Below are 144,179 nucleotides of genomic sequence, written 5' to 3' on the forward strand. Positions count from 1 at the left end.
TCGGCTGAGATGGTTTGGACATGTCCAACGAAGGCCTCTTGAGGCGCCGGTGCGTAATGGGGTTCTTGAGCGGGTCGATAATGTAAAGAGGGGTAGAGGTAGACCTAAACTGACGTGTGATGAGTTGGTTAAGAGAGACCTTAAGGATTGGAATATCTCTAAAGAGATATCTTTGGATAGGAGCGCTTGGAGACTAGCTATCAATGTGCCTGAACCTTGAACTTTTTCTTTCGGGTTTCATCTCTAGCCTACCCCAACTTGCTTGGGAAAAAGGCTATGTTGTTGTTGTTGTTCTGCGTTTCAGACGACTGCAGCCAGGCCAATTGAACCCTCATATTCATGAAACTAAAGCGTTTCTCAATCAACATTAGCGTTACAAGCAAACCATTGAAGGACTCCTTGATTTCCGGGGAAATGGGGAAGCCCATTTAGAAAAGGATTATTCCATGGACAGCTTCCGCAAAGAAACGTCCCTTACTGCAGCTGTTGCAGCACTAAACAAGATACAACCTCTCCTTTCTCTTGATCAGCGATGCCCTCCACCATTTGTAGCAGATGAAACAGCCGATGCAATACACCAGGCCCTTGAGGGTTACAAAAAGAGGCGCCTAGAGGTTGCTATGGAAGCAGCAATAGCTGCCGGAGAAATAGTTATGACCTGGAACTTCCCAGTTACCCCAGGAACAAATCGAATGCTATCATGGCTGCTCAAAAAGTGGCGGCCCAAGCAGCAAAAGCAGCATCAGAAGCAGCCACGCAGAAGTATGGTCTGTGTTACATGGACACGGGTGCGGGTGTCGGAATCCGACTCTTGTGCCGGTGTCCGATTCGGCAAATCCTGAAAAACAGGATTCGAGGATTCGTCTAATATCTTTTTTATTTTTAAATTTTACAAATAAATATGCAGGGGACTGGACTTAAAGTTAGACAAAAGGCCCAGCCCACCATCCCATCCCACCTTTATCTACACCGTCCGTCCGTCCCTCACCTTATCCACTGCTTCATCGCTTCCATCGCCACCGCCCGCCTCCTCCCTCTGTCTCCGCCGCCCGCCTCCTCCCTTCCATCTCTGCAGCTGCTAGCTTCCTCCTGGCTGCCGTCTCCACCGCCACGGACGGCTGGCGAGGCGGCGACGGCAGCTCGATTCGGGGGGCGGCCCGGCGGCTAGCGGGCGTACGGCGGGCGGCCGTATCGGCCTGCGCGGGTGCAGCTACTGGCAGGCGGCGGCTGCGGCTCGGCGGGCGCCGGGCGAACGGCGAGCACAGCTGCAGAGCGCCCGGCGGACGATGGGCGGACGGGCGGACGACGAGCGCAGCTGCCCAGACACGGCTGCGGCGTGTCTGATACGAATCGAATCGCATCGTATCCGACGCGAATCGACACGCCGATACGCGTCGACGCGGCAAAAAAAATTCGGACACGCGTGTCCCGGTAACACAGGCCTTACTGTTTAGTAAGAGGGCCTCTTTTGAAATGTTTTTCCAGCTGCCACATTAACTAGTAACCAAATCAGCAGAATGTGAGTACCAGGTATGGCCTGACAAAGATTCAAATAAGTACCAGGTAGATGTTAAGAAGAGTGTGAGTACAGTGTTGGATTGGGCTGGCCTTAGATGCACCACTTTCTAGCGTTGTGCTTGAGCAAGCATGTCCCAGGCTCCTAGCCCATCAGTTAACAGCTTGTCATCTTGTATGGTAACCATAAAGAATCACAATGCCCATCAAGAGATGTTTCAGTAAATCAAGCTAGAACTTAAAATAATCAACTACACAATGACTAACCATGTTGGCCTGTTGTGACATAAGTATGCAAAAGACCTGTTGTAAAATGAAGGCAAATAGTTCATTTGTCAATCCAGTAATCATCACTCAAGGAGCATGAAGGGGAAAACGAAAATGCCACCAACATGAAAGGCAGAAGGCCAATGACGGGTCGGACCTGAGATGAAAAATGTACCTAGGAATAAGCAAGCTGGATGTTGATCCACCATGAAGGAGCCAATACAGACCATTGTGCAGTAGATTGAGGCACCCGGCGATGCGGACGAAGAACCATACAGCCACCCGGTGGACTGTCGCCATGGCCAAGCCCGGTGGACCTGGCGACGCTGGATGTTGGGAAGGAGAAGGCCATTCCGATTTGGGAGATGTGTAGTTGCGGCGTCGCTTCGTCTGAGGAGTCTAGGCGGGATGGCCGAGCATGCATGCGGGGATCCACCGGGGGTCTGTGTGGATGGGCGGGTCAAGGGATGATCCAAATAATATAATGAGATGAGTGGGAAGACGGGTCTATTTTAATGGAGTTGGATTTTTAGGTGTATAGATCTGGGTGCATTGAGGAATGGACATGCCAGTGGGGTACATAGATAGGTGTGGATTTATAGTAACGAAAACAACTTGTGGATTTTAAAGGGGTATAGATGTTTGACATTCGGTAATTTAAAATCGTTTATGTTTAGCGTTTACCGTTTAGGTTTGTAGCATCATACAGCAGCTTTTTCAAGATCCTTCAAGATCCTGGTCTATAGCATCCGGAAATGGAAGAGTCCACAGAATGTTTGTGATATACTTCATAGATTTGTCACATTCTCACTATAACCGATCCACTCGACAGATCCATTTATGATGCATTTTTGGAGGGATGTGACAAGTGATCCACTCTAAGTGCAATCTGTATTGTAGAATTCTTAAGTCAACTAGAAACCTTTGGATACATTTCAATATCAGATTTATGTGTAGCATAATAACATGTGTTTTATTCTGATGTTAAGGTGATTATGTATATGTATCCTTTGACACGTATACTTCTTGTTTTGAAATTCATCACTCATTTGTTGTGATGCAAATTTTCTATGTTGCTTATCTGTGCAGCTTATTTACTTGGCATTTATAACCCCTGTTGTGTACGACTTCTACAACTATGAAATGGAGTCAGCACAATTTGTCCAGCTGTTTTTCAAGTTCTCACAGGTTTGTTAGCCTGCTACTGTGCTTCCTTACAAAATAATTAATTTCAAGCTATTCCTGCAGTTGTTTTTAACTGTAACAAGTTATGTGCTTCATCTGCTCTCAGAACTTGGCGTTTATCGGTGCCCTGCTTTTCTTCCTGGGAATGAAGAACTCTATTCCAAGAAGGCGCTCCAAAGGAAGGACAACAAAGACCAAGACAAATTGAAGTCAGCAGTTGTAGGATGGGAGGCTATTAAGCTCCTTATGTTTGCATACTATACAGCGGTAGATGTCCCACTTTTGTTCTTGGCACGCCAATTGAATTGTGAATTGGGGGGACTTACAGAACTTAGCATGTAGGGTATTTAAGTTGTCTTGGACGATTCTATTTTGTATGTCTCATTTGTGTTTATGTAATGATACATTTTGCTACAAGAACTGCTTTGTCAGTTTAAAATCGAAAGTTGCAGTCTCTCTGTGGGCCCATGTGCGGTTTTGAAACTTCAGAATTTGTTTGGACGACCCTTTTATATCCGTGAATCAAATATGACCCCGCACACATTCAAACAGCCAAATTGAAGGAATGGATGTGGTAGAGAACCACTTCAAGGAGTCCCACTACAAAGGTTAAAGTCTATTTTTGGCTGTCCAACTATCATTGGAGTTTGACTTTGGTTATCCAATTTTAAAACCGGGTATTATTGATCATTGGACTAGCAAAACCATTTATATTTGGCCATCGGACGGTTTTGCAAGGTGGTTTGGGTGGCATGGATGTCATGTGATGATGGCCCACCTCTCTCGTTCCTCTCTCGCACTCTTGCTGCACTGTCGGCGGGTGAGCTCAAGCTCTGTCGCGGGCGCTCTTATGTGGGATCTTCATCACTAGCGGGAACAGATAAATGTCGAGTCGTTGTCCTACTCGTCCTCATTGTCGGCGTTGCAAAGCTTCATGCAGGCGTCATCGTCTGCCTCGCTGTCAGTGAGCGGAGCAGGCGGCGGGGACGTGCTGCTGAGCGGGGGAGGTCATGGTGGTCCCGCGGTCGGTTGAGAGGGAGATGGAGGCGGCAGCGAGGCTGATTTCGATGGGGTTTGTGGCTGGGGTGGTAGCCATAGTGTGGGAGCTAACGAGCTCGAGCTTTGCCGCGTTGCTGGGCCAGCGCGGCCAGGGTGAGGAGAGGGAGAGAGAGAGGGCTGAAAGGTGAGATCCACCACCATGCGATGTGTCAGACCTGGGGGCAGCAGGACTGCTCATCAGGACGGAATATTCTAGAGTAGGGTATAGCACATGGATACACCCCACCTCTTTCGTATCTACCCGAATAGGAGTAGAACTAGTCGATACACTCGGGAACCAGCCGAACTCCTCGGACTGGGATCCTAATAGGACTCAACTAGGACTTCCATGTTACCCGACTCCCCCAGATCATATAAGGGCGAGCAGAGACCCCTCCAAAAACATCGAATAATACCTTAGGGAATACAAACCACCACACATGACGTAGGGTATTATGCTCCGGCGGCCTGAATCTGTCTAAATTCTTGTGTTCCTTGGACCATCGCGTTCTGATCACGGCAAGTCCCTACTCATAACCACTCTCCTCGGTATACCCCTCGGAGAACCCGATAGTAAAACACTGGCAGCTGGCGCCCACCGTGGGGCCTCTCGCCAACGATCGTCAAAAGAATTCGATGACTCCTCTCGACGACAATCTGGTGCTCGAAAATGGCACCTCCTTCCGCATTGACCCTTGGATCTTCATCGCCGACGGATCAGGCGGTTTCGAAAGCCGCTCAATCAACCAAGATCTTCCAGAAGTTCCTGAAGTCGCAAAACGCCACAAACTCGCGACTTCGTCAACCAACTCTAAGAAATCGGATTCTCGGATGAAACCCGAATTCGACGTAATCAAGACCAAAACACTCTTCGAATTAGAAGAGGATTTGGAAAGACTACTAGAAGACACAAAGCAAGAAACTTTCATGAGTGGAAAGATTCTACTTTCCAATTGCACCCGCTTCACTGAACCAAGCCTTCAGAAGAGAAAGTCAAAGACCAGCTTCAAAAAAAATTACTCACAAAAAGAAGCCGTCAAAGGACACTTTTTCAAACATCGATGATATCGATGAGAAGGTCATGCACTGCCTTCAGTTAGCTGAAGACACATTCAACATCAACACTTCTCGCGAAGAATTTTCCAACCAGTGGGCCCTCAACTCTTCAGAGCTGGAACAAGATCAAAATTTCATCAAATATCTCGAAGAATTGGATGATCCAATATCTGAAGATGAACTAGCCGAGTGGTCACACGACATCGACTTATTCATGGAAGGATTAAACAATCCCCACAAGCTCGAAGCCCTCTGGGAGCAATCCAAAGCGAAGAAGCTGTGGGACGATTCACAAAATGAGTTAGCGACTCAAGTGGATCAATATCTATCACAATCCCACTCTACAAAAGATTCTGTTTCAATAAAAGACTACATGAGTCGCTGATGCAACACCATCCAAACTCCAAATTCCCCTACTCCGCAAGAAGATCTCCGCATGTCGCGGCAATTTTCTCCGAAGGAACGTGACAATTTGGAAAAATATGATAAATTCATAAATAAACTTTCAGTCCGAATCGAAGGCGGATGGTTCCCAGCAGGCACCCTCCCATACGATGAAGACCTTCTTCGATATACTCTCGGACTCTCTCCAGATTCGGACCAAGTCCTCAAAAGAAACCGGCTCGCGCTACAACTCGATTCGGACAAGAAGACTGAATTCGACAAGGGGTCGACTTCTACAGCCACTAAAAAATGGAACTGCAGTCCTCAGAGGAGTAGCAATTCTCAGAAGACAAAGAACTACCATTCCAGCAGGGCTTTCCGCTCAAAGAAGACATCGTCAATTCAAAAATTTGCAGCCACAATCGCGAAATTTTCATGGCCTTTCTTTCGGATGCTACAAACCGAAAAGCTAATTCTACAACACTGGAAGACCTGGACTACGATGAATTCCTTTCTGAACCGGAGATGAGTGAAGCAGCAGCAACTAGCTATGAAATTCCTCCTCCTCAACCAAGAATCACAGTCATTGTCCGTCTAGACAACAACTCGAAGATGATTCTCAAGACAGAGCACCATCAACAACTTGGCGACTCCTTTGACTACTCCAACAGCGACTTACACAATGTTATCAACATTGGTCGCAACGCGAAAATAGTCATCATCAACAAAGGGGAAGATCACGAAGAAGTCGAAGCTTACAGCCCAACATCTAATTACCGGATACCCGATATCTATAGGTACAACCCCCGAAAGCGGCGCCGTGACAAAGTAGCACCTCCTTCGCAACCAAAACAGTCGACGATTGACGCTACTCACCAGAAAGTTCATTCAAAATGCTTTCTACACCCCAAAGGAAAGCACTCGAATTTCCAATGCATCATCCTTCACAAAGCACTCGGAGCACCCCCACTTTCTGCCAACAAAGACAACAAAAAAGAGAGCCAACACGAGCAAAATCCTTCCTGACAATCAATGGAGAAGGAGTCAAGTATGCCAGCTATTCAATAAAGTCATCTATTGGGCTTACCCCCGGTCTTAAACCCAATAAAGGCTAGGATGGGTTCGCCCGAGCTCTGACTCAGCTTCAAAACTACCTGTACTGGCAATCGAGTCATCTATAGGGCTTACCCTCGGTCTTATACCCAATAAACGCTAGGATGGGTTCGCTCAAACTCTGACTCAAGTTACTACTCGTGTCGGCAGAAGGCAAATACTCAAACAAGTCATCTATAGGGCTTACCTCCGGTCTTATACCCAATAAAGGCTAGGATGGTGTCGGTGTTTTACCGTCGGGTTCTCCGAGGGGTTTCCCGAGGAGAGTGGTTATGATAGGGACTCGCTGAGATCAGAATGCGATGGTGCAAGGAACACAAGGATTTAGACAGGTTCAGGCCGCCGGAGCGTAATACTCTACGTCTTGTGTGGTTGTTTGTATTCCCTCAGGTATTGTTCGATGTTTTGGAGGGGTCCCTGCTCGCCCTTTTATGATCTGGGGGAGCAGGGTTACATGGAAAGTTCTAGCCGAGTACGTTCAGAGTCCTACTCCGAGTGGGTCGGGTAGTTTCCTTGTACTCCAACTAGTCCTACTACTATACGAGTAGTCACAATAGAGGCAGGGCGTACCCATGAAGTACTCCCTACTCTAGAATATTCCACGCCCCTGAGGAGTCTTGCTGCCCCGGGTCTGATAAGCCCCCGAGCTCTTCGTAGTTGAGTCCTGCAGGCGTCGAGTGCTTTCTTAAGACGGTCATCGAGTGCTTTTGGATGCTTCTGGATTCCGTTGCTCAGGCTTGGAGTTTTTCGAGGGCTTCGAGTAGTCTTCTGAGTACTTTCCTGGCTGCATCGAGGCTATGAGGTGCTTTTGGCCCCGAATCTCTTCTTCCTATATGGTGCGCGATGTACTCGCGCTCCATATGGAGTAGCCCCCGAGCCTTAGGTTGAACCGAAGGATCAGGCTGAGGGCCATTTTTGTCTTCGGGTTTGTTTTCAAAAAAAGTTCGCTATTTATGATGCTTATCTTGCAGCCCCCGAGCCTTGACTTGAAATCCCTCGATTTAGGGTTAAGGTTCCCAAACCGAGGCGTTCTTTGTGACCTTTGGTTTTCCTGGTATTCCCAGAAATGCCATTGTCCTATTTATTTATCACTCAATCCAGCTATGTGAGGCATTTCTTGGGATTCATCCCCGTTTTGATCTTTTCAAAAGTCTCTTTTCCTTGAATTCGTATCCCAATCTTAGGAATATTGCGAGGGTAGGGGTGCTGATCTTCAGTTTCACCCTGGCATGGCAGAGAAGTATATCCTGTATTCTCTGCGCCGTCAGATTGGGGATTGGAAAGCGGAGTGGTTTTATATCGATAACCATGCTCCTGCCTTCTGGAGAGGACTCCTGGACCTCCGAAACAGTGTCACGAGTGGTGTGTGCCTGCTGGTAATGCTGATCAGGTAGGAGAGCTTCTCAAGCTGATCGCTAAGCGGCAAAGGGAAGGGGTGACTGGGGCTACAGTTGTCTCGTCCTGGCTTAGGAGGCAGGTTCAGCCCTTGTAGTGCCGTAGTCATCTTGGATTCGAGTACGTAGGACTGTATGATCCCTCTCGATTTTCGTCGGAGAAGACTAGTCGAGATGAAGCTATGGTGCTTCTTTATAACCTTTTTGAAGGTGTTAGCTCCATTCCCGTGCTTCCAGATCTGTTCCATGTGAATAATCCGCCAAAACAGGTAAAGTTCTGTAACATCGGTTCTTTTGAACTGTCCTTTTGCGTTTTGGCTGACTCTGGGTCTTTTTGTAGGATGATTTGTTGGTCTACTGGAGTGATCCTCCGTTGCCAGAGGTTCATCGGCCGAGCCATATGACGCCTAGTGCTCATTTGCAGCCTCATGATTATCGGTCGGATTTGGATCCAACTGTTTCGGAGACTCTGTCGAATTCTGACTCCGATGATCGTGCTACCCTTGCAGACCTGATGAAGGGTAAGACGGAGGAGTCGAACCTTTGGCTCGTGAGGGGAGTCCGGGACCAAAAGCTGGCACTAGTTGTCCCAAGAAGCCGAGGACAATTGTGCGGTAGAGAAGGGCTAGCGACGATGTCAGGTAACCAGTCGGGTGGTTTTTGTTCCGCTCTGAGTTTTTGCTGTCTGACATCTTTGCCTTTGATTTGTAGCCCTGGTGTTGCGCCTAAGCTGAGGCGAGTGGTTGAGGATGGGGTTCCTGCAACCGCTGCTCCTTCTGATATGGCAGAGTCGTCGAGGAGGGTTGGTGGGACGAGGGTGCAATCTCCGGAGGAGATTCCAGTTGGTGAGCCCTTTGTTCCTCCTTACAATGGTTCGAAGGTTCTTCCACTTGCTCGACTGCTTCACGCGGATAATACAATAGGTGTCTCACCAGATGCTGAGGAGGTGGAGGAATCAAGTGATAGCCTGTTGGAGGAGATTAGGGCGTTGCCTCCTCCCTTTGAATGCTATCATGGCGAGCAGCTTGAGGATGATCCGCAGTTGACGGCTGAGAACATGAAGAAGTTCCAGGCCGTTGTGCGGGAATTCACCAAGTTCTCTGTGGTAAGTACTATTGTCGAGTACTTTCTCCTTTTGTGGGATTTATCTGTAGACTGACTGTGTTGTTGCAGCAAATGGCCAATCGGTCATATTTGAAGTCACAGAAGTTGAAGGCGACTGAAGCGGATCACCAGAAGATCATTCTGCTAGAGGCGGAAAATGCTGCCTTGAAGAAAGATAATGCTGCCCTCGAATAGAAGATCAAAATGTTGAAGGAAGTGATTCAGAAGAATCGAGGTAGCTTCTTGTGTTTCCTTTGTTGAGGAGTTCTCTTTTGGGTTGTATAAGTGCTGATGCTCCTCTTGTTGTATTGACAGATGGTACTGAGAACTATCAGAAGGAGTTGCAGGAACTTCGGGTGGCGGCTCAGACTGTGGTCGAGTCCGTAGGTTCCGCCGAGGAGTCTGATGGCAGTTTGGCTGATCGGCTGCAGAAGGTTCCTCAGAAGTTTTCCGAGTACTTGCTGATGCTTCTAGGAATTGTTTAGCGCAGGCTCTTGGTCTTGTCTAATCATACTGGCCTTGGGCTAAGATAGGTGTCCTTGGCGATGGCATGTGTTCGACTTGTGACCATGACCAATTTGTCAAGTTTGTAGAGGAGGCAGAACCTGTGGCTGACCAAATTGTAAAGTTGATAGATCAGTAGGATGTACTGTATCTTCTCTTTGCCATGTAAATATGACTTTTTGGTCAATGGATTGGTAAGTTCTTTTTGTAAGGACTTTTCTTGGTTGACCATCTTGTGTGGATGTAGAGATCGTGTCTCTTCCTTAACTTCCATCTTGTTGATGAGTAGCTCTTCTTGAGATGTTGTCTCTTTTCAGGTCGAGTACCGTAGTAGTCGATTAATTGACGTCTCATGAATGTGTAGATCTTGTAGATGGGGGGGGGGGGTTATCCTCCAGAGGTCGAGTACCGTAGTAGTCGACGAGATGTATCATGAGCGAAAATTTCATTTTGAGATATAGGGAGCTTGTCCCATTCGAGGATCGAGTACCGGCGTAGTCGATTGTCGTCTCATGGACGGTGGAATCCTCTTGGGAGATAAGGGATTTGCCCCTTCTTAAAGTCGAGTACCGGAGTAGTCGACGAGTTGGTGGAGATGCGATTTCTTGAAGAAGGTAGAGATCTTGTCTCTAGGGCCGCAAGGCACATGTCCCTTAGCCCCGACTACTCGATTCGCCGTGCCTTTGACTTTGAGTGAACAAAGAAATGTTGGTATTCGAGGTAGCCGATGGAGTTACGACTCCTGAAGAGGGTAGAGAACTTGTCTCTAGGGCCGCAAGGCTCATGGCCCTTAGCCCCGACTACTCGATTCGCCGTTCCTTTGACTTTGAGTGAACAAGGAAAGATTGGTATTCGAGGTAGCCGATGGAGTTATGACTCCTGAAGAGGGAAGAGAACTTGTCTCTAGGGCGGCAAGGCTCATGGCCCTTAGCCCCGACTACTCGATTCGCCGTGCCTTTGACTTTGAGTGAAAAAAGAAAGGTTGGTATTCGAGGTAGCCGATGGAGTTACGACTCCTGAAGAGGGTAGAGAACTTGTCTCTAGGGCCGCAAGACTCATGACCCTTAGACCTGACTACACAATTCGCCATGCCTTTGACTTTGAGTGAACAAAGAAAGGTTGGTATTCGAGGTAGCCGATGGAGTGACGACTCCTGAAGAGGGTAGAGAACTTGTCTCTAGGGCCGTAAGGCTCATGGCCCTTAGCCCCGACTATTCAATTCGCCGTGCCTTTGACTTTGAGTGAACAAAGAAAGGTTGGTATTCGAGGTAGCCGATGGAGTTATGACTCCTGAAGGTGTCTTGGTTGCTTGAATTGAACTCCAAAGGACCATGTTTCTTTACTGAAATTTGAAATTTGGGGGGGGGGGTGTCGTCTGACAGCTTATGGGTAGAACTTCCGAAGATGCTCGATGTTCCAGGAATTTGGGACTTCCAGTCCGTCCGCGTAGATCAGTCGATAGGATCCCAGCCCTGTGACTTTGGTGACGATGAAAGGTCCTTCCCATCTTGAGTTGAGTTTGTGGAGACCTATTTCATCTTGGATTCTGCAGAGGGCCATGTCTCCGATGTTGAAAGATCTTGTCTGGATATTGCGATCGTGATATCTTCGCATGTTTTGGAGATATCGGGTTGATCGTAGCAGTGCATTGCATCTCATCTCATCGAGTGAGTCCATTTCTAGTTGTCGGTTTCCGTCGGCTTCTGCTAAGTCGTACATCTCTAATCGAGGTGACTTCCACATGATGTCTGCCGGCAGTATTGCTTCGGAACCGTATACCAGGAAGAAAGTTGTTTGACCTGTGGCTTTGCTAGGTTGGGTGCGTAGCCCCCAGATTACCATTGGCAGTTCTGCTAGCCATTTACCTCCCTTTTTGCTTATAGAATCGAAGATTCTTTTCTTTAAGCCATCAATTATCAGACCGTTGATGCGTTCCACCTGGCCGTTGGCTCTTGGATGCGCAACTGATACGTACTTGATGTCAATGCTTGAGTTCTCGCAATAATCCCAGAATTCTAGCGAAGTGAAGTTTGATCCAAGGTCGGTTATGATCATGTTGGGGAAACCGAATCTGTGGAGTATTTCACTAATGAACTCGACTGCATGATCTGATGAGATTTTTGTGATTGGTTTGACTTCGATCCATTTAGTAAACTTGTCGACTGCCACCAATATGTGTGTGAAACCTTCGGGTGCTGTTGGGAGTGGTCCTATCATGTCAAGGCTCCAGCAGGCGAACGGCCAGGACGGAGGTATTGTGATTAAGTAGTGAGCAGGTAAGTGACTTTGTTTGGCAAAGTACTGGCATCCAGGCATCATTTGACGAGTAGTTATGCATCTGATAGTGCTGTTGGCCAGTAGAATCCTGATCTGAAGACTTTGCCAACTAGGGTGCGTGAAGTTGCATGGTTTCCGCATGTGCCCTCATGAGCTTCTTGTAGGATATCTTTTCCTTCTTCTGATGTGACACATTTCATGAGGATTCTGGATCCTGCGCCTCGTTTGTAAAGTTTGTTGTCGACGAGGACATAAGTCTTGCTGCGGCGCATGATGCGTACGGCTTTTGCGTCATCTTTTTTAATTCCCGGTGGGAGTAATTTATCCTTGATGTAGTCGATAAATATAGAGCGCCAGTCGGCTTCAATCATCATCACCTCGCGACTGGTTTCTTCAGGGACTGAATCAACTTCCATTGGAGGGAAGTATTGATTGAGGGGGTGATGAAGCTCATGGACGAAGATTCCTGGAGAGACTTCCGCTCGGTCGGAGCCGAGTTTTGAGAGGACGTCTGCTGCCACATTGCTGTCGCGGACGACGTGGTGGATTTCCAATCCTGAAAACTTGTTTTCAAGTTTCATTATTTCTGCAACGTAGGCGTCCATGGTTTCTTTGTTGATGTCCCACTCCTTGTTTACTTGTTTGACCACAAGGAGGGAGTCTCCGTAGACGAGTAGCCGCTTGATGCTGAGTGAGATGGCCAGTCGGAGGCCGTGTAGGAGGGCTTCATATTCTGCTTCGTTGTTGGATACTTCGAAGAGAATTTGGAAAACATATTTGAGTTGCTCGTCTTTTGGCGAGATGAAAAGTACGCCTGCTCCTCCTCCACCCAATTTCAGAGAGCCGTCGAAGTACATGGTCTAGTGATCTGATATGGATGGTGGAGTAGGTACTTGGTTTTCTCTCCATTCAGCCAGGAAGTCGACTAGAGCCTGGGACTTGATTGTTGTTCTTAGTGTGAATTTCAGCTCGAGTGCCCCTAGTTCGACTGCCCACTTTGAGATTCGACCAGTTGCGTCTCGGTTGTGTAAGATATCTCCCAGTGGGAAGTCCGTGACGACTGATATCTTGTACTCATCGAAGTAATGTCGCAGCTTCCTTGATGTGATCAGTATTGCGTAGAGTAGTTTCTGAATTGGTGGGTATCTCACTTTTGATTCAGAAAGTACTTCACTTATGAAGTAAACTGGTCTTTGGACGTTGTAGGCGTGGCCTTCTTCTTTTCGTTCTACCACAATTGATGTACTGACAACGTGTGTGGTAGCTACGATGTAAAGGAGCATCTCTTCTCCCGGCATTGGAGCCGTTAGGATAGGAGGTGACTGGAGGTGCTCTTTCAGGTCTTCGAGTGCATCGGCTACTTCTTGGGACCATTTGAATTTGTCTTGTTTCTTCAGCAGTTTGAAGAAAGGGAGTCCTCTTTCGCCGAGTCTCGATAGAAATCTATTCAAGGCAGCCATGCATCTAGTGAGTTTTTGGACGTCTTTGATGGAGGCCGGAGCTTCCATGTTTAAGATTGCGTTAATCTTTTCTGGATTTGCTTCAATTCCTTTGTGGCTGACGATGAAGCCGAGTAGTTTTCCGGATGGTACACCGAAGACGCACTTAGTCGGGTTCAATTTCCACCTGAAGCTTTGCAAACTGTTGAAGGTTTCTTCTAGGTCAGGGATAAAGGAATCGGATTCCTTTGTTTTCACGACCACATCATCGACGTAAGCTTCGACGTTGCGATGGAGCTGGTTGGTGAAGCATAACTGTATGGCGCGCTGATAAGTTGCTCCAGCATTCTTCAGTCCGAAGCACATGGTTTTGTAGGCGTATGCACTAAACGGAGTGATAAATGTTGACGCCTACCAACATCACCACTCAGAATCAGCGATGGTGTCCGCAGACATCAATGGGGTGGCAGATAATTCATGGGCCACGAATAAGTCCGCAAGCGCATGGAGTACCGCCGTAGCATTTTACCCGAGAGTAACCCGGGGTGTCATTTATATTTCTGCAGGGAAGGCGGCGGTGTATAGAATTTAGTTAAGTTAGGAGGAACCACTATGAGTTAATGTCAATGATCCGAACAGGGGAATAATATTCATGGAAAAAGGGGGTAGTGAACACACAAGCACAACTAAATAATATGCCTAGGACATCGGAGAGGAAAGAGCAAGATCAAGGGTAACTAGAGCCATACTCTATTGTACTCTCACGAGCAAACCGAGCTGAGTCGTTCATAAGCAAAGGAAAAGACTGATCAATGGGCTAGGGAGACAGCATCCATATGAACAGGAGGATCCTGAACATCCGACGGCTTTATGTACCTCCTACCCCTCTACCCGAACGTGGAGGATTGCTAGGGCTCGAACAGGGCTATCACCACCTGCCGGCTACCTCTACAAACCGTGGGATAGAGTTGCATTCAAACATGGTCATCAACCCAAGCACCAAACCTACGCTAACGAGCACCACTCTAGCCTTGCGCAAGGATACCCTTGTCTATCCGGGGCCTTAATTCTAGAGTGCCCAATTAAGGAAGATGAAACAAAGCCATGATACGCGAACTAGTCTATTCATATGAATCACTCAAGACAATTATAACTCACAAGAAGGATCACATACACAACAAGAGCATATGAACCAAAGTACTGAATAGAATAAATAATCATCTAGTACAAACTCAGAAAATTACATAAAGATGAGGTAAAAGACATACCGGACTCTCCATGAAGACTCTAAGACCTCGAACTACGACTCAAACCCGAACTCCTCTGGTCCTAAGACCTCTACAAGAGAAGATGAACTACATCTTGAGAGAGTAACTTGATTGCTTGGATGCTTGGTGATGATTGAAATGGAGCCCCTCCCCTCATATATATATATATATATATATATATATATATATATATATATATATATATATATATATATATAGAGGGGGGCCACCCTCTCCTCGGCCGTGAATTCAGCATGGAGCCTCTGGAACTGACGTTGTAAGCCAATCAGGGAGTGCCACATCGAAGCCTAAAGGCGGTGGGGCCCATGGGCAGGTCGGCCGACCTGTAGGTCAGCCGGCCTCCCAGTGGGCCCACCGACCTTCTCCTTTTTCCTGTGGGCTGTTCTCAGGGCCCACTTGTCAATGGTGTATGGCTGGGCTTTGTTCCTGCTGGATTTCTTCTCTGGTGGCCTTTTGATCCATGTGTGGCGACGTCTGATTGGTCGGTGTTTGCTCCTCGGTACAAAGGGTGTGATTGCCCTCCATTTTCAGCTAAATCTTGCACTCATAGAAATCTAGAGGGACATGTGGAATTCGGTGATTTATTAGTGGCATGATTGTAAGAAATGTAAGTCCATCCATTTATTATGGCAATATTGACGCTCAGAAGTAGTCGTTAGTGAGCGTCAACAATGAACGCAGTCTTTATCTGATCTTATTCCTTGAGAGCAATTTGATGGTAGCCCGAGTAGCAGTCCAGGAAGGATAATAGAACGCAGCCTGCCGTCGAGTCAATGACTTGATCGATTCGAGGGAGTCCGAAGGGATCTTTTGGATAGTTCTTGTTGAGGCCAGTGTAGTCGACGTACGTCCTCCACTCGTTGCTATTCTTTTTAAGAATGAGGACAGGATTCGCCAGCCACTCAGGATGGTAAACTTCCTTTATGAACCCGGCCGCGAGTAGTTTGGCGAGTTCTTTCTTGATGGCTTCTCTCTTCTCTGCTGAGAATCTTCGTAGCCGCTGTTTCTTTGGACTGGCAGTGGGGTTGACATTTAGGGAGTGCTCGATCAACTCCTTTGGGACACCGGGCATATCGGCTGGTTTCCATGCAAATACGTCGTGGTTGGCCCTAAGGAAGTTGACGAGCGCGCTTTCCTATTTGTCAGTAAGTCCTGTTCCAATCAAGGCTGTCTTTGACGGGTCGTCTTCTTGTAGCTGAATTGCCTTGACTCCGATGTTGTCGGGTGGCTTTGGAGCAGAGCGATTTATCTTCTTTGTAGGGATATCTGATCCCGATGCTGAGTGATGTTGAGCTGTTGCTAGTACTTCTCCTGCGGTATTCGGGAGTCGATTGGTGGAAGCATAGGTTATAGCTTCCTTTTCGCATTCAAAGGACTTTTGAAGATCTCCGCGGAAGGTGAGGACTCCTATTTTCCTGGCATCTTCAGCAGGAGGTAGACATAATGGGGGACTGCCATTGATTTGGCCAAGGGTGGCCGTCCAAGAATGGCATGATATGAGGACTCGAAGTCTGCTACTTCGAACTTGATGATTTCCGTTCGGTAGTTATCTGGTGTACCAAAGGTAACCAGGAGCACCACGGTTCTGACTGGGAAAGAAGCGTTCCCCGGGACTATGCCGTAGAAGGGTGCTTTGCTTGGTTTCCATTTGTCGGATATATCGAGTCCCATCTTGGTGATTGTCCTCATGAAGATGAGATTTAGGCCACTGCCTCCGTCGATTAGTACCCGAGTGAGAATGGAGCCAGCTACCACTGGGTCCAAGACGAGTGGAAATTTTCTAGGTTCTAAAAAGCTGGTCCATTGATCTTCCCTTGAGAAGGTTATGGGTGTTTCACTGTGCCTTAGTGGGTTTTGGACGGCTAGTTCCATCTTCAATATTTCACGCCAGACTAGTTTCTGGGTTCTCTTATTGAAAGAAGAATCTCCTCCGTATATCATGTTGACCCTGTTGGCGGGTTGCTGGAATCCCATGGTTCTGTCTTTGTCGCCATCTTCGTCGTCTTGTTTATCTTTCTTCTTTTTATCTTCTTCCAATTGATGTTGTTGGAGAGACTTGCGAAGGTTAATGCACTCGAGGATCGTGTGCTTTCCTTTAGGATGCAGGGGGCAAGGTCTTTCGAGTAGCTTTTGGAAATCGTCTTGCTGGATTCCCTTCTTGCCTTTTTGTCCCTGTTCTATTGTAGCCACTATATCCTCAGGCTTTCGCTTCTTGTCGAAGTTGCGTTGGCCTTTATCTGATCGCGAGTCCCCGTTGCGTTTCTGGTTATTATCCTCGCGGCGGGGGAAGCGATCGCATTCTTGTTCTTCTTGGTCGGCCCATGCGAGCATCATGTCTCGCAGTGCTACGACCGAGCGGGGTCTGTTTCTCCCGAAGTCTCGGTATAGTTATTACGCAGCGAGGCCATTGTGGAAGTAGTCGATCACATCATCATCTACTATGTATGATCTCATGGCTTCACCTCGCTCCTGTTTGCATAGTCGTAGGTCATGGCGAGTGGCTGGGCGATGAATTGAGCCTTGAAAGTTGTCGATAAAGATCTTTTTCAAATCCTCCCACGAGTGGATCGAGTCATGTCTTAAGCTCTCGAGCCATGTCAGGGGGGCGGATTCCAGAGCCATAGGGAAATATATGAATTTAGTAGAGTTTGTGCCTTTTGCTACTTCGATAGCGGTCGAGTAGATCCGTAGCCATTGTCTGGGATCTTGCTTGCCATCGTATTTCTTCAGATTCTGCATGTTTACTAGGTTGAAACCAGTCGGGTACTCGGCGTAATTTATATTCTGGCTGAAGGCTGGGAATCAATCAGTTTCATCCGCAGGTCGTCTATGACGTTTGGCATTGATGATGTCCCGTGAGTCGTTAGGATATCGGTCATGGCTTCTCGAAGGACCAGCATGACAGCTCCCATCTTGGTACCTAGGCCGGGGATGGTCACGTGGGTGGTTGCCTTGATTTGCTTCCTGATGGCCCTTCTGTTTAGCAGGGGTCCGGCTGTTGTGGGAAACAGATGGAGCCGAGTTTTGTCTCCCAATCTGACGCAAGGCATCTCTGGTCAAGCGCTGAATTTCACGAATTTGAGGAGTGTCTGGCAAGGCTTGCATCAATATAGCTGCTTCAGCCAGGTTGATCAGAGGACTGTCGAAAGCATTGTCGGCTGCTTCATCTAGGTCTTGTTGCAGGTTTCGCGGTCCTTGTGGAGCTGGAGCGCGCTGAGCTCGAGCAGTCACATTTTTTCTGCGAGTAGCGCAGCGGTGGTTGCGTTGTCGCCAGCTTTCTCTATCTTGCTGGGATTCATCTTGCGGCGCGTTGACTGATAGCTCATCGTCTGATATTTGGTCTAGGTTTTCGTTGGCATACTGGTTAGCCCGAGAACCAAGTGCACTCCCTTCTTCGTGAAGTGAAACGTACACCAAGCAGTATCGTCAATTTCTTCTTCTCTGACCGGAGAAAGAGGTCTACCGGCCTAGAAGGGTAAATCCTATAGGCAGGCTACAATCCGTGTGTTATTAGGCGTGTTGGTAAGTTCTGAATCCCTCCAGAAGACAACCCGGCTTTGCGGTGTGGCCAGGATGGTCAAGTTTCGGCAGCCGAGTAAATCCGAGTCGAAGCCAAAGTCGTCGTCTGAGTCCGGGTAGGAGTCGAACAGGGGAGAAGTCCGAGTCCTAGTCTGGTCCCCTTTGGTGAAGGAGTGCGGAGTACGACGTGGCCGAATTCTTCAGTCCGAAAGGAAAGCGAGTTGGTGTCGGGTCCGATAAGGACAAGTTTTTTATTTCCTTGGCGATTCCGGGGAGAAGGATTTCGGTGGAAGTGATTTCGCCGAGTTGTTCTCGCCGGGGTGTCTCCTTGCTCGCGGGGTTGATCAGATGGCTCGAGAAACCTCCTGATTCGTTGGCGATGCTGACCCACGAGCCTAACACGAAGGTGGTTCTGGCGTCAATCACCGGGAAGCTGAATTCAAAGGATGCCATCGAATTCTTCTGTTGATCTTTGGCGAGAGGCCCCACGGTGGGCGCCAGCTGTCGGTGTTTTACCGTCGGGTTCTTCGAGGGGTATCCCGAGGAGAGTGGTTATGAGTAGGGACTCGCCGAGATCAGAACGCGATGGTGCAAGGAACACAAGGATTTAGACAGGTTTAGGCCGCCGGAGTGTAATACCCTACGTCCTGTGTGGTGGTTTGTATTCCCTTAGGTATTGTTCGATGTTTTGGAGGGGTCCCTGCTCGCCCTTTTATGATTTGGGGGAGCAAGGTTACATGGAAAGTTCTAGCCGAGTACGTTCAGAGTCCTACTCCGAGTGGGTCGGGTAGTTTCCTTGTACTCCGACTAGTCCTACTGCTATACGAGTAGTCACAATAGAGGCAGAGCGTACCCATGCAGTACTCCCTACTCTAGAATATTCCACGCCCGTGAGCAGTCCTGCTGCCCCGGGTCTGAAAGATGGGTTCGCCCGAGCTCAGACTCAATTCCCAAACTACTCGTGTTGGCAGAAGACAATTAACAAAGCCGAATCCCTCAGGGCCAACCCCCGGTCTTACACCCAATAAAGGCTAGGATGGGTCCGCCCGAGCAAGATTCAAATAAAAGAAGAAATCGAGTGCTTCAAAATCGGATGAAAGAGAAATATTTGTCGACAAAGACCACAGAGACAAGTTCTCTACTTTCTTCAGGAGTAGCAACTCCATCAGCTACCTCGAATACCAACCTTTCATTGTTTACTCAAAGTCAAAGGCACGGCGAATCGAGTAGTCGGGCCTAAGGGACATGAGCCTTGCGGCCCTAGAGACAACTTCTCTAACATTTTCGGGAGTAAAACACAGAGACATGAGCTCCCCCTTCTTTAGGGGTCGTTACTCCATCAGCTACATCGAATACCAACCTTTTCTTGTTAAGTTAAGGTAAAAGGCACGTCGAATCGAGTAGCTAGGGCTAGGGGACATGAGCTTCATGGCCCGAGAGACAAGTTCTCTACCTTCTTCGGGAGTTGGTACTCCATCCGTTACTCCGAATACCAACCTTTCCTTGTTAAGTTAAGGTCAAAGGCACGGCGAATCGATCAACTAGGGCTAAGGGACATGAGCCTTGCGGCCTAGAGGGACAAGTTCCCTATTTCCCAAGAGGAACTCTTCGTCCATGAGGCGACAAATTATCGACTACTACGGTACTCGATGGGGCAAGCTCCCTATTTCCCAAGAGGAACTCTTCGTCCACGAAATGACAAATTATCAACTATTACGGTACTCGATCTTCAGATGGGATAAGTTTCCTATTTCCAAAGAGGAATTTCTTCGTCCATGAGGCGACAAATTATCGACTACTACGGTACTTGATGGGGCAAGCTCCCTATTTCCCAAGAGGAACTATTCGTCCATGAGGCGACAAATTATCGACAACTCCGGTACTTGATCTTTGGACGGGACAAGGTCCCCACCTCCCAAGAGGAATTTCTCCGTCCATGAGACGACTAATTTTCGACTACCTCAGTATTCAATCTTCGGATGGGACAAGTCCCCTATTTCCCAAGAGGAATTCTTTGTCTATGAGACTACAACTATTGACTACTCAGGTATTCAATCTTTGGAAATTTCATAATTCTTCATCTCATGCAACTAATGACTATAATGTGTTTCATCGACAGGTACAATCGGCCATAAATGAAGGACGATTGGCCTTTCCGGAGATGAAGATAGATAAAGCTCCGTTCCCAGTTCATACCATTGATCTCAACAATGCAAAGGTACTGATTCGGCCGGATTAAGCCGAAGGAGCAAAGGGCAAGAATGTGATCATTGGTGATGATAGGACATTGACTGTTGATAACAAAATTCTGGCCAGGAGGTGATTAAGGAGAAGACTCCTGATGGGAAGAAGAATCTGAGAATCATACTTAAGCCTCGCACGCTCGGGGGGCAAGAAGGTTCTTCTTCAGGTGACCAGTCTGCTGCTCAGCCGAGACCGGTCAGACCGGTTTCTCAGAGCGGTCATATCGGTCAGACCGGTCCTGATGACCGGTCAGACCGTCCTGGTGGTCAGCCCCGTACATTCAAGCCGAAGCGTCCGGAAGTGGGTACATGGAAGACTAATTAGCCAATGGTGCAGGGCAAGCTTGCAAATCAGAAGCCTACCTTTGGCCAACTGTTGAACAAGTACTCAAAGGCCGCTCGAAACGATCGTCCCATAAAAAAGAGACCGAGGTCACCTCCGCGTCAAGGCACACCTTCTTCTCCTAGGGGAGAGTCAAGCAAGCGCAGGGGTGATGTGGTTACCTTGTTCCCTCCTCAGCAGATGCTGCCGATGTATGCTACAATGCCATGGGCTCCACTGGCATCGGATTCTCAGTTTCCCGCATGGGAGAACGGGGGATTTTGGATGCAATGCTATCCGATGTCGTATCCACCACACTTCCAAGGGGGGGAAGCTCCAGAGGACCTGTATTTGACAGGTTGAAGCAGCCGGTTCATGACCGATTGAGTCAGCACCATTCTGGTCAGGGGCAGCCCGGACCGGTCAGACCGGTCTACTCCGACCGGTCAGACCGGTCTCAGCAGAGACCAGCCTAGTTTTGTCCTGTGCACCAAGAGTATCGTGTCAAAGAGAAGAAGGACGAACCAGTGCTAATGCAAGTTGATTCTGAGAAGGCTTACCAAGGTTGTGCAAGTTCAAGACGGAAAAGGAAAAGCTCAAGATACACAAGAAGGACCGGTGATCGTTGAGAAACCGGTCAACATTTCTCAAAAGCTTGTGTTGGCCAATGATCATGAGGCTAGCAGCAGTAGACTCAAGGACCAAGACAAGGAGAAAAATTTCCAGCCTAGGTGGTGCCCACCAGGGTTGACACACACTCAAAAAAGGAGGTTGCGGCGTCTTCACCGCCAAGAACAGAATGACAAGGAGACAGAGAAGTTGAGGGATGAACAATTTGACAAGTACAGACCAAGGATCCCTCAAGGAAAGGTGTGGCAGGTCAAGGCAGCTGACCAGCCCACAGGACCGGTCGGACCGCTCCAGCCGACCGGTCTGACTACTTAGAGCAACTGGTTAGGCCGGTCGACCCTGAGCCTGAGAAGAAGGCCGAAGAAGTGGTTCCTACTTCGGCTCCTGGTGCATCAGAGGTTCCAGCGGCTCCTTCGATAGCAGAGGACGAGGAGTTGGTGGATTATGATGCTTCTCTAGAACGCACAAACATGGAGATCAATGTTGTGCACTTTTTTTATGACTATTGGATGATTCCGGAGGAGGAGACAGCACATCTAGACTTTGGGCCTTGTGAAGCCATATTTCAGAAGCCCAAAGATTCAGATAATCACTTGAAGGCTCTCTATGTGAGGGGGCACATTAACGGGAAGCCAATTTCTCGTATGCTTGTGGATAGTGGGGCGATTGTGAACTTGATGCCTTATTCACTTTACAAGAACCTCGGTGGGACGGACGAAGACCTGATCAAGACAAACATGATGGTCAGTGGCGTTGGAGGAGCTGATCCCATTGGTGCCTAGGGGGTTGCTTCGATGGAGTTGTCCGTTGGGAGCAAGACGGTTGCTACGGCGTTCTTCGTCTCCGAGGTGCAAGGTAACTTCAACCTCATACTTGGACGTGATTGGATTCATGCTAATCAATGTGTACCGTCTTCCTTGCACCAGTTCCTTATTCAGTGGATCGGCGATGAAGTTGAGGTTGTGCGTGGTGATGCTTCTTTCTTTATTGGTACTGCCGATTTCGAGTTTGTTGGTGCACATGACAATATCAAGTGCTTATCAGGCCTGGATTTGACCGATTACGACTTGATCAGTTGCACCAAGGAGGGGTTTTTTATCTGCAATCTTAAAGCCGATGGAGAATCGGCAAATTTTCTTCTATGATACAGCAGGGCGTCAAGACAGAGCCGACCGGTCAGACCGCTTCCTCTGACCGGCCAAACCGGCCGAGGCCGACCGGTCAGACCGGTGCGGCAGACCGGTCAGATCGGTCCAGTGCAGACTAGCTGCAGCAACGCATTGAGCACTATCGGGACAAGGCGAACGATATGTGCGAGGCTATTGGAGACTTGGGTGACTTAGATAAGTTAGGCCAAGGTTTTACGTCGGCTGATCCTTTAGAAAAAGTAGATATTGGAGATGGTTCTATTCCTAGGCCGACTTTTGTAAATGCAAACTTATCGGATGATTGCAAAGCCGATTTAATAAAGTTATTAAAAGAATATGTCGATTGTTTTGCATGGGAATATTCTGAAATGCCTAGTTTGAGTCGCGATTTGGTTGAGCATCGGCTGCCGATTAAGGCCGGTTTTAGACCTTATAAACAACCTTCTAGGCGTTTTAATCCTGTTATGTATGACCGCATAAAAGAAGAAATTAATCGTTTATTAGATGTTAGATTTATTCGGTCTTGTCGTTATGCGGAGTGGATCTCTAATATTGTGCCCGTTGAAAAGAAGGATTCGGGCAAGATTAGAGTTTGCATTGATTTTAGAGATCTTAATAAAGCTACTCCTAAAGATGAATATCCTATGCCTATAGCCGATATATTGATCAATGAGGCTTCTGGCCATCGTGTTATCAGTTTTCTCGATGGTAATGCGGGTTACAATCAAATATTCAAGGCCGAAGAGGATACGTCTAAAATGGCCTTTAGATGTTCTGGTTTTGTTGGTTTATTTGAGTGGGTTTTCATGGCTTTTGGTTTGAAAAATGCTAGTGCTACTTATCAAAGAGCTATGAATTTGATCTTCTATGATTTGATTGGCATTATATTGGAAGTTTATATTGATGATATTGTGATTAAATCGGCCGGTTTGAGTTATCATTTGGCTGATTTAAGATTTGCTCTTGAGAGGATGTGTTAGTATGGTTTGAAGATTAACCCGCTCAAGTGTGCTTTTGGTGTATCGGCTGGGAAGTTCTTGGGCTTCATTATTCATGAGAAGGGCATAGAGATTGATTCAAAGAGAATTGAATCAATGAAGAAAGTGGAGGCTCCTGCTTGCAAGAAAGACTTGCAAAAGTTTCTGGGCAAAGTAAATTACTTGAGAAGATTTATTTCTAATTTGTCCGGGAAGATAGATGCTTTTACTCCTATTCTTCGGTTAAAGAATGAAGCTGAATTTACTTGGGGGGCAGAACAACAAGAGGCTTTTGAGAAGATCAAGAAATATTTGTCTTCACCACCGGTTCTCAAAGCGCCTAAGAGAGGTATTCCTTTTAGGCTTTATGTGGCTGCGGAAGACAAGGTTATTGGTGCTGTTTTGACCCAAGAGACCGAAGGGAAGGAGTATATTATCACATATGTTGGCCGATGACTTATTGATGCGGAAACAAGGTATACGTTTATTGAGAAATTGTGCTTATCATTATATTATGATTGCACCAAGTTGAGGCATTATCTTTTATCAAGTACTTGTATAGTTACTTGTCAAGCCGATGTTATTAAGCATATGCTACAAAAGCCGATTTTGAGTGGAAGGATCGGAAAGTGGGCTTATGCACTTGTTGAATATGATTTGGCCTATGAGTCTTTGAGAGCTGTTAGAGGCCAAATTGTAGCGGATTTTATTGTTGAACATCGGATTAATGATGAGTATGATTTGGAAGTCGGCTATGTTACTTGCACACCATGGAAGTTATTCTTTGATGGATTGACTTGTGATGATGGACAAGGGATTGGTGCCGTTCTAATTTCTCCGAATGGTACTATTTTTGAATTCTCAAATTGATTAGAAGAAGAGTGCACGAATAACCATGTTGAGTATGAAGCACTTCTATTTGGCTTGGAATTCTTGGAATCAATGGGCGTTAAACATGTGGAAGCTTATGGTGATTCACTTCTTCTGGTGCAGCAAGTATCCAAGGTATGCCAATGCTACAATGGTTCTTTAAATGTATATCTTGATAGATGTCTTGATATTATCTCTTACTTTGATGAATTTGTAATCCGACATATTCCAAGAGATAGTAATAAGAAGGCAAATGCTCTGTCTCAGCAAGCATCTGGCTATGATGTTACTAAAAAATATTTTAACATGAGAAAGCAGATGCGAGCAACAGCCGAGTTACTGGTTCTGGACGAACCGGTCAGACCAGACACCCTGACCGGTCTGATCACCCAGACCGGTCTGACCGGTTCAGAGACCGGTCTGACTGGTCGCCCTATTGAAAACAGCGAGTCGGACGCCACTTTCAATTCCAAAGGGAAGGCCGAGGTTGCTGATTGGAGGGTGCCTATTGCGACATATTTAAAGGACCCTGGTCATGGTGCGGAGAGGAGTATTCATCGTTTGGCATTTAAATACATTTTGATCGACGATGAGCTTTATCGTCGAACCGCCAAAGATGTGCTTCTCAAGTGCTTAGATTCTGGTCAGGCCCGTGTTACTATGGGGGAAGTTCATGAAGGCATCTGTCGTACACATCAATCGGCTCCTAAAATGAAGTGGTTACTTAGGAGAGTCGGTTTTTATTGGCCAACTATGATGGCAGATTGTTTCAGATATTATAAAGGGTGTGAACAATGTCAGCGATTTGGTAATGTTCAGTTAGTGCCTGCTGCGTTATTACATCCTATTATCAAGCCATGGCCGTTCAGAGGATGGGGTTGGATTTTATTGGTCAGATTAATCCCCCTTCTTCAAAAGGACATCGTTTCGTGTTGGTTGCTACAGATTACTTCACTAAGTGGACCGAAGCAGTTCCTTTGAAGAATATGACACATCGGGAGGTAATTGAATTTATTACAGAGCATATTATTCATAGATTCGGTATTCCTCAAACTTTGACAACGGATCAAGGATCATCTTTTATTTCAAAGGAGGTACGTGATTTTGCCGAATCTTACAAGATTAAGATACTCAATTCATCTCCATATTATGCTCAGGCCAATGGTCAGGCCGAGTCTAGTAATAAGATCTTGAGAAAACTCATCAAGAAGAAGATAGAAGAAAATCCTAGGAGGTGGCATGAGGTATTATCTGAAGCATTGTGGGCTCATCGTATATCTAGACATGGTGCTACTAAGGTTACTCCTTTTGAGCTTGTATATGGTCAAGAGGCCATTTTGCCCGTTGAGGTGAATCTGGACGCTTATAAATTGGCTAAACAAAATGACCTTTCCACTGTTGATTATTATGAGTTGATGATGGACAATATTGATGAAGTAAGCAATAAGCGGTTGCAAGCTTTGAAGGAAATTGAGAAAGACAAGCTTCGGGTTGCTAGAGCTTACAACAAGAAGGTAAGAGCAAAATCTTTTCAGGTTGGTGAGCTGGTATGGAAGACGATATTGCCTCTTGGGACAAAGAGTAACAAGTTCGGCAAGTGGTCGCTAAGTTGGGAAGGGACATTCAGGATTGTCAAAGTTATCTTCGGGAATTCTTATATGGTGGAGATGATGCAAGGAGAGCGTCTTCCACGGGCACTTAATGGAAGATACTTGAAGAAATACTACCCCAGCGTGTGGCAAGACGCTTGAAGACGAAGATGGCCGGTATAAAATATCACCCTTAGCATTATTTTTAGTCTTGTACTTTCTAAGCAAATCTATGTAACTAGGCTAGCTTCTGGTACTTGCTTTTTAGTTTGTAAAGCTCACTAAAAAGCAGGGGGGGCATATGTTGGCAGCCAAAATTGGCATTGCCGAAGGCCGACCGGTCAGACCAGTCTGGTCCTATGTAATCCGAAGCAGGTTAGATCTGAGTTGTAGAGTCCATTTGTAACCCGATTTGGAAGGGGTATGTCCTCCCGGCCTATAAATATAAAGGCCATGGCCGATTGAGGTCCTTCTACCCAATCGAATCAATCAATTTAAAATTTTCCTATTTTTCTCCAAACCCTAGCTTTTCCAACCACGTGCTGTTCTTTGCTTGTCTCGACGGCGTTCAAGGACGTCTTGAGTGGCCTGCCGACCTCAAGACAACCCTAGATCTGCTAGCTCCGACGGGGTCCCTCCCGAGCTCGCGGTTTTAGGTCTTTGCGAAGCTTCTCTGCGTCCGACCGGTCTGACCGGTTGGCGCGACCGGTCTGACGGGTCGCCGGCAGGCTTCGTTAGGTTCTGATCATTGCGATCCTGCGCGTTCTAGCGTTTGAGTGTTGGCCAATTCTGCATCAACATATATCCCTTGTCTAGAAGTTCTTACTATTGTATTTTCAGTTCAGCCAGTTCTTTTTGTTGCATTCTATATGGCCTTTTAGAAATAGGTGTGGTGCCTGGCTGTAATTCAATGATGAATTCAATATCCTGATTTGGTGGCATTCCGGGCAAGTCCTCCGGGAAAACAACGGCATACTTACAAACCACCGGGATATCTTCTAGTTTGGTGTCACTCATGGCAATTGCACAAGAATTTATACATTCTCGGGATGGCAAATAAAGAGTGGAGACTCCATGCGTTGGAGAATTTATTTCAATGGCTCGGAAAAGAAATGTTTAGGACCACTCCATGTCGAGTCATTCAATCCATTCCTAGAATAATATCTATGTCTTCAAGTGCTAAAAGGATTAGTTTAGTTCGGTTGGTTTTGCTGCGCAATTTTATCCGTACGTTTCTTATGACTTGATTGGATGCAATTTTTCCACCCGGTGTTGGGATCATATAAGAACCTTTTGTGTGACAGAAATCCAAATCAACTTTTGCCCCAAATTTAGCACTAATGAAACTATGGGATGCACCAAAATCAAATAATATAACTGTAGGCGTGTGGTGGATAGAAAATGTACTCGTCATCACTGGTGCTCCTACAGGAAGCTTGGCAAGAGTGGTGAAATTAATCCGCCCTTACTTGACTTGAATAGTATGCTTCTTGCCCTTGTTTTGATTATCCCGGTGGAAACCTTGACCTTGATTAGAGTGTTTGGCTTGCGGGCATTCTCAAGTAAAATGATTTGAACTTCTATAGTTGAAGAAACGGTTTGCATTGCTTGGACGAATTGACTGCAGAATATTTGTCCTTGGGCCAATCTACTATGGAGTAGGGGGTATAACATGACCCTGTTGCTGCTGCGGAGGCCTGATAATCCATCGCCCTTGCTGAGGCGATGTCTGAGGAAGTTGAGATGGATTACTTTTCACTAGACGATACCTCGGTGGCTGAGCACTCGAGGTCCAACTAGCGCCTTCCTTTTCTTCTCGGCCCAATGAGCCATAATGCAGTCTTTTTGAGTAATTTCCAAATTCACATGCTCATTATATGTGTCGACCCTGATGGTATTTAGACGTTCTTTGAGCTTGGTATTGAGACCACGACGGAAGTGATCACGCTTCTTAGCATCAGTATCAGCATGATAACCCACGTACCAACAAAGATTGTTGAATACTTGTACAGTATGAGTGTCTTGAGTGAGAGCCAGAAATTCATTCAATTTCCTTTCCATGAGACCTTCAGGAATATGGTGGACTCGGAACACATTTTTGAATTCGTCCCAAGTGACCACATGATCAACCGGAAGCATGGCAAAGTAGTGCTCCCACCAGAGACATGCTGAGCCGTGAAGTTATTGCGCGGCGAAATGAGCCTTGTTTTCTTCCGAACATGGTGTCGTGAGTAAACAAAACTTGGATTCGATTGTACGAATCCAAGTTTCCGCATCCAGGGTCTCCTCCGTCTTGTTGAACAAGGGAGGCTGAGTCCCCAAGTGGTCCTAATATCCAGCAGCCTGAGGTTGATGGACATTGTGCCCACCACACTGCTGTTGCTGGCTTTGCTACCCTTGAACGATATGGCGAAGTAGCTCTGTCTGAGCATCCAGTACTTCGGCAAAGCCGGGTGGCGGGGGAGGCGGTGGCGGTGATCCACTACCACCTGCTCCAAAACCACTCAGAGTACCTCGAGTTGATCCCACCATCCGAAATACGTAAGCTTCATATCAGAAATATGATCCATAATCTTTCCATGACTCAAAGAATAAGTGTATAGTGAACTAGAATTCAAAAGGCTTGGTTAAATAGTCTACACAGGAAGCTGTTGTTACGGAAAAATTCATAACTCGTGTTCTGTTTACCCAAAACCTTTGAATTTTTTACAGTGGCTAGATAATTTAGTTTTCTACAACTTTGGTAGTCAACTCAGAGGCTAATTCAATGGTTAAGATGACCAAAAGATTCCATTTCTATATCTCTGGTTTTGCTGTTTTGCAGAAAACAGAGTTACTGTATTTATTTCATAACTCTGGTTATACAAGTCCCATGAAGTTGAAATGATTACTCAGAGCAGAAAATTTGGAACAACTTCAGTATTCCTCACATAGCCCAGATTTGCAAGGAGATAAAGATAAAAATTCGAACAAGTTCCTGTAACCAGATTTTTCCACTGCTGATTTATATATTTACAAGCATCCATCAATATCCCTAGCATTAGCTTACTAGATTCTAATTTCTCTTGCTACCACTACACATCTAAAATCAAGGGTACTCAACTCTAAGCTAGCCTAATGCCCCACTGTCCAAAATTTAGGCTACACTAAGAGGAGTATGTGCAAAAAGCCTATCTAGATCAAAGCCTAGTAGTCGTCAAGATTGTTGACGGACGACTCGCTGGCAATGGGAGAGTAAGATCCCACTGTGCCGGCTGTGGTGCCTCAACCTCGAAGTCTAAGTTGGAGACACCCTCCATCTCCTGGGGCTCCTCCTCGCCGTCCACCATCATCTCGTCTGGTGGTGCGTGGAGTGCAGCCTGCTGGTGATGCTGTAGGTGAAACTGCACCTGAGCATCGTCGAGGTCCAAGTTGAGGTCATGAATCTGATCCTCCAAAAACTCAATCATGGCCTCGCGCTCACCAACTGTCACCTCAAGTGTTTGGACCTGGCCCTCAAGCTGGCCGATCCGAACACCACGATCTACTATCTCCTCGCTCGCATCCTGCATCTGCTCATCCCTCAAGTTGATTGTCATCTATAGGGTCTGAGCAAGATCTACCAACTGTGCCATCCCCTAACTCTGAAGAGCCTGGAGGCGGTAAAGTGCATTCATGCACCGAGCTGAGGAACGAACGGTGCCCACAGCGTCAAGACCTACTACAATGCCCAAGTGATCCATCCGGTTTTGCCACAACGGGTTATTCTCATTGACCGCCGGGAACAACCCAAAGGGAGTCAGGACGACCTCCAGTGGGTGCTGCTCGCAAAAAAGTGGTGAGCGCCTTCATTGCTGCTGCCTCCCAAGAGTCAATGAGGCAGTGTCCGACAACCTAAGTCACGATAGCTGGCCACCCCGGGTTGAGTGGGTGCTATGGGATGGTCATCGTGACACTGCAGCAGCACATACTTATCTCAACAAAGCCATACCCCTCATATAGGGGTGGGTTGAGATACCCCGCTACACTTAACATCTCCCACAAAATGCGGGGACAACCCTCCCAATGCAGGCATGCCGAGTGCATGTGGCCCTGCTCGTCCACCACCGTGAGGTTCTCCATCTGACCAAAAGACAGACGGATGAGATAACGAAATGAAAACTAGTAAGACTTATAGACAGATTCTGGACATCATATTAAACGAGTATAACTGATGATTCTAAGGTCCAAAAATTCTCAAATTTTGTCAGGATGTTTCTAAGATAATTGTGCACAACTTCTCTAGTCAATCCCAAGTCCAAATCAAACTCTAAGATGGTCCAAATCTCAAATTTTCAACTTGCTGTCTACGCAGAAAACTTAGTAACTAGAGAGCTAGTGTTTTGTGCATCAGGAAAAATATACTTGGTCAAAAAATCACAAAATTAACAGAAGCTTATTTGTTAAGTTTTCTACAAGTTTCATGTTGAACTGTTCTGCATAAAATGTCTCTATGTTGGTCGAAAAATTTAAATGGCAGAACTGCTACTGCTAGATAGAAAAATAGATGAATCAATCTCTCTAGTGTTCTCTACTGTATAATGACCTCAAAATTTTCAAATTTTTACAAAAGATAGTAAACATGTTCTACAACAAAATTCTCCACATGCTCATCTACCGATATGGTCATTTTCCATGTCTAATAAATTTTGTTCTTCAGATTTGACAGAATAGGACAGAAATTCTATATAAACCTTAGGTGATAAACATGATCAAGTGCACATATTTGGTCAGTTTTTATTCTCTTTCCAGTCTCGATTTGATCTCCATGTGAGTGCACGACCCATTCGTCCTCACAAAAAGAAAATAACTGTCAAATAGCTAGTCGATTAACTAGAAAATAACATGTATTTAATTTGGTGGCATACCTAATACGTCTCTCACTATTTTAGCTAGCCGATTAACTAGTTGTTCTTATCTTATCGAATTCATGGTTAGCGTACCTGCAAAAGATTGACAAAATATATTTATTGAACCTTTCGTGCCAGCACTTACGAAAGCTTCTCCATTCATTACCGTTCACTATAGAAATAACATCCATACAATTCCCGCCGTATAGACAACGTTAGCAAACACTATGAAATAGCGGATTCACGGAGTACCGTCTAAGACGGGAATAGGAAAAACGATTGCCATTTCCTGAGCCAAGTCACTACTCCCAATATAATCAACCAATGGTTGGTATATTGGCAGCACCTCAAGTAGGGGATTGCTTGAGGACAACGTTCCCTCGCATCACCGATGGGAAGGTCAAATTCCCTCAGTTGACAGAGGATCCTTACCATCTTATCTTAGCGTAGGTGCGTCATTACATACTTTAAGGTACAGAATTTAAGTACTTGAAATAAATGTATTGGAACTTAGTTGTACAAGATAAGCCACCTAGTTATATTCGCATAGTTCCCTAGGGCTTCACAAACTAGGTACCATCCTTAACGAACCAATGTTTTTTTAGTAAACACAACTTTTGCATTCAATTTTAAGAATTTCTTTTGAAAACTTGTCACATTCTCTGGTATGTGCTTTGTTCAGCTCTGATAAAATTTTAGCTTCAAGATTATAGTTCGATTTTAACTATTCTAAGTGAGCACCTATCTCTAAGCATTCATGGAGGAAACCTTTAATCATCCATCGTTATTCATCATCCTCATGTTCTACTTGTTACTCTATGTGGCAGAAGTATTAAGCAGTCTCAATGACTACGAGAAAAGGACGATTTGAATCAAATTTCTTAATCTTGCAAGACAAACCTAACACACATGCATGGGGACCCTGTCACTATTAGTATTTCTTAATGTCAACTCTAGAAACATAATTAAAATACCTGTCCTAGCAGCGGCACCAGAAAATGCTTAAATTTCTTAGCATAATTACTAAGGAAAACGGCATTCTGAATTACAAACTATTCTGCAAGCGCATAGAATATACCGGTGTAGCATTTTACCCGGTGAGTATACCGGAGTGTCATTTATATTTCGGCAGGGAAGGTAGCGGTGTAAAGAATTTATTAAGCTAGGGAGAAATGCTACTAATTAATATCCAAGTCTGAATAGGGGTAAATGATAATATAGGCGAAGGTTGTGTGACACAAGATGAGCTTGAAAAATATTACATTTATGGGTAGCAGAGGAATGAACAGCAAAACAACGGTGCTAGAGGCATTTATTCAACATAAGCAAGCATGAGACATATTAGAGTTGTTTACCCAGATCAATTATCAACTTGGACTAAAGATTCAAGACACAACGGGGGAATCACGCATGTCAGACAGATATGACTGTCTGGCCATCATGGACAATTATGCACCTCCTACCCCCCTAACCTAACGTGGAGGATTACGATGGCACTAAATAGGGTTGTCCCCACCTGCTGACTACCTCTACAAACGGTTGGAATAGGGCGACATTCAAACATAAACCTTAACCCAGACACTATGTCTGCATTAACGATTACTACTCTAGCCTTGCGCAAGGACATACGTCTCTATCAGGAGCCTTAGTTCTAGAGCACCCAAACAAGGGAGATGAAACCAAGATTGTGCTGAGATCTTACTAACTCAAGTTGATATGCAAGATAAGCTTACTAGAATATTCATCATGAAAGGATCACATACATAACCAGCATAGGAGCCAAACATATCAAGTTGAAGTAAATAAACATCTAGAACAACGTCAAGATATTACGTAAAGAGAAGATACAAGACATACCAATTCTCCATGAAGGTTCTTACTCTTTGAATTACAACTCCACACCTGAATTCTACTCCCTAAAGCTTTACAAGTGAGGAATGTCTACATCTTTGGTGTGTCTCATTTAGGAGCCCCACCTCTCATATTTATAGAGGGGAGTAACCAGCAGCTCGGACTTGATTCTGCACGTGTGGCACCTTGAACCTCGATAAGGAACTCACCAGGAAGCTTCCCTTTGAAGGAGAAGGTTGGTGGCCTCTCTCACTGGTCGTCCGACCATAGTGCTCGGCCGACCAGTGGGCTTTGGCCAGTGATCTTTCACAAAGTTTCTTGCTGCATTGCCACATGCCAGAGCCTTTGTTACATCAGTTTTCTTTACTGGTGGGCCCTCCAATCCATGTGATGCCTGCGTGGTGATGCATGATTGGACGATGCTTTTACTCCTTGAATCAATGGGTGTGATTTCCCTTCATTTTTGGCAAAAATCTACACTCATAAAATTCTACAAGGATATGTGGAATTCGGTGATTTATTAGCAACATGAGTGTAAGAAATGCAAACTCATCCATTTATTTTGACATTATTGATGCTCATCATTTGTCATTAATGAGCGTCAACAGTCACCCACACGACTTTTCCCTTTTCTTTCCGGGTTGTGGATCAGGGTCACCCTCCTTATGTTGCGCTCATCCAAACAAAAGTTCAAAGAGGGTGAGGGACAAGTCCACTCGCCGGGCCAATCAGGTACTTAAGCTTATTGATTACCATATTTGTCGGCATATGGTTAGTACGTTCAAACGCTTAACCACCACTACCACACACTGTGGCCTTAGTATCTTTTTACTAAACAGACGGGGTCTCAACCATGATCGTCGTACCCTGACACCGCCCGTAGACCGTATAGTTGTAGTATGTAGTAGACACAACTCATATAATCTTGCGAGTGATAGGAAATCACTCGACTTTTACCGGTCCTATTAGTAGAGCAACTACTCGAACTTTACTTCTACAATTCAGAACATGGGTACCTAGGATCATGCAACTAGGATTCCATTCAACTCCTGTAAACTTAAATGCACAGATATGTATATAGGAACATAAGTTGCATAGAATTGAAAATAGTAGCATTGATGCACCGGGGCCTGTCTTCTTGGGCTGGGTTGGTCAGGTGTTCAGCCGAACTCGGGTTTGGGTCTTCGGTGGCTTCAGTCAAGTTCACTTGAGCTTCTTGAGTTTCATTCTCGGGTTCCTGCACCAGCTTGTAGGTTTCGTCGCGAGATGCATCAATTCTATATGAATGCAAAGTGCTCAAGTTATTTAGGTGATAAAGTTTTATTACTTTCTTTCATGATAAAGTTGCAGTCCAGCAAAACATAAGTTTCGTTATGAAGTTTGTTGATTATATTTTACTGGGCAATCATTTATAGAGTAGTAATTCACTTTGCTTGAACTCATTAAGTAAGCTGGGTTGGTGCCATTTATTCATGGTCATTATTCATATGGAAACTTGGTTTATTCATTTCTATTACTAGGAGGTTTCTCTGGTGCTAAGATTTTTGTACACTGCACAAGACCTCAAAGTAAACTTATAGTAAAATTTGTAGCTGACTTCAGTGAGCAATTTAAACATGAAAAAATAAATTAAACAGCTACTACTATGAACAAGATTTATTTCTACAGAGCAAAGTATGCAATTTCTGGTTTTCCACTTTTTAATAAGTGACTCAGATATGATAAAAAGCATACTGTAAATTTTTCACATTTTTCCTATGCAAATTCCAGAAACAATAATTTACCCAAACTAAAGTCATATTTAACAAGATTTATTTCTACAGCGACTTCCAGGGGGTTTATGAGTCTCAAAATTTTTCTACAGCATTCCTTAATTTAAAGTGTCCACTGGTAAAAATATCAGGTTTTATTCTTTGCAGAAACTATCTACTTTGATTTAAGTTGATTAAACCATGGTAAACTAATCTATCCCGTTTCTATTGAGCAACAAGCATAAAACTTTTTGTACAGCCTGTAGGTAATAATATCATGATTCTGCGCAAGTTTCATATTCAAAAACATAGTAGAACAACAAGAACAAAATATACATTCTAGATCTAGGATAATAAGGAATTTCATGTATCTTCTGTTCTACTAGGTATTTGGTTCTCAAACTTTGTTTGCAGGTTCATATACACAAGAACATTCACTGGTAATAGTTTCATATTTTTCCAAGCCTTAGAACTATTTATCAAGAAATAGTACCATTATTCATGGGTTAAATCAAAACCTTAGATAGGCATTTGAAATGGATACCAAACTTTTAAATTACTGTCCTTTCAGCATCTCAAGAGCACTGAAAAAGTTTCATCCAAAAATATGCAGTAGAACCTCAAGAGCAAAAACATGATATTTAACCCTAGATCAAAACAAGATTTAATAGAACATCTAGTTGTAGTTGGTTTCTGATCATGAAAAATTTATGGAAGGATCTACTCGGTAAAGTGCAGCTACCATCTAAAAATCTCCCTAGTTCATATGTAGAACTCCTAGAACAATTATGGACCATTTAAACTAGATTTAAGAATAGAGCTAGAAACAATGAGAATATGTTCATGGCCCTGTTGACAAAGTTGTAGGTCCTGTTCTACACATTCCAAAACATTTTAGTTTGTATTTTTAGGATTTTTCTATGAATCGTTACGTATTTTACAAGTTCACAGTTTGAGTTTCAATAGTTCATCACATATTTGCGTTTGAGTCCCTAGAACCAAAGTTTTTATTGCAAACGGGTCCCTGGCCGCGGTTTGGGCAAAACAGGGGAGGCGGCGCCGGCGATGTTCCGGTGAACCTCGTCGCCGGCGGCGGAGGGCCAGGTGGGGGAAAAGAGAGAGGAGCTTGAGGCGAACCTCTAGGTGTCGTCAGTGGGGCTCGGGGTGGTCGGAGCTGGGCTCGCCACAGAGGTGCAGAGACGGCGGCGGTAGGGTTTGCCGGTGGCGGTACTCCGGCGGGTTTCGGTGGCGCTCGAGCGGTCGTCTAGCACCAGAAAGAGGCGAGGAAGGTTTTGGTGGGCTCAATTTGGGCAATGCGACGGTGGGGAGGGGAGCTCCACGGCGAGCTCGAGCTCGCCGGAGCTATGGCGGGTGGAGGAGGTCTGGGGTGCTCCGCTCGACCTTTTATAGGCGCAGGTGAGTGCGGAGGCGGGTCTGGGCGCGATTTACTTCGGCTTGGGGGTAGTGCGGACGGCGAAGGAGTGACGGTGAGGCGACGGCGCTGGGCAACAGCGTCGGCGGCATGCCCCGCGGCCAAGTGTCCAGGGGCAAGTGTCGCTCGTGTGGGAGGCTAGGGAGGCCGGTTTGGGGTAACACCAGGGGCGTGCAGGGCCACTTGACTGGCGGCGGCTTCGGCCTCCGCCCGAGGACCGCCGTCCAGAGGTGCCGGCGGCGTACGGCCGCCGTGAGGGAGAGAGAAAGAAGGACTTGGTTGCAATTAGAGAAAAAGTCAAGGGCTATTGTGTAAAACTAAATTTTTCTCACCCTTCCAGAGGTCAAATAAAAACTTTTGAATACCAATTTTGTTCAGTTTATCAAAATTTAAAATTTTTGGTTTCAAGCACAAGTTCATTTGATCAATGGTTTGAGAATTATTTTAAATGTTCAAACACTGCTATTTAAGGACTTGTCATTTCATATAATTTTATCACTCTTATCCCTAGGGTTCAACTAGGCATTTATTACTCTTACCATTATGAATGTGCCTATAAAATTTCATGTACATTTTTGTCATGGTTTAAAGGTTATAAGATTTTTACATATGCACCCATACATTTGCACATATCCATTTGCTTAATTTATGTGTAAGGTTTAATTTTTATTTTCTTTTCAACTCCTTACATTAGGTCATGGTTCCAGTATAAAACTTGTTTTAGCCATTTAAACACCTAGGGTGTCACAGAGAAATCATTAGTCAAGTGTAAGATCCCACCAGCATTGAGTCCAAAATATAGGCTAGGGCCACCAAAATTGACACTCCAAATGGGATTGCTGCACTGGGAACTAAGCCCCAAAATGGGCTAACCCTATTTTCTTTCCAACTCCTTACAACTACATAGGCTTAGCAACTAACTTAGACCTAGAGCACACATGGGAATTTCGATAAAATTATGATAAAAAATTCATCATAACTTCGTGCCACAGCATCTTCTACATGATAGCATCTCAGGTACTGACTTATGACATTGTATATTCCAAACTTTTACTTATTCTAGCTTGTCTGGTTTTGGTTTATTTCGGCTTGTTTCAGCTTATTCTCTCACACACAATACTATGGAATCAATCGAAATCAGCCGACCTTTTTCCTGCCGAACAGAATCTTTCATGATTAACAATATCATAATAATCTTTTATGAAAACAAAGTGTTTGTTGCTAATACTTTTTCATTTCCTTCTATTTCATCACAGAAGGCAATTAGAGTGTATCCGTGTAGCATCACATATTGAATATCTTGACAAAAAATATTGCTTGTAATGAAATTTTATTATCAAATAAGGTCATTTATGATACCACTATTTCTCATGCCACCATTTTATATTAGATAGTGGAATGATGTAACACCTCTCTCTCTCTGCAAAACCATCTTGTCCTAACATGTGCAATGCTTTAACATGTGCATGCAGCACTCACGGGCATTAATGGGCCATATCTGATTTGGGCTAGGGATCATATTTGATAAATCTGGTCCTATGGATATGATGTCACTTTTCAAACTAATTTAGTTATGGATTCATGTGTTAGAGTGGTCACAAATATAAATAACATCATTAAATTGCAAGCTAAATGCATAGTCAAAGAGTTTTCTCAGTGAAGCCATTAGCTCCGGATGAACCAACACCCGTGCGAACAATGACACCAGCAATAAGCTCGTTTAATGGCTATTTACTGGGCTCAATGTGACCGAATGATCTGACGCCTTTGTATCGGTTCATCGAATGTGTTAAAGGTTTAATGGCTATTTATTAGGCTCAGTGTGATTGAATGATCCGACGCCTTTATATCGGTTCTTCGAATGCTATAAACTTTTTCAAGAAAGTTGTTGGCAACCGCTATGTCTTGCTTCGTAGCCTATATAAGCCTTCCCCCCTTGTCACTTGAGCTGCCTTGACATCCTAAATACTTAAGGGCAGCACCCTAGAGATGTTGTAAGAGAGTTTGAACCGAGAGAAGATTTAATGCCCATGATTTGAAGCTACAAAGAATAAGTTCATGTGAGAGTAGAAAGTGTGCTTGTAGCTTAGGAACAACTTAGTATAGGTCAAGCAAAATTAATCTTAAAGGCTCATTACTGTTGATGTTTGACAGTGCCTAGATGGTCTTGTGACCTGAAGGTTCTCGGTGAGCTATTGGAGATTGTGGAAGTCCTAAGACGAAGATTGTATATGGTGTCAAACTCATCATTCTGGAGATGGAGAAGGAGCACTAAGCACTTGAGTCGATATAGCTGAAGGGAGCATAGTGGGTGCTCCATCAAATCCTTGAAACAAAGTAAAAAATTTCGTAGGTTAATGATTGCTAGAAATTGGAAAAAAAACCGCAGTGCATCCTCTTTCTTACGCCACGGTCATGAAGAGTCAGGCACTTTGTCGTTACCTAATTTGGCTGTGGGTCATATTTGATAAACTCGGTCCTATGGATATGATGCCACTTTACAAACAAAATTACGGATTCGTGTCAGAGTGGTCACAAATGTAAAATAACATCATTAAATTGCAAGCTACATGCATAGCCAATTTCAAAATTATGATATCCAGAAAGAATTATCGTATCCAAAAACAAATTTAAATTTAATTTAAACATAATTGATAGGACAATTGTTATATTGTGACCATAATTGATAAGCCACTAAATATAAATTAACATCATTAAATTTTCATACATTGACACTTGATAATCGGTCCACGCATCTCAGTCAACTTTATCATAGCCAAGAAAGCTGCCCGGTAGATTATAACCATTGCACACAAAATTGCAAGATCTACCCACTTAGAGTAGCCCATCTCCACTTGTAATTTCTTTAGTACGTGGTCACCTTCCGTGAGAGGTCCATTAGGATTGAGTTGGTCTCCAAATGCTAATCCAAGGAATTCGTTCTTGTATAATCCATGCATTCCGTACTTGTGATAGGAGATGAAGTACATTGGGTACTTCCACACAGGTTTTGGGAGGTCATCAGGGAACCTGAAGAATCCACAACTGAGAAGCAGGAGCGCTTGTATTCCAGCTCCAAGGGCGACGCCAAGGATAATATCGGGCACCATGGCTGCAACCATCATTATCAGTCCCTCCACTAGCATTGTACTTGCCCACAATACTGCCACAAAGTAGATGAAATGGTCCATTCCTCGTTGGAGACCAGTCATGTAGTATATTATTGCACCTGGTATTATGCACATTAATCCTAAGAATGGAGCTGATGAGAGTGTGTTGGAGATCACAAATGCAGTGGCACCATAATGCCCATTCAACCTTTCCTTTCGAAATACCTGAATTCCCAAAGGAAAAAAGTTCTTTATTTTAAAAACTGCAGAATTTCAGTTTCTTGCGGACAATTGAAGAGTTTCATTAGAATAACACCTTCATATCCTCTGCAAAAGATGGGAATCCTCCAAGTGAAGTCATTGTCAATATTGTTGTTATACACATGATCAGTGATATTCTAGCCTGGAATGCGTATGTTATTAGTTATTGATTTTTCTCTTTCTGTCTCATATGGTTTCCGCTACATATTAAATTGTACGACTTACCTGGATGGATCCCATACTAGTGTCGCCAATATTGTAGAAAATACTGCCAATGCAGAAGCAGACACAATTGAAAATTGAAAATCTCAACCAGTAGTAGGCTATGTCTCGGTGCATATTGACACTCGATCTTTTGATGAGCACAAGCAATTTGGTGAACAAACCAGCTTGCCTTTCCTTAATTAATGGCAGAACCTGTAAAAAATAAATAAAAAAATAAAGCTCTTTATGTGTTTGGCCAAGCTCACCTTATTTGAAGGAATGAACTAATTAAAAGATTTACATCATTCTCTGTCCCCATGATCTGAATGTTGGTTGCCAAATTATGGAGAGATCTGAAAGAGGTAACGAGAGTTTCAATAGCTTCAGCTGCACTTGGAGACTTGAGACTGGATCCGCTTTTTATTTCCTGTTCCACCAAATCACGTTAATACTATACAGAATGTATATGTATTACCATTTTTTTATTTCTAGATAGTACAATCTTTCTAATAAACGATTTAAGAGTCAAAGGTGTATACCTCGTCAAAATCTTTGTTTATAATTCGTAGGTAGTGATCAGAAGGATTCCTCCTCAAGGGGCATGGAAAGCCATTGGATGTGAAGAACTATAACATTGTAGAGAGACAAGGAAAGCCATCAGTACTGAAGAACACCCAAAAGTTCTGTGTCCGCAACATATATTGAACATAACAATAGTACTGATTTCCACTTTTTGCATTCTAAGGGGCCGTTTAGTTCCAAAGGCAAAAATTTTTGGATGTCTCGTCGTGTGTTTGACCAGATGTCGGGAGGGTTTTTCGGACACTAATTAAAAAACTAATTTCAGAACTCACTTGGAAACCACGATACGAATCTTTTGAGGCCTTTGACCGCAGCATTAGCACATGTGGGTTACTGTAGCACTTATGGCTAATCATGCACTAATTAGGCTTAAAAAATTCGTCTCGTCGTGTACATCCAAACTGTGTAATTAGTTTTGTTATTTAATTACATTTAGTACTTCATACATGTGTTTAAAGGGGAGGTGAAAATTTTTGGTAACTAAATGGCCCCTAAAAAGATTGAAGACCCCTTTGGCCCTAAAACTACCTTTGAGTTTGAGCACCCCCAAAATCCTACCTACTTGAACTCTCAAAACCGTTCAGACTACCCCCCCCCCCCTAAATTGGGTTTTGAAGTGGATTTTGCTTATGTGGTATGTGGGTTCCACATGGCAGATTATTCCACCTTAATGTTTTGCCATTTCACTTACATTGGGCCCACCTACAAACCCCATTTTTTGTGTTCTGCTTAATGTTGAACGACACCAACATTCAACGGGCAGTTCTCCGACTGTTGAGGAGGTCGAGTCGAACAAGAAATTCTTATATAGCTTGGGCGAGTTTGACACACCCATCCAAAAACAACATAACCCACAAACCAATCTGGATGACAAATTTAATCCATAACATAATTCAATCAAATGAGATGTAACAAGCGAATGAGATGAATTTCCACTACCGCCTAGGCTCAGATGATTTTCAAGGATGTCTCTGTTGAGTAGCCATAGAGGCTACAGATGGTCTTTGAAGGGAGTCAAGTTGACCGTCAAGACAGAGGAGGCAGTTGAGGGGGGTGCTAGTGGATGGATATCCCCTTGTGATGCTATCGAGAGAGAGAGAGAGAGAGAGAGAGAGAGAGAGAGAGAGAGAGAGAGAGAGAGAGAGAGAGAGAGAGAGAGAGAGAGAGAGATGGTGACTCGATGAACTAGGGAATCATCAAGGATCTGAGCTAGATGAGGATTGAGATTTGATGGGGAGGAGGAAAAGTCGTATTTAGGAGGTGGATGTGAATTAGCCCTGGAGGATGAGGCGACAGAGTGGTTGTACTTAGCGACAAGGTCCTCATCGATGGAGATGGAGATGGAGATTAGTGAGTTGAGGTTCTCATTGGAGATCTGGTTCTAGAGCGTGAGGGCCAGCGACCAAGAACTAACTGCAAGAGGAACTTATGCATCAACCATCCAATCATGAGGTTGTGCAAAAAGCGAAGTCAGCCTCTGCCACCAGCCACCTCCGCAGAGGATGGGATGAGAGAAAACAAGAAGTGGATTTGAGAAAGGGGAGGAAGGGATGGGGCCTTCCTCCAGGGAGAGAGAGCTTACTGGGGCTAGTGTCGGACATCACAAAAAAAATAATCTTAACTCCAACATCTAGGACCCACATGCTACGTGTTCACCATGTCAACAAAAACAACCTGGGAAACCACTTCAAAATTTCCTTGGGGGCAATATGAATGATTTTGGGAGTTGGATTGATGATTTTTGTGTTTCGAGTTCATGTCCTTTTCAAACAAAGAGATAAATTTGAGGGTGGGTTGTCCTTTACTCTTCTAAAGATAAATATGTTGTTTAGCCTACAACCTAGAAAATTTGAGGGTGGGTTGTCCTTTACTCTCTAAAGATAAATATGTTGTTTAGCCTACTACCTAGTTTGGACCCCATTTTAGGAATAGTCACTAGAAAATATGGGTGTTTGTGCTCCCAGTCACTACCAAAAACTCGTAATTTGTCGTGTGCCAAATACTTTGTCGTGTGCAATATATTGGGCACAAGGCATATCGGTTCTTTGCCATGTGCTGCCAAGAAGGAACATGGTAAAGCCAAGGCACATGGCAGAAAATCCAGTTTATCGTGTGCTCAAAAATAATGCACACGGCAAAGATTCGCTTTTGTCGTGTGCCACCACAAAAACGCATGACAAAAGGCGCTCACATGCGTGCCACGTGCAGCCGCCATTAGGACCAGTGGGGGACAGCGATGGCTGTTTACATTTGTCGTGTGCTCCCGAAGGGCACACGGCAAAGAGAACCTTTTGCCACATGTGTCCTACAGGTAGCACACGGCGAACACCGCTCACGTGCGCCCCACACGCTCCGACCGTTAGGAAGATCGACGGCCACCGACGAACGTTAAAGTTTGCCGTGTGCCACCAACGGCACACGGCAAACACCTATTTTCGCCGTGTGTTCTACGCTTGGCACATGGCAAACACTTGTTTTTGCCATGTGCTCGCCACTTGGCACACCGCAAATCACATCAAATTTTTTTCTCTTCCCGTATCAAAACTTTTTCTACACTCCACATACACTATTTGGTACTCACTGTTAAAATTTGTTACATTTTTTAATATGCTTTCTATATTTAACAAATTTCTTGTATTTAAAGATTTTTATCATATAAGTGAAATTTGAAGTGCAAGCGCATAAAATAATATATCAAAGTTATTGGAAAAATGATATTTGTGTTTCTCAATCGTGTTTAAGACCTTATCCATGAAATGAAAGAAAATTTTTAACATTTTGTTCCCAAAGCATGCCTAGGAACATGCGACCGAATTGTTTTAAAATTCTATAAAATTCGTATGATGTTTGAAAATCATGAAATTTGTCAAAAGCTCAGCATATCATACATGGATGTTATGGTAAAAATATTAGGAGGTTTCGCACATTTTGTCACGTATAGTGCTTTGAAGAATCACACAATAAGTTTCATAGAGTTGATAAGTACGTGGTCTAGTTTGTAAGTGAAGTGATGTTTGAATTGAGATTTGACTTCAAAAAGTTTTCTATAAGGAGTAGACGACATAAATTGCTTCATGTTAATTTTTGGTAATTTTCTGAATCTGTTTGATAATTTAAAGCATTAACTGGAATTATTAAATTTTAATTGATATAAATAGATTTTGATCTATAACTCCATTAACTAAAACAATTAAGTGAGTGTAAAACTGTATTTCATATTATTGAGTCCAATGTTGAGTGATTTTATTAAGGTTTTTTCAAATTTTAATAGTACAACTTTGGAAAAATACATTTTGGAATAGGAGGAAAAGAAATTGAAAAAATCTTTGCCATGTGCCCAGGGTGCGGCACATGGCAAAAGTCGAGATTTGCTGTGTGCCCTGGATCAGGCGCATGGCAAAAATCCTATTTGTCGTGTGCTTTGGATCTAGGGCACACGGTGAACCCCTCGTCCTCTAACACCGAGCGTAGCCCACCACTCACACACACTCACACTTCACACACTCTGACACACACGGTTAAGAACAAATGCAGGCGCTGAGTGCTCCCAGTTCATGGGATGAGTTTTGGTCCATAAGGGCAAGGCGTCCGAGGTCACCTTCCACCCGAATGACCCCCTGTTGGTGTACACCAATCCCTCTATCTACACTCGCATCGGTGAGTACACCGCGGCGGGAAGGCAGGTATATGGGCCAAAGTGGGATCCAAGCGCCCAACCCTCTTGATGGACAACTCGTCATAAGGGGGGGAGGCAGGAAGCATGGCCGATATTTTATCGGCGACAGGACTCTAGACATGGCCAGTACTCCCACTCTTCCTCAGGTTCGAGCAAGGAGCACGAGCAGTAGCCTAGCCATACGCCCATTGCGCAGCTCCAAGTGCAGGAACCTCAGGTTATTTCTGATTTATTCATCGTTCATTCACTTTGTACATATTACATTATAACATTTGGATGAAAAATTGTAGGCCCGGCTGACAGCGCAAAAGGAGGCATACGAGGTGGCGTTTGCCGAAGAGAAGGGCATACGGCAGCTGGAGACTACGAGGCAGAATGCCGAGGTTCAGCGGCAGATGGCCTAGATGTACAATTACATTCATGGTCTTTCTGTTCAAATAGATCAACCCCCAACCAGCGATGATGTTCCCTCCGATTCCAGCTCTGGCTCCTGCAACTCCTTCTGTGAGCCACTTCGCAACCTTGTACTTTCATTTCAAGTATTACAGACTTAGAGAATATAGAGACTTCGAGAATTAGAGAACGTAGAGACTTAGTGACTTAGAGAACTTAACGAACCTGATTCTTGTCACACATTCAATCTATTCTCCTCTGCAGAATCCATCGGTGGCATCGAATACGTCAGAAATGGCACCGGGCATGTCACCGACGTTTCCCACACAGCAGTTGTTCCCACCTTAGTTTGGGGGCCCACCACCATTCGAGCCACCTCCTTAGCTTGTGGACTTGTAGTACTAGCTTGTGGACTTTTGGAACTTGCATTGTGTCAATTGTGAACTTGTACTAGCTTGTGGACTCTTGGATTTGTGCTGCTTGTGAACTTGTGACATTGCGGATTTATGTGTCATCGAACTTATGAATTTATCTATATATATCATGCATGTGATGCTTGTTTCGATATATGTATCATGCTTGTGCATTTTGTTTGAGTGGGGACCTTTAAATGCAAAAAATCAACCAAAACGGGATTTTTTTTGTCACTTTGCCGTGTGCATCAACCACGGCACACGGCAATGCCACCGTTTCTGTCACTCTTGAATGTCAGTTTGGCGTGTTGTGGCGCAACACACGGCAAAGCGGCCAAACTTTGTCGTGTGCCTCATGCAGGGCACATGGCAAAGTTTGAAATTTTGTCATGGCGCACGTCAAAGTCACCCTTCCCGCCATCGCCTCTATCCCCGCGTCGTTTAAACGTTTGTCTTGTGCCATCTGACAGGCACATGGCAAAACCGCCGTCTGCGACGGCCGTCTCCGTCCCGGCGCCATTTGATGATTTATTTTGTGGTATACTAGAAATTACACACGGCAAACACATTTGTTGTGTGCCCGATAAATGGTACATGGCAAAATGGTCTTCGCCATCACGCTGGCTACCATGTTGGCTTTGCCGTGTGCGGCCGACGGCGAATGATTTGCCGTGTGTTATAAGACCTTCTCCGTGCGCCTCAAATCACATGGCAAAGTAGCAGACTCCGTAGTGAGTCCTTCCCTTGGATTCAAATAAACTCTAAAAGGACAGTTTCCCAAAAGGAAAGAGTTGTAGAATGATTGTTCGTCACAATACGATACTGTTAGTCATTAATTAAGTTGTAATCTGTGAAAAGGTAACGATTAGGTATTTGATACTGGGCACGACTCTGAAGTATTTAGTATTTGTCAATTTTTATGGCTTAGCAAATGAGGAGGTGCACGAGACGTAATTTTAAAAAACAAATCCAACCGGTAAAAAGACTACTAACCTCAGCTGCCTCAGGAGTTGGCCCAAAGTACACCATCCTACCATTGGCAAGCAGGCAGAGCCCATTGAAGAGGTCGAACACCTCCGTGCTTGGCTGGTGAATGGCGGCGACCACCGTTGTCCCCGTGGTCCTCGCGAGCCTTGCGATGTGCGCCATGACATGGTACGCAGCGGCGCTGTCGAGCCCGCTGGTGGGCTCGTCGAGGAAGAGCAGGCGCGGCGACGCGAGCAGCTCCATGCAGATGCTCACTCGCTTCCGCTCCCCGCCGCTGATGCCCTTGCACACCCGGCCGCCGATCCGCGAGCAGGCCACCGCGGCCAGCCCCATCTCCCGGATGGCGCGGTCCGCGCGCGCCAGCTTCTTGGCCAGCGGCATGGAACCCGGCAGCTGGAGCTGCGCCGAGTAGTGGATGGCTTCTCTCACCGTCAGCGTGGTCATCAGCGTGTTCTCCTGGGTTACATAGGCCTGTGGCAACATTCATCATGTAGTAATTCAGCAGCTTTGCTAATGCGAAATGAAATACCGTGAGAATTATGGTGTCGATCACTCAGATTACACGAAGGATTTGAAGGTCTTACCGAGGTGCCGTAAGAAAGCCTCTTCCGTTGGCCATTGATCAAGATGTCGCCTGTGCCATTCATGTCTACACCGAGTCGACCTGTATTTGCATTAATTCAATGGGGAATACTGATGATGCCACCTGCTCTAAGTTTTCTACTTCCAAGAAATAGAGGAAATCTTCGTAACCGAGATCCTGCTTACACAATTTGTGAAGTGAATGAACGAAAGGTATAGTGTAGCTGTGTTACCAGACAGGGTGTCGAGAAGCGTGGTCTTGCCGCTGCCGGAGGCTCCCATGAGAGCCAGCACTTGGCCGGGGCGGGCGCAGCCGGTGATCCTGTCGAGAATCTGCTTGTGCCTCCTCGTCTCGTCGATAGCCGACACCGAAACATCCCGCCAGGTGAGGAAAACCCCGTGGCCGGCCGTCCCGTGCTCGCCGCCGACGTTGAGCGGCGTCGTCGGGCACGGCGTTGGTGTCCAACGCCGCAGCATCGCCGATGACACCGCCACAGGTAGCTTCTCGCAGCGGCTGGTCAGCTGCTTCCCTTCCCTTGAGATCTATGTCACCAAATCAGAGTCTCATAAAATTAAACTATGGGTTAGTCAAACTAGGACAAATATAAATATATAATCATAAATGATGAGCCACGTCGCCAAGTAGCTCTCCGTTGAAATTGCAGTTGCCTCGTATTAAAAGAGCTCCACAGAAGCGTGATCATGCTTGGCAAGGTGCGCTACGCATGTGGCTCGAAAGTAATTTATATCTTGTTGACATGGGAGTATGCGACTTGATACGGAGTAGAATAGAACGTGCAGGCCATGTGAAATATCTTAACTTGCATGATGGCCGTACGTTGGTACGAGTAATATAATAGATCTACATAATATCATCAACTTTATACTTATTCCCTCCATTTATAGGCCGTGTCGTGATCATGCGAGACATTGATTGTCCGGATTCTGATTGGGATTCCAGTTGATTTGTCCGAGTTCCAATTAGGATTCTGATTGGTTTTTTCAGATTCAGATTAGGATTCCGATTGATTTGTCCGGATTATCATTAGGATTCCAATTGACGGACCAACAAAACATTGCTTGCTTTAGAAATAACAACATAGTGTCCGTGCATCGCTACAGGTGATATAATAAATCTACACAAAAACACCAACTTTGTGCCCATTCACTACTTTGTACAGGCTGTGTTGTCATTATTTGAGGCATTGATTGTTCGGGATCCGATTGAGATTCGGATTGATTTATCCGGGTTCCGATTATGATTCAAATTGATTATCCAAGTTCCAATTAGAATTCTGATTGACAAAAGGCTAGTCCGACTCCCATACAGAAAGAACTAAGATCCACCAATCAATGATATAAGACGAACCAAACCAAAAAATTAGGTGAAAACCTTACTTATAATATGTTGCTGGAAACACAACACACTCTAGGATAAGCTTCTGTTTTTTCACATTGCCTCCATGTTTTGTCAAGGATTCCAAGTTGTTCCTAGGATAAGTGTATTATCACCAGTTGACTGATGTCATCTTGATGATTAGAGTGGGTTTTGGGTGGTGAATTGGAGTTGGCTTTTCGCATAGTTTTTTAAGGCTACCATTCACCCTCCCTCTAGTCGCTCATTCCAGTCCCACAATCTCCTTGCTACTGCATGCACAAAAAAGGCTGGGTAGAGAACCAAATGAAATTTTCAGTATTAAAAAAGAGTTAGTAATAGACACCATATGAATTTGATATCTACCAAATATGTCGCTCGAACGAAGAACAGGAGAAAGAAAGAGAAGCATAAACAACTGAAACTTCAAATCCAAATAACTCACTCAAAACTCCATGGTTTCATACCAAACTTGATCCATAGATGCACAACCTCAAGATCCTACAGATCCAAAAGGAAGTTTGCAGAAAGATCGAGTAAAACTCACCAATCAAAAATTGCAAGAAAAAGACACGAAAATGCATAAAAAGAAAAATGCTAGGAATCAAATATTAAGGAATCAATCTTCAATCTAGGAGGACACAAGGAGTTTAGGGCCTCCATTTCCAAGAAAAGTTTAGCACAAACTCTAATCCAAAAATTAGAAAACAAGAGGAGCAAATAAAATCTAGGGTTAGAGGGATGTCCTCCAACTAACCATGCCTATATAAGGTCTTTGGCGAACGATGAAACTACCCCTACTCTAAAAACAAGGATAACGGTCCAGATTTGTAGAACCAGTGGACGGACACGTCGGCTTCACGATTTTACTTCACCTCGACGCAAGCTTCGCGATGGCGCCACGTACCCTCCGTCTCCGCCATCCGGCCACACCAAACGCGCCCCCGGTTTTGAGGCCCAAACCAGTAAACCTACCTGTCTGGTGGTTTTGAGGCCTAAACCACCAAACCGACCATCTTCGCTTGGCTGCCACGCAACCGCCTTGTTGTCGATGCATGTCTAGTCTCCGCCAAGCCTCAAAAGCCTCCGTCCCACTTGACTCGACGACACCATCTTCATCCGTGCACATACTCTTTCTCTTCAGTGCACCACGTGGATCGCCCGTGACTCCGGCACCTGGACTCCTCAGGTCCGTCCAAGCCTACTCACGTTCATCCTTTACCACCTTTAGTTTATCGGCACAAACCTTTTGCTTGACCTTCACTAAATCTGTCGACCGCAACGTCGCATCCTGCACATGCACATTACGAGCCAAGAGACATCAAATTCACACAACGTTGTCAATCACTCATCATCCAGAGTTGACCATCATTGGTCCTCAGATCATACTACTAACAGTTAGATAGCTGCTAGCAAAGTGTACTAGAAGCACTAGCAAATGCAGAGCGACAAATGCAGACAATGAAATTGCAACAGCCATTGTGAACTCCTAAAGGTCCTACATTAGTGTAGTGCACAAGAACAAATTTACATAAGAGCAACTCTAACTTGACATAGCAAATAAACTTTATATAAACTCTATACAAAAGAACAAACTTGAAGTGCTATAAAACGGAGAATCTGATAACATAACAGCAAGCGTATGATGAGAACCTCTTGAGATATGCTTGTATGAAGATCTTGAGAAATACCTCATCAACATGATCTCCTCCTACCATGATGAGAACCTCATCTTCTCCGGTGAGGACATCAACTTCCGTGAGCTCCAATTCTGGTTTGGGGTTTGGGGGGCTGGGGGAGGGAGGGAGGGGGATCTATGCTTGTAGTGTCTAGAAGAATGAGGGGATACTGTTGGACCGGCGATGGTGGTGGGTTGTGGGCGGTGATGGTGCCGGTGGGGGTGGTAGGGGAAACCGGTTGGGCAGTGCCAGCGGCGGGGGGATCAAGTGGAGGTGGACGGAGTGGGGGAGTGGAGGGGGAGGAGACTCCGACACCGGTGAGGTGGGTGCTGGTGGCAAGGGTGGAGCCAGGTGGACGAGCGCCAAATTACTTGAAGAGAAGTTAGCTCCTCTAAAAATTAGCCAACTTCCTAGCTAAAGATCAGTACATTAGCCCTCCAAACCCAACTAATGAGGGCTAATTTCTCGCAGCAGATAGCAAAATACCAAAATACCCTTACCAAAAGTTATTCTCTAGCTGTGTGTGCGTGGTACAGAGGTATAAATGACTTTTGTGATAGTAAAACATCTAAAGTTTAGCTTAGACATCCAAAGAGAACGAAACATTTTAGCCATGTCTAAACTTTAGCCATAGCTAAACTTTAGTTTGAGACCATCCAAACAGGTCATTAATCCTAGTCGTGGAATCTAGCACGATTGCCTCACGGCTGACACCAGTATCCACACCGAGTCACCGAGTCAGAAAAAAAATAACACAAACAAATAATACTAACCACAGCAAACTCGAGTACTGTCATTGAGCCTTGTCATGGTAGTTTCATAGAGAAGGGAGGAAACTAATCCTAAACAACCAGCATCTCGGATCCTTCTGAATAATGATTTCACATGGAAACTCCTCTTCTCTTCAGTTACATTCCATGGCAGTAACCCAAGGGAGCTATGTACGCCTGCTAATGGGGTTGAACCAGCCCCAAATCCGCCCTACCCATATTTCAAGAGCCCTAACTACCACCCGCCCCGACCCACCCCGTCAGCCCAATGCCCCAACCCGCCCCAATCTGAAGTCATGACGGAAGATGATATGCGACTTACGCGCCGATCTACTACCATAGCGCCCCAATCCATCCCAAACCGTCTGTGTCGTCAACCCAACCTGCCCCAACCCATTTTATAGTGTCACCCGTTTCCACCCATCCAATAGTACATGTATTAAAACCCACCCAAAAAACCCGTCAAGCCCCGCCCCATTAGCAAGAGTAGAGCTACGACTCATTACAAAAAGCGAGCTCGATCAGAGGTAGAGGAGATGATCTATGAAGTTTTTGGCGCTGATATTAAAGGCATGTTTGGAAGCACTCCAACTTCAAAAAAAGCAGCTCCACTCCAGCAACTCCATTTTTTTGCAGCTCCACTCCACCAACTCCTCGGAAATATGGAGTTGTTGCACATATTTGGCTGATTGCAGTGCTCCAACTCTATAAAGATGATGACTTGTTGTGAATTGCCTATTTTAGTCTCCGTAAATGGGCTCACATGACACTCTCTTTTCTCCTCCTCCTCTTGCTCTCTCTATAGGCACCAGCACTTGCAAGACCAAGAATAACTGCATTCCATGACAGCACCATGAAGAATGGCACAGCACCCCCAATCAGTATGGCTCTACGTGCATCATACACCGAATCCCCAACAATCTTGCAGATAAACGGCGTGATGGCATGAAATCCAAGCGTGAGCACGGTCACCGGTATGGCCTGCAGGATCACACCTGGGCTCCAGCAAGTGTAGCCAAGAGATCTTAGCAAGCTACTCCGGCTGGCGGACACGCCGGTCACCACGTGCGCGGTGATGGAGACAAGCATCAGGCCACAGAGGGCACGGTTGGAGGCAAGCTGCTCAGCGTCCTCGCGTTGCTTCTTTCCCCAGCCTCCCTTCCCTCTACCGCTCCCACTTGCTTCTTCCTCCAGCCACATCATTAATAGAGCTCAAGCAGCTCAACTTCGTCAGCCAAATCTGCTCGATTCCCTCCATGAATTTCAAATCTCCCACGCTCGAGGCTCGCTCACCACCTTAGCTCCATCCCCAACCTCTCCTACACGAGCTCTGACCCCCCCCCCCCCCCACCTTGCTGGGAATCGAGGATTCCACGGGCGCCAGCCTCAAGTACTACCCCATCTCCACCTCACCGCCGAACTCCTAGCTCCGGCCACCGTTTTCCTCATCCTGTGGCTCAAATCGAATTTACGCGATGCACTGATGATCGTGCTCTCTTTGTTCTTGCACGTTCCATCCATTTCCACACCCGTTTCCGTGTCTCGCCACCGGCCAGCACCTTCGCACGCCGCGGACCGCCACGTGCGGCCCTGTGCCACGCCACAGTGCGCCACAAAAGCGTCCGGCCGTGCTGGACGTGAGGCCGCCCCTGCCCGCCGCCGGCGAGAGCGCGGCCACCACCACCGCGTGGTTTGGGTGGTGGCGGGAAAGGAGTGGTCAGAAGAAGGGGCGGTGCAGGAGATGGGGGAGACGCTCGAGAGGGGCTGGTTCTTTTTTTTTTAACCCGTAAGTTGTGTAAAAAGTGGTAGTAGTGGATAATTTTACTCTAACTCCATATGGACATCTGTAACATATATTTCTGGAGCACCCCTTAAGAAACTCCATAAAAATTTAGATATGTAATTTTTGCTATGTATCTAGATATAATATATTTATCTAGGTGTATACCAAACACTATGTATATTCATTTACCAAAACGACCTACAATTTTGAACGGAGCAAGTACCTTTACCAATTAGCCTATTAATGATGCTTTAATTAAGCAACCAAATACATGCAGTAGCTAATCCTCCTAAACCAATTTCAGTGTTCCATCAAGGACGACGATTGGACTGCGTACGGAGTACTTGCCGGAGACCCACCGGAGGCTGCCTTCCACCGTGCCATTGAAGGGATTGGCAGCTCTGCGGAACCTTACCGTGAAATCCATCTTCTGGTTCACAGTGCTGAACTGCAGCCTCGGCGGCACCACCTCGACCGCCACGGTATTCGGTGCCACGACCTCCGCCGTGTACACGGACACGGCCTCGCCGATGTTGGTCACCGTTCGCTTGGCCTCGACCACCGGCGCTGCCGGCGTGAGTGTCACCAGGAACGACGGATAGTTGAGGTCCTTGCCCTCGATCTTGCCGGAGGTTGCGCAGCTCGCGTTCCGTAGCGGCTGCGCGATGATGTCGTTGACGAAGCTGTCGTTGTACCCGAGGCCGCAGATGTAGCGGAGGTAGTCATTGGTTGTGAGGTCGTAGATGAGGCCCGGGTCTAGCGCCTTGGTGGGGTTCACCATCCCGGAGCCCATGAGGAGGTGTGACGCCGGCTTGCCGGTGATCTCGTCGGTGATCGGCGTGCCGTCCTGGTGCGTCACGTCGGCTGTTGTCATCAACGCCGACCTGATCGCGGAGGGCGACCACCCTGGGCGCGCTCGCTTCAGCACGGCTGTGATCCCCGAGAGGTGCGGCGCGGCCATGGATGTGCCGCTGAGCATGTCGAAGGTGCGGCTGGGCACGCCGGCGCTCCCGCCCGGGACGGCGGCGATGATGTTCGTGCCGGGGCCTGTGATGTCGGGTTTGAGCACGCCGAGGTTTGACATGTTGCAGGGGCCCCGTGAGGAGTACTCTGCGATGGCCGGCTGGAAGGCCGGGTCCAGCACAACGCCGGTGAAATAGAGGCTCGCCGTGGGGTTGGCCGTGGAGTTGACGTACGCCATGATCTTGGCGCCGTCGGCCTGGCTAACGCGTGCCGCCGCGATGGTCACGTTCCCCATGGCCCGTGTCGCGGCGCCCTCGGTCTCGTCGTTGAACATGATGATGCCCACGCCACCGGCAGCGCGGACCATCTCGCTGCGCATGGTAGGGCCCTCCGAGCGGTCACAGAGAACGATCTTCCCACGGACGTCGACGGCCTTGAGTGCGCCATTCTCGAACACGCCGGAGACGTACACGATCGGGGTTGCCTTGAGGGCCTTGTACCTCCTGTTGGCCTCGCCTTGGAACACCAGCCCATTGCCGAGCTTGACCGTGGAGATGACGCGCCGGGTCATGGTGCTCGCAGCCACGGTGAGCACCCAAGGCGCGCAGTTGGTGACGGTCCCGAGGTCCGAGCCGGCGTTTCCAGCGCTGGTGCTCACGAAGACGCCCGACATGACGGCCGAGAAGCTCCCGACGGCGGTGAGGTCCTTGTAGAACGGCTTCTGTGTGTCGTCCCCGGCCGAGATGGAGATGACGTCCACGCCGTCGACGAACGCGCCCTGCTCTATGGCGATGAGCTGCTTCGTGGACGGGCACGTGTCCTCGAAGCAGACCTCGTACGACGCCAGGTGCGCGCGCGGCGCCATGCCGGAGGCCGTGCCGACGCTCGACCGGAGCACCTGGACGTCGCTCACGAAGGCGCCCACGGCGGTGCTGGAGGTGTGCGTGCCGTGCTCCCCTGCCGTCTGCGACCGCCCGCCAATGAGCTTCTTGTTGCACGGCGCGCCCCCGAACTCGCACTTTCCCCGCCACTTGGCGGGCGGCGGCGGCATGCCGACGTCGGCGTAGGACACGTGGCGCGGGTCAATGCCGTTGTCGAGGACGGCGACGATGATGCCCTCTCCCATGCTGCGCGCCGCGGCCCACATGCCCGTCTGGGGCGTGCTCACCCCGAGCAGCGCCGGCGTGAACGTCGTCCTCAGCCGGTAGTCGACGTCCGGGATGGCGTCGACGCACCAGTTGAGCTTGCGCAGCTCGTCCAGCTGCTGCGTCGTGAGCCGCGCGGCGAACCCGCTCACGACGTGCTGGTACGAGTAGACGAGCTGCCCGCCGCCGTCCGGAGACCGCGCCTCTTCCAGGATCGTGCCGGCGCTGGTGTTCAGCAGGGAGGCGAGCAGCGAGGCGTGCCACTCGCGCAGCTTCTCGCCGTCCTCCTTGGGTCCATTGGCTCGGCAGACGACCACCAGGTACGTCGCCACGGCGTCGCCGCCAGCTCCACCGGTGGCGGCGGCGGCGTTGTCCCCGGCAGCGGCCTCTGGGGCGAGCAAGATGGCAAGGGCGGCGAGGGCCAAGAGGAGCGGTAGAGTTTGGATGTCCATGGCGGCGATTCGCACAAGCATCGATCTATCTGCTGGGGATGGAATTGAAGGAAGTGGAGAGCCGGCCTTGGGTTTTGATGGCGTGCTTTAAGGCCATGACCCAGCATGAACGTCCGTTTGGAGCAAGGAGCAGAGTATTGCGGGTGGTGATTCGCTATTCTTGGAGTAACCAAGCTCCAACTAGTGATCAGCTGCGGGCGACCCGGGCTAAGCAAAAACTGTTCGTGGTCAACCTGGTTATAAATACTTAAATCACGCAGGGAAGTCCCGGGTGAAAATTAAAAAAATATAACATTTTTCTATTTTTATCTAAAAACATTCTCACAATCAGTTTGTAAATATAAACTGGCTGTGATCGTGAAATCGGTTTCTACTAATAAACCACGATAGGCATGTGCGTCCGAAATGCAATAGACCAAAATCTATACTAGATTCTTGTATAGGGCAAGAACCAGCGGATCATAAAGTGTCGAGTAGGGTTGTGAGGGAGCATCACTCTCTTGTGTTCTTTTATAGTTGGGCTTAAAGAATTTACTGCCATTGTTTGAACGGTAGGATTTCGAGAGGATTCCTACCTATCTTATATATCCTTGGGTAGGGTTACAAGTTACCCGACAAGAACACCTAGTCGGCTACAAGGAAATGAATCGAACTCGGTTACATATGTTAAATCGTAACACCACGCGAGCCTCCATTAATGGGCTTCATATCTCCATATCCTCCAAGAATCAGTGTTAGCTTAAATGGTAAACACTAAACAGTTGCTCACCTACCGTCAGGGCCGTCTCCAGAAATTTGGGACCCTGGTGCGAAATGCAAATTGGGGCCCTAAAATTTTGTAAAAAATATTTTGTCTGATACTACTAATTAAGATTGAGCGGATGCTTGTATTCTTTGTCTCTTCTTAACTACTGCAAAAACAATTTGTAGGAAATATTTTTTTTCTAGAGACGGTTAAAATGTAACCTACTCCTACAAAGGAAGAGGGGCTACTGTAGCACCTGACCCGCCCCTAGAAAAGTATTTTTAGAGCTGGTGACACCATTACCCGCTCCTGAAAATAAAGCTCAACTTTAGGGGCGGATGACGCCTCCACGCGCCCCTTAAAGTTTTTGGATTAATCTAATGACTAATTAAACCACTAGGGCAGGTATAATTATTGGATTGTAGAACAAATAAAATATTTAAGCTATTGTTGATTAATCTAACCACTAATTAAATCTATGAGATGTTTTCATTTTTAATCTTTGAAAAGGAGCAACAATAAGTGATTACTTACACCTTGATTTGAGTATTTTTATTATTGACTTATCAACTGATTTTTATCAAAACACCAATAAGTTGGACGGTTGATCTTCAAAATACCTGAGTACCTGATGGACACACCGTGCTAAGTGTCATGGACGGACATACAAATCTATTCTTATAACTAGGCTTGGGGCCCCACCTATTTAGGGGCCCTGTGCGAGTGCCCACCTCACACACCCTCTTCAACAGGCCTGCCTACCGTTTAGCTCTTCATTCGAACTAAACAACCATTTAAATGGGTTAAATGGTCTTTAAATAGGATAAACGGTTGATTAAATGTAAACATCTAGCCACAAGGTGTGTAAATAAGTTAAACGGTCACGTAGATGAACAGTGCCCAGGGTAACCATTTAGCCCTAGGGTGAGATACCCCAAGGTCATATCCCTAACAATACATAGGAGGTACCCACACAATTGGAGAATACTAATCATTTACAAAGTGACAACATCACTTCTATTACTTGTTGTTTCCTGCTATGGAAGCGACCTAGCTCTCTTATTTAGCTGCTAATTCTCCAAAATGACCTTTTAATTCACATATGTGTTCAAGAATTGATCAAATGTGGGTTTTAGCCTTGCATCTCTCTCAAAACTTTAGCTTGATTCACCTCCTAGGTGCACACTTCTGGATGGTTCCATTTGATCGCTCTTTGGCTTGTTGTGATCGAAACTGGAACTTCTAATTTTAGGACACCAGAACTTTTAGTTTTTGTTGCATCAGAGGATCAATCGCCTATTGAGATGAACTCTCCTGCCTCTCGTGAATAGAGGGTTTTATGGTGATTTTCAATCATTCTCTACCATCATGAGTCTTCTAAAGCGCCACATCTCTCAATACATTTTCTCTTTCGAATTTTGAGGACTTTCTTCATTGATATTCACAAGCTTTGCCTTTAGTTGATTTGGCTTGAGTTGGCTGAACCAGTACCTTGGTATGTTGCAAAGCAATGGTGCTGATACGAAGGATGGCTTGTCAACTTACATCTCATGTAGGGTTAATCATCCTTCGTTAAGGGCCGATTACACCAGTCGACGAAAAAACATGTAATTGTTAGTCATATGAGGAAAAAAATTATATTGTTCATAATAAGCATATCGCTTTAACTTATCAAGTGGTGGTAAAGTATGTAATATTTTGATGTTCCTATTTTTAAATAACTTATCAAATATGCGATCAAATTTATAAAGATCAAAGATAGATCATACCTCTTCATGCCAATAGAATTAGTTTATGAGATGAACAAGAATACAATTTAGTTTTTGGTTTCCATACAAATTTAGCAACATAAAAATCCTTATCTTCATCATCTGAACTATCGGATTTGGAGTCAGCAATATGCATATTAGATCAATGAATTTTATAACTTTCTTTAGATTTATTGATTCTATATTCTAGACATGAGGTTCTCACATTTCGTTAACACAAAGAAAATCATATCCCTCCATTTTTCTTTAAGATGGGAATGTATACCGCAAAAAGTCAAATAAACCAAATCATTACTAAAAAGAGACAAACTAAAATAACAATTCTTAGAATTCTGAATCGTTTGAAGTAATGAAGAGCACTTTCATTACTTCCTTGTCTAATCGATGTCAAGTTAGGCAAATTTAATTCGTTGGTCCCATTATAATGTAATCATGAAAATTTTGTTCTCGATGATTCCTAGAATGAATAGAACTAGGAGTTAATGAAGATCCCCATGAAAAAGCCATTCCAATTGAAGACAAAGAAAACAATATCACTTTTAAAGCATCCATGGAAATAACTTTTCTCAACTAAGCTATGTATTGGGTAATGTGTCCCATGTTGCCAGTGGCGGATCCAAGAGTTGGACTTAGGGGTGGAGGGCTTATTTCTCCTTTTTCTTCCTTCGTTTTTTTCTTTTGTTCTTCTTCTTCCTCCTTTTCTTCTTCCTCTTCTTCATCCATGGCTGAAAAATGGGGAGGGGGGCTCCATTCATGATAGTATGGGGCTCTAGCCGCCCTGTCCCATGCTAGATCTGCCCCTGTATGTAGCTCTTTGACTTCACCACTAAATTTTAAAAATTAGACTCACCAGCCAAGAGGATATTGAGTCACACTATCTAAACTCAGCAAAATAAAATTTTTGGTACAACTTAGAACTGCCCAAATCCACATGTGTAGGTCATGCTAGCCGCCACTGCGTGTGCGGGCCGCCGCTGTTGCACTAGCCATAGCAGCATCGCTAGCTTCGCCAGTGCCGACGGACGGAGATGCTCGACGAAATGCAGGTGGAGAAGAGGAATGGGAGAGTGTGTGAGAGAGAGAGATTGGAGAGGAAGAGAGGGAGAAGGAGCAAGTGGGAGAAGAGAAGACTATAGAAGGAGTCTTTTGTAAATGTGTGCCACCGTGGTGCCAAGTTGCATGCCACATCAGCTTCGGGTGCTCGCGTGGGCCGCATGGGACCTCGGATGACACAATTAACACAGTTTAGGGACCCAGATGCACGATTTGAGAGTTTAGGGGCCTAGGTGAAACTTTGGGGCAAGTTTGGGGACCTGGGGGTGCAATTTACTCTTTATTTTTCATCATGTTAGTCTACTCTTTTTTTAATTTTTTTTGGCAAAATCTGTATTCCAATTTTGAGTAGTTGGTTTCTATGTGTAGAAGCAACATATTGTACAATAGGATTGACACGTGAGTTTCAATAGGTTTTATGAGTGCACGTCGCAAGTAATTATTAAAAACATCATTCGATACTAGTCCATAGGAACACCAGTACCTCGTAGGAATGGTACACTGTAAAAGTATAAGGTGGTATAAAATCTACAATTTCATTTGTTTGATTAGGAACAACCGAGCTAGACATAATAGCAATAATATGGATGGGTTAGGGTGAAACACCAGAGAACCGGAAGCCATGGTTTCAGAATACACAACATTCAGTTTTGATGTGTGCGGCATTTGTTTTGTGGTGGTGGGCTCTGTCCAGCAAAATAATTCATCAGCATCCCATACGTAGGCTTTTCCAAGGGAATAGCAGGTTTAGCCTGTGAACTAGGTTTGGCAGATGCATGTGACCTACTATCAATAACATCACTACCATCTATGATTTTACCTTTTTTATTTTAAGCAATTGATTGGATAATCTAGCTATTGTATCAACTTTAGTTTGTTTGATTCAACAATTCTCTTATCCACTAAAGAAGACAATAAGCCCATGCAAGTCAGGACTCAAAGATACTTACATTCTTTATTATCTTAACTCGTTTGTCTTTATGATGACATCCCTACAATATTTATTACCTCAACATGCTTGTCTTTATGGGGCTGCTAGTGCTCGAACGTTCGATGTCCGGACTCTACATTGGATGCTATGATCACCATCCAATTAAAAATTGATGGTTGTCATTGTACCAAAAAAAACTCGCGCTGAAACATTCTTTAATGTTGCGTGCAACATTGTATCACCATCATCGTCCGCATGCTCACCATCAAGCTGACTTTTGTTCATTGCATAGATTATTTGTTTCGTTAGTTTCCACCAGAAAAATTCTTCCTTATGTTCCCACCAAAAAAAATTGAGTGCAAGTCACCATTCAGAAAAAAAGTGTGAATCATAAGATCTGACTGTCAAGGCATGTGCTGCAACAAACAATATTAACATATGAAAAATTCAATTTATAGGTGTGCTACATTCAAAAACCATATCCACAACATGCAAAATCCAGATCTCAGAGGAAACTATAAGAAAAAGTTATAATAACCTCAAAAATTGAACCTAGAAATCACATGTTTCTAGTTTCACTACCTTTCTCTACATGCTAAATCACTAGATGCAACATCACAAATTATAGCTTGCAACATCCAATAATGTTTTGCAACATCTGAACACTACATAAAAACCTCAAATAGGTAACATAGGATTGGTAACGGACCATAAATATTAAAGGTAACGAACATCATTAATGCCCATTACCAAGGCATCCAGACCATAGTATAGCCTCAGCAGCAACAACGCCCGTCACCAATAACGGCACAATGGTAACAGGCATAAACAATGTCAGTTACTAATGACATAGGTAATAGTTGTCACACAACGTCCGTTACCTGCTCCTAAGATCCCGAACCCGAAATTATACTTCAATCGAGTTGAACTGCGCCTGATGTCCACCCCTACCCCGAAATGAGAGAATCATGAACTCTTAGACCCTTGTGACTTCCCCTTGGTGACTTTTCTGAAACTGTGAAGAATTGAATTTTGAGAAATTTTTCAGCTTCCTGGCATCTTTGACACTCCTCTTCACTAAGCTATTTGAAAGTTGTTGGATGATATTATCCTAGTCAAACTCAGTGTTGGCTACTATCTCAGACCCTCTTTGGTAGAGATCCCAAAGCAGGCTAAATCGAGGTGAAACTCTTCCAAACAGATATTTGAGAAATAAAATCTCTGAAATGAACTAAGGAACTAGCAACTCCAATTCATTTCTCGCATAGAATATGTTTTTTCGCAAAGTAATCATATAGAATCAAGTGAGTTACCTACAACCATTGAATCACTTCTCTCAGAGAATCAACTCTAGCTCATAGACAATAGGAAGCAGGTGGAGCACTACCAAATTGACCCTTACCAGGAGTAGAATGATCGGTTTTGGCAACAAAGATCTTCCCCATAAAGTATGTGCTAAACACTAAGTACCAAACATGCAACACTTTTGCAAATCATGCACCTAGCGGCAGTCCTACCAAACAGGAACTTTTAGTTCTCTAGATGAGAACTTTCTATTTTGATGAGAAACAAAAGCATATGGTTTTTAAGAGCTCGTTCCGAAAACTAGCAAACGCCTTCCTAGAAGGAACTCTATCAAGGATAGATGCCGCGCCTTGGGTTCTGCTAGCATCGATAGGCTAGCAAGGATGCCCTCAAATGCTGATGCAAAATAACAAGAATTAGAGTTTAAAAAGTTTTAAATTTGAAAAATAAAATAAGATATTTGCATTTGATTTATTGGATAAAAATAATCTTAGTTGGCTATAATCCTTTATAGAGTGATTAGGAAGGTCATGCCCCGAGCAAGTCCGATTGGTTTATAAAAATGTGATAAATTTGTATTGTTAATTCGGATTCATCTAAAATATAGGACCAATATATGCAAATTTTTATAGCTGCCTGTAGCAACGGCTAAGGAAATTTCCTATTAAAATTAAACCAATCAAGGTGAAAGACGGTAAATACAAGTGCTACCACCGGCTATCATATACAGTACGTTGTATCCCTCCAGTCAGATAATATGCACCACTTTTGCAGGAAACATAGGTCAAACAAGATTATATTCGAGACGAATTCGCTAATAATTTTATACCTAAGATTTGGTCACAGGAGTCGTACTTGGCCATGTGGTGTAGGAACCATGGCAATAGATTCCAATGTTTGACCTCGGCGGTGTGTGAGTCAGTAGCATTACAAGATTAAAAATTTGACCCATCTTGAAAGATAATCAAAACTAAAAGAAATTTCTCAAGCTAAGCAGTAGCTGCTCGCCGCGCAACCACTACAGGCAGCCATGTCACTTTCACACCAACGAATTAGGGGGCGTTTAGTTCCCAAAAATTTTCACCTCGAAATTTGTGTCTTCTTCTTTGGACACATGTATAGAGCACTAAATGTAGTTAAACAACAAAACTAATTGCACAGTTTAGATGTACACGACGAGACAAATTTTCTGAGCCTAATTAGTGCATGATTAGCCATAAGTGCTACAGTAATCCTCATGTGCTAATGATGCGGTCAAAGGCCTCAAAAAATTCGTCTCGCGGTTTCCAAGTGAGTTCTGAAATTAATTTTTTAATTAGTGTTCGAAAAACCCTCTCAACATCTAATCAAATCATTGATGTGACACAAAAAAATTTAAATTTAGGAACTAAACGGCCCCTTAAAAAGCCGTGGCCGGTGGCCGGTGACCACACAGCTGATGAGGTTGCTGGTTGCAGAAGGCCACACGCCAGGCCCCGCCGAGCTCACCTGGCGTCGGCGACAGGGACGCCGCCGCGGCAAGCAAATTTGCTTTTCGTGCTCCACAGAATCAAAGGAATTCCCGGTTCACGGCTGTCAAAGGAGTCCAAGAGGGAAAGGGAATGGGAGCAGTCACCAGTCAGATCCAAGAGCAGCATCCAGCGAGCCAGCAGCGTTGGCGGGGACTCATCACGAGCTGCCGCCACCGCGGGGTCGCGGGCCCCACCCCCGAACAAATCGCCCCAGCTGGCCGTCTCCTCCACTTCTCTCTCTATCAATACTTTCTCTCTCCTCCGCCACTCCCGTCCCGAGTCCTCGCCAGCAGCAGCAAGCACACTCCGCTTCCCCTACCCACTCCCTCGCTCACTTCCCCCAATCCATCATCCTACCCTCCCCGCCGTGCGCGCGCGGGCGCTAGGGGTTTGGGGATCTCTTGCGGCGCTCCCGTGATCCGGGCCGATCCGCTCGCCGCCGCATCGTCGTCAGGCGTTAGGGCGCGCCGCCGCCGCCCGATCCGCTCCCTACCGCGGCGAATCGGGGGACGCTGCGAGTGGGCGGGTAGCCCGGTGCCCTGCTAGCCTCCAGCGCTCGCCGGGCCGGGCAATGACCCGGAGCGACCGGCGGCGGCGGCGATGAGGGGCGTCGCGTGGTGGGCGGTCCTGTTCGCGGCCTTGGGTGCCGCCCGAGGGGACGGCATCCTCCCCGCGCTCGCGTTGGCGCCTGAGCCACGGCACGATGACCGCTTCGCGCTGGTTCCTGTTGAGGCCGGTGGCGGCGGCGATGGCGGCGAGGCCACGGCAGGGCTGCGCGGGGAGCTCCCATGCCAGACGTACTCGGCCAACTCCAGGACCTGCGAGCAGTTGAACGGCTCCGGGTCGTTCAACACCTCCTGCGTCATCAGCTCGAGCTCCTCGCTGGACGGCGATCTATGCGTGTACGGCGACGGGAGCGTGGAGATTCGGCCCCACGTGAAGATCATCTGCCCTGTCAGGGGATGCTACATCACCGTCAATGTCTCTGGGAGCATAACGATCGGTGAGCACGTCGAGGTGATTGGGGGCTCAGTCAGCTTTGATGCGGCCAATGTGACGTTGGACCACCACTCGACCATCAACACCACCGCTCTCGCCGGGGAGCCCCCTCCCCAGACGAGTGGGACGCCGCACAGCCTGGAAGCGGCTGGCGGAGGGCATGGTGGGAGGGGCGCGTCATGTAAGGTGTCCAATGACACCAACTGGGGAGGCGATGTGTATGCATGGTCAACATTGGCGTGGCCCTGGAGCTATGGCAGCATGGGTGGCAGCATGTCCGCTGATCAGCAGTTTGGAGGGTATGGAGGAGGCCGTGTCATGCTTAGGGCGAGGGACTTTATGAATATTGATGGACATGTGCTTGCTGAAGGTGGTGTTGGCAGCCTCAAAGGAGGCGGCGGGTCTGGCGGAAGCATTATAATACATGCTTTCAAGCTGTAAGATCTACATCACTCAAACTTATACCTGTTTTATTATCAGTTGCCACAGCAATCTAAATTCTCCGGCAAATCAGAAACTGTGTCCTACTTAATATTGGTATACTAGGATAACTGATTGTGCGGTTATCACCAGCAAGAAAAAGCCACTGCAGTCGTTAGGCATTTAAACGAGGCTGTTCTGAACTTTGGGGATTCTCTTTTTCTCTAACATCCACTCACCTTTGCTGTCCATCTTCTGGACAAACGTGGCCTTATTTTTTTTTCTTTTCTTGACCTCTCTCTGCTGTTCTCTTGAATCATGAAATCTTTATAATTGCGACCACTTTGGTTTGTTTTGTGTGTCATGCTGCCCATTATGGCTTTATCTTAGCTTAGGCAGAAGGTTTTCCAACTTGTGGTTACAAAGAAGAAACAGTTTGCTGGTTGACCAGAAAAGGAACATGGAATAAACAATGACGAGCTTGTTCTCTGCTTTATGAGAGGAGCTATAGGCGGTCAACTTTGATCTAGTATTTCTCTATCTGTACATTGATCAGAACATGATCTCGTCTGGTGATCATACCAAGAGGTTGAGTCAGGCCCAGGTAACCATAATCACACAATGAGTAATGCTAAACCACAAGACCAGCAATTAATTGATGAATCAAGCATCGTGTCCAAGATAGACTAGAGGCAGGAGCATTTGCACAGATCACACCTCTAGCAGCATGGCTTAGTTTGCATGTCCAAGTACAAGTCTCCATGGTGTCATGGTTAATTGGGCAATAACTGTTGCCATGTTGATGACGTGCATGCTCTGCTGTGACCATCTGCAATGTTCTGAACACTGTCAAATCAAACGGGGCAACCACAGATTATGGGTGTTTTTTGTTTGATCCATCAGGGAGCTATATACACTTGAAGGTCTGGCTAGGGATGAAGAGGAAGAACGTAAGGGTCTTTTTGTCCGATGTCACAAAATTCAGTGTTGAGTGTCATGGTACTTTTGTAGAGTCTCAAGGCTTTGTAATGGCAGTTTTTAGAGCTTTATGGTTGCAGTGGATTTCTCAAACTGCTTGATGGTTGTGGTGATATTTATTCTATTATATAATTTCCTGTCAATTTCAATGATATTTGTTAGTAAATGAATGTGCATATATTGTTCTGAACAAGGCTGCTATTAGCAGGCCATGCCCCTTCCATGCAATTCCTGGTTGCTGTCTTGCTAGCAAGCAAGGGGCTGGATTAACATGTTGAACTGCTTTTGGAAATCATACCATACTAGTCAAAGACTTAGCTTACTTCGTGCATATTTTGTCTGAGTGTTCTCATTAACCTAGTTTTGCCCTTGCGAACCTTTTGATGTGGTGCACACTAAGAAATTTACAGCTTTGGTATGAATTGCAATGTCTATGTTTAGCATAGGATGGATCTGCATTTTGCGGGTTTTGGTTGGAAATACACATTTTTTAAGAAATGATATATCTCTATTTGAATTGTAGAGAGTTGGGCAAACACCACACACCCAGGAGGGGGGGTGACCTTTGATATATATAGGCCGTATAGGCTTGGAGTACAAGTAAGACAGTTACAAGTCAAATATAGCTATATACATCTAATACCCGCCCGCAGTAGCAGGGGGAGCTTGGCGAACACCAAGACTGGACCTAAAATCAATAAACAACTGTACAGGAAGGCCCTTTGTCATAATGTCAGCAAACTGATGCGAAGAAGGAACATGAAGAACACGAACTTGTCCCAAGGCAACATTCTCGCGAACAAAATGAATATCAATCTCAATATGCTTGGTCCGTCGATGATGAACTGGATTGGCAGTCATATAAACTGCACTGACATTGTCACAATAGACGACCGTAGCCTTTGAGAGTGGAAGATGAAGTTCTTGTAGTAACTGGCGGATCCAGCAGCACTCAGCCACAACATGAGTAACAGCCTGATACTCAGCCTCAGCGCTGGAGCGAGACACCGTAGTTTGCCTTTTGGAGGACCAGGAAACCAGAGTGTCTCCAAGATAAACACAGTAGCCTGAAGTGGAGCGCCGAGAGTCAGGACAGCCAGTCCAGTCTGCATCAGAATACGCTGTGAGGGAATCCACAGGACCAACACCAATCTGAAGGCCAGAAGACAAGGTCCCCTTGACATAGCGCAGGATGCGCTTGACAAGAGCGAGGTGTGGCTCCCGAGGGTCGTGCATAAACAAACAGACTTGCTGAACAGCATATGCAAGATCAGGCCTAGTAAGAGTCAAGTACTGAAGAGCTCCAGTAATACTCCGATACTCGGAAGGATCAGCAACAGGAGGTCCATCAGACGCAGACAGCTTGGACTTACAGTCAACTGGAGTCGTAGTGGAATGACATTCACTCATGCCAGCACGCTTGAAAAGATCTAGAGCATACTGCCGCCGTGACAGGAACAGACCATGAGAAGACCAAGTAACTGAAATCCCCAGGAAGTGATGAAGAGCACCAAGATCAGTCATAGCAAACTCAGTGTGAAGCTGACCAATAATAGAACGAAGCAGGGCATCTGAAGAGGCTGTGAGTACTATGTCATCCACATATAATAGAAGATAGGCCATCTGAGAGCCATCCTTGTAGACAAACAAGGAAGTGTCGGATACTGAAGGAACAAAGCCCAATTGTCGAATATATGTGGCGAAACGCTGGTACCAAGCACGAGGAGCCTGTTTCAGACCATATAGTGACTTCTGCAACAGACAGACATGATCAGGATGTGCAGGATCAACAAAACCAGGAGGCTGCTGGCAGTATACTGTCTCATCGAGATGTCCATGAAGAAAGACATTCTTCACATCAAGCTGATGGATCGGCCAATGAAGAGAGGCTGCAATACTGAGAACCGTCCTGATAGTTGCAGGCTTAACCACAGGACTGAATGTCTCATCATAATCAACTCCATGCTGCTGTGAAAAACCCCGAACGACCCAACGAGCCTTGTGGCGAGCAAGAGAACCATCTGAATGTTGCTTGTGTTTAAAAATTCACTTGCCAGTTACCACATTAGCCCCTGACGGGCGAGGAACAAGACCAAGATGCCAGGTGCCATTATCCATAAGAGCTTGATATTCATCCGCCATGGCAGCTCGCCAATTAGAATCAGCAAGCGCACTCCGATAATTGGACGGAATCGGAGAAGCAACGACATGTGAAGCGGACAAATTCTTGTAGCTCTTGGGTTGAATAGTACCTGTCTGAAGACGAGTCAGACGCCGCAAGGCAGGGGGTGGTGATGAGCTGCGCATGGGCGGCTGCGGCACCACACGGAACGAGTCGGCCGACGGCTGAGGCATAGAAGCAGAAGGCAGCACTCCCACAGGTCCGTGTACCGGACGCCGCACTGGAGGTGGTGACGGAAGGCGACGTGGTGTAGCAGGCTGCTGCTGGTGAGCAGGCTACTGTGGTCGTCGAATGTAGACCTGACCGAAGCGGCCAGAAGGAGCAGCAGGTTGCTGGGGGCGGCGAGCATAGACCAGACCAAACCGGCCAGGCGGATCTGCAGGAGCAGCAGCCTGGTGTGGAGCTACAAGTGACCTGCCCGGTCTAGAAGACGTCGAAGAGCCTGGTGGGGTACAGGACCGCTCCCACCAGTACCAGTGGCACCTGAAGAAGAAGCTGGTGGGGGCACAAGACCATGCCCACCAGCACCAGCAACGCCAGATGTCGAGGAAGAAGGCTGCTGCTCAACATCCGAAGATGGAGCGACCGACGCCCTAGCTGCAGCATTGTTAGTAGAGCAAGGCACAAATATATCTGAATCATCGTCCTGTAGAAAGTCAAAGGAGGAAGAGGGGACAGGATTGTCGCGGGCGAAGGGAAAAGAAAGCTCTTCAAAAACCACATGACGAGATATAATAACACGACAAGTCGAAAGGTCAAGACAACGATATCCTTTATGTGCCGAAGGATAGCCCAAAAACACACAAGCAGCAGACCGAGGGGAGGGTTTATGAGGGGAGGTTGCTTGGAGGTTAGGGTAGCAAAGGCACCCAAAGACCCACAAGTGATCATAGGTGGGATGGCAGCCATGAAGGCGCACATAGGGAATTTCACCAGAGATGGATGTGGAGGGGCGCCTGTTCAGAAGGTAAGTGGCTATAGATAATGCCTCAGCCCAATAGCAGGGCGGCATGGAGGCGTGCATAAGCATGGTGCGCACTGAGTTATTGAGGGTCCGAAGAACACGCTCGGCCTTGCCATTCTGAGGAGACGTACAAGGGCAAGAATGACGGAATATAATCCCATGGGAGGCTAAGAGAGGCGTGGTGGCATTGTTAATGAATTCTCTGCCGTTATCAGTCTGGAAGCATTTTACTGGAAGGTGGAACTGAGTTTGCGCATATGAAATAAACTGAACAATATGCTCATGAACATCAGACTTATGATGAAGAGGAAACGTCCAACAGTAATGAGTAAAATCATCCAGTATTACTAAATAATAACTGTAGCCCGAAACACTAGGAATAGGAGACGTCCAAACATCACAGTGTACTAACTCAAAAGAAGATGTCCTGGAGGTATTGGTACTAAAGGGTAGACGGGTGTGTTTGCCTAGCTGACAGGCATGACACAAAGAATGATCTGCTTTAGTACAAGTGATGTGTTTATTCTGGCGAAGCGAGGCAACAGTGGCTGGAGTTGGGTGACAAAGACGCTGATGCCACAAAGAGGTAGAGGCAGCAAGGAGGGCGTGGGCAGTGGTAGGCGCTGCAGCAGTGATGGTGTACAAGTCGCCAACACTATTGCAGCGAAGGATCACGTGTCGTGTCTTGAGGTCCTTCACAGAAAAACCAAAGGCATCAAACTCAATGGAACAATTGTTATCGCGAGTGAATTGACGAACGGAAAGAAGGTTGCAAACAATGGATGGGACGACAAGGACATTGTTCAAAACGAAGTTAGATGCTGTGGTTGGAAGAAAAGACTGACCACGAGACGTGACAGGAATATGAGTGCCATTGCCTACAACAATAGAAGAATGCAGCGAAGGGGTACGGGAGAGGAGTATGCCTTCAGAGGAGTGCATATGAGTGGTGGCACCGGTGTCCAGGACCCACAGAGACGAGCCCTGGACAGACATCTGTTGGAGGGCTGCGATGAGGCCTGCTTGATCCCAGGAGGGTGCTGGACCCTGAGAGAACTGGGACGGGGCGAAGGCAGTGTAGGCCTGCTAAGGCGCAGGGCCCAGCAAGCCCTGTCCGCTCCATCCGCCTGCAGCAGAAGGGCTGGCGCGGTAGCCAGACCCCTGGCCGGGCCAGCCACCCGCCTGGCCTCCCACCTGGGCGGCCCATGGATTGAAACAGATCCACGGGCCTGCTGGGTAGGGAGGGCGCGCCTACTGTCCGCCCTGCTGTCCGCCGCCGCCTTGCTGTCCGCCGCCGCCGCCGTTGCGCTTCCTCCTGGGGCGGCGCTGCTGCTGCGGCTGCTGGGGTACATCAGAGAGTGCCGAGGGGAGGCGGCAAGCAGAGCCGCAGCCAGTAGGGGAAGACGAGGCGACGAGGGCGGTGTTGGCGATGACTGAAGCCTCGTTCGCTAGACGGAGTTCCTTCAGGGCGAGCTGGTCGAGGGCGGTGGCGAACGTCATGTTGGGGGTGCTGGCGATGAAGTCGCAGGTGGTGCTGAACTTAGGGTTAGCACCACGTAGAAGGTTGAGGACGAGGGTACTTTCTGCGACCTTCTCCCCAACATCACGAAGACGATCAGCAGCCCGCTTGAGCTTTTGGCCATATTCTTCAGCAGAGAGGTTGCCCTGGTTGATGTTGTGGAACTCATGGCTGAGGTAGATGGAGTGTGGAGCTTTGTTGGCGTTGAAGTGGTTCTCGATGGCGACCCAAAGCTCGCGCGCAGTCTGATCCAGCGCCATGGCGAAGTCGAGCACAGATTCGGAGACGGATCCGTACAACCAAGTACGGACGCAGCAGTCGTTCTGCGCCCAAGCGGCTGTAATGGGATTGGGCGCAGCAGTCCCGTCGATGTGCTTGAGGAGGCCGAATTTACTGCACATGGCTGTGAAGTAGTTGCTCCATTTGGTGTAGTTGCACGAGCGAAGCTCCAGCGTCACAGGAACGTGGGACTTGATGGAGATGGTGGCGAAGGGGTTGATGGCGTCTCCCATGGCTGCAGCGCTTGGAGAAGATGCACTGTCGGAGAGGGAGGACATCAACTGGAGGAAGCCCTAGATGGGGCTGGTGGTGTGGTGGACGGCGTGCGGGGAGGCGCACGTCGGAGCAGATTGGATCTGCTAGGGGGAGGGGCGCACAGCAAGGAGCCGGCGCGCCCTAGGGCAGCGGAAGGAGAGGGAGGGGGGCACGGCCAGGTCTAGGGTAGGGCTTGGTCTCGTGATACCATGTAGAGAGTTGGGCAAACACCACACACCCTAGGAGAGGGGGTGGCGAAGCCCGTCGCCTGGCCTAGGGGGGTAGGCGGGTACCTAGGCGGCTGCCCAGCTGTTGCTGGCGAAAGGCCACCAGATCCGCCATGGCAGGGACGCGTGGGGGCGGCGCGGAGGTCGGGCGACAATGGGAACATGAGGCAGCAGCGTTCGGTGGGGGAAGAGGCGGTGGCAGCGGGCAGATCCGCCAAGGCGCTCTCTAGGCGGCGGAGGATGCAGGGGCAGCCGCGGGTGTGCGGTGGCGGAGGAGGAGGCAGGGGACGGAGACCCGCGGCGGCGGCGGAGGCTGGGATGGCGGGGGCAGAGGATGCGGGGGCGATGCAGGGGCGAGAGGCGGGGGCGAACGAGGGGAGGGGAGGCGTCGGGGAGAGGATAAGGTGGGAGGTGGGCTGTTGAATAGTTGGGCTGCTTTGATGGGCTTCCTTTTCGACTAAAGGCCCACTGGTCCCCTGTTTTTTTTTTTCTTTTAGAGGTGTATATGATGTATATGGCAAGGTATATGTATGTATATGGCACCGCCTAGGAAAACGCCTAGGAACGCCTAGGCGCGATTAATCCCGCCTAGGCGCTAGGCTATGGGTCGCCGCCTAGAAACCGCCTAGTGCCTAGCTGAACCATGGTTACAAGTCAAATACAGCTATATACATCTAATATGAATAAAAAGAAATGGAAGTTTTTTTTTACTTTTCGCCATGGTTAATGGTCAACGCAGTAACTATTTTCTATAATTGTTACTGTAAGGGCAAAAAGGCTATGTTGTTGTTGTTGTTGTTACTGTAAGGGCAAACTGTCAATATATTTGATATTCACAAACATTCCCTACTTCTTAGATATGGAAATGGTACAATAAGTGCTGCTGGTGGTAATGGATGGGGTGGTGGTGGTGGTGGGAGGATATCTCTGGATTGTTACAGCATTCAACAAGACCTGGAAATTACAGTTCATGGTTAGTATTTTCTGACCTTAGTTTTTCTGCAAAGTGTTGTGTACAAAAGACCATCCGCCATCAATTAATGAATAAAAGTACTGTTTGGCATGATGTATCGGTTGGTTGTAACACTAGCTACAAATTTTATTCAGGGAATTGGGGATGGGACATGCTATTATGCCATTTGCAGAAATAGCTCTGTGGATGCATTCTGTTGAATTGATTACAATAAAAAAAATATTTCGATTGCTTACAATTGGATGCAATGTAGTTATAATATAAGATAGTGGTCAGAGTGCTTAGGAGGGTCAACTTAGGCTGACTTATTTTGGGATTGTTTTGCATATCAATAATTATCTCACTATTATGTAAAAGCATCATTCCTATATACATAAATGTCTCAGTTTAGGGTTTGAGTTTCAGTGCCTCAGAGGCATACACGTTCAATGTACAATGTAAGCTGTTATATTCGCGAACACACAGGAGAGATGTGTATCATTATATTAAAGAAGAATAACAAGGCTAGAACCCTTACAACACACACCCTAGAGATTCTTAGGTTATATTCTCACCCGTGACAATATAGAACAAGAACACCCTCTACCATAGAACCTTTTCTCCTTCAGATGCTAGGGCTTTTGGCCCCTAGGGTTTGCTAGGGCTTTTAGGCCCTAAGATGTCACTGTTATGATTTCTCTTTATCCATTCTCTTTGATATAACCTTTTCTATTGTAGTTCCTCTTTCTGTCTCTGTCCTTCGTTGATATCATTCTTTTTGAAACACATCAGGTGGCCAGAGTTTCGGGTGTGCTCAGAATGCTGGTGCAGCAGGTACAATATATGATAGTTCATTACAGACTCTCAAGGTGAGCAATGGAAATTTCACGACACACACAGAAACTCCATTGCTTGGTTTCCCAATGACTAGACTTTGGTCTAATGTGCTTGTGGAGTGCAATGCACGAGTGCTGGTTCCCTTGTTGTGGTCCAGAGTACAGGTTTGTTTCAAGAGCCCGATTAACATCTTATTAACAATTTCCTTTTACATCTATGTATATGTAGATATCTGAGCTTCTTTGTTGCGATTATGCTACACCAATATCCAAATTTTTTGGTGGTATTTCCCCTTTTAAGGGGTTGAACTATAAGACATGCAGCAGTCTAATTCTGAAATTTAACATATCAAATTAAAATGTCCTTTGCAACAAGCTTGTTGCTTGTATAGCGCTGCTAGATTTATGGGCATGGAAATGGAAATTGTTTGGATACGGATTAAACTACCATAGCCTTAATGAGTGTGATTGTCGGCTTCTCCTTTTGTGTGCACCATTGTCAACTTTCTGTTACATGGTTCAGTGAACATTTATGCAGTTACATGTACTGAAAATATAATTATATTGTTTCAGATTTGATCTAGAAGACATTATCAGACTCTCAGATTTGTTTTATATGCTATTTTAAGAATCTTATTTATGTCCATTAATTCCATTTACCTGATCACTTTATTTCTTCCTATATTCCTGTATTACCAACTTACCAGCCTCTTTGTTGCAGCCTAGCATTTCTGTTAGTATATTTGCTCTTCCGTCACTATTTTGTTATTGTCAGGTGACAGGTCAAATTAGACTGCTTAGTAAGGGCAGTATCTGCTTTGGGTTATCAGAAAATCCAATATCAGAATTTGAGCTGGTAGCAGAAGAGCTTTTAATGAGTGACTCTGTGATAAAGGTAAAATGCTCATTGCCTTCACATTATTTTGTTTCTTTTGGGTCTCTAAGTAAATAAGTAATTTTAATATGCATGTCAGGCGACTGACAGTTGAATGTAATTAACTTTTCTAAATATCAACTTGGAGACATGGCAATATCTATGTAAAAAAAATACTTTTCTTGTCATCAATGCAGCATATATCAGATGCTATATACCATAGGTGTCCCTTTTTCTATATACTGGATGCTGTGTGTCATGCTAGAGTCATAAAGTTGTCCCACACTATTATATTACCCACTGAATTTATACGAAATCGATGCTTGTAAAAAAATATGTGCTGTATTTGGTAGTTGATGCATTATATTGTTCCTTCATCATAATGTAGTTTTAGTTACCCTTGTTTGTATTCCTTATTTCTCTTATGGAAGGTCTACGGAGCTTTCAGAATGTATGTCAAAGTGCTCTTGATGTGGGATTCAAATATTCAGATTGATGGTGGGGCTAAAGATGTTGTTCTTGCATCTATGCTTGAGGCAAGAAACCTTGTAGTCCTCAGGGTATGTTTCTTGAAGCCCTCACTGTCAAAATCTTTATTTTAGAACTGGTGTTCACTTTTCTTTTCATTACTGTGGCAGCATGGTTCCGTGATATCTTCCAATGCTGATTTGATGGTCTATGGGCAAGGACTTCTTAACTTGAGTGGCCCTGGCGATGGAATCAAAGCCAGACGACTGTTTCTCTCTCTATTTTACAACATTGAAGTAAGATTGTAGTATATGTATTACCTACGTTGTTTTCATTATACCATGTTACTATGCTGAATGGTATAAAGTTTTTCCTGTTTAATATTCCTTCTGTGAAGACCAAATGATATGATTTATATATCATTATGCTAAGTAACTTGATTTGCATCAACTATACTCCTAAATCTATTACACCTTTGTTTCCTCAATGTCTTGAGTATAATTAATTTTGAACTAAGTACAATCAAGAGGCTTCCAATATTTTATTCATGATATATCAGTACAGTATATAATTAGCAACAAATGAATCTTCTAATTTTTTCAATAATATACTTGGGCCTGTTTATTGATGCAAGGTTGAGCTTCTTCCTCATGTAATATTTAAAACTCTGGGCCACATGAGAAGATGTTGGGTTTCGAACTTAACTACTGAATCTACTTCATAGGGCTTCTATGTAAGCTTATTTTGCTGCAGCTGCGGCCGCCGCCCAGAGCGCCCACGCTGCTGCCCAGCGTGCCGCCGCCGTCGATCCGACCGTCGTGGCGCCCTGGTCACCCGCCGCTGCTTGGCCTGCGGCGCCCTGGCTTCCCGCCGCGGTCCTCGCCGTCGTCGAGATCCTCCCCAACCCACTCCTCCCGCCGCCGGCGCCCCAGGACGCCGCCGCCGCGGATTCCACCGCCCGGGCGTCCTTGGCCGCCGCCGCCCCTGGCGCAGCCGCGACCGCCGCAGCCCAGGGCGCCGCCGCCCTTGGCGCCGCCCCTGCCCCCGACGCCCCTCCTCTTGGCGTCGCCCACCCGGCTCCCGGCGCGGCATGGCCATGGCTCCAGGGAGCCGCCGCCGCCTCCTACGCTGCTGGCAGCCCGCCGCCGTGCCAGCGGCCGCTCCTGCAGCCGCGCGCCGCGGGCGTCGCGGCCGTCGCGCCCACCCTCATGCGCGCCGCCCCTGCTCCTGCCGCTGCAGCCCCTACTGCCGTCGGCACCAGGGCCCTTCCCGTGGGCGCGTGGACCTTCGGCGCGGGCACCCCTCCTCTGCTCCAGGGCACGGGCCGCACCGCCGCAGCTACCGCCTCCCTCGCCGCCGCGCAGGCTCAGGCCGTCGCGCCCGCAGACTTGGCCGCCGCCGCTGCCTTTGTGGCCGCCGTCGCGCCCGCCGCGCACGCCGCGCAGGCCGCCGCCTCCCTCGCCGCCGCGCACGCCGCGCAGGCCGTCGCGCCCAGGGACCCCGCGCGGGCCGCTGCCTCCCTCGCCGCTGCGCAGGCTGTCGCGCCCGCCGCGGGCGCCGCGCAGGCCCAGGCCGTCGCGCCCACCGCCCAGGGGGGTGACCCTCGTTCTCAGCCCCAGCCGGCGGCAATGCTCGCCGCTGCTGCTTCCCTGTTCGCGCCGTTCTGGACCCCGCCCGCTCCACTCAGCCAGCAGCCGACCTGGCCTAGGGGGTGGGACCAGGCCGCACTAGCGCAGTCCTTCAGCGCCATGGGGCGGACGCCGCCGGTCAGCACCGAGTGGATCGCCGACTCGGGTGCCTCCTTCCATACAACCCCACATGCCGGTATCCTCTCTTATGTTCGACCCCCACACCCCTCTTGTCCTTCTTCCATCATGGTTGGTGACGGGTCTTGCCTTCCTGTCACCGCCGTGGGTTCTGCTCCTGGCTCTTTTCGTCTTCCCAATGTCATTGTTGCTCCTCAGATGGTCCATAACCTTCTTTCCATTCGTCAGTTTACAGCTGACAATTCTTGTTCCATCGAGTTTGATTCTTCTGGCCTCACTGTAAAGGATTCGGTCTCCCGGCGTCCGCTACTCCGGTGTGACAGCACGGTGCCCCTTTACACCCTTCGCCTTCCTCCTTCCGCTGCAACACTCGCCTTCTTCTTCGCCCTGGCCGTCTTGGTCTGCCGCTTTTGCCGCGACACCGTCTTCCACCACCTGGCACCGCCGTCTTGGTCATCCTGGCCGCGACGTTCTGGCTCAGCTCAATCGTAGTACCGATGTTCCTAGTACTAGGGCTCCTGCTGAGCCCCTCTGCCATGCATGCCAGCTCGGTCGTCATGTACGGCTCCCTTTTTCTTCTTCTTCTTCGCATGCGACGCATGTATTTGACCTTGTTCACTGTGACCTGTGAACCTCTCCTGTACTTAGCCTTTCTGGTTATAAGTACTATCTGGTGGTGGTCGACGACTTCTCGCACTACTCTTGGACGTTTCCTTTGCGCGCCAAATCTGAGACCTTCCCCACCCTCCTCCACTTCTTTGCCTGGGTGTCCACTCAGTTCGGCCTCACCGTTAAGGCCGTCCAGTGTGACAACGGGCGGGAGTTTGACAACTCCACCTCCCGTTCTTTCTTCCTCTCTCGGGGTGTTCAGCTGCGTATGTCTTGTCCGTATACCTCTCCTCAGAACGGCAAGGCTGAGCGGATGATTCGCACGACGAATGACGTCGTGCGCACCCTTTTGATCCAGGCCTCTCTGCCCCCGCGCTTCTGGGCTGAGAGTCCACACCGCCACCTACTTGCTCAACCGTCTTCCGTCCACTGCTTCTCCTGCTCCCACTCCACACCACGCTCTCTTCGGTACCCCTCCCCGCTACGACCACCTTTGAGTCTTCGGGTGTGCGTGTTACCCTAACACCTCCGCCACTGCTCCTCACAAGCTGGCGCCCCGCTCTACTCGTTGTGTGTTCCTCGGGTACTCCCCTAACCACAAGGGGTACCGATGCTTTGATCTCACCTCTCGCCGCGTCCTGATCTCCCGACACGTCGTCTTTGACGAGTCGGATTTCTCCTACACCTCCACCACACCTCTTGACCCCGAGCTGGAGTCTCTGTTTCTGACTGATCCGGTGGTTCAGCCACTTTTTCCTGTCTGTCCTTTCCCTGTAGGTTTTCCCGATACACCGGCACCGTTCCCGGTGATCACTGCTGTGCCGAGCGCGGCCCCGGTGCCCGCGGTCGCGCCTCGCGCGGCCCCCGGACCTCCGGTCGTGCCGCGCGCGGACCTGATGTCTCCCACTGCGCCACGCGCGGCCCTGGTGCCTCACCCTGCACCTGCGCGGTACGCTCTGCCGGTGTAGGTGTCCTGGCGTCGCTCCGCGCCGAACCCGGTGCCGCAGCGGTACGCTGAGCCGGTACAGGTGTACCGGCGTCGTTCGGCGTCGACACCGGCGCCGCCTCCTGCTCCGGAGTCCCCTGCGACGCCGGAGCCGTCACCGCCGCCGCCTCCTCCGGCTCCTTCTCGAGCCGAGCCGAAGGTGTACCACCCGCCAGTCATCCATCGGGATCCTCGGCATATCCCATCCCATGGTGACTCGGCGGATGGCTTCTCAGGCCGCGACTCTACGCTATCGAGGGAGAGCCGCGGGTCTCTCTGGTACCCTCCTCTGTCCGCGACGCCTTGGCGGATCCTCACTGGCGTCGCTCGATGGAAGAGGAGTACGCGGCTCTCCTTGCCAACCAGACGTGGGACCTCGTGCCGCGTCCATCTGGTTGCAATGTGGTCACCGGCAAGTGGATCTGGACGCATAAGCGTCGAGCTGATGGCACAATAGAGCGCTACAAGGCTCGCTGGGTTCTCCGGGGGTTCACCCAGCGGCCTGGTGTGGACTACGATGAGACCTTCAGCCCAGTGGTGAAGCCTGCTACTGTGCGCACGGTCCTCTCGCTCGCGTGCTCTCGCTCCTGGCCTGTGCACCAGCTGGATGTGAAGAATGCGTTTCTTCACGGCACTCTGTCAGAGACAGTGTACTGCTCTCAGCCGGCGGGATTTGTGGACTCGAGTCGTCCGGATATGGTCTACCGGCTCAACAAGTCCCTCTATGGTCTGAAGCAGGCTCCTCGGGCTTGGTACTCTCGGTTCGCCACGTTCTTGCTGACTTTGGGATTCACCGAGGCCAAGGCTGACACTTCTCTGTTCATCTACCGCCGTGGAGATGAGACTGCCTACCTGCTGCTCTATGTTGATGACATTGTGCTCACCGCCTCCAGTCAGCAGTTGCTTGAGCGTGTCATCTCCTTCCTGAAGCAGGAGTTTGCTATGAAGGATCTTGGTCAGCTCCACTTCTTGGGCGTTACTGTTGAGACTCGCCCGTTTGGCCTGTTCCTTCACCAGCGGCAGTTTGCACTCGACATTCTGGAGCGGGCTGGGATGACTGATTGCAAGCCATGCTCCACTCCTGTCGATACTCAGGCGAAGCTGTCTGCTGATCTGGGTGATCCCGTGGCTGATTCTACTGCCTACCGGAGTCTTGCCGGTGCCTTGCAGTACCTGACCTTCACCAGGCCGGATCTCACCTATGCCGTTCAGCAGGTCTGTCTTCACATGCACGATCCCAGGGAGTCTCACCTTGCTGCGCTGAAGCGTCTCCTCCGATACGTCCGTGGCACTGTTGGCTTCGGCTTAGTTCTTCACCGCTCTCCCACCTCTGAGCTGGTGGTCTACACCGACGCTGACTGGGCTTGCTGCCCGGACACTCGCCGCTCTACTTCCGGCTACGCCGTCTTCCTGGGCGGCAACCTGGTCTCCTGGTCGTCCAAGCGGCAGCCGGTTGTCTCCCGCTCCAGTGCTGAGGCGGAGTACCGGGCTGTCGCTAACGGCGTCGCGGAGGCGTCCTGGCTTCGACAGCTCTTGGCGGAGCTCCATCCCTCCCGGCCACGCATTTCCGCTGCGCGATTTCCCCTGCGTCTCGTGTGCTGAGACCTGCTGCGGGCTACGCCGGGCACTAGAACCTGCTGCGAGCTACGCCGGGCTCGCACGCCGTAGGGGGAATGTTGGACCAAGGATAAAGGCCCGCACCCCTCCCACTATAACACCTGGGTTTTATAGTCGGGTTGGCTAGGTGGGGCGCTCTAACTCTTCCTATTCTGGTATTTTATGTGTTTAATCAGCTGAGTTAGAGTATTAATGTATTACAGTTTTTGTTAAGTAAGTTCTGTTCCTACAATATTTTCCTCTACATGTTTCGATTGGCATCAAGTGGACCTTATTTAGTTTTAAACCCCCTCTGGATGAAATTAGAAGCATGATTCCCCCAAAAATAAATTATATGGTGTGCACGTATTACAAGACCAAATTCTATAGCTTTGAATTTGGTCAATAATTAGACTAGGTACGTATGGATTTAGTGGCACAGAATTTGTACCACAATAATTGTATTGTAATCTACATTCCTATGTTTTTGTTTTTGTCCAATTAGTAACTATGTGTGTCAATAGAATTTGTGGTCAAAATTTCAATTTAAAATACTATGTAATGACGGGAATTATTGCTATATTCCTCCAACCCTAGATGGGTGGGTATATATAGATCCAACACATGGGCCTCTAGATGGGCCTCTATACACATGGGCTCAATATACTCCAACACCCCCCCGCAGTCTGAACTACCGGCGCAGCGGTGTTCAAGACTGGACAACAAGAAAGCTAACACGCCCCGCAGTCTGAACAACCGACGCAGCGGTGTTCAAGACTGGACAAGATGAGAGTACAAGAAGAGCACAAAAATGGCTAATACCCCCCGCAGCCACAACTAGCCACCGGCTACGTTGAGGCTGGATCGAAACTCCGAGAAGGTCGACGAGGGCAGCCCTTTCGTGAAGATGTCAGCAAACTGGGAGGTAGTCGGGACATGGAGTACCCGAACATCGCCGATGGTGACTCTGTCGCGCACGAAGTGTAGGTCGATCTCCACGTGCTTCGTCCGCTGATGCTGGACGGGGTTGGTGGAGAGGCAACGAGTGCGGCGGCGGTGGGCGAGGACGATCCGGGCGCGAGACCCCTGGTGATCTCCTCAAGGGCGAGGTCGTCCCGGACCTGCAGGAAGGTGGGGAAGGGCCTCTGGCGGGCGATCCAGCTCTTCAGGTGGTCGTAGGTGCTGCTCAGTCCCCGTAGGACATTGAGCACCAAGACCCGATCGGACACCGGATCCCCGAGGTCGTGAAGAGCATCGGCCATGCTCTTCATCCGCCGGCAGTACTCACCGACGGAGAGGTCCCCCTGCACGAAGGTGCGGAAGGTGGCGTCGAGCTGGAGGGCGCGGTACTCGGCGTTGCCGAGGAACTGCCCCTCGAGCGCCACCCAGGCCTGCCGCGCGGTGCCGCCGTGTGTCCTGACCAGGTCCTGAAGATCCAGGGAGATGGTCCCGAAGATCCAGGACAGAGCGACGCTGTCGAGGCGCAGCCACGTCACGTCCCGCGCCTCGATCGGCGAGTCGACGAGGACGTGGTCGTCGAGGGCGTAGCGGCGAAGGGTAAGGAGGACCTGGTCCCTCCAGCGGCCGTAGGAGGAGGACGCGGGGTCGAGGAGGACGGAGACCAGGGCCCTGATGTTCTGGACGCCGGCCGCCTGGAGGTGGAGCTGGGCGACCATGGGGTCGGTCGGGTCGTACCTAGCTCCAGCTCCAGCTCTAGCGATCGGGGCCTGGCGTGAGGAAGAGGCGTCGGGCTCGTGGTCGACGGGCCGGCCGGAAGAGACGCGGAGGAAGCGCTCCGCCTCGGCGACCCGGAGAGCGAGGGCGTCGGCCGTGGCGCGCTCACGCTCCCAGGCGAGGGAAGCTGCGCGGACCCGCTCCTGGGCCGCCGAAGCCTCCGACTTGACAGCGAGGAAGGCCGCGGCGAGTGCGGCGTCGGCCGGCTGCCCGCGGATGGCGATGGCGGAGAGCGGCGCATCCGCGGGCGGCATCCCGAGCCCGGTCCACGCAGTGTCGGACGCGGCGTCGACGACGGGCTGCTTGCCTGCGGCGATGGCGGCGCGGTGGGCAGCAGCAACGGCGGGATCGGCGGCCCCGTCCTCAGGAGCAGCCCCCGCGGCGTGTAGGAGCTGGGCTGCGGCCCGCAGGACCGCCGGATCGGCGCCCGCGGCCTGCAGCAGTTGTGCTGCGGCCCGCAGGGCAGCCAGATCGGCACCTGCGGCAGCCATGGCGGCCTCCATGGGCTGCTCCACCACGGGAGGTGGCTCCAAGGCCTGCTGGAGAGGACCCGCGCCGGGGCCCGCGGCTGGAGCAAGGGGGGCGGCGTCCCCGGCCCCTGCAGCGGCTGGTTCGGCGGCGTCCGGACCGCCGCGCCCGAGATTGGCGGTGAGGACCACCGCAGGGGCGACGGCGGCCGCTCCCTGGGCGGATCCCGCAGTGCCCGCCGCGCCCGCGCCCGGTCCTGGAAGGGCGGCGGCGGAGCGGGACCACGCGCCATGACGCGGGCCAGAGGCGGCGGCGGCTGCAGGGAATCCAGGCGGGGCGCCCAGATCCGCGCGAGTGGGAGCAGAGGGGGAGGGAGGAAGGGGAGGGAAGGAGGAGGGGGGTGGGGAAGGTCTCAGACTTAGCGCGCAAAGGGAAAGTCCAAGAGTAATGAGAGAAATCATCAACAATGACCAGATAATATCGATAACCAGACATGCTGAGTACAGGAGATGTCCACAGGTCACAGTGAATGAGATCAAAAGCATGCGCAGCATGCGAAGAAGAAACAGAAAACGGAAGTCTAACATGACGACCTAACTGGCACGCATGACAGAGGTGCTCAGCAGGAGCCCTAGTACATAGAACATCGGTACTACGGCGGAGCGGAGCCAAAACGTCGCGGCCGGGGTGACCAAGCCGGCGGTGCCAGGTGGTGGAAGAAGGCGTCACGGCAAAAGCAGCAGACGAAGAAGCCGAAGGCGAGGCAGCGGAAGCAGGAAGCCGAAGAGTGTAAAGGGGCCCCGGGCTGTCACATCGGAGAAGTGGACGCCGGGAAGCCGAATCCTTCACAGTAAGACCAGAAGAGTCAAAATTCGATAGAACAGGAGTTGTCAGCAGTAAACTGGCGAATAGAAAGAAGGTTGTGAACCATTTGAGGAGCAACAAGAACATGAGGAAGACGAGGAGCAGAACCCACGACGGTGACAGGAAGGCAAGACCCATCACCAACCATGATAGAAGAAGGACAAAAAGGGTGTGGGGGTCGGACAGAAGAGAGGATACCAGCATCGGGAGTGGTGTGGAACGAGGCGCCCGAGTCGGCGATCCACTCGGTGCTGGTCGGCGGCGTCAGTCCCATGGTGCTGAAGGACTGCGCCAGAGCGGCCTGGTCCCACCCTCCAGGCCAGGTCGGCTGCTGGCTGGGCTGAGCGGGCGGGGTCTAGGAAGACGCGAAGAGTGGAGCAGCACCAGTGAACATGGCCGCCGGCTGGAGCTGAGGACGAGGCCCCCCTCCCGGACCCTGGAACGGCCACATCGAGATGCGCCCTGACCATGGGTTGCTGAAGGATGGCCAGGGCGTACCTCCAGCAGCAGGGGCGGGAGTGGGAGCCGGAGCCGGTGTCGGCGCGCCGCCCCGACGGCCCCCACCGGTACCGGTGTTGCCAGAAGCAGGGCCACCAGTGCCACCACCACCACCCCGTCGCCGGCGACGTCCACGTCCCCCCCTCCTCCGGTCTGCCCAACGGAAGGAGGAACAGTGGAGGAGGTCGGTGGAGTAGCAAGGGGAGGAAGTACTGTTTGGGCACATTGACGTGCAACTTGGGAACATAACAATTAAATTCACTTTCTGTGGTCATTCTAGATCCTGTGCTATTGTACTCATTTTCGTTTTGGTGTGTTTATTATCCAGCTAGTTTAAGTTGTCATATCAAAAAATAACATTCTGATATTTTGAATTTTGTTCTTAAATATTTATTATTTTGGGACTTAACCATGTCCGTCGGTATGTGAACAGGTTGGTCCTGGTTCCCTTGTTCAGGCTCCACATGATGAGGCAGTTCAAAGTAGCTTGTAAGTTATGTTATCTTACTGCGAACTAATAATCTTTAATTCCTTCTAAACAGTGCATATTATTGAGATATTTGTGGTAATCAGGGATGCACTTTCACGCTGTGAAAGTAAAACATGTCCTAGTGAGCTTATTACCCCACCTGATGATTGCCACGTTAACCGCTCCTTGTCGTTTACACTGCAAGTAAGTATAATTAAATCTACATTCTTTTCATTGGCACGTGATTTTTATAATAAAATAAACAACTTTATTTTCTAGCTGGATGTTCTACCAAGTTTTCTAAGTTTATTTTCACTCCTTAATGCTTAAGGTTTTTGGTGAAACACACGTGAGATCCTAATTCAGTACCTAAAAATGCTTCCATAAGGTGGGGTCTAGGGGAAGGAATTTTTTAGGCAGATTTAGCGTCACTTATTTTGCTAGTCACTTATGTGCCTGAACCTTGAACTTATTTCTTTCGGGTTTCATCTCTAGCCTACCCCAACTTGCTTGGGAAAAAAAGCTATGTTGTTGTTGTTGTTGTTGTTGTTAGCGTCACTTATTTTGCTAGGAGGTCGATTCGAAACTAGGACCTCCAGATACAAGTGGAGAAACACTATCCGCCAGGCTTGCCTTTTTCCAGTAATGCAATTTTAAGAAAAAAATACTTGTGGTCTAGCTGGATGCAATGTTGCAAGCTTGATGACTTGATGTGAGGGGTCTGTTGGAGTACATTGCCCATCTTTCCTTTCAATATCTGAAACTTGTTGGTTTATGAAATACAATCTCTTTGGACTAGATAATTTGTATTAGTATATATCTCTTGAAATTTGGGCTTTATTAAACTCATTTTAAAATAATATTTGTTTCTGCTGATACAAAAAATGAAACTAAGTTCACCTTTCATCATAATCTTGTGTTTGCAAAATGTCTCAAGCTAAATTGCAGCTTTCATTTGCATTGTAGCCATCTTCTTAAGTTTTTTTTCTTTTCCTGTAGATTTGTCGGGTTGAAGACATAACTGTCAGTGGCATTGTCAGGGGAAGTATAATCCATATTCATCGAGCAAGGACTGTGACCATTGCAAAGGATGGCACCATTAGTGCCTCAGAGTTAGGTGATTCTGTGTTTTTGTGTAATAATTAATAAAGGAGCTATATTATGTCCTGTCAGTGTCATGACTATGTTAACCCAGCAATTTGGATTCTTTGATAGGTTGCAAGGAAGGCATTGGAAAAGGAACATTTCTAAAATATGGAGCTGGAGGTGGCGCTGGGCATGGAGGCCAAGGCGGCATGGGGATTTACAATGGAATGAAAAGCGATGGAGGTCTAGCATATGGCAATGCTGATCTTCCATGTGAGCTAGGAAGTGGTAGTGGTGGTTCTGCTGTGTCAGCGGATAGCACTGCCGGTGGGGGATTAATTGGTTGGTACCATCGTACTCTTATCCTTTAAAGCCTATGTTCTGCAGATTTGTATCCTGCGTTTTCCTCTCTTTGTTATCCCATTTTTCCCTTCATGCTGTTTGATAGCATCCCCTGAGTTTGCTTTTAGCATAGTTTCTTTGACTAGTAGTAGAATGCACGTGCGGCATACAGGTGTTTGCAGAAAACATAGTAACTAAAAATTTATATTAATGAAAAACTTAACTCATACCACAATATTTTTTTGGAAAGCTGGTACCACAATAATTTTCATCAAGATGAAAGGAGAAGCAATTCACTATCCAGTGCACTGTTCTGTGACATATCTTTTCCATTCTAGAAGTGCATTTGGCTTCAAACTTTTGAATAAATTCTTTGCTCTAATAGCTGATCATTTTTCACTATTCAGTCATTGGGTCCATGAAATGGCCGCTTTCAAGGTTGCTAATTTATGGCTCAATGAACTCTGATGGTGAGAGTCATAGAGGCATGACTGGAAACTCAAATGGGACTTTTAAAGGTGGAGTTGGTGGTGGTTCTGGAGGGTCAATTCTATTATTTCTTCAAGATCTTCTGCTAGATAAAAACTCATCATTATCCGCATCTGGTGGCAATGGAGGTGTATATGGTGGCGGAGGTGGTGGTGGTGGCAGAATACATTTCCATTGGTCGAATATTGCTACTGGAGATGAATATGTTCAGATTGCTTCTGTGAATGGTACAGTAGCATCAAGGTATGCAATTCTTTTTAAATTGCAAGTCAAGTAAATTAGGTTTCTTGCTTGTCTTGTCACTCTGCATGATCATTTCGAACTCTTTTTGCATAGTGAAAACAAAATCCATCAGTCTAATTGTGCAAGAATGCATAATGAGGATTGTAGTTTTATTTGATTTTTCCAGTTACAACTTTCAGTTGCGATACTTTATGTATGCACTGCTATTTTTCAGAAATTTCTTGTTGGTTATAGTTAGAGCGCCCCACCTAGCCAACCCGACCATAAAACCAAGGTGTTATAATGGGAGGGGTGGGGGCCTTTATCCTTGGTCCAACATTCCCCCTACGGCGTGCGAGTCCGGCGTAGCCCGCAGCAGGTTCTAGTGCCCGGCGTAGCCCGCAGCAGGTCTCAGCACACGAGAGACGCAGGGGAAATCGCGCAGCAGAAATGCGTGGCCGGGAGGGATCGAACCCAGGAGCTCGGCTCTGGTACCAAGTTAGAGCGCCCCACCTAGCCAACCCGACCATAAAACCCAGGTGTTATAATGGGAGGGGTGGGGGCCTTTATCCTTGGTCCAACAGTTATTTCCACTGGTACTCTTTCCAGCATTATGAATTGCAATACAATCATGCTATCAAAATTTTCGGACTGTACCTACTGATATAAATTACTGAAGCAATAGATTCATCACATGGAAAAAGCTTCTTACATAGTTGAGTACTAGATACCCTCTTAATGAAAAACGTGCTCAGGCACGGTCGCGAAAAAGAAAAATAGTTGAGTACTAGAGTAATTTTATAGAATATTTCTATAACAAGTGTAATATTATAAATATTCTCCCAACATGGTATCAAAAAACAATTATCAAAATTATATCTCAGAAACCACACTTTGGGATAGGGATGCAACATGCAAGTGGGTTTATCCGCGAACCCACGATTAAGTCATTTTTACCGGGCTCCTGTTAAATGCCAAAAGTGTCCTATTTGCAGGTTTGCGGGCAAACCCGCTTGCATCCCTACTTGCAGATTAAACAACCATTTCCTTGTGCCTGCTTGACCTGTAATGGAAAGGGAGAAAAATACAAAAGCCTCATTTCTCTCCATATGCTTGCTACATAAAAATACTCCAAACACCTTGTGGCGACAAATTCCAAGATTTATGTATTCTTTAACAATGCAAACACTGCTGCCTTCTTGAGTTTTGTCAGAAATACGATGTTTAAAATATTACTGGCATTCCAAGGGTCATCCAAGTATGCCTTTGTATGGAACTTCATATGCACTCCCCTGAGTTAATTGTTGGTGAGCCAATAAATCTTTCTGATAATTCATTTTACTTTTCTTTTGGATAGTGGAGGATCTGGTAACAATGATGGACGTTTTGGAGAAGATGGAACAGTAACAGGAAAGAAATGCCCCATGGGTCTATATGGAACATTTTGCACCGTATGTACACTAAACTAATAATTTCTTTGTATATACGTATTCCATGTGACGTGTGCTGCAACAAGACAGGACATAGGATACATTTTAGTGCAGATATTCAGTTACTTATTTGTTCGTTTCATTTAGGATCTTAGACTTGGACAACAGTTGTGACCTGCAAATTAAGCTTTATATCATGGGGTTGGTTTATGTGGTGGTGGCTTTGGGGAAGTGTTGATCTAATACCCTAGAATATAATATTGATCTGGTTAACATACTGCAATTTAGTGCATACTTTCTTTAAACCAGGAGATGACTTTTTATTTGTTCATTATTGCTGACCATAGTTCATTTCAGGAATGCCCAGTTGGTACATATAAAAATGTTACTGGGTCCTATTCATCTCTGTGCACTCCTTGTCCTGTGGATAGTCTTCCAAACCGTGCTGACTTCATATATATAAGAGGTAATTCATCATGGTGATTTGTAGTTAAGTATTGATGTTTCTTTCAATATCCTGATATTGAATGCACGGAACTCAGCATTTACTGTCTTCTGCTAGGTGGTGTTACCCAGCCGCCCTGCCCATATAAATGCATATCTGATAAGTACAAGATGCCAAACTGTTACACACCACTTGAGGAACTTATGTATACTTTCGGTGGTCCATGGTCTTTTGCAATTATCCTCTCTTTTACAATTATTCTTTTGTCACTTATCTTGAGTGGTCTAAGAATTAAGATTGGTGAGAGTGATATCACCTACCGGGCAACAAATGCAATCCACAATGATGGATGCTCTTCTTTCCCTTTTTTGCTTTCTTTGGCTGAGGTATACTTCTCATTTCATTCAATATATTTTCTTTTATTACAAGCTATTACAGAATAACTGAATCTTGGGCATTGAACAAATTACTCCTTAGGCACTTGTATATAAATTTGATTACTATAAGTTATTTATTGGAAACTATTTGATCCTGTGACTACCCTTATTGTGGTTGTACAATTCATGGATTCACATATTTTAAAACTTTAAAAGTTGATCCTTGTTGAACAGAATGAAATGAATCCATCATGAGGGAGATGTTTGTGTACCTCGATATGCAGTTATGGAAAGATAGGCATATTGTTGGTGTATATTCAGCCCATGTATGGAGGCCCTTGTATAGGAACTATATATCTCACCCTTCTAGGGTTTGGAGGAATACAAGACAATTATTCTTGTTGGAGTATATTGAGCCCATGTGTTTAGAGGCCCATCTAGAGGCCCATGTATAGGATCTATATATGCCTACCCATCTAGGGTTGGAGGAATACACCAATAATTCCCGTCATTATGGTATCAGTAGATTAGGTTTCCCACCACTCTGTTCCAGCCGCCAGGGAGCCGACTCCCTCTTGCGCCGCCGCCGCCGGCCAGCATGGCCGGCCGCCGGCTCCTCCTCCCCCTCCTCTCTCCTCCTTCCCTCCCCTCACCTCCTCGTCCTCTACTGCTGGCGCTCCGTCCTCTGCAGGCGCATGGCCGGTCGCTCCGTCCTCTGCAGGTGCCGCCGCGGCCCGATCCGTCGCCGCCTGGTACTCTGCTCCACCCGGATCCGCCGCCAGCGCCTCTGCTCCGCCCGGATCCGCCGCCAGGACATCTGCTCCGCCCGGATTCGCCGCCGGCGGGACTCCTGCTGCGGCCGCCGCCGCCCTAGTGGCCCCTGCGCCCCTGCCGCCGCTGCTGCTGGTGGTGCGGGCGTGGGGGCTGCAGGAGCAGGGGTCGCGGATGCGGAGGGCGTGGGAGGCGCGCACCCTCCTGGGACTGCCCCAGGCGCCGCCCGGGCAGCTACCGCAGCTGCTGGAGCCGCCTGGGCCGCTGCCTGGGCCTCTGCCAGCGCCCCCTGGGATGCTGGCGCCCGCTGGGGCCGCCGCGGCCATCGCAGCAGCCGCCGCCGCGACCCATCGCGCCACTGTCGCGGCCGGCAAGCAGCCCGCCGTCCACGCCGCCCTTCCTGAGGCTTCCCCCGCGTGGCCCGGGCCTGGTATGCCGCCCGAGGATGCGCCGCTCGCCGCCGCCGCACTCCGTGGGCAGCAGGCCGACGCCGCTCTCGCCGCGGCCCTCCTCGCCGCCAAGTCAGAGGCTTCGGCGGCCCAGGAGCGGGTCCGCGTGGCTGCCCTCGCCTGGGAGCGCGAGCGTGCCACGACCGACGCCCTCGCCCTCTGGGTCGCCGAGGCGGAGCGCTTTCTCCACATCTCCTCCGGCCAGTTGCCCGTCGACCCCGAGCCCGGCAGCTCCTCCTCCCGCCATGCCCCGCCTGCTGGATCTGGAGCCCGGTACGACCCGACTGACCCTATGGTCGCCCAGCTCCACCTCCAGGCCGCCGGCGTCCAGAACATCAGGGCTCTGGTCTCCGTCCTCCTCGACCCCGCGTCCTCCTCCTACGGCCGCTGGCGGGACCAGGTCCTCCTCACCCTCCGCCGCTACGCCCTCGACGACCACGTCGTCGTCGACTCGCCGATCGAGGCGCGGGACATGACGTGGCTGCGCCTCGACAGCGTCGCCCTGTCCTGGATCTTCGGGACCATCTCCCTGGATCTTCAGGACCTCGTCAGGACACACGGCGGCACCGCGTGGCAGGCCTGGGTGGCGCTCGAGGGGCAGTTCCTCGGCAACGCCGAGTACCGCGCTCTTCAGCTCGACGCCACCTTCCGCACCTTCGTGCAGGGGGACCTCTCCGTCGGTGAGTACTGCCGGCGGATGAAGAGCATGGCCGATGCTCTTCACGACCTCGGGGATCCGGTGTCCGATCGAGTCTTGGTGCTTAATGTCCTACGGGGACTGAGCAGCACCTACGACCACCTAAAGGGCTGGATCGCCCGCCAGAGGCCCTTCCCCACCTTCCTGCAGGTCCGGGACGACCTCGCCCTCGAGATCACCAGGGGTCTCGCGCCCGGATCGTCCTCGCCCACCCCCGCCGCGCTCGTTGCTACTCCACCGGCCTCCTCCGCTGCTCCTGCCACCTCCCTCCTTGGTGCTGCTTCCGCCGGGCAAACCGGAGGAGGGGGCAGCCGTGGACGTCGCCGGCGACGTGGTGGTGGTGGTGGCACTGGTGGCCCTGCTTCTGGGAACACCGGTACCGGTGGGGGCCGTCGGGGCGGCGCGCCGCCACCGGCTCCGGCTCCTGCCCCTGCCGCTGGAGGTACGCCCTGGCCATCCTTCAGCAACCCATGGTCAGGGCGCATCTCGATGTGGCCGTTCCAGGGTCCGGGAGGGGGGGCCTCGTCCTCAGCTCCAGCCGGCGGCCATGTTCACTGGCGCTGCTCCACTCTTCGCGCCTTCCTGGACCCCGCCCGCTCAGCCCAGCCAGCAGCCGACCTGGCCTGGGGGGTGGGACCAGGCCGCTCTAGCGCAGTCCTTCAGCACCATGGGACTGACGCCGCCGACCAGCACCGAGTGGATCGCCGACTCGGGCGCCTCGTTCCACACCACTCCCGATGCTGGTATCCTCTCTTCTGTCCGACCCCCACACCCTTCTTGTCCTTCTTCTATCATGGTTGGTGATGGATCTTGCCTTTCTGTCACTGCCGTGGGTTCTGCTCCTCGTATTCCTCATGTTCTTGTTGCTCCTCAAATGGTTCACAACCTTCTTTCTATTCGCCAGTTTACTGCTGACAACTCTTGTTCTATCGAATTTGACTCCTCTGGTCTTACTGTGAAGGATTCGGCTTCCCGGCGTCCACTTCTCCGATGTGACAGCCCGAGGCCCCTTTACACTCTTCGGCTTCCTGCTTCCGCTGCCTCGCCTTCGGCTTCTTCGTCTTCTACTTTTGTCGTGACGCCTTCTTCCACCACCTGGCACCGTCGGCTTGGTCACCCCGGCCGCGACGTTTTGGCTCAGCTCCGCCGTAGTACCGATGTTCCATGTACTAGGGCTCCTGCTGAGCACCTCTGTCATGCGTGCCAGTTAGGTCGTCATGTTAGACTTCCGTTTTCTTTTTCTTCTTCGCATGCTGCTCATGCTTTTGATCTCATTCACTGTGACCTGTGGACATCTCCTGTACTCAGCATGTCTGGCTATAAATATTATCTGGGCATTGTTGATGATTTTTCTCATTACTCTTGGACTTTCCCTTTGCGCGCTAAGTCTGAGACCTTCTCCACCCTCCTCCACTTCTTTGCCTGGGTGTCCACTCAGTTCGGCCTCACCGTTAAGGCCGTCCAGTGTGACAACGCGGCTCTTCTTGCCAACCAGACGTGGGACCTCGTGCCGCGTCCGTCTGGTTGCAATGTGGTGACTGGAGCGCATAAGCGTCGGGCTGACGGCACACTGGAGCGCTACAAGTTTTGCTGAGTTCTCCGGGGGTTCACTCAGCGGCCTGGTGTGGACTATGATGAGACTTTCAGCCCGGTCGTGAAGCCCGCTACGGTGCGCACGGTCCTCTCACTTGCGCTCTCGCGCACTTAGTCTGTGCACTAGCTGGACGTGAAGAATGCATTTCTTCACGGCACCTTGTCAGAGACTGTTTACTGCTCTCAGACAGCGGGATTTGTGGATTCGAGTCGTCCGGATATGGTCTGCCGGCTCAACAAGTCTCTCTATGGACTGAAGCAGGCTCCTCGGGCTTGGTACTCTCGGTTCGCCACGTTCTTGATGACACTGGGATTCACCGAGGCCAAGTCTGACACGTCTCTCTTCATCTACCGCCGTGGGGATGAGACGGCATATCTGCTGCTATATGTCGATGACATTGTGCTCACAGCTTCCTGTCAGCAGTTGCTTCAGAGTGTCATCTCCTCTTTGCAGCAGGAGTTCGCTATGAAGGATGTTGGTCAGCTCCACCACTTCTTGGGCGTCACTGTTGAGCCTCGCCCGTCTGGTCTTCTTCTGCACCAGCGGCAGTACGCCCTCGATATTCTGGAGCGGGCTGGGATGATTGATTGCAAGCCCTGCTCCACTCCAGTCGACACTCAGGCGAAGCTGTCTGCTGATCTGGGTGATCCGGTGGCTGACCCTACAGCCTACCGGAGTCTGGCCGGCGCTTTGCAGTACCTCACCTTCACCATGCCGGACCTCACATACGCTGTTCAGCAGATCTGTCTCCACATGCATGATCCCCGGGAGTCACACCTTGCTGCGCTGAAGCGTCTCCTCCGGTACATCCGTGGCACTGTGGACCTCGGCCTGGTACTTCACCGCTCGTCCACTACTGAGCTGGTGGTCTACACCGACGCTGACTGGGCTGGCTGCCCGGACACTCGTCGCTCCACCTCTGGCTACGCCGTCTTCCTGGGCGGCAATCTGGTCTCCTGGTCGTCCAAGCGGCAGCTGCCCGGACACTCGTCGCTCCACCTCTGGCTACGCCGTCTTCCTGGGCGGCAATCTGGTCTCCTGGTCGTCCAAGCGGCAGCCGGTTGTCTCCCGCTCCAGTGCCGAGGCGGAGTACCGGGCTGTCGCTAACGGCGTGGCAGAGGCGTCCTGGCTGCGACAGCTCTTGGCGGAGCTCCACAGCCCGCTCGCCAAGAGCACGCTCGTCTACTGCGACAACGTCAGCGCCGTGTATCTCTCCACCAACCCTGTCCAGCATCAGCGGACGAAGCACGTGGAGATCGACCTACACTTCGTGCGCGACAGAGTCGCCATCGGCGATGTTCGGGTACTCCATGTCCCGACTACCTCCCAGTTTGCTGACATCTTCACGAAGGGGCTGCCCTCGTCGACCTTCTCGGAGTTTCGATCCAGCCTCAACGTAGCCGGTGGCTAGTTGTGGTTGGGGGGGGGGGTCTTAGCCCTTTTGTGCTCTACTTGTACTCTCATGTTGTCTAGTCTTGAACACCGCTGCGTCGGTTGTTCAGACTGTGTTGGTCTGTTGGCTTTCTTGTTTTCCAGTCTTGAACACCGCTGCGCCGTTAGTTCAGACTACGGGGGGGGGGGGGGGGGTGTTGGAGTATATTGAGCCCATGTGTTTAGAGGCCCATCTAGAGGCCCATGTATAGGATCTATATATACCCACCTATCTAGGGTTGGAGGAATACACCAATAATTCCCGTCATTAATTCTCTCCAACATGGTATCTAGCCTTCCCTTCCCTCTCCCACCCTCCCTCTAGCCGCCGGTGCCACCCGCCGCCGCCGGCGCCATGGCCGGCCTCTCCTCCTTCCCTCCCCTCTCCTCTGCTGCTGGCCGCCCCTCCTCTGTTTCGCGTGCCGCTGCGCCGCCGGTGGCATGGCCCGCCGCTCCATGGCCGCCCGCTGTCGCCGCCGCAGCCCTCGCCGCCGTCGTGCCTCTTCCGGACACGGGAGCACCGCCCATGGCCGCCGCAGGCGCGGATCTGCTGCCCCCCGCGGTTGTCGCCGGCCCCTGCGGGAGCGGATCTCGCGCTGCCGCCGCCTGCGGGCGCAGATCCGCCGCCGCCGCCGCATCAACCCTATCCTACAGGCGCGAGCCGGCCGCCCCCGTCACCGCTTGTCGCCCCGCCGCCCCTCCCCTCAACCTGGGCGCGGGGGCGCGGCTGTCGCTGCCGCCGCCGCCCTGGCAGCTGGCGCGAGGGGCGCGGCCGCGGGTGCCGTCCCTGCAGGCGCCTTTGCTGCCGCCGCCGGGGGCGCCTGGAGCGCACCGGGCCCGCGGACGCCCGCCGGCACCGCGCTGGGCGCGGACGGCGCCGCCTGGCGCGCGCATGGCTCGCGGCAGCCCGCCGCCGCCAGGCTGGGCGCGGACGGCGCCGCCACTGCCGCCTGGCGCGCCTGGCCCGTGGCCGGCCGCCCTCGTGGCCCCCGTGGCCCCTGCTGTCCCCGCGGCCCTCCCTGGGCAGGGCGCGGGCGCCGACGCCGCCCTTGCCGCTGTCCCCGGGCAAGACAGGGGCGCGGGCGTGGCCCCTGCTGCTGGCCGCTACCCTACCGCCCCTTGGCCCGTGCCGCCCCTGCGATGGCCTCGTCTGCGTGGCCCTAGGACGCCGCCGCCGTCGCCCTTGCTTACGACGCGGCGCGGCCGTGGCGCCAGGCCGTCGCCCCTGCTTATGGCGCGGCGCGACCGTGGCCCCAGGGCGGCGTCGCCGTGCCCGCGCCCGTGGCACCTCCCATGCCCCCGCCCGCGACGGCCGCCGCCACGCAGGCCACGGGCGCCGCCGCCGCTGACGCCGCCGCCGCGGACGCCATCGCTGCGGGTGCCGAAGACGCCACCGTGGGCGCCATGCGCGCCGACAGTGCCGATGCACCGTTCACCTCCGCTGCCTTCAGCGGGCCGCCGACCGTCGCCCGAGCTGCTCTGGCCGAAGCTGCACTCGCCGCGGTCCTCGCCGCCAAGTCCGCGGCTTCGGCGGCTCAGGAGCGCATCCGTGTGACTGCCTTCGCTTGGGAGCGTCTTCAGCCCGTCGTCCCCTTCACCGTGCTCGGCGCTCTGTCCTCCCACCTGGCTCCACCCTCTGGATCTGGACCCCGGACCGACCCCCTCCTTGGTGATCCTCTCACCGGCCAGACCGGGAATGGGGGAGGCCGCGGGCGTCGTCGTCGGGGCGGACGTGGTGGTGGTGCTGGTGGAAGCCATCGGGGCACTCCGACCCTGACTCCGGCTCCTACTCCTGCTCCATGGCGCCTCCCGATGTGGCCGGTTCAAGGTCAGTGGGGGGGCCTTGTCTTCAGCCCCAGCAGGCGGCCATGTTCGCCGGTGCTGCTCCCCTGATCGCGCCGTTCTGGACCCCGCCCGCTCAGCCCAGCCAGCAGCCGACCTGGCCTTGGGGGTCGGAACAGGCCGCACTGGCGCAGTCCTTCAGCGCCATGGGGCGGACGCCGCCAGTCAGCACCGAGTGGATTGCCGACTCGGGTGCCTCTTTCCACACCACCCCTGATGCCGGTATACTTTCCTTTGTCCGACCCCCACACCCCTCTTGTCCTTCCTCCATCATGGTTGGTGATGGGTCTTGCTTTTCTGTCACCGCTGTCGGTTCTGCTCCTGGTTCTTTTCGTCTTCCCAATGTCCTTATTGCTCCTCGGATGGTTCATAACCTTCTTTCTATTCGTCAGTTTACAGCTGACAACTCTTGTTCCATCGAGTTTGACTCTTCTGGCCTCACTGTAAAGGATTCGGCCTCCAGGCGTCCGCTCCTCTGGTGGGACAGCACGGGCCCCTTTACACCCTTCGCCTTCCGTCTTCCGCTGCACCACTCTTGCCTTCTTCGTCTGCCGCTTTTGCCGCGACGCCGTCTTCCACCACCTGGCACCGCCATCTTGGTCACCCTGGCCGCGACGTTCTGGCTCAGCTTAGTCGTAGTACCGATGTTCTTAGTACTATGGCTCCTGCTGAGCACCTCTGCCATGCGTGCCAGCTTGGTCGTCATGTTCGGCTTCTTTTTTCCTCTTCTTCTTCGCATACGACGCATGCCTTTGAACTTATTCACTGTGACCTGTGGACCTCTCCTATTCTCAGCTTCTCTGGATACAAATATTATCTGGTGGTGGTCGATAATTTCTCACACTACTCTTAGACTTTTGCTTTGCGCGCCAAGTCTGAGACCTTCCCCACTCTCCTCCACTTCTTTGCCTGGGTGTCCACTCAGTCCGGCCTCACCATTAAGGCCGTTCAGTGTGACAACGGGCGTGAGTTCGACAACTCCAACTCCCGTTCTTTCTTCCTCTCTCGGGGTGTTCAGCTGCGTATGTCTTGTCCGTATACCTCTCCCCAGAATGGCAAGGCTGAGCGGATGATTCGCACGACGAACGACGTCGTGCGCACCCTTCTCATCCAGGCCTCTCTACCCCCGCGCTTTTGGGCCAAGAGCCTTCACACCGCCACCTACTTGCTTAACCGCCTTCCGTCCACTGCTTCTCCTGCTCCCACTCTACACCACGCTCTCTTCGGTACCCCTCCTCGTTACGACCACCTTCGGCTCTTCGGGTGTGCATGTTATCCTAACATCTCCGCCACTGCTCCTCACAAGCTGGCGCCCCGCTCGACTCGTCGTGTGTTGCTTGGTTACTCCCCTGATCACAAGGGGAACCGATGTTTTGACCTCACCTCTCGCCGCGTCCTGATCTCCCGACACGTGTTTGACGAGTCGGATTCCCCCTACTTCACCTCCACACCTTCTCTTGTCCCCGAGTTGGAGTCCTTGTTTCCGACTGACCCGGTGGTTCAGCCACCTTTACCTGTCTGCCCTTTCCCTGCAGGTTTTCCCGACACACCGGTACCGCTTTCGGTGATCCCTGTTGCGCCACGCGTGGCTCCGGTTCCTGCTGCCGCGCCACGCGCGGCCCCGGTGCCTGCAGTCGAGCCACGCGCGGCCCCAGGACCTCCTGTCGTGCCGTGCGCGGCTCCGGGGTCTCCTGCTGTGCCACGTGCGGCCCCGGTGCCTCCTTCTGCACCTGCGCGGTACGCTCAGCCGGTGCAGGTGTCCCAGCGTCGTTCGGCGCCGACACCGGCTGGCGCCGCGGTACGCTCATCCGGTGCAGGTGTACCGGCGTCGGTCGGCGCCGACATTGGCGCCGCCTCCGGCTCCGGAGGCTCCTGCGACGCCTACACCGGAGCCGTCGCCGCTGTCGCTTCCGCCAGTTCGCTCTCGAGCCGAGTCGGCGGTGTACCACCCGCCAGTCGTCCATCGGTATCCTCGACATATCCATCCCATGGTGACTCGGCGGATGGCGTCTCAGGCCGCGACTCTCTCCGCCACCGAGGGGGAGCCGCGGGTCTCTCCGGTACCCTCTGTCCGCGACGCCTTGGCGGATCCTCACTGGCTTCGCGCGATGGAAGAGGAGTACGCGGTTCTCCTTGCCAACCAGACGTGGGACCTCGTGCTGCATCTGTCTGGTTGCAATGTGGTCACTGGCAAATGGATCTGGACGCAAGCGTCGGGCTGATGGCACACTGAAGCGCTACAAGGCTCGCTGGGTTCTCCGGGGTTTCATCCAGCGGCCTGGTGTGGACTATGATGAGATCTTCAGTCCAGTGGTGAAGCCCGCTACGGTGCGCACGGTCCTGTCGCTCGCACTCTCTCGCTCCTGGCCTGTGCACCAGTTGGATGTGAAAAATGCGTTTCTTCATGGCACTCTGTCAGAGACATTCTACTGCAGTTAGCCAGCGGGATTTGTGGACTCGAGTCGTCCGGATATGGTCTGCCGGCTCAACAAGTCTCTCTATGGTCTGAAGCATGATCCTCGGGCTTGGTACTCGTTTCGCCACGTTCTTGCTGACTTTGGGGTTCACCGAGGTCAAAGCTGACACTTCTCTGTTCATCTACCACCGTGGGGATGAGACTGCCTACCTGCTGCTGTATGTTAATGATATTGTGCTCACCGCCTCCGATCAGTATTTGCTTGAGCGTGTCTACTCTCTACAGCAGGAGTTTGCTATGAAGGATCTTGGTCAGCTCCACTTCTTGGGCGCTACTGTTGAGCCTTGCCCATCTGGCCTTCTTCACCAGCGCAGTACGCACTCGATATTCTGGAGCGGGCTGGGATGACTGATTGCAAGCCCTGCTCCACTCCTGTCGACACTCAGGCGAAGCTATCTTCTGATCTAGGTGCTCCTGTCGACAGTTCTTGGCGGAGCTCCACAGCCCGCTCGCTAAGAGCATGCTCGTCTACTGCGACAACGTCAGCGCTGTGTATCTCTCCACCAACCCCGTTCAGCATCAGCGGACGAAGCATGTGGAGATCGACTTGCACTTCGTGCGCGACAGGGTCGCCATCGGCGATGTTCGGATACTCCATATCCCGACCACCTCCCAGTTTGCCGACATCTTCATCAAGGGACTACCCTCCTTGATCTTCTCGGAGTTTCGCTCCAGCCTCAACGTAGCAGGTGGCTAGTTGTGGCTGCGGGGGGTGTTTGCCCTTTGTACTTTCTTATTGTCCAGTCTTGAACACCGCTGCGACGGTAGTTCAGACTGCGGAGGGTGTTGGCTTTCTTGTTGTCCAGTTTTGAACACCGCTGCGCCGGTAGTTCAGACTGCGGGGGGTGTTGGTGTATATTGAGCCCATGTATAGAGGCCCTTGTATAGAACTATATATCCCACTCTTCTAGGGTTTGGAGGAATACAAGGCAATTATTCTCTCCAACACATGTGCTAAATTTGCTTCTAAAAAAAGTAAAATTACCTAAATGACCCCCATAAAAAAACATAATTGGCTGTTAAAGTGTACCCAGAAAGTACTCTGGGATTTCTAGTCCACTTTTTTATTTTGAAAACTATTTCTAGTCCACTTTGTTTAAGCACTCTTTGGTATTGTGTTTGTGCTGATAATAGTGTGCCCCTCCTCCTTTGTAGGTTCCTGGGGCTAGCAGGGCAGAAGAAACACAGAGCCATGTCCACAGGATGTACTTCATGGGGCCTAATACTTTCCGGGAACCCTGGCATCTCCCCTACTCTCCTCCTGATGCAATAATTGGAATTGTGTACGATTTTCCATCTTAGAATTATAGAATAGTAGAGTGCCATTTATATTAACCTTTATTCACCTGAAAGGCATTCTTAAAAGCCCATACACATTAAAAGCTTTGCATGAGTTTGAATTTATTTACGTGTTGCTATTGTTCAGAAAAATGATTTTGTAGTTCTTTTTGCTCTACTCCATTGCCATCAGTTTGTCTCAGCATTGCACGCATGCCACCAGAAAAAAAGCTTACTGCATATTGCTTTCCTTTCAGTTATGAAGATGCTTTCAACCGATTTATTGATGAGATCAATTTGGTGGCTGCATATGAGTGGTGGGAAGGATCTATACACAGTATACTTTCTGTTCTTGCATATCCTTGTGCCTGGTCCTGGAAGCAATGGTGCAGAAGAAAAAAGATCCATCGTCTTCAGGAGTACGTTAAATCTGAATACGACCATTCATGTCTTCGTTCTTGCAGGTCCCGGGCTCTCTATAAAGGCCTGAAGGTCAGTAATCAAGGTGCAGAAATGTTATATATCATTATCTAAAACTAAAATAACTGATTTCATTTCGTACTAGAACCAGCAGCAATTTTCGCTGTGTAGGAGAGAATAATGGATGTATATCTCCAAATCTTAGAAGGGTGGGATATATAGTTCCTATACATGGGCCTCTATACATGGGCTCACATATACACCAACACCCCCCCGGCAGTCTGAACAACCGGCGCAGCAGTGTTCAAGACTGGACAACAAGAAAGTACAAAGGGCAAATATCCCCGCAGCCACAACTAGCCACCTGCTATGTTGAGGCTGGAGCGAAACTCCGAGAAGGTCGAGGAGGGTAGTCCCTTGGTGAAGGTGTCGGCAAACTGGGAGGTGGTCGGGATATGGAGTACCCGAACATCGCCGACGGCGACTCTGTCGCACACGAAGTGCAAGTCGATCTCCACGTGCTTCGTCCGCTGATGCTGAACGGGGTTGGTGGAGAGGTACACGGCGCTGACGTTGTCGCAGTAGACGAGCGTGCTCTTGGCGAGCGGGCTGTGGAGCTCCGCCAAGAGCTGTCGGAGCTAGGACGCCTCCGCCAGGCCGTTAGCGACAGCCCGGTACTCCGCCTCAGCACTGGAGCGGGAGACAACCGGCTGCCGCTTGGACGACCAGGAGACAACGTTGCCGCCCAGGAAGACGGCATAGCCGGAAGTGGAGCGGTGAGTGTCCGGGCAGCCAGCCCAGTCAGCGTCGGTGTAGACCACCAGCTCTGAGGTGGGAGAGCGGTGAAGAACCAAACCGAAGCCAGCCGTGCCACAGACGTAGCAGAGGAGACGCTTCAGTGCAGCAAGGTGATGTACCCGGGGATCATGCATGTGAAGACAGACCTGCTGAACGGCATAGGTGAGATCCGGCTGGGTGATGGTGAGGTACTGCAAGGCACCGGCGAGGCTCCGGTAGTCAGTAGGATCAGCCACGGGATCACCCAGATCAGCAGACAGCTTCGCCTGAGTATCGACAGGAGTGGAGCATGGCTTGCAATCAGTCATCCCAGCCCGCTCCAGAATGTCGAGTGCATACTGCCGCTGGTGAAGGAACAAGCCAGACGGGCGAGTCTCAACAATAACGCCCAAGAAGTGGTGGAGCTGACCAAGACCCTTCATAGCAAACTCCTACTGCAGAGGAGATGACGCGCTCAAACAACTGCTGACTGGAGGCGGTGAGCACAATATCATCAACATAGAGCAGCAGGTAGGCAGTCTCATCCCCACGACGGTAGATGATCAGAGAAGTGTCAGCCTTGGCCTCGGTGAAGCCCAGAGTTAGTAAGAACGTGGCGAACCTAGAGTACCAAGCCCGAGGAGCCTGCTTCAGACCGTAGAGGGACTTGTTGAGCCGGCAGACCATATCCGGACGACTCGAGTCCACAAATCCTACTGGCTGAGAGCAGTAGACAGTCTCTGACAGAGTGCCGTGAAGAAACGCATTCTTCACATCCAGCTGGTGCACAGGCCAAGAGTGAGAGAGTGCAAGTGAGAGGACCGTGCGCACCGTAGCGGGCTTCACCACTGGACTGAAAGTCTCATCATAGTCCACACCAGGCTACTGGGTGAAACCCCGGAGAACCCAGCGAGCCTTGTAGTGCTCCAGTGTGCCATCAGCCTGACGCTTGTGCGTCCAGATCCACTTGCCGGTGACCACATTGCAACCAGACGGACGCGGCACGAGGTCCCACATCTGGTTGGCGAGAAGAGCCGCGTACTCCTCTTCCATCGCGCGACGCCAGTGAGGATCCGCCAAGACGTCGCGGACAGAGGATGGTACCGGAGAGACCCGCGGCTCCCCCTCGGTGGCGGAGAGAATCGCGGCCTAAGGCGCCATCCGCCGAGTCACCATGGGATGGATATGCCGAGGATCCCGATGGATGACTGGCGGGTGGTACACCGCCGGCTCGTCTCGAGAGTGAGTCGGCGGAGGCGGCGGTGGTGACGGCACCGGTGTAGGAGGCGGCAGCGACGGCTCCGGTGTAGGCGCCGAACGACGTCGGTACACCTACACCGACTGAGCGTACCGCACAGGTGCAGGGGAAGGCACCGGGGCCGCGCGTTGCGCGGCAGGAGACACTGGGTCCGTGCGCGTCACGACTGGAGGTCCGGGGGCCGCTCGTGGCGCGACCGCGGGCACCGGGGCCACGCTCGGCGCAGCAGGGATCACCGGAAGCGGTTCCGGTGTCCCGAGAAAACCTGCAGGGAAAGGACAGATAGGTAACGGTGGCTTAACCACCGGGTCAGTCGAAAACAGTGAATCCAACTCGGGGTCAGGAGAAGGTGTGGAGGAGGTGGAGTTGGGGAAATCCGACTCGTCAAAGACGACGTGTCGGGAGATCAGGACGCGGCGAGAGGTGAGGTCAAAGCATCGGTACCCCTTGTGGTCAGGGGAGTCCTCAAGGAACACACAACGAGTCGAGCGGGGCGTCAGCTTGTGAGAAGCAGTGGCGGAGGTGTTAGGGTAACACGCACACCCAAAGACCCGAAGGTGGTCGTAGCGAGGAGGGGTACCGAAAAGAGCGTGCTGTGGAGTGGGAGCAGGAGAAGCAGTGGAGCAAGTAGGTGGCGGTGTGGAGGCTCTCAGCCCAGAAGCGCGGGTGCAGAGAGGCCTGGATCAGAAGGGTGCGCACGACGGCGTTCGTCGTGCGAATCATCCGCTCAGCCTTGCCATTCTGAGGAGAGGTATACGGACAAGACATACGCAGCTGAACACCCCGAGAGAGGAAGAAGGAACGGGAGGCGGAGTTATCGAACTCACGCCCGTTGTCGCACTCGACGGCCTTAATGGTGATGCCGAACTGAGTGGACACCTAGGCAAAGAAGTGGAGGAGGGTGGGAAAGGTCTCAGACTTGGCACGTAAAGGAAAAGCCCAAGAGTGGTGTGAGAAATCATAGACCACCACCACATAGTATCTATAGCAAGAAAGGCTAAGAACAGGAGAAGTCAACAGGTCACAGTGAACGAGATCGAAGGCATGCGTCGCATGCGAAGTAGAAGAAGAAAAAGAAAGTCGAACATGACGACCAAGCTGGCACGCATGACAGTGGTGCTCAGTAGGAGCCCTAGTACAAGGAACATCGGTACTACGACCGAGCTGAGCCAGAATGTCGCGGCCAGGGTGACCAAGACGGCGGTGCCAGGTGGTGGAAGACGGCGTCGCTGCAAAAATGGCAGACCAAGACGCCGGGAGGCCGAATCCTTTACATTAAGGCCAAAAGATTCAAATTCGATAGAACAAGAATTGTCAGCTGTAAACTGATGAATGGAAAGAAGGTTATGAACCATCTGAGGAGCAACAAGGACATTGAGAAGAAGAAAGGAATCAGGTGCAGAAACCACGGCGGTGACAAGAAGGCAAGGCCCGTCACCAACCATAATGGAAGAAGGACAAGAGGGGTGTGGGGGTCGGACAGAAGAGAGGATACCGGCATCTGGGGCGGTGTGGAAGGTGGCACCCGAGTCGGCGATCCACTCGGTGCTGACCGGCGGCGTCCGCCCCATGGCGCTGAAGGACTGCGCCAGTACGGCCTGGTCCCACCCCCAGGCCAGGTTGGCTGTTGGCTGGGCTGAGCGGGCGGGTTCCAGAATGGCGCGAACAGGGGAGCAGCACCGGCGAGCATGGCCGCCGGCTGGGGCTAAGGACGAGGTGCCCCCCCCCCGACCCTGGAATGACCACATCGGGAAGCGCCCTGGCCATGGGGCGCTGAAGGATGGCCAGGGCGTACCTCCAGGGACAGGAGCAGGAGTGGGAGGCGGAGTCGGGGTCGGAATGCCCCGACGACCTCCACCAATACCACCCGGAGCCGGAGTAGTGCCGTCAGCACCTCTACCACGACATCCACCAAGCCGACGACGCCCGCGGCCTCCCCTACTCCCGGTCTGGCCGGTGAGAGGAGCACCAAGGAGGGGGTCGATCCGGGATCCAGATCTAGAGGGCGGAGTCTAGTGAGAGGACGAAGCGCCATGTTCGGGAAGGGGGCCAGGGGGGGTACAAGGAAGTAGTGGTTCTCCGCGGCGACCCGACGAGTGAGCGTCGGCCGCGGATCGCTCGCGCTCCCAAGCGAGGGCAGCCGCGCGGACCCGCTCCTGAGCCGCCGCAGCCTCGGACTTGGCGGCGAGGAGGGCTGCAGCGAGAGCAGCTTCAGCCGTAGCAGCGTCGGTGGCGGTCTTCGGTTCGCGGAAGGCGGCGGCGGCGAACGGTGCATCAGCGGGGGGCATACCAAACCCAGGCCACGCAAGCGCGGGCAGAGGCGCCGCCGGCGCGGCCACGGGCGGCGCGGGCGCGGCCACGGGCTGCGTGAGTGCGGGGCCGTGGGCGGCAGTGGCGGCGGCCTGGGGCCACGGCCGCGCCATGCCATGAGCAGGGGCGGCGGCTGCGGCCCAGGAGGTGGCCCTGGCGGCGGCAGGGGACGCGGGCACGGGTGGGGGCACGTGCAGGGCAGCGGCCTCGGCGCCCGCGGCAGGAGCCGCGCCCACGGCCTGCAGGGCCAGGGCGCGCCCGGGGCCGGCGCGTGCAGGGCAGCGGTGACCTAGGCGGCAGCGGCCTCATGCTAGGGCGCTCCAGGGGGCGCGGCGGCGGACGGCCTCGGCGGCCAGGGCGCCAGGGGCGCCACGGCGGGCGGCCTGGGCAGAGCCGCGGCCACGGGCGGCGCTCCAGGGGGGGCGGCTGCGGATGGCCTCGGCGGCCAAGGTGCCAGGGGTGCGGCCAGGGCGGGGCTACCGGCGGGCGCATCAAGGACTGCCCAGGCGGTGGCGGGTCTGGGGCCCCACGCGGCGGATCTGGCGGCGGCTGAAGCAGAGGAAGAGAGGGGAGGGAAGGAGAGGGTAGGGGGGAGGAAGTGGCGGCTCCGGCGGCCGGCCATCTCACCGGCGGCGGCTGAGGGTGGAGAGAGAAACCTAGGTGTAGAGAATTGGGAAACACCACACACCCAAAGGAGGGGGGGTGACCTCTATTATATATTGCCGTATGGCTTGGAGTACAAGTAAACTCAATACAAGGAAATACAATAATATATCTCTAATACCCGCCCGTAGTCATAGGCGGAGCTAAACGAAGACCAAGACTAGTCCTAAAATCAGTGTACAACTGGACAGGAAGTCCTTTAGTCATGATGTCAGCATACTGATGAGAAGACGGGATATGCAAGACCCGAATCTCTCCCAAAGCCACCTTCACGCGAACAAAATGAATATCAATCTCTATGTGCTTTGTGCGACGATGATGGACGGGATTAGAAGTCATATATACAGCACTAACGTTGTCGCAATAAACAACGGTAGCCTTGGCGAGGGGAACATGAAGCTCTTGAAGCAACTGTCGGAGCCAACAACACTCAGCAACAACGTGCGCCACTGCCCGGTACTCAGCCTCAGCACTGGAACGAGAAACTGTAGTCTGGCGTTTAGAGGACCAAGACACCAGATTATCTCCAAGATATACACAGTAGCCTGAGGTGGATCGTCGGGAATCAGGACATCCAGCCCAATCAGCATCAGAATATGCGGTGAGTGTGTCGACAGAGCCAACTCCCAAAGAAAGACCAGCGTCCAGAGTGCCCTTGACATAACGCAAAATCCGCTTGACCAGTGCAAGATGTGGTTCCCTCGGATCATGCATAAACAAGCAGACTTGCTGAACAGCATAGGCCAAATCAGGACGAGTCAAAGTGAGATACTGCAGTGCACCAACAATACTCCTGTACTCTGAAGGATTCGCAACCGGAGGACCATCTGTAGCAGACAGCTTGGATTTGCTATCAACTGGCGTCAAGGTAGAGTGACACTCGCTCATACCGGCGTGCTGTAGCAGATCCGAGGCGTACTGTCGCTGGGACAAGAATAAACCCTCTGAAGTACGGGTGATATAAATCCCCAGAAAGTGATGTAGATCACCCAGATCCGTCATAGCAAACTCTGCATGAAGGCGACCAATAATGGAGAGAAGCAAATCTGTCGACGAAGCAGTGAGAACAATGTCATCGACATAGAGAAGCAGGTAAGTAGTGCTGGCGCCATCTTTGTAAACAAACAAAGAAGTGTCGGAGACTGACGGAACAAACCCCAACTGACGAATATATGTAGCGAATCGCTGGTACTATGCCTGAGGAGCCTGCTTCAACCCATAAAGCGACTTCTGCAGAAGACAAACATAATCTGGATGTGAAGGATCAGCAAAACCAGGAGGCTGCTGGCAGTACACTGTCTCATCTAGATGTCCATGCAGAAAGGCATTCTTCACATCGAGCTGACGAATAGGCCAATGACGAGATACAGCAAGGCTAAGAACAGTACGAATGGTGGCAGGCTTGACCACAGGACTGAATGTCTCATCATAATCTATGCCATGCTGCTGAGAAAATCCACGGACAACCCATCTAGCTTTATGACGTGCAAGAGAACCATCTGAATGAAATTTATGCTTGAAAATCCACTTGCCAGTAACCACATTAGCTCCAGGAGGCCGAGGAACAAGGCGCCAAGTACCATTATCAACCAGAGCCTGAAACTCATCTGCCATAGCTGCTCGCCAATTAGGATCCACAAGTGCACTGCGATAATTGGCCGGAACGGGAGAAGCAACAACATGATCAGCAGACAAATTCTTGTTGTAACTAACTGGCTGAATTGTACCAGACTGGAGTCGAGTAATGCGGCGAAGGACCGGTGGTGGAGGAGAACCACTCATCGGACGTCGGGGAGGCTCAAGTGGAGAAAGCTCTCTAGGAGGAGCTTCTGAAGACCGCGCCGGAAGAGGGCCTAGGTAGTGGCCCTGCAGCTGCGGTAGAGGGAGCTCGCGAAGAGGGCGACCAGGCTGCGAAGAGGGCACCGTAGCAGCAGCTGGTCGGCGGCTGTACACTTGACCGAAGCGTCCAGAAACAGATGTAGTAGTAGGAGCAGCAGCTGGTCGGCGAGTGTAGACTTGACCGAAGCGCCCGCTAGGTACAACACCACCAGGAGGCGCTCCAGGAGTAGGAACAGCAGCACCAGGTGCTCCAGGCATCCCAGAAGAAGCACCAGCAGGCGCACCAGAAGCAGCACCAGGCGCTCCAGGAGGCGCAGGTGGAGCAGCTGCTGTTGCTGGCGCAGGAAGTGGGCTGGAATCCGTCCCGCCTGTAGAAGAAGACGCCGAAGGACCGGATGGGGGCACGAAACCACACCCGCCCGGAGAAGAAGACGCCGAGGGCCCTAGTGGGGGTTGAACACCGCTCCCACCAGGTGCTGAGCACGGTTGCTCAACATCTATGGAAGACGGAGCAGCCGTAGGAGAGCCACTAGCTGCATGATTAGTAAACAAAGGTGCAATATCCAAGTCGCGACCGAGTAAGAAATCAAAGGAGCTGGTGGTGGGTGGATGAGTCTCGCGAGCGAAAGGAAAGGTGGACTCATCAAACACAACGTGTCTAGATATAATGATGCGACGCGTTGTAAGATCAAAACAGCGATAACCCTTATGATCAGGCGGATATCCCAAAAAGACACATGCGGTCGAGCGTGGAGCGAGTTTGTGTGAAGAGGTGGCCTGTAGGTTAGGATAACACAAGCAACCAAAGACACGCATGTGATCATAAGAGGGATAAGCATTATATAGTCGAAAATAGGGAATCGCGTTACTAATGGAGGAGGGGCGCCGGTTAAGCAGATAGGTGGCTGCTGCTAGCGCCTCAGCCCAATACTTGGGCGGCATAGAGGCATGGATGAGGAGGGTTCGCACTGAATTGTTAAGTGTTCGAAGGATGCGTTCGGCTTTGCCATTCTGTGGAGAGGTGTAAGGGCATGAGAGGTGAAAGATAACACCATTTGCGCGCAGGGTGGTGTGCATGGCATGGTTAACAAACTCAGTCCCATTATCGGCTTGAAAGCACTTAACAGGAAGGCCGAACTGAGTGCGAGCATAAGCAATAAAATCAACGATATACTGATGTACATCGGATTTGTGCTTAAGCGGGAACGTCCAACAATAGTGCGAAAAATCATCCAACAAAACCAAGTAGTAGGAACAACCAGAAATACTAGCAAACGGCGAGGTCCAGACATCACAGTGAACTATCTCAAAAGGTGAAGTAGTTTGAGAAGTAGAAGTAGCAAACGGAAGACGCGCGTGCTTGCCAAGCTGACATGCATGACAAAGTGAGCGATCTACTTTATTACATGAAACTAAATTGTTCTGTTTTAAAGTAGCTAAGACTGCTGGACCAGGATGACCAAGGCGACGATGCCACAAGGATGATGAGGCGGCAAGCATGGCTTTTGCGGCTGCGGGGGCGACTGATGGGATGGTGTAGAGGTCGCCTGTACTATCGCAACGAAGGATCACTCGTCCCGTCCGGATGTCCTTAACAGAAAAACCAGAGGCGTCAAATTCAATGGAACAACGATTATCGCGAGTGAATTGGCGAACAGAAAGTAAGTTGCGAATAATCGATGGAACGATAAGCACGTTGTTCAGAATGAATCTAGACGTATCTGTGGCTAGAACGGAAGAACTTCGGGACGTGACAGGGATATGTGCACCATTGCCTACGGTAATCGAAGAGGAAGCAGCTGGGAGGCGAGAGAGAAGTATACCTTCCGTGGAGTGCATGTGAGTAGAAGCTCCAGTATCCATCACCCATGCATTGCCTTCGAGCGCCAACTGCTGGAGGGTAGCGATCAGGCCAGCCTGATCTCACGAAGGGGACTGAGTTGGCGCCTGAGGGGAGGTGATTGCCGCGTGAGCCTGAGGAGGGGCGCCCAGAATGCCTTGACCGCCGCGCTGGAATTGTGCGCCATTGCTGCTACCTTGCGCACCCTGGAAAGCAGCCCATGTATGATGCAGACCCAAGGACCGCTAGGGTTAGGTGTGCGAGGCGACTGCTGCTGCTGCTGCTGGCCGCCGTTGGAGCGTCTGCCCCTCCTGCGACGCTGCTGCTGCTGACCGCCCTGCTGAGGTGAGCGCTGCTGCTGCTGAGGAGGGCGCTGCTGCTGCTGCGTGACGGAGGTCGAAGATGATGCAGATTGGCAGGAGGAGCCGTATCCAGCCGAGGAGGAGGCGATCATGGCGGAGGAGGCAGCCACCTTTGACTAATTTGCTAGGCGGAGCTCCTGGAGGGCAAGCCGATCTACAGCCCTGGAGAAGGCCATGGTCGCGTCTCCTGCGATAATCTCTCCAGTGGTGCTGTAGCGAGAATCAGCCCCAGCGAGAAGGGCGAGAACTATCTCAGAATCGGCAACAGGCTTGTCGTCGTCGCGAAGAGCATCAGCGGCCTTCTTGAGGGCTTGGGCATACTCGTGGACAGACATATCTCCTTGAGTTATTGCGTGGAACGCATGACTCAAGAAGATGGCACGAGGAGCTTTGTTCGTTTGGAAGTGGTTGGAGATGGCGACCCAAAGGTCCCGTGCTGTCTGGTTGGCGGCCATGGTGAAGTCGAGGACGTCCTCGGTGACGGAGCCATAGAGCCAGTTGCGGACGGCACAGTCGGCCTCGTTCCATGCATCAGTGCGCGGATCAGGGGGAGGGGCGCTGTTGATGTGGCTGAGGAGGCCGAACTTGCCGCACATGGCCTCGAAGAAGCTGCTCCACTTGGTGTAATTGGAGGAGCGGAGTTCCAGCTTGATCGGGACGTGCGCCTGGACGGAGATGGCAGCGTACGCAGCCATGGGGATCGGCGGCGGCTGGGTGTCGTTGACGAAGAGGGAGGAGATGCCGTCGAGGAGAGAGTCACCGTCGTCGAGGGTGTCACCGTCGTTGGTGACACAGGACATCAACAGATTGTTGCAGATGCAATCTGTTGATGCTGCTGCAGCCGACCAGGGAGGGCGCAGGGAGGAGCGACCAGGGAGGTGGCGCAGGGAGGAGGGGCCGATCAGGGAGGCGGCGCAGGGGTGAGGAGGAGGTGCCGCAGCCTAGGGTTGGCGGCGGCAGGTGGTGGGTGGGCGCACAGGCAGGGTTTGTCGCGCGAGTTAGGGCAGCGGAGGGGGGAGAGGGGCACGGCCGGCCTAGGGTTTGGCCCGGACTCATGATACCATGTAGAGAATTGGGAAACACCACACACCCAAAGGAGGGGGGTGACCTCTATTATATATTGCCGTATGGCTTGGAGTACAAGTAAACTCAATACAAGGAAATACAACAATATATCTCTAATACTAGGTTAATGATACCATGTAGGAGAGAATAATGGATGTATATCTCCAAACCCTAGAAGGGTGGGATATATAATTTCTATACATGGGCTCACATATACACCAACACGCTGTCTTTTGCAAAACCGGAATTACTGGTTTGCTCTGCTAACATGGTATGGTCTTTTGTGTCTGATGAGTATCAGTAGCACGAGCGCAGGTGCATGTTGCAGGAAGTTCATGCCTTGCGACAGAGTCCAGATAGATATCTAGGAGCTGTAGTCGGTTAAATGAATTGTTAGCTTACTGCAAGTCCTTAAAGGGCCTTAGTATTACCTATTAGGGGCATGGTGTATCTAGCTTACGGTCATGGTGGTGTTAGGCATGTTCAAAAGTTGGTTTAGTTATGTTATTGTGTGGGTCTTGTTTCGGATTCCTGAAGCTATAAAGACAGCTTTTGTGTTGGTTTAGATCAAGCAAGAAAGCAAGCGCACATGTTAGTCCAGCTTGGTCAGGGTCACATGATAAGCCAGGATCAAAGCTCTGCATATGACCTAAGCGGTCTTATTACCGTTAGATGAAGCAATGTTGTTGCCATAACATATTCCTCTCAGAACTAGATAAATATCTGCAGACTTCCATTTTATGATTCTAATGAACTTTTAACTTCATTCTGAATGCAAACCTCAATGTATACCTGATGGGATAAAATATGTAACCACTCTTTTGAACAATCTTTTGGTTAGTTTGTCAACCTGAACTATGATCACTACTGTATTGGAATTGAGTTTAAACAACTGCCTTCCAGACTTGTTATTGAATGCATATCAGCAAAGATATAGTGCATGTGTAACTGTCTGAACTTTGCAGGTTGGTTCAACCCCAGATTTGATGGTTGCTTACATAGATTTCTTTCTTGGGGGTGATGAGAAACGACTTGATGTAGCATCCACCATTCAGAAGAGGTTTCCCATGTGTCTAATTTTTGGTGGTGATGGAAGCTACATGTCTCCATACTACCTGCATAGTGATACATTGCTATCGAACCTTCTTGGCCAGGTAAATATCAGAAATTTTGCTGCAATATTAATACCATACGTATTGTTTGTCATGACTCATGGTCAGGATCTACATTCTGTTTCTGTTCTCCCTTGCATCTATAGTATACATTGACCTCTCTGGTCTAGATTTAAATATTTTCCCCAAAACATAACCTAGCATCCTAGCAAAACCAAACCATATCCTGATGCACATTTGTATGATCTTGACTTTTTTTGTTGGCCATTGATACTCTAGCTCTCCTAGTTTATTATTACATGAGGACTCATCTTGTCTCATATCCTAATTGAGGAATCTCCGCAACTTCCGGAGATTCCGCAGAAATCTTTGGAGACTCTGGAAAAACTACTGAAATCACAAATCTGTTAGACAGTGTAGCCGGCCTAGGTGGGCTAGGCGTGCGGGCCTAGCAGCCTCTCGGGTTTATGGTAGATATGCACATTTATTCGAAAATTTAACCTTCTTGGATCTCATATTCCATATTTCTTTAGATTTTGTGTTGTTGATATTGAAATTCAAAATATTGTTTGGTGTTTTCATGAACATGCTAAAAACAGATGTATGTTGTGTTCAATCACCCTGGGTAATGTTGACTTTATTTTTCTAGTATGTATCGACTGCTATCTGGAATAGATTAGTCGCCGGTTTGAATGCTCAATTGAGGACAGTAAGACAAGGAAGCATCCGCTCAACATTGGGCCCTGTTGTTTCTTGGATCAACAGTCATGGGAATCCCCAACTTGAGAGGCATGGTGTTCGAGTGGAGCTAGGGTGGTTCCAGTCCACTGCTTCTGGATATTACCAGCTAGGTATTGTTGTAGCTGTGAATGAGAACTTCTACAAGAGTCTCCACCCCCACGAGCATGGACCAGAATTCTGCGAACGCTCGAGGTTTGAAAAAATTGCATGTTCTAGTATCATTTCTTATTGAATGTTTTACTTGCTATTTAATGTTTATATAACTTGAATGCCTTTAATCCTACAGGAAGAACATTGCAGTTCTACTTCAGGATTTCAACCAGGCAAATCAGGATCAGCCTTGCACAAGCTATACTGTTTCTAGGAAGCGGTTGACAGGCGGAGTGAATGGTGGGATTATAAATGAGGGAACACTCAAGTCTCTAGATTATAAAAAAGACTATCTCTTCCCTTTCTCATTGTTATTGCAAAATTTCAGGCCTATAGGATATGCGGTAACTACTTAACCCATTTTGTAAGCGAAAAATGTGCTCATGCTGGATCTGACATCACCATGACTGAAATCATATTATAATATTGCAGGAAACATTGCAGCTGCTCATTTGTATTGTACTTCTGGGTGATTTTTCCATCACCCTGCTCATGCTTGTACAGTACTACTGGATATCTGTTGGAGCTTTTCTTGCCATACTGCTCATTCCCCCTCTTGCTTTGCTTTCACCTTTTCTTGCTGGTCTCAATGCACTTTTCAGCCGAGGACCAAAACGATCCTCTGTGACCCGTATTTTTGCACTATGGAACATTACTTCAGTTATAAACATTGTAAGTCTTCTGACTTGTTTGTCTATTAATTATCTTGTTTAGTCACATGTTACATATTTCTGTTGTTTGCTGTTGTGATCACTGATCAGTAGAATATGTTGCATTATACAACAGAAATTATTACGGCATGCTGTTATTCTAATCTTGTGAGCATATAGGGTTCACCTATTTGAGAACTGAACTATAGGATCCTTGTGGTGGACTGCGCACCCAGGTCCAAGTCCCAGACTTGGCATGAGTGCTCAACGACATCATGTAGTTGCATGCAAATGTAAATGGCATGCTTGTGCTACATGATATTACAATCTTGTAAGATGTGTTCTAGGGCGCACCCACATGTCTTTGGGCGTGCGTGTGGGTGTGCGCATGAGTGCCTCCGACTTGGACTTGGAAAAAAGTGTCTAACTATTCAACTCTATTTCTTTGTAATTATGCACATGCATGCAACATTAAAGGCCATGGGAGTTTTAACCATATTAGTTTTATGCAGATTGTATCAATCATATATGGTGCTTTGTATTTTTGGCTCTCTTCGTTGGCGTTGTCTTCACATCATCATGTATACAATGGAAAAAGGTTTGTTTCATTCTATCCCTGCATTGTGATATTGGAACAGGATCCCTGCATTCACTCTCTTAATAAAAACAGCAGTAGGTGTCATGCTGCTTCTGCTGTCCTTGCTATGCTACACTATGGAATCTTTTCATTTTCTGGTGCTTGTCATTCCTGGCTCCAGAAATTCTTCAGGCTGGAGCTTTGGGAACTGGGAACATTGAAGATATTGGCTGAGCAATTTTGTTATTATTTTGTTGTAGATACATATGTGCAAACCACTTCATGCTATTCTACAAACTCCAAATCCAGCATGGATCTCACAGCTGGAGCTGTCCCTATATGTGTTATGTTTTCTTGCATTCCAAAATCCAAACACATCTTCCTATCCATTTCCTGTATTTTTCTCATTCCACTGTTTGCCACTACATCTTTATCCCTGTCCTGTCTTCTCCTCACTCCTTAGTTTTTGGTTCCTCCATTCATACGGAAAATTTGCCATTGGACACTAGAAACATCTGGCATGCTTTATTCATAGCTGAACCTTTGTATGAAGCGAATGCAAATTGATTTTAGTAATTTTATTGACAAACAGTAGGATAATTTTGTTGTTTGACTAATAACATGCTTACAAAATTTATATGAAAAAAACAAATTCAATGGAAATTAGGCACATATTATTTTGTCATGTATTATGTGGTCATCATCCTAACCCAGGTTCTCTCCAAATATTTTAAGTGTACTTTTGATCCCTAGTGGCTGCATTGTGACATGTTTAAACATTCATCTGGATTCTCTATTCAGAGTCTGAATGTCTGTTTTCAAGTTATTCTTCCCAATAATACAAAGAACTGACAAGATATTTCTAGTTTTGCTTTTCATAAACATTTTAATTCTCCAAGGATGTGTAATTGATATCTTTGTTCTATGTCACCTGTTCAGCTTTAAGAGTAGGGAAGACAATGAATGGTGGATACTACCTATCATCCTTTTTCTTATCAAGTCACTACAAGCTGGACTTGTCAACTGGCATGTCGCGAATTTGGAGATCCAAGACTATACGTTGTTTAGCCCTGACCCTGATAGATTCTGGGCAATGTAGCCGCGTGCTGCATGCTAAGAATGGCAGAAAGTATCAATTGGTTGATGAGGACAAGCTGCATTTTGTTTTTTCTATTTCCATCTGTCCGATGCAATTTCTGTATCCGAAGAATTGGCCTGACATGCTAAGACCTGGAACTTCCTCCTATTTCTGGGAGCTCTCCAGCTTAGTGCAGATATGTGGTTGGGTGTTTAGGATAGGTCTGTTTCCTTGCCCCGTGAGAAGTAGATTTCTACATTTTCTTAGGTTGAGATTCACCCGGTGATTTGAGTGTACAGCGAGAATCCAGTGAAATTGGTGTCCTGGTGGTGTACATTCTTGTAAGTAATAGTAAGCTCAGTTGATTCAATTGTAAACAGTTAATTTTTTTTTCTTTAGCTTTACTTTCTGCAAGTGCGTGTTGCAAATTGCCCTGCTTGGTTGGAAGCTGAATGGATGTGCCTCAGAGTTACAGCATCGTTAAGAATTCTGATGTTGCTTTCTGAGATTGCTCCCGATACTCTCAAATTTTAATTGTAGTTATTGTATTATGTCCTCTCCTTGCCCAAGTTACTCATCTCCAAGTTTGGAACGGATATGCATAAATAATTGGGTAATTTTGCTCCTGAACATTCTACAATGTTGGCTTTTGCTGGTGAACACTACTTAATCTTGTCTTTGCTCATGGACACTCTTTAAGTATGCATATTTGCTAATACACTTTAGACAATATAATAATCATTTCTGAAAGGAAGGAGCGAGAAAAATTTTAAAATGGCCAAATTACCCTTCTCCAACCCTATCGGTTCAACCCATCCAATCTCCCATAACCCCCCACCGCCATCCAAAGCTGCCCCCTCCCCCCAACACCACCTGTCCCTGCCGCCTTGTCAGGGGCAGGGGCTGACATGCCGGCCCCTACCGTTCGGCGGCCGCCCCACCCGGCCGCCGGCCGCCTCCTCTGCACAGCCTGTAGAGCCCCCGACCGTCGCCGCCTCCTGAAGGGAGAAGGGCCCTCGACCGCCCCTGTAGAATCCACCAGCAGAGCACCGCCCGACCGGCCCCAAACGCCGCCAGTAGACACCCATGTAGAAGTCGCTGGTCGAGCTGTCGATCTGCACCAACAGAAATTAACTGAGCAAATCACCATGGATTTACCCAAAAAATCCAACCTTTCATGGGTTCGTGTAGGGTATGTGTTCAATCGAATAGGCATTTGCATTCTATGATTTAGGTTTAGGAATGAATGCTTTCTTATGGGTTACAATTTAATTGTTTGTTCATTTTGCATTCACATATGTGTAGGATGGATCCTAGCTTGGCTTGTCGAGTTGTGATTCAGGTTCCTGCATATGTCGAGCAACCTGGTGAAGAATATCATGTCACTATTTCTGAAATTGGATATTTCTAAAGCCTTCGATTCAGTTTCATGGTCGTTCCTCCTGGTAGTACTCTCCCATTTGGGTTTTGGTATGACTTGGTGCAATCTGATTTCGAATTTGCTATCCACTTCTTCCACTCGTGTCATGCTAAATGGGGTACTAGGAGATCTTATTCAGCATCAGTGTGGACTCCGGCAAGGTGATCCTTTATCCCCCATGTTATTCATTCTCATTATGGATGTGCTTAATAGCCTCTTCGTCAAAGTTGGGGAGGATCTGCTTCTACAACCCCTCTCCCCAAGGATTTCTGGACAGCGACTGTCTCTGTATGCCGATGATGTTGCTCTCTTTATAAGGCCAGTTGACGATGAACTACAAGTTACAAAAGAAATTCTTAATGCTTTTGGTATGGCGTCCGGGTTGCAAACTAACCTTCACAAGAGTAGCATTATCCCCATCCGTTGTGAAAATGTCTCACTATTGCCTGTTAGAGACACCTTGCCTTATACTCCCTCCGTTCCAAATTATAAGTCATTCTAAGAATCTTGGAGAGTCAAAATTTTCTAAGTTTGACCAAATTTATACAATAAGATAATAATATTTACGATATCAATTAAGTATTATTAGATTCTTTGTTAGTTATATTTTTATAGTATACTTATTTGATGTTATAAATCTTTGAGTTTCTCTCTATAATTTTGGTCAAACTTGAAATAGTTTGACTCTCCAAGATTCTTGGAATGACTTATAATTTGGAACAGAGGGAGTACTATAGATGAATTCCCATGCACTGCTTCTGTCCAACAAGAAACTGAGAAAAAATGATCTTATGCCATGGATTGAGAAGATAGCTGACAAGTTGCCGGGGTGGAAAGCTGTTTTATTGAATAGGGCAGGGAGGATTACTATGGTACGGTTTGTTCTATCAGCTATACCTATTTATTTATTGATTGCCATCAACATTCCAAAATGGTTCATTAAAGCAATTGATAAAATACGGAAAGGCTTCCTTTGGAAGGGGAGGGAACATGCTAATGGAGGTTGCTATTTAGTGGCATGGGAGAAAGTCATGAGACCCCTGGACCTTGGTGGTTTAGGAATTATTAACCTGGAGGTCATGGCATGGGCGCTGCAAGCAGGATGGCAGTGGCACAAGAAAACCCAAGTTGACAGACCATGGATTGATCTTGAACTGCCCTCACACCCTAATTCACTTGCTCTTTTTGCTATTGCAGTCAGCACAGATTTAGGAAATGGAAAGAATACACTTTTTTGGTCAGATAAGTGGCTGCATGGAAGTTCACTGGAGAATCTTGCACCTGTGGTCTTTGCAAGTGTACCTTCTAGAATCCGTAAAAGACAAACTGTGGCTGAGGCTCTGGACAATAACAAATGGGTCTCTGCAATACATGGTGGCCTATCTTGGATTGGAATAAGGGAATTTCTGCAGCTTTGGGATTGTGTCTAGGGCATTGAGCTGAATGAGCTAGAAGATCGACACATTTTGAATCTTGAGCCTGGGGGCTGCTACTCCTCTAAATCTGCGTACTGGGCTTTTTTCCAAGGATCAGTAACCTTTGAGCCTTGGAAAAGACTATGGAAATCTTGGGCTCCCAACAAGTGCAAGGTCTTCCTTTGGTTGGCAATTCGCAACAGGTGTTGGACGGCAGATAGACTAGAAAGAAGAGGGCTGCCCCATCCAGACCGGTGCCCCCTATGTGATCAGGAGGATGAAACTGCTCAACATTTGTTAGTATCATGTGTGATGGCAAGACAGGTGTAGTTCAATCTTCTATCACCTCTTAATCTTGGTGATTGCATTCCAAGTCAGTGGGAGCATAGCTTTGCGGAATGGTGGCATAAGGTGATAAAGAAAGTGAAAAAAGAATACAAGAGAGGAGTAAACTCCATAATAATTTTGGGCGCTTGGATGATATGGAAGCACCGAAATGCCTGTGTTTTCGAGGGGGTGTCTCCCTCGGTCAACTCCATCATGAGGGACATCAAGGATGAACATAGTCTGTGGTGTCTGGCCGGCGCTAAAAAGCTGCAAGGCTTGGGTCTTTTTTATGTAATCTAACCAGCTAGGTCAAGGTTTTTGGTCATGTTCTTATTTGTTTCATAGGCTAGCTTGTGTTCTTTTCATCCCTGTACGTGAGATGGGAGCTATAGGGGACTTTTATTCTCTCTAATGCAATGAAGCGCAGCTCTCCTGCGTTTTCGAAAAAAAGGACACTACAAATTGGGTTGATTTCTTGTCTGAGCTAGATGCAATGGTCAAGCATGGTGAGCAGCAGGAGATGCATGTATCATTCTTGGACAAAGCTTGCAATGATTATGTGCGAATTGCTTCTGATGCTGCACTGCTTGAGGCATTTTCTCAGTACTGGGAGATAAGGAGGCTACCATTAAAAGTGATTGTTCATGATCTTGAACCTTCTAAAGAGGTGCTCCCTTCTGCTAACCTAGAGAGTGCTCTAGTTGTTGCTTATGTTGAGCCATCTCCTGCTTCTCGTAATAAAGAACTAGACCTAAACAAGCCATCATCATGGGGAGAGGATGATGAAATCGAGTATGTTGGGGTGGACGATGAGAAGAAGTATAGCGATTTAATAATAGATGGAGTTATTGCTGACCCAAATTATGTTCCTAATTCCGATGAGGAAGATAGCGACAATGAGTTGACTGTGGATGATGAGAAGGGGTGTGAAATGCATGTTCACATCACTGATGTAGAAAATCTTAAGATAGAAGTTGGGTTACGTTTGAAGATGGGTTATGTTTTAAGAGATACATTTTTTTTTTCTCGAACACGCAGGAGAGCTGCGTATCTTTGTATTAAGGAGAAGAGAAGGTCCAATTACAGTGAAACCATACCACACATTGGACCAAAGTGAGGGTGGAGTGGAGAAACACTAAGAGGGCTATTACATATAAAAAATGGACACCTAAGGACCAGACCAGAGTTGAAACACACCCATGACACTACTATCCTAAGCGACCAATGTTCAGGGCAGCCAGCCCTTTAGCACCTGCAGATTGCCAAAGAAATGCTTCATCTTGAAACGCCAGCAGGGCACTTTGGAGGTTAGGAGCAGCTCCATAAAAAACACAGCTATTCCGGTGCTTCCATAAAGTCCAAGCTCCAAGTATAACTAGGGAATTAAACCCCTTTTTATGTTGCTTTGGTACCTTCTTCAATGACCTCTTCCACCGATCAGCAAAAGAGGACCTCCTATTAGGGACCAAAGTGCCCAAATTCAGAGGTTGTAAAACTTGAAACCAGAATTGCCGGGCAAAGACACATGTAGTGAGGATGTGCTGGATTGTCTCCTCCTCTTGGTTGCAGAGCGGACAATGATCAAGATGGGGAAGACCTCTTCTATCCAGTCGGTCTGCCGTCCAACAACGGTTCCGAATGGCCAGCCATAAAAAATTTTTGCATTTCCCCGGCGCCCAAGACTTCCAAAGGCGCTTCCATGGTTCAAAGGTGATAGAGCCAAAGAAAAAAGAACGATAGGCTGACTTTGTGGAGAATATGCCTGAGGAATTCAATTTCCAATGATGTATGTCTTCAGTTGGGCTAAGAACAAATCCTGAGAGAGCATCCCAAAGTTCTAGGTACTCTATGAGGCCAAGCCAGCTTAGTGCTCCTTTAGTATCCGAAACCCAAGCCAAATCAGTGAGAGCTGCAGCTATTCTTGTTTTGCTCAATCTGTTGGGGACACATTTAAGGACATTAGGAGACAGTTCTTGTAAGCTGTGACCATGTAACCAGCAGTCTGACCAAAAAAGAGTGCCTTCTCCATTGCCAATGGTGGTCACAACTGAGATGGCAAACATAGCCGAGGAATGGGGATACACAGGAATTTCAAGACCAGCCCAGGGGTGATCTGGCTTGGTTTTCTCAATCCAAAGCCAACGCATCTGCAGGGCCCATCCCATTGTTTCAAGGTTGATAATGCCCAGCCCTCCCAACTCAAGTGGTCGCATAACTTTCTCCCAAGCCACCAAGCAACACCCACCATTAATATCTTTTCTCCCTTTCCACAAGAAGCTTCTTCGGATCTTGTCAACTGCTCGGATAAACCATTTAGGGACTTTGAGAGCAACCAGCAGGTAAATTGGGATTGCAGTGAGCACAAAGCGAACCAGCACCGTCCTACCAGCAAGGTTCATAAGAGAGGCTTTCCAACCTGGCAGCTTATTAGCAATTTTTTTAATTCAAACCAGCAGATCACTTCTTCATAACTTCTTATCAGAGATCGGTAGGCCAAGGTAAATAGAAGGAAAAGAGGATACTGTGCAGCTCAAGGTGTTATTGATTACCTCCACATAGTCAGCCTCACAGTGAATTGGGATGACACAAATTTTCTGAAGATTAGTTTGCAGGCCAGAGGCTTCTCCAAAAATCTGTGACAGTGATTTGGTGAGCTGCAGATCCTCAGGCTCAGGTCGAATAAATAGGACCACATCATCAGCATAGAGCGATAGACGACGACCAATGGAGTGGAGAGGTTGCAGCAGGCCTTCTGACTTAGCTTTGGTGAATAAGCTGTTGAGCACATCCATTACCAGGATAAAAAGCATAGGAGATAAGGGGTTTCCTTGTCGCAATCCTCGTTGATGATAGATGAAATCACCCGGTTCACCATTCAAGATCACTTGAGTCGAGGCAGATTTCAATAAACTAGTAATGAGAGAACAACAAGAAGCACCGAAACCCAAATGCGAGAGAATATCCAGCAAGAAGGACCAGGCTACCGAATCAAAGGCTTTAGAGATAGCAAGCTTTAGAAAGAGACTTGCAATCTTGCGACGGTGTAATACCTTGATTGTTTGCTGAACCAACATGAAGTTGTCATGAATGCAACGACCTCTGATGAAAGCACTTTGACTGGAGGCAACCATGCTGCCCAGGAGCGGCCCTAGGCGATTTGCCATCATTTTAGTGACCAACTTGGCAAAGCTATGTACTAAACTTATCGGCCTGTAGTCTTTAGCTTCCAGAGCTTCAGCTTTTTCTGGGATTAATGTAAGATATGCTGAGTTTAACAGCTCTAGTTTCCTATCACCGCCTTTGTTGTAGTGTGAGGATGGCTGCAACAAAATCTGTTTTAATGATCGGCCAGCAGGTCTTGTAAAATTGTCCTGTATATCCATCCGGCCCTGGTGCTCTGTCAGCTGGTAATGATCTGATTGTAGCCCATACTTCATGTTCAGTGAAAGGTTCGTCCAGGACTGAAAGATCAAGACCCGCACGATGAAAAGCTGGTAGGTCCAAAGAAGAAGCTCGAGGGACTGCCGTTCCTAAAATCCCATCAAAGTACTCATACAGAACATTGTGCTTTTCTTGCTGGGCTGTGAACACCTGGTCCTCGACCACCACTTTTGCAATGAAATTCTTCTTTTTTCTGAAGCTTGCCTGCTTGTGGAAGAATGCAGTATTTGCATCACCCTCTTTGAGATGGCGCACCCTAGATCGTAGTCTTGCAATCGTCCTTTCTAGCGATGCAAGACTAAGACAATGCTGTTTTAACTTGCGTCGCAACCAATCCTCCTCAGACGATAAGGCCCGATGGTCCTGGGCCATTTCCAAATGATGGAGAATATGTCAGGCCAGTGCTAATTGTTCTTTGATGTTTCCCGTTTGTTTCTGACTCCAGGACTGCAGTGCTCGAGTGAGGCGTTTCAGCTTGATGGAGATACGCTCGAGGGGGCAGCAAGGCTGTACTGGTTCATCCCAAGAGTGTTGAACGGTCTCAAGGAAACCCGGTAATTTTGGCCAAAAACATTCAAAGTGAAATCTTCTTTTTCCCAAGATCCCTTCACGCACTACTACAAAAACGTTGATTTGTCCTGGTTGGGAAACCCCTGTTGTCCCGGTTTCCTAACCGGGAACGCCAGTCCGGGACAAAAGGGGGTGCCCTTTTGTCCCGGGTCTGGCAACCGGGACAAAAGATGACCTTTTGTCCCGGTTGGTAACACCAACCGGGACAAAAGGTGCTGCCAGCGCCCACATGGCTGGCGCACACTTTTGTCCCGGTTGGTGTTACCAACGGGACAAAAGGTCCTTTTTTTTCATGTTTTCCTTTTCTCAATTCTTTTTCTATTTCAATTATACTTTTGCATTTCAATTAAACTTATGTATTGGAATTCAGTGTGTATGATCTCCACTAATATATACATATATATATATAGTTACTTATATAATATTTGTCCTAGATAGTTTTCATATATAAATTAATTCACTTATATATATGTATACACATATCTATACATGTGAATTCCTTTACATATGAAAATGTCTAGGACCAATATTATATAAATATATATATATATATACACATATATATTATTGCAGTGCTTATATATATAATACATACATACTCCATCATATTTGCATAGGTATATTCGTTCTTAATTACATAGGTATATTCGTTCTTAATTACATAGTAGAATTCGCCTTTTGGAAATTTAATACATACATACATACTCATAAATAGAAATTTAATACATACACACACATATATATTTACATAGGTATATTCGTTCTTAATTACATATATACGCGTATATTGTCATATTTGCTGTGATTGTCAATATTAGATATTCCATCATAGTAGAATTCGCCTTTTGGATCGAGGACTTGCTCAACAATAAATCCGGAGAATTGTTCTTGAATCGCCATAATCTTTTCCTCTGGTATGAGTTTATCGCGCATCTCCTCGACCTATGGAAAAAGGGGATAATTAATTTCGACTAATTAAAATACGAGTTCAAATATTAACAAGTTTTTTACTTACTTCCTCCTCCCAATCTGTCCAGCCCTTTGGAGGACCTACCAGACCATGGATGTTCTCGCATACATAGTATGCGCACAATACAGTGCCTTGTTTCTGCCTCATACACTTTAAGAGAGAAGAAATTATCAGGTATTTACATGAATATATAATAAAACTAATGAATCGTGCAACGAATCATCCAAGTGCGTACCACAAAATCTGTCTTGATCTTCAATTCCTTGTCAAATTTGCCTGGATGATTTTTAGCGAATTCTTTCCAAATCCTGTGCATGATTAGAACAATTATAGTCAAGTAACAAAGTGATTCAAATTATCGGTCATCGACGGAGTAGTGGTAGAATTACTTTTTCATCATGTTAAGAAGATTTTCGTATTGTTCTAGAGGTCTCCTCAATGAGTCCATAACCACGAGTAGGCTCTTCTCGGGAATTATGACAATTAGGACCCAGTGTTCACTGCAAGATTATACAGAGGCAGTTCTTGGTAGTTAAGGTTTAAACAATTCGATTACAGAATAGAAAGAGTTAGACGGAAGGAATCACTCACGCAAAGTTGTAAGGAAACAATATCATTTGCTTGTTGTGATGAGCGCTTATGTACTTGAACAAGTTTTGGAATATCTCATCGGAATTGTCACGTAGAAGCCTCCAATTACAAGTAATTGGGTCGATGAAGCCGAGGTGAGAGTATCCCTTTCTTCTGCAAGTATGTATCTCCATTCTACATGATATCGAATAAATCAAGAGATCAGTATGTTGAGATCATGCAAAACAATACGTAAGGAGAGTAAAATATTTACAGAACCCACAATCCGACCATAGAGATTCGAGGGCCTTCTGATGGAATAGTTGGTAAATTTCTTCCCAGTTTATCCATATAATGGCCTCCCCCGTAAGAAATCGTCATCTTTAATCTTTGCGCCCTGCATGAAGATGCAATCGGCCATCTCACGCATGTAGTGCTGGTGCAGCTTATACATTTGCATTGGAAGCACAGACACTACTTCGGGGGGTACAAGAGTTTTGCCGATCTCAAACGTCCATTTGACGACCACATCGGCCTTTGGAATATCTTCTCCCCCTGCAATCTGAGCCGCCGTCAGGTTTGATTCTTTCAAAAATGTAACAAAGTTTTGTTCTTGCGTCGTCTGTCCCACTACGAGAGGCTCTATTGATTGTTTCTTTTGGGCTCCGAGCTGTGGAACGTCGGACGACGACGACTTTGATTGTCTCTTCTTTTTCTCAGTAGTTTTGATAATTGTGCGTTCGTAGTCTGAAGGGGGTCTCTCGGAATGAATTTTCTCTTATTTGCTTCGCACATTCCCTTAAAAAAATTCAAATCTATCAGATTTATCACTTTCTCGGGCTCCGGCTTCGGCTTCGGCTTGAAGTGCTCTTTAATTCTTTCTTGAGTTATCCGATCGTATTCTTCAAGGCTCATGTCCCAGGTTTATAGGAGCCTCCTTGGTTTTCTTCTCCTTTTCCTTCTTCTTTGGAGGCTCCTTAGCCGGTGTAGCTACCTTCTTTGCCGGCGGCCGTTTCTGCTTCTTTGCCAGCGGCGGAGGGGGTGACCATGGAGGCGACGGTGACGCTTGAGTGTTCATCGGCGCATGAGATGATGGTGATGGAGAATGTGCCGGTGAACCTTGCCGAGACAGTGCTGCCCTTGGGGAGTTTTGCGGAGATGCCGGCCTTGGAGAGGCATGCTGAGATGCCGGTCTTGGTATTTGATCATCCGACTTTAGGACAATGTAGCGCTTATCCCATAGGATGTAGCCATGAATGGCTTCTGCTAGTGTCCTCTCCCCATCGCCTCCAGGAATATCAAGCTCGAGCGTCTCCCAACCCTGGCACACCTACTCCACGCTAACTCTTGTGTATCTAGGTGGAATTTGCTGCCCGTGGTACACGTCGCCTGGTTGGGTTGCATGGCGGTACCGTACGCAACAGTGAACATTAAGTTCTTAACGGCAGTCTGCAGGTCACAAGGTGTCCGCTGGGTGATCTCATCCACGGGAAATCGCTGCGGGGCCGACGCTTCAACTGTGGCCTGGATCCCCGTTGGCTCGGCGACGGCGACGTCTGTGGAAGCGCAACTGCTTTTCCGCTGAGACAGGTGATCGGCTGCGACATTAGGCTCTGGAGGCACTGTTTGCGCTTGCTGTTGCTGGCTCATTGCTATGGCCACTTGGCGTTGAACCTCTTCCTCCAGTCTTTGATCGTGTGACATGAGCCGTTCCTCTAGCCTTCGCAAGTGCCCCCGCTCATCATTCTTTCTTCTTTGCCGGCTTCTATATGATTCAATGTAATCCCTGAACCCATACTTCCACGGAACCACGCCTTTGCCTCTTGTGCGGCCCGGATGCTCTGGATTCCCAAGGGCGTAAGTCAGCTCGTCCCTCTCTCTATCCGGCTGGAATGTTCCCTCGGCCGCTGCTTGTATGGCCTCCTGTAGTCTCTGGGCTGCTCGCTGGATGTTTGGCCCATAGATGCAGTCACCAGTCAATGGGTCTAAGCTTCCCCCGTGACCATAAAACCAGGTCCTTGACCTTTCAGGCCAGTTCATGGTCGCAGGTTGGATGCCTCTGTCAAGCAGATCCTGCTCCATCTTCTCCCATTTGGGTATTGCAAGCTTGTAGCCTCCTTGGCCTAGAGTGTGATGGTACACTTTCTTCGAGGCGTTGTCTTTGGCCTTCTGCACCTTCTGAAGCCCAAGCTCTGAAGACTTGTATTCCACAAATGCATCCCAGTGACCCCTGAGCTTTTCGAGCTCGCCGGTAAATACGGGTGTGGTCCCGGTCTTGATATATTTCTTCGTCAAAATTTTCTTGAATGATTGCAGCTGTTCGGCCATCTTACTCAGGGTCCAGCGCTTGCATATCTCTTCGGATTTAGCTGGAATCGTGAAGTTTTTCTTAAGCTCCCGCCAGCACCATTCTTTTTCTCTTTCGGGTACCGCATCTCGTTCCTCGCTTGGATTGGAAGGTTTCCAGAGCCTGAAGCTGATCGGGATGTGGTCCCTGACAATACATCCGGATTGTCTTATGAATTTTTTGGCGGCAGCTTCTGGACCAACTTTCGTTATAATGAACCGCCCTTCCAGTTCTTTTGTTCGGCCTCGCTTCGTCTTTTTCTGCTGCGACGATGATCCAGACGGCTATAAAAAAACATTCATAGTATTCATATAGATTCAGATGAAAATATGATTGTCACTACAAATAAGTATAGTTGTGATATGTACATTAGCACTTTGTTCAGCAGTAGCGTCATCCTGAATAGATGGTGCCTCAATTCCATCACCGGACATATTCAAATATATGTCGGTATTGCTGCCATCATTAGCTTGTTCAGGGACATCTCCTTGACCTTCGCCAATCATATTCAACAGGAACTGTTCGTCTTCCGCGTCTGTGTGTCGCGGGTCCATCGTAACTAAAATATGAATACAAATAAAACCCTTAAAAAAATCTCTAAATATTTCACATATTTGCGAGCATTTGACTAAGTACCGATCGATGGACGAGGTCGAGTAATATTCTCTAAGTAATTCAAGAAATCAACTTGAAATATTCTATATGTGAAATATTCTAGAGGGTTTTTTCACTAAGTACTGATCGATGGATGAGGTCGAGAAATATTCTCTAAGTAATTCAAGAAATATAAAAGAAATATTTTATCGATAATTTCACTAAGTACCGATCGATGGATGAGGTCGAGAAATATTCTCTAAGTAATTCAAAAAATATACACGAAATATTCTATCTATAATTTCACTAAGTATCGACTTTGAAATATTCTAGATGGTTTTTTCACTAAGTACCGATCGATGGACGAGGTCGAGTAATATTCTCTAAGTAATTCAAGAAATATACATGAAATATTTAAAAGAAATTTAAACTCACTTTACACATACATACATACATACATTCATACATTTAAAAATTTGTAAATATACCTTTATTTACACAACAAATTATGATTTCACTCTAAACAACAAATTATGATTTCACTCTAAATAACATTAACTCTAAATAATATAATTTCAAAAGTAATTAACAAATTAACAAATAGTCTATATTTTACAACATAATTTCTAAACAAATAATCCATATTTTCAAATTTAAACAAATAATCCATATTTAAACTAATTTCTAAACAAATTTAAACAAATAAAACACATAAGGGTTAGGGCGGCACCGGCCGGCGGCGCTGGCTGGGCGCTGCAGTGGCAGGGCCAGGCGGCGCATGGCGCACGTACAGCGAGGGCGCACACAGGCGACGGCGGGGCGAGCTGGAGGACGCGGGGCTTTGGGCGGCGGCGTGAGGTCGGCGGCGCTCGGGGACGTTGGGCTCGCGCGGCGGGGTCCGGGCCGGGATGGCGGTAGTCGGCGGCGGCGGCGCTCGCAGGGACAACGGTACTCGGGGACGTTGGGCTCGCGCGGCAGGGCTCTGGGCGGCGACGTCGATGGCGGTGGTGCTCGGGGACGTTGGGCTCGTGCGGTGGGGGGAGCAGGGGACGGCGGCGGCACCAGGCGCAGATGAGAAACCAAGTGTTAGGGGGACGGGCGAAGGAGGAAGGAAATATATGGGGGGGCCTTTTGTCCCGGGTGAAGCACATTAAACAACTAATTTGTAAATTAACACATTAAACACATTAAACAAATTAACACCTAATTTACATCAAATTATGGTTTTAATTTGCACAGAATTCACTAAAATTTGAGCCTAATTCACAAATAATGAAGGGTTTGCGGGCGGGGTGGCGGCGGCCCACAGCCGGCGTGCTCACGTACGGCGGCGAGGTCGTGGCGGCGCACAGCTGGGCTCGGCGGAGGTCGGGGACGACGAGGCCACGCAGCGCGTCGATCCTCTGGGCGCGGCGCTCGGGGAGGCGGTCCTCTGGGCGGGGAAGACCTCCGGGCGGAGCTCGGGGAGGACGACGGCAGCGCACTGGGCGGGGAAGTAGTCCTCCGGGCGGCGCTCGGGGAGGACGATGGCGGCGTACTGGGAGGGGACGTCCTCCGGGCGGTGGTCGGGGCCACGATGCGGCGGCGGTCTCGGGGTCGCGGGGCGGCGGCGCGGAGCTCTCGGGGCGGCGGTGCGGAGCTCTCGGTCGGGGCGGCGCGGAGAAGGCTAAGTGTTGGAAAATGGGGAGAGGGGAAGAAATATATGGGGTGGGGGGGCTTTTGTCCCGGGTGGAGCCACGACCCGGGACAAAATGCCCTTTTGTCCTGGTGGTAGATTCACCCGGGACAAAAGGGGGGGGGGGGTCTTTTGTCCCGGGTGAAGCCACCACCCGGGGCAAAAGGGCCTTTTGTCCCGGGTGAAGCCACCACCCGGGGCAAAAGGGCCTTTTGTCCCGGGTCGTGGCTCCACCCGAGACAAAAGGTATTTTTGGCGGGCCGGGAAAATTCCCAGCCCGCGGCCCACCTTTAGTCCCGGGTGGATCTACCACCCGGGACAAAAGGGGCTCGTTTTCCCTCGTTCCCACCTAATCTTATGTTTGTTTTTGTTTCTTTTTACTTCTCTTTTAAAATTGGCTTTCATTTATTAATTCAGTTAATAAAATTATGATTCCAAAAATTATGGAACAAAATTTCTTATCTCTATATAAACTTGATACACGCAACAAAAATAATTAATTTTCATTCAAGTGATTGGGTCAATGAAATATCTAACTTTTTGGAAATTATATTTGTTATTTTGACCATGCAAAAATATATTAGGTGAACAAATTTTTTCAAACTGTTGCTTTTCGACAGAAAGTGGATTCTATCACGATATTAACGTTTAAAAAGTGAATTTTAGATAAAATTAAGCAATTTCATGATATTAATGAGTAGTGTGTGAGTTTGAGAGATAGTTTGTGTTAGTGAGATTGTGTGTGTTAGTGAGAGAGTATAGTGTGTTAATGTGAATGTAATTTCATGAAATAAATAAAATTAGTTGAGTAATCCATTATTGAATGAAAATTATAATTGAGTCTGGTAATTAAGTGAAATATATATAAAATAATATATATAACACATAAAGTATAATTGTACAGTACATATATAATAAAAGTATTCGAATTGCGATTATGTTTTTATACAATAATATAAAATGATTCAAGTACATGAAGGATTAGCGGTAACAGACTTTCTCTTCACAAATGTCCCTTGATTATGATCACGGCGCAAGTATGGAGCATCATCATTGGCTAGCAGGATGCATGGATCAGCATTTACTTCGAAAGGTGGAATGGCAACAAAATTATTATATTCTTCTGACAAGTCTATCTTGTCCTCCACTCCAACGATGTTTCTCTTTCCTGATAGAACTATGTGTCGCTTAGGCTCATCCTTTTGCTTGTTTATCCCCTTCTTTGGCTTGCTGGACATGTCCTTAATGTAGAAAACCTGAGCGACATCCTGGGCTAGGACAAATGGCTCGTCTCTATACCCAAGATTGTTGAGATCAACTATTGTCATCCCATACTCATCTTTTGTTACCCCTCCTCCAGATAGCTTAACCCATTGGCAACGAAATAGAGGCACCTTGAAATTGGGACCGTAATCCAGCTCCCATATCTCTTCAATGTAGCCGTAATATGTGTCTTTTTTTCCAATATTGTCCGTGGCATCCATACGAACACCGCTATTTTGGTTGGTACTCTTTTTATCTTGGGCTATCGTATAAAATGTGTTTCCATTTATCTCGTACCCTTGGTATGTTAAGATATTCCAAGATGGTCCCCTAGCCAATAAGAACAGTTGTTCACTTATATCCATGGTATGCATTAGATGCTTCCGCAACCAGCTGCAGAAAGTGTTCATGTGTTCACGTGTAATCCATGCCTCAGACTTTTCCGGGAAATTGGAGAGCAGAATTTTCTTGTGTTCCTCGATATATGGGTCAACCAAGGATGATTATTGAAGAACCGTATAATGCGCTTTCTTGAATGAGAAATCATCTGTGCAGACATAAGATTTCTTTCCTAATGTACCCTTTCCAGTTAGTCTCCCCTCATCTCGCGATTCAGGGACTCCAATCGGTTTAAGGTCATCAATAAAGTCAACACAAAAGTCAATGACCTCCTCAGTTCCGTAGGCACTGGCGATGCTTCCTTCTGGACGAGCTCTATTATGAACACATTTCTTGAGTACCCCATAAACCTTTCAAATGTGAACATGTTGTGTAGAAATACTGGTCCGAGGATATCAATCTCTTTGACAAGGTGCACTAGAAGATGTGTCATGATGTTGAAGAAAGATGGTGGAAATATCAGCTCAAAGCCAACAAGACATTGCACCACATCATTTTGCAGCTTTATCAAATTCTTCGGGTCAATTATCTTTTGAGAAACTGCGCTGAGGAAGGCACATATCTTCACGATGGTTAACCAGACGTTATCAGGCAGAATCCCCCGCAGCACAACTGGAAGAAGTTCGGTCATAAGCACATGGCAGTCATGGGACTTGAGATTTGTAAATTTCTTCTCTGCCAAATTTAAGATTCCTTTTATATTGGATGAGTATCCAGATGGAACTTTTATACTGCTCAAGCAGTCAAACATGGTTTCTTTCTCTTCCTTGCTAAGAGTATAGCTGGCAGGACTTAAGTATTGTCGTCCATTATCTCACTGTTGTGGATGTAAGGCATCTCGTTCTTCCATACGTTGCAATTCTTGACGTGCTTCTACTGTATCTTTTATCTTTCCGTACAATCCCAAGAATGCTATCAGGTTGACGCAAAAATTCTTCGTGAGGTGCATCACATCAATTGCATGACGAACATCTAAGACTTCCCAATATGGTAGCTCCCAAAATATAGATTTTTTCTTCCACATGGGCGCCATTCCGTTTTCGTTCGGAACAGGTTGGCTAGCAGATCCCTTTCCAAAAATAATTTCTAGATTTTTTACCATGTTGAAGACGTCTTTACCACTACGGTGCATCGGTTTTGTTCGGTGGTCCGCTTGGCCTTTGAAATGCTTGCCCTTCTTTCGTACTGCATGCCTGATGGGAAGAAACCGACGATGACCAATGTATACAACCTTCTTACAGTGAGTCAACCATATATTATCGGTATCATCTAAACAGTGTGTGCATGCTTTGTATCCGTTGTTCGAATGTCCTGACAAGTTACTAAGAGCAGGCCAGTCATTGATCGTTACGAACAGCAATGCTCGTAGGTTGAAGTTTTCCTGTTTGTATTCATCCCACATTCGTACACCTTCATCGCCCCAGAGCAATAAGAGTTCTTCGACCAATGGTCTTAGGTACACATTAATGTCATTTCCGGGCTGCTTTGGACCCGGGATAAGCACTGGCATCATGATGAACTTTCGTTTCATGCAGAGCCATGGTGGAAGATTGTACAGACAAAGAGTCACAGGCCAAGTGCTATGACCACTACTCATCTCACCAAAAGGATTCATGCCATCCGTACTCAAACCGAACCTTATGTTTCTCGCTTCCAAATTAAATTCAGGGTACGTTCTATCTATTTTTCTCCACTGCGATCCATCAGCGGGGTGTCTCAACATCGAGTCTTTCTTGCGTTCCTCTTTGTGCCATCGCATCAACTTAGCATTATTTTTATTTCTAAACAGACGCTTCAAACGTGGTATTATAGGCGAATACCACATGACCTTCACAGGAACTCTCTTCCGGGGAGGCTCCCCCTCGACATCTCCAGGATCATCTTTTCTAATCTTGTAACGCAATGCACTGCATACGGGACATGCATCCAAATTCTCGTACTCGCCTCGGTAGAGGATGCAGTCGTTGGGGCATGCATGTATCTTTTGCACTTCCAGTCCTAAAGGGCAAACAAGTTGTTTGGCTTCATACGTTGTGGCAGGCAATTCATTGTCCTTAGGAAGCATTTTTTTAACAAGTTTGAGTAATTCACCAAATCCCTTATCGGATACACCATTTGTCGCCTTCCATTGCAGCAACTCCAAGGTGGTGCCAAGTTTCTTCAATCCATTTTGACAATCTGGGTACAACAACTTATGGTGGTCCTCTAACAACTTCTGGAACTTCAACCTCTCTATTTCACTCTCACAGTCTGCCTGCACATTGTGCAATGCCTGCCCCAGATCGTCACTGGGATCATTTTCTGCTACATCTACTTCGGGCTCTTCCATGGGAATATCGTCATCGAATGCACCGATTCCAACATTCCCGGGAAAGTGGTCGTCAAAATCTTCTTCTTCGTTGTCTTCCATGGTAACCCCCTGTTCTCCGTGCTTTGTCCAACAAACATACTTCTCCATGAAACCATTTGCGAAAATGTGGCTGTGTAGGATTCTTGAAGATGAGTAATCCTTGTTATTGTTGCAATGAACACACGGGCAGCACATAAAACCATTCTGCTTGTTTGCCTCAGCCACAGACAAAAAATAATGCTGGCCATCAATGAATTCTTTCGAATGTCGATCAGCATTGTACATCCATTGCCGGTCCATCTGCATTTTAAATAAATCGATTTCAATTCTTTACACGTATCGAATAAATAAAATATATCAAACCTAAATTAAACTAAATGTAACATAACATGAATAATTTAAAGATATGCAATATCCATCATACATCTTGATTAATTAAAAGGAGTACTTAATCCATTACATAACTTAACAAATGAGTACTATACATGAAACTTAAAAATTCGGTCAACAACACATAGGTTTTCAACTGTCCTTGAGTTGGAACGCAGAATGCTCTAACGGATTTCTTGCTGGCGCAGAAGAAGATGGCGGAGCTGAAACCTCCGAGTTTGGTGGTGATGAACCGTAACGCCGCAATAAATCCTCAAGATCAAACGGAGGTTCCTCGCCCTTGCCATGCATTCTCTATATTCTTTTTCCAAATAACGGAGTGCTGCCCTATGAAAAGCACTAGGTTTTTTTGGACCGACGACCTACTCGAGTTGTGCCCTTCTCTCCAGAAGGACAACGATCACCCCCACCGGCGCCACTCTCTCTAGCTGCTGAAGCCATATTTTACTGAAAAATACCTTTATTTTCCACAAAATTATAAATTCTTACCATTACAATGCAAAAATTATTTACTATTACAATTACAATGATCAGATTAATAACTCTTGCAAATAACAATGAAATCATATAAAAAAGATGAAATGTATCATTAATCCTCAAGAAATCTCTAATTAATTGAAAGAATTCTCTATAACTTCTAATTACTTTGACACCCTTCAGTTCCAGGAGTACACTCTTTTCAATATCCAGAAACCCTCTAGAAGAAAAATAAATCTTTATTTGTATATGTCAGTAACCTCAACCCTGCGGTGATGACACTGCCTTTCGGGGGGACACGGTGCGGTACAAGGATGTCACCAATCGGCCAGTCGCAGCACCAACATTTACAATTAATAGGCACATCACTTGGCACAGGCAGCATGCTCGTTGATATGCTCTCAGTACAAAAACGGCCATGCTGACTGCGTCAAATGCTGTCTTCTTATCAATCGGAAGTGCTGGTGATGCGACCAACCGATTCGCGATGTGCTTATAGCGCATTGTGTATTCCCGAAAGGTAGTGCCATCACCGTTGGATGGAGATTAACGACGTACACTTGTTTCGAAATAAAAATTTTTTTTAGCTTCTAGATGGTTTCAATGTGAGCCTGAATAAATACATCACTACAGTGTCAAAATAATCCATTCATAATACAAAAAAATTCTAATATACTCATTTCATTAATTTATTCATGAATACAAAAATCAACTATCCACAATATGGTCATGTATACAAGTACATCACATGAAGTGTCTACACTCATTCTAAAAATTTCTACTATCCACATACTCATCTAAATCTAAAAGAAAATCACACCTACATATGCAATCTAGCTAAATGTCCAAGAAATGAGCTAGCTACACATTTTCTCTATTTCTAAAGCATGAAATGAGCTATACAAGCCAAGGAAGAAGAGAAAAACAAGCCCCAAACCTTTAGCGCCGATGGATGGACGGGGAATCAAAGATCTTCACAAATGTGGTGAAGAAATGAGCAAGAACTCCTCTCTCCCGAGCCGAGAACAACAAGAAACAAGTGAGCTGAATGGCTCGGGCGGGGGAGAGGGAAGGGGATAAGGGGGCCAAAGCCTTTGTCCCGGTTGGAGGCACCAACCGGGACAAAAGGGGGACCTTTTGTCCCGGTTGGTGGTTCCAACCGGGACAAAAGGGTACGCGGGCCTTTTGTCCCGGTTGGATCCACCAACCGGGACAAAAGGCCCCTGTCCCCCCCCTGACCCGGCTAGCCGTTGGACCCGGGACAAAAGCCACCTATTGTCCCGGGCCCAAAGACTGCCGTGACAAATGGCCTGGAACAAAGGCCTATTCTGTAGTAGTGACGGAGGCCAAGAACCAAGGGACAATGGTCGGACATCTCACTAGCCTGACTTTGCAGCAAGTTTTCCGAGAATAGGTCATCCCAATCATTTGTGCACAGCACCCGGTCAAGCTTAACCAGGGTGGGCGAGTCTCTGTCGTTAGGCCAGGTGTATCTTCTACCAAGCAATGGTATCTCCTTGAGTTCCAAGTCATTTACTAATCTTCTAAATCTCCCCATCATAGCACGGTTGATGTTGTCATTGTTCTTATCCTCCAAACAGTATATCATGTTGAAATCACCAGCTAATAGCCAAGGTCCAGGGCAGGCAATACGTACATCTCGAAGTTCCTCCAAGAAGGAGATTTTATCAGCATCACTTTGAGGGCCATAAACCCCGGTGAGCCACCAAGGTGGGTCATCCCCGCTGCTAAGGAGAACCGAAATAGAGTAACGGTGAACATGGTGGTGATCAACCGAGAAAACTCCACCACGCCAAGCAATCAAAATACCCCCTCTCGTTTGCTGTGCTGGCTGGTACACAAACTGGCAGAACTCCCAGCCAAGAAAGGAGGAGACATCTCTCACACGGTAATGTGAGATAATTTGGTTTCCTGAAGACAAACCACCGCTGGCCGATCAGTATCAACAATCTTCCTCAGGTTATCACGTCTACCTTTGTCATTCAGACCGCGAACATTCCACACCAAAATATTAGCATTATTCATAGGGAAAGGAATTATAGTCATGACCAGGGAGCAGATATTCAAACTACTGTTATGGAGTTTGCTCGGGCTTCATCTTCAGGAGGGACGTCCCAGCTGAAGAGGGTGGATAGAGCGCAAATGTGGTCATGGCCCACCAGGTGATTGTAGGACTTGGTATAGCATTCCAGCGCTGCATCAGAGATTCGGCCCTCTGCATCAGTCATTCCCAGTTTTCTACACACAATTGAGGCTGAGATCCTGTGCATTTCTGGTGGTAGGTTGGCCAACCTGCGGCTACGGCGTGGCATGCTGACAGTGCCTTTTGATTTCTTCCGTCGCTTCTGGATTGCCGGAGCATGTACATGGGCATCAACCGGCTTGGAGATTTTCCTGATGAATGCAGCTGACGGTTTGATCGCAGCTGTCGGTGTGGTCGCTTCATGGTTTCGCTGTTTGTAGACGATGAGGTTGTCCGGCAGAACTCGCTGACCAAGATTAGGAGCGATCAGCGAGGTAGCCTCCTACGAGGCTCCCTCCTGGGCAGACTGGTGTAGCATGGATGGAGAGGTCGCAGGCGACGGGACTGCGGGTACATCTAGCAAATCCACCGCCAAGGGAGTGGCAGCATTGTGCGTGTCGTCGGCGGTGGTCACTACCGGTGTCACATCCCTGGCCGCCGCGGCCGGAATGAAAGTCGAAGGAGTTCAGTCATCAGCAGATGTGGGCTCTTGAAATTCGTCGGTGTTATATTGTGATCCAAATTCTGATGGGAGATTGTTGGAATTTGGGCTTGGCCCATTAAGGCCCATGTGGTGCAAACTTTTAATCCCACATTGCTAGTAGAAGTTGAGGAGACCACGTGACTCTCCTATATATCTAACCCATAGGCTTCACCAGAGAATATCAATCCTATTATTCCTCTTGTAAGCCGCTGCTAGGCGTTGTACACAAACACCCGATATAGTGAAGTTCTTGCTGGCTGGCGCCCGTGGTTTTTACCCTTCGCATTGGAGGGGTTTTCCACGTTAAATCCTCGTGTCTTTCTACGGTTTGATCTTTCTATTTTTCATCGTTTTGTTCGCCGTCGCTTCTAACAAGTGGTACCAGAGCCGTGGTTTCAAGTTAGGGTTCCGTGATGGCGTCGATGAAGTATGATCTACCGATGTTGGACTACAAGACAAGGTTCTCGCTGTGGCAAGTCAAGATGAGAGCTATTCTGGCGCAAACCAATGATCTTGATGAGGCGCTGGAAAAATTCGGGAAGAAAAAAGAAGGATGAGTGGACCGATGAGGAGAAGCGCAAGGACCGTAAGGCTCTTTCTCTTATTCAGCTTCATCTATCTAATGATATTCTACAAGAAGTGCTGCAGGAAAAGACTGCTGCAGAATTGTGGCTAAAACTGGAATGGATCTGCATGTCGAAGGATCTTACCAGTAAATTGCATACGAAGTTGAAGCTGTACACGCTTAAGATGCAGGAGGGTGATTCGGTGATGGGTCACCTATCTGTCTTCAAGGAGATCGTTGCTGACCTAGGGTCGATGGAGGTTAAGTATGAAGATGAGGACTTAGGTCTTCTTTTATTATGCTCTTTGCCAAGTTCTTATGCAAGTTTTCGTGACACCATACTATTAAGCCGTAAAGAACTAACCCTTGCGGAAGTTTGTGAGGCACTCCAGTCTAAGGAGAAGATGAAAGGCATGGTGCAGACAGATGGCTCGTCCTCTAGGGGCGACGCTTTGCATGTCAGAGGCAGATCAGAGCAAAGATCCTCAAGTGATAACAACGATCGTGGCAAGAGCAATGATGGTAGAGGCCGCTCCCAGTCCAAAGGTCCCAAGAAGAAATTCTGTAAGTATTGCAAGAAGAAATCTCATATGATTGAGGATTGCTGGAAATTGCAGAATAAGGAGAAGAAGAAAAATAAATCTGATGGTAAGGCTAGTGTTGCTTCTGCTGGTGAAAACTCTGAGTCAGATTGTTTGGTTGTCTTTGCTGGTTGTGTTGCTGGTCATGATGAGTGGATTCTTGATTCTGCATGTTCTTTTCATATCTGCACTAATAGAGATTGGTTCAGTTCCTATGAGTCTTTGCAGAACGGTGATTTTGTGCGCATGGGAGATGATAACCCGTGTGAGATTATTGGCATTGGCTCTGTTCAGATCAAGACCCATGATGGCATGATTCGCATACTGAACAATGTAAGGCACATACCAGGGATGAAAAGAAATCTGATCTCGTTGAGCACAATTGATAAAGGACTCAAATACACCGGTTCAGGTGGAGTTGTGAAGGTATCTAAAGGTTCTCTTGTATGTTTGCTGGGTGATCTCAATCCTTCAAATTTATATGTTCTTAGAGGTTGTACTTTGCATGGTTCTGTTTCTGCTGCTAATGTTGCTAATGCTGAACCTAGTAAGACTGACCTTTGGCATATGCGTCTTGGACACATGAGTGAACTCGGTATGGCAGAATTGATGAAGAGAAACATGCTGGATGGCTGCATTCTGAGTGGCAAGAAGTTCTGTGAGCATTGTGTATTTGGTAAGCATAAGAGGGTCAAATTCAATACCTCTGTTCATACCACAAAAGGTACACTTGATTATGTTCATGCTGATTTGTGGGGTCCTTCACGTAAGCCTTCATATGGTGGTGCTCGTTATATGCTTACCATTATTGATGATTACTCTAGAAGAGTCTGGCCTTATTTTCTGAAAAGCAAAGATGATACTTTTGCTGCTTTTATAGAATGGAAAGTTATGATAGAAAGGCAAACTGAGAAGAAGGTCAAGGTGCTTCGAACTGATAATGGTGGAGAGTTCTGTTCGGATGCTTTTGATGATTATTGCAGAAAAGAAGGCATTGTTAGGCATCACACCATACCATACACTCCTCAGCAGAATGGTGTGGCCGAGCGTATGAACAGGACTATCATCTCGAAGGCTCGTTGCATGCTGTCCAATGCCCATATGAACAAGCGTTTTTGGGCTGAGGCTGCTAATACAGCATGTTATTTGATCAACAGATCGCCTTCTATTCCACTCAACAAGAAGACTCCTATTGAGGTATGGTCTGGTACACCTGCAGATTATTCACACTTGAGAGTTTTTGGCTGCACTGCTTATGCTCATGTTGATAATGGAAAATTAGAGCCTAGAGCTATTAAATGTCTGTTTCTTGGTTATGGTTCGGGAGTCAAAGGATATAAATTGTGGAATCCTGAAACTAGAAAGACTTTCATGAGCAGAAGTGTTGTTTTCAATGAATCTGTGATGTTTACTGACAGTTTGTCCACAGATGATGCTTTATTTGAGAAATTGCAGTCACAAGTTAGTGTGCAGGTGGAGCTTATGGATGACCAGGAAAATGAAGTTGTTGGTAATGATGTTTCAGATAGTGTTCCTGATACTATTCAGCACTCACCTCCAGTTTCACAGTCTGATTTGCAGCATGAGGAGGATGTAGATTTACCTATTGCTCTTCGCAGATCAAAGAGGAGTTGTGGACCTCCAAACCGTTTAATTGAGGAGTGTAATCTGACTTATTATGCTTTGAGTTGTGCTGAACAGGTGGAGGATGCTAGTGAGCCAGCAACACATTCTGAAGCCATTGATTCTGTTGATAAGGAGAAGTGGATCTCAGCTATGCAGGAGGAGATGCAGTCTCTTGAGAAGAATGGCACATGGGAGATTGTAAGCTTGCCTGAGAAAAAGAAGATTGTTCGCTGCAAATGGGTCTTCAAGAGAAAGGAGGGTTTGTCTTCTAGTGAGCCTCCAAGATTTAAGGCAAGGTTAGTTGCAAAGGGTTTTAGTCAGATTCCTGGTGTTGACTATAATGATGTGTTCTCTCCAGTTGTGAAGCATAGCTCAATTCGGACTTTCTTTAGTATTGTTGCTATGCATGATCTTGAGCTTGAGCAGTTAGATGTAAAGACTGCATTTTTGCATGGAGAGCTTGAGGAGGAAATTTACATGGATCAGCCAGAAGGATTCATAGTGCCAAGCAAAGAGAATTATGTTTGCAAATTAAAGAAGTCCTTGTATGGTTTGAAACAATCTCCTCGTCAGTGGTATAAGAGGTTTGATTCATTTATGTTGTTACATGGTTTTAAAAGATCTGAATATGATAGCTATGTTTACATTAAGATTGTTGAGGAATCACCTATATACTTGCTGTTATATGTTGATGACATGCTTATTGCTGCCAAGAGCAGAAAAGAAATCACTACAGTAAAGAAATTGTTGAGTAGTGAATTTGATATGAAGGATCTTGGTGTTGCTAAGAAAATTCTAGGTATGGAGAGAACACATCATTATAGTCAACACCAGGTAGTAGAAGTTGAGGAGACCACGTGACTCTCCTATATATCTAACCCATAGGCTTCACCGGAGAATATCAATCCTATTATTCCTCTTATAAGCCGCCGCTAGGCGTTGTACATAAACACCCGATATAGTGAAGTTCTTGCTGGCTGGCGCCCGTGGTTTTTACCCTTCGCATTGGAGGGGTTTTCCACGTTAAATCCTTGTGTCTTTCTATGGTTTGATCTTTCTATTTTTCATCGTTTTGTTCGCCGTCGCTTCTAACAGTCGGGAGAGCCATCACCGGTGAGAGACGCTGGAGACGTGTCCCGGGGCCACATGCGCGAGGACACACCATCTATAGTGGGAAGCACTGGAGGTGTGTCCGCCGGGGATGCGGGCAGGGAAACGTCGTCGATAGGGTCAGGTACGGCCACAGCAGCAGTCGGGATGGTCGCAGAAGCTGAGGAAGCATCAACCGTGGTGGTCACAGCAGCTTCAGAGGTTGCAGCCATGTAGGAGGCCGCCGAGTTTGCCACAGGTGCATCCGAAGATGGAGGCGACAGTACCGCAGGGGAGTTAAGGGTTGCGGCACCCGAGACCTCGGGAACATGGGGCGGGGTCGACATGGGAGAGGAACAGCCTGCCATCATGGAGGAATTAAGGAGCGCAGCTCCTGAAGGGGTCACCTCGAGAAGGGGCGGGGCCGTTTCGCAAGGGGAACCGGCCGCCACCGTGACCAAATCAGCTGCCGCGTGCGTGGTGTCCAGCGCAGGTGCCGAGGCGACGTCTCGGGCACCCTCACAGAGCACAACGGGCCGTGGACCCAGCCGCGAATGGACCGGGGCGTGGTGGGCCCCGGAGGCAGTGCCCAGGCCACCCACTGCCACCGGAGTTGGAGAAGAAGCCGGAGAACACCGCACCCAGCGCCGCTGGCGACGATTATCAGCATACTGTGGTGGAGGTGGGGGTGGCGCGGCAGCAGGGGGAGGCCCTCCACTGCCCCACGCCGAGATCCTAATGGGGTAGCAGAGGCCGCGCTGCGCCTGCTCGTTGTTCATCCCGGCCACCGCCGGCTTCGGGATAACAAGGTTGATCAGAGGAGGAAGGGAGCTTGGGGAAGAGCACCATGCTGCGAGTCGAAATACGTCGCGTTGGCCGTCTATCACAGGGTGGATGTCACTGCACAGGGCACACAATCATCACCCAGTAATTGCATGGCCGTCTCCAGGTCCCAGGCGTGCGCCGGGATGCCATGAAGTTCAACCTCCACAGTTGTGGAGAAGACCGCCGCTTCCGAGTGCAAGAAACGCGACCACCGCGTGAGGTGAATGCGGCCAGGAGGAATCACCAGGGGCCTTCCCTCATTGAGGATGCGCGTGGCCGATTGCTCATCAGGCGAAATCAAGAGGAAACTAGCCGGTCCGAGGGCGTGGAGGGACAACAGGCTTTCCTCGTTCTCAAACCGGAGAGCGATGGCCGGCAAGATGAGCTCAACAAGGCCGCCAGGGTCGTTAGCGATCACCGTGAGGACAAGCGCCCGCTCGGCAAGGTGCTCTTCTCGCTGGGAGATGACCGTAGAGCGACTGATGACGTGACGTGGATGGGATGGCACCATTCCAGCACTGGGTAGGCGATCATCCACGCTGGGCATCGGGGCAGGGGAGCCACCCGAAAGCTCAGACAGTGGGGAAGTGCCGTGGGCCCTGCGCCGTTTACGGGTGCGCTGCCGGCGTCGGCCAGAGCCATCATCGCCGGGGGGAGGCAGAGCAGCTGCCGTTGGTGAGGACATGGTAGCCGTCTGAGTTGGCCTCCAAACCAGCCGAGGGACGTTTGTTGAAGGAGAAATGACGCGGCACGCCGAGCAGTCGTGGGCGCGGTGGCCAAGCGCCCGGCAGCGGAAGCACCTCATGACCGAACGACACGATGCAGCCCGATGCTTGGAGGAGAAACAATTGAAGCACCTCCCCCTGAGGTCAACCGGCACGGGACGACGAGGTCGGCGGTCAAGACGACGGAGGTGCTTGCGCGTGCGCCTACTCACCACAGTCTGCCATCCGTCCTTGTCCGGACCCGGGAAGGGTTTGGGACGACGGGCATCGCGCGGGAGCACCACAATACATGGGGAGGCACCGCCAACGTGAACCGAAGGGGGGAGAAGGAGCTTCAGCTGGTGCTGGCATCGCCGCGGAGTGGACGGCGGCCAACAGAACCTCTTTGAATGAAGGGGTGGAGACGCCGCCGCCAGACTTGCCCGACGGTGGGGATTCGTTCCACCAGCGCAGTGCCTTACTTCGTCCAGTCCGGGCAGCGGAGAGGTGGGGGGGTCCCTGACGCCGGGAGGGGGGAGCAGAGCGGAGAAGTGGCCGCCGAGCTCGGGCTGAGCGGTAGTGGGGGGGCTGGGGGCTAGGTTGGGGGCGTCGAGGACGGGGGGAGGCGGGGAAGGAGGCGAAACGGTCGCCATCTCAGGAAGCACTCCCAAGAGATGCATTAGACAATATGCAATCCGTAATGAAGTTGAACTTGCAGTGACATATAGTGAGGCTGGAAGGTATAGAGCTTATTTCAAATCAAGCAAATGCAAGTGGAGAATTCATGCTTGTAGGTTGCATAATGAGAAGACATGGATGGTATGTCATTTTAAGTCATCTTTCTTGCTGCACATTTATTGTTTTTGACCAGTTTATCTCATTTTTCTTGCTGCACTATATTAACCTTCTCTTTTTTGTTCATGTTCTACAGATTAAGAATGGCCCTACAAGCGCACTTGTCCAAGCACTAGCAAACTAGAGCAGAATTGCATGGCAACCAATGTATGGGTAAGGGACAGAGTGATTGAAAAATTGAAGAAAAATCCTACGATTGGGGCTGCTGCCTTGAAAAGGTGGTTGGAAGAGAAGTACTGCATTAAGTTGTCTTATTATGTTGTATGGGATGGTAGGCAAAAGGCTTTGGATGACACATTGGGCAGCTGGGAGGATAGTTCTGATCTTGCTTTTTCCTTCAACGCAAAATTAGAGAGCAAGTGTCCTGGTAGTGTTGTGGAGGTGGAGTATGAGGTAATTAATGGGAATCATAGATTTACTAGGATGTTTGTTGCTTTGAAGCCTTGTATAGATGGATTTCTAAATGGTTGCAGACCCAACCTAGACATTGACTACACAACTCTTACAGGTAAATGGATGGGTCAATTAGCTGGTGCAATTGAAATAGATGGACACAATTGGATATTCCCTATAGCTTATGGTGTATTTGGAAGTGAGACACTGGAAAATTGGGAGTGGTTCATGAAAATGCTGCACAAAGCCATTGGATCACCCATAGGGCTTGTCTTATCTACAGATGCTGGGAAGGGGATAGACAAAGCAGTCACAAATGTGTTTGAAAATGGTGTTGAACATAGGGAGTGCATGAGGTATTTAGTTAAGAATGTTCACAAGACTTATTCTGGAGAAGCGTTTCAAAGGCATTTGTGGCCTGCGTCAAGGGTGTATCGAGCTGAGCTTTTTGAAGCACACTACAACACAATGAAGGAAGTTTGTCCAGAGTCAGTGAAATGGATTGAGGAGAACTACACACACTTGTGGGCAAGGAGTATGTTCCCTACCTATAGCAATGTTGATTATGTTAGAAACAACATTGCAGAGGCATTCAACAATTGGATTAGAGACGAGAAGCCACTTCCTACCATTAATCTTATGGACAAGATTAGATAGATGATAATGGAAAGATATTTCACAAGGGCAAGAATTGCTGAAAAGTTAACAGGGAAGATCCTTAAAAGTGTTGTGAAAGAAATGAATGACAGAGTAGGAATTTGAAGTACAAGTTGCACAAAAGTCATCAATTTATTTGTGAAGTGAGTGGAGTTGACAAAGGTCTAAGGGTTTGGAGACACATTGTCAATCTAAAAGCTCATGAATGGTCTTGTAGGAAATGGCATATGAGAGGCATACCATGCTCACATGCTATCAACTACATTGTTTCTCGGACAGAGCTAGACCTAGAGGATTTTGTAAGCACATATTATTCAGTTCAAATGTTTAAGGAAGCTTATGCTAGTTGGGTGCCAGGATTGGCTGACAAGAGCCTTTGGAAGAAGGTGAACACATGGGATTCAAGTTGCTGCCTCCCATACTAAAGAGAGCTGCCAGTAGGCCAAGGACTAGGAGGTTTAAAGGTGCTGAAGAAGGTGGTTCAACCAAAAGGCGGGCTAGATGCAAAAGATGTGGAGGGTTTGGACACTTGCAAAAAACTTGCAATGAGCCTGTACCTAACCCAGATGCTCCTCCTCCTGCACCCATGAAGCCAAAGTGTGCAAGGAAGAATCCAAAGATGGTCCATGTGAAAAAAGCCTCTGATTCATCTAAAGTTGCACCTTCTGCACCCACCAAGACTAGTAAAAAACGTAAAAAGGTGCATGTTGCCACTACTGCTACAAATCCATCTATGTAAGTGTTGTTGTTTAATAAAGACAATTTTCTTTTGTTTTATGAAATTATTGGTGCTGTTTTGGGAGATTATAACATGTCAAATTTGTTTTTCAGAACAACACCTCCACGCCAAATTACTTCACTGCAGCCAAATGGCAGCAGCCTCACCAATAGCCCTGGGAGTCCTCTTACAAGGGCGAGGAAGAACTTCTACTAGCCACAAATGAGTTGACAAGGATCTCCTCTAACTAGGGCGAAGAAAGCATTGCTATTGGGCATAAAACATTGAAGTGCATGTGCCGTTTAATTTTACCTTTGAACATGGCTGAACTTGTATGGCTTAATATGTACTGGTTTTGAACCTTATGATGGCTCTGAAATGTATGAATTATGAAACTTAGAATGGCTATCAACGTCTATGGCTTCTTCAATCAATATTTTATTATGCTTTGCATGACTATGTAATTTATTATGTATATACAATGTGACTGACTTCATTCATGTTTGTTTTGTCGGTTCATTGCCTTCGGACAGTGCTACTGAGCATCCTAGCTTTGCAGGGGCATTTTGGTTGTTTTACTCATTTTCTCACCTCTCACCTATGAAATAATTATTATATTGCCTAAAGTGCCTTATAGCAAATATACATACTTGAAGAGTGTCCATGAGCAAAGACAAGATTAAGTAGTGTCCATCAGCAAAACCCAACATTGTAGAGTGTCCAGGAGCAAAATTACCCTAAACAATTAAGTTTGTATCCATTGAAGCAATAAAGAGACGTCATGAGCATGTGTTAATTAAGCCTGTGCCTTTATGCTAATATGAGTATCAAGATTCTCCTAAATGCAAGAGTGAGAGGTAAAAAAAGTTACTGAGAACTATTGATGAGGACATCCCAAGTGATGAACAAGATAACCCACATGATGGACAAGATAACGATGTCCACAAGGGACCGTTGACTCGAGCCAGAGCACAACTACTACAAGATGAGGTGAATCTAGTACTTAATGAATGTGAACATGCCACTACTAAGAATTGTTTACTGCCTAATGGAAGTGCATTTCTTGTCCTTAGGTTCCAAGAGGAGGCCATGGGAAGTCTGTCCAAGTGATAGAGAGCAAGTTGCAGTCCTTGAGATGGCACCAGATTTTGCAACAGAAGTTCAAGGCAAGAACTGTACCAATTATGAAGGTTTCATCATGAGTATCCTATACCATTGGAAGCGTCTTGAAGTCTACTTTTGATATGCAACAAACCGCACATCCATTGAAGCCGTTTGCAAAGAGTTATGCCTATTTTGGTGAAGACTGTTCTAGAACCAGGTAGTTCAGACTGGTCCGATCTGACTTCCATCATCACGGTGAATTATGTATCATTCTATTAGGTTCTACCCCATGTATTATACATGGATGGAAAGCGCATCAATTCTACTTTCATATGCAATAAATGGCACATTGATTGAAGCTGTATGGAGAGAGTTATGCCTATTTTAGTGAAGACTATTCTGGGACAATCGGACTGGTCCGATCTGAGCGAGGTGGTTCGGACTGGTCCGATCTGACCACCCCGTGAAATGCTCAAACTCATGTATTTTTGAAATGGGCCTATTTGTAAGGCCTCCAGTCCAGCTAGGAGGGATGTTCCTAGTATAAATATCACTTGTGCACCTGGTGGAAACCCTAACCACGAATTGAACTCAGAAAAATAGAGAAGCCAAGTGCTCTTGTCCTTAGGGTTGTGCCATAGCTGCCCCCTTGAGGATTGGGAGTTTTCTCTACCATTTGTTCTTGTGTTTCCTTGTGATTTGCAAGAGCATTGCCTCTACCTTGTGTGGTTCAGGTTAGGCATCGACCAAATCGTGTGGTTGGGCGAAATGACATGTCACAGGTGGCTATTCGAGCAGCTATTGGTGCCATTGGTTCGTCAGGTTGCACGGGTCAAGTTATCCCCAGACCCTACACGGGAAGATCGGGCAAGCCCCCGCATCATCTTGGTATTCAGAGCTTTGATTTACTCGGTAGGATCTTTACCCCCAAGTTTCCCTTTGGTTTAATGTCCTAAACTCGAAAATACCAAAAATTTCCACTACCCATAACCCGATCTGAAATTTCAGTGAGTTTTGTTAAGTTCTAGTCCAATAGATCGAGTTTGGTTGCTGAACCTTTGCGTTTTCCCTCATTTTCCGCCTCTGATTTGTTTTCCCCATTTGTTCCCCATCAAGATCTGTATTTTCCCCTTCGTTCCTGTGTTCTTGTTCAGATGTATTTCCATCCTGAAGTCATTTTGCTTATAGATCTGAAGTTTGAGAAGGGCACACGAAAATCAGCATAACTTCTGCATCTCAAGTCCGATTTTGAGTGTTCTTGAGCTTGTTGGAAAGCTTATTTGAAATCCTATAAGAACAACATATGCTTGGTTTCTAAATATTAGAGTTGTTCCAAGATTTATCCACGAAAAGTTTCAGTAGTGAACCAAATCCATCCTTTATGGAAACTTTGATCCTATTGAGACTAGCTGTAGGTTGTTGCTTGTGGGCTTTGCACTCTACTCTTTCTGAAATTTATCTCAATAGCAAGTGCTAATTTGTCTATAATCTGGTGGCTGATCTTTGTAGCAAAAGAAGGCAAAAAAAAAGAAAGAAAGAAAGAAAAAAGAGAGATTAAGCGCTGAGATCACCACAATGGTTGGACTTGCTTGATAATGTTCAATTTACATATATCTATCATTAGTGCAAATTTTGTAGCCCTGTTGATCTTGTAAGCAACTAGTTAGCATCTCTCCATAACTTTTGCAGCACTGAGCTTTCTCTTCAATCAAAACTTCAGTTTAGCTCTTTTCTTGGCTGCAATAAGTTTTCCCATCCTTGTGTGTGAGTTGCTAAACACGTTCTATAATTCCTCTATTTTCAGTTCAGCAACTAGACATCTTTCATGGTTGGATTCTTACTTAACTTTACAACAGCTTGAAGTTTTAGATTGCACCATCACATACATAACCTTCCAAGCTCCACATATAAGCCTATGTTTAGGATGCACTGTGACTTTGATTTCGCTTAATCTATCACTTTCGTCGTGCCTACTACCACCAAAGTGAGTGCAGCTCGCAATTCAGCAAGGACACATAAGAACTTCGGTGGTAAGAGAAGGTGAGATTGAGTGTTACCACAAAGCCACATAACTTGAATTTGTTTCTTTTCTTGTGCTAACCATGGCAGGTGAAAATGGAGAGCATCCGATAAGCTATGTCACACATGAGGAACTACAGAAGCTAGTACAAGGCTTCAATGACCAACTTAATGAGAACATGGTTGCAGCCCAAATGAATATGGTTGCTGAAGTTGTGAAGGCATTGAGGGCACAAGGTGCTGCAGGCTCTCCTGAAGAAGAGCTAGATGAGACCGATGAAGAGTATGCAGCTCGGTTGCAGCAGGAAGAGCAAGGAAGAAAGAATGTCCTTGGGCGAGGGCGTGGAGGAGGAAGAGGTGGTGATGCATTTGGTTGAGGAAGAGGCCGCGGGCATGGTAATGGTGCTGCAGATGAAACGATAGATCCACACACTTTCAGACTACATCGCAATGACAATTTTCAACGCCATCGCAATGTCATCAATAATCATCCCAATGAAGAGAAGTTTGAAAAGCTGAAATTCAGCATGCCTAAATTTGAAGGCACATCCGACCCTGATGCATATCTCACATGGGAGTTACAGGTTGAGAAGATATTTCGTGTGCATAATTATTCAGAGGAAAAGAAGGTGCATATGGCTGCACTTCACTTTGATGGATATGCTCTGATTTAGTGGGAACAAATTCAGAATCAAAGAGAGGAGAATGGTGAATTTCCAGAGGCAACCTGGGCTGAAATGAAAAGGGAAATGAGAGCACGTTTTGTCCCAAAACATTATAAACGTGACCTCTTTGACAAGCTGCAGAATTTGAAGCAAGGAACCAAATCTGTGGAAGAAAACTACAAGGAAATGGAGCAAGCCATGATTAGAGCTCGTGTGCATGAGGAGGAAGAGCCGTCCATGGCACGCTTTCTTTCTG

The 144,179-nt window shown here is 48.2% G+C and overlaps 4 protein-coding genes across 6 annotated transcripts in view; 2 read left to right on the top strand and 2 right to left on the bottom strand.

The window, feature by feature from the left end:
• The window catches only part of LOC120681643, an 11,427-nt gene extending 8,001 nt beyond the window's left edge, over nt 1–3,426 (top strand). Inside the window, exons 4-5 of the mRNA XM_039963234.1 lie at nt 2,872–2,970; nt 3,074–3,426. Coding sequence (XP_039819168.1) covers nt 2,872–2,970; nt 3,074–3,175 — 201 coding nt within the window. The 3' untranslated portion in view covers nt 3,176–3,426. The remainder of the gene's footprint in view (nt 1–2,871; nt 2,971–3,073) is intronic.
• Nucleotides 3,427–38,382: 34,956 nt separating this feature from the next.
• On the bottom strand, nt 38,383–46,495 carry LOC120680715 (ABC transporter G family member 1-like). The gene is made up of 8 exons (XM_039962236.1): nt 46,207–46,495; nt 45,976–46,055; nt 45,398–45,862; nt 39,880–39,966; nt 39,642–39,767; nt 39,362–39,553; nt 39,192–39,278; nt 38,383–39,100 (listed from the first exon to the last, which is right to left on the bottom strand). Exons 1-8 carry the CDS (start codon nt 46,448–46,450, stop codon nt 38,480–38,482), a joined length of 1,902 nt encoding a protein of 633 aa, XP_039818170.1. The 5' UTR covers nt 46,451–46,495; the 3' UTR covers nt 38,383–38,479.
• Nucleotides 46,496–51,869: 5,374 nt separating this feature from the next.
• Nucleotides 51,870–54,140, bottom strand: LOC120680954 (subtilisin-like protease 4). The gene has a single exon (XM_039962517.1). It carries the CDS (start codon nt 54,138–54,140, stop codon nt 51,870–51,872), a length of 2,271 nt encoding a protein of 756 aa, XP_039818451.1.
• A 7,562-nt stretch (nt 54,141–61,702) lies between these two features.
• LOC120682303 lies at nt 61,703–111,718 on the top strand. 3 transcript variants are annotated; one of them, XM_039964135.1, is made up of 22 exons: nt 61,703–62,890; nt 70,135–70,250; nt 71,022–71,230; nt 71,841–71,960; nt 72,431–72,499; nt 72,578–72,703; nt 81,361–81,416; nt 81,501–81,600; nt 82,396–82,513; nt 82,612–82,824; nt 83,232–83,556; nt 84,893–84,986; nt 85,323–85,431; nt 85,528–85,796; nt 96,203–96,330; nt 96,583–96,817; nt 107,825–108,013; nt 108,621–108,904; nt 108,999–109,206; nt 109,295–109,534; nt 110,025–110,110; nt 110,350–110,948. In XM_039964135.1, the coding sequence occupies exons 1-22, from the start codon at nt 62,055–62,057 to the stop codon at nt 110,654–110,656; spliced, it is 4,437 nt and encodes a 1,478-aa protein (XP_039820069.1). In that variant the 5' UTR covers nt 61,703–62,054; the 3' UTR covers nt 110,657–110,948. The 3 variants fall into 3 exon arrangements, with proteins under 3 accessions (XP_039820069.1, XP_039820068.1, XP_039820070.1); XM_039964134.1 differs by having other exon boundaries at nt 61,704–62,890; nt 72,371–72,499; XM_039964136.1 differs by lacking the exon at nt 110,350–110,948 and adding an exon at nt 111,029–111,718 and having other exon boundaries at nt 61,706–62,890; nt 72,371–72,499.
• Nucleotides 111,719–144,179: the final 32,461 nt, after the last annotated feature.

This window comes from Panicum virgatum, chromosome 7N, assembly GCF_016808335.1.
Source record: "Panicum virgatum strain AP13 chromosome 7N, P.virgatum_v5, whole genome shotgun sequence".
NCBI classification, from domain to species: Eukaryota; Viridiplantae; Streptophyta; class Magnoliopsida; order Poales; family Poaceae; genus Panicum; species Panicum virgatum.

Bases quoted from the DNA above. Each gene is read 5' to 3' on its own strand.
- LOC120680715 (XM_039962236.1), bottom strand. From the start codon at position 46,450: ATGCTGCGGCGTTGGACACCAACGCCGTGCCCGACGACGCCGCTCAAC. The intron at 45,863-45,975 runs GTAAGACCTTCA...ATGTTGCCACAG, and splicing joins GGCTTTCTTACGGCACCTCG to GCCTATGTAACCCAGGAGAA. The intron at 39,967-45,397 runs GTTAGTAGTCTT...ACAATGTTATAG, and splicing joins CAACTCCTGAGGCAGCTGAG to TTCTTCACATCCAATGGCTT.
- LOC120680954 (XM_039962517.1), bottom strand. From the start codon at position 54,140: ATGGACATCCAAACTCTACCGCTCCTCTTGGCCCTCGCCGCCCTTGCC.
- LOC120682303 (XM_039964134.1), top strand. From the start codon at position 62,055: ATGAGGGGCGTCGCGTGGTGGGCGGTCCTGTTCGCGGCCTTGGGTGCC. The intron at 71,961-72,370 runs GTAAAATGCTCA...CTCTTATGGAAG, and splicing joins TGAGTGACTCTGTGATAAAG to GTCTACGGAGCTTTCAGAAT. The intron at 72,704-81,360 runs GTAAGATTGTAG...GTATGTGAACAG, and splicing joins CTCTATTTTACAACATTGAA to GTTGGTCCTGGTTCCCTTGT.